Consider the following 144179-nt stretch of genomic DNA (forward strand, 5'->3'; position numbering starts at 1 on the left):
CACTTTATTTGTTGTTGAAGCGATACAACCAGCGAAAGTTGAACAAGGATTGCATGTGGTGTATCTTCCCCTTTAATCATACATATTCATATACATATATTCATGCATTTAATAAAAATGAAATCTTACAAACCAAAACCTATATGGGAAATTTATCAGTGACATGTACATGAAGTACTATGAACAGACCAGTCATGATAACCGTTCGGTATTCTTGCCAAGTTTAATTGCCAGATAACCAACCAGTACCAAGATATTAACCTAACCGGAAAATCCCTCTATCAACAAGAGGGTCGTCATGGCCAACTATTGCTCACATGAGTAATACTACACTATACATGTTTTTAAATCTGCGATTTTGCCATTTTAGGGGTCATAATTCGTAAGACAAATAGCGTGATATGCCTACTCTTCGAGGAAAAAAGATATATAGTTCCTACAATATATAATTTTAAGGCAAGCTTGGTCATAATCAAATCATAAATGTGATCTCTGTCATGTTCACAATGCTAAAATCAGCAAATTTTGTCATTTAAGGGACCATAACTCCAGCAAAAATGTTGCTATACAGCTGGTTTTCGTAAGGAACCGAGATGTCATAGATATATAACTTCTCTACAAGTTTGGTCAAAATGAAATAATAAATATGGCCTCTATTGTGTTCAAGGAAGTGAGATCCTATATAAGTTTAATGAAAATCAAATAATAAATGTAGTCTCCACTGTGTTCACAAGCAGCATTTTTTACCAAATCAGGGGCCGTAACTCGAAGTCAAATAAATGGTGCAATACGGTTGTCTTTGAAAGGAACCGAGATCTTATAGATATACAAGTTGTATGCATATTGAGTCAAAATAACAAAACATGTGGTCTTAATCGGGTTCACAAGGCTAAAATCATTAATTATTGCCATTCCAGGGGCCATAACTCCTAGACGAATAAGGTGATATGGCTGGTTTTCGAAAGGAACCGAGATATAGATCTATATTAAGTTCTGCGCAAGTTTTGTCAAAATCAAATGATAAATGTTGTCTCTGTCATATTCGCAAGAAAAATGTGAACGGACGGATCATCGCAATAGCTTACTTTGTCACTTCGTACAAGTGAGCTAAAACATGTTACAAATGTGTTTCAGATGTAAAAATGCAGTTTTTTTGTTCATTTTTCCGATTGAAAATGACATGTGACAAATGTGATCAGATGTCACATCAAAAATCGGCATCGATCACATTCGTCACAAAAATTGTTACATATGTGCTTGATTTCTGTTACGTATGCGATCTCATTTGTAACACGTGTTACATATGCGATCGCATTTGTAACACCTGTTACAAATGCGATCTGTTACGAATGTGGTCCTACAAAGCAATAATGAGACAACGTTCCCCATTTAACGCTGAATATATCAAAATGTCCCTCTCTAGGGTGAACCGTTTGTATCTACTATATATATTCGTACAGACGACGTATCTCTTTGAAAGCAAAACAGCTGTATTGGTATATCGAATGCAAATTTAAATAAAATAATAAAAGAATATTTAATAACAGTCACAAAAAAATAACAAGAGGGCCAAGATGGCCCTAGGTCGCTCACCTGAGAAACACACCATAACACACCATAACAGTGTAAACATGTTTGACCTAGTGATTTCATGGAAAAAAAATATTCTGATCAATTATCATTAAAATTGGAGCAAAAATCTTGAGTATAAATAAGTATTTTCTTTAATTTGACCTAGTGACCTAGTTTTTGACCCCAGATGACCCATATTCAAACTTGACCTAGATTTCATCAAGGCTATCATTCTGACCAAATTTCATGAACATCAATTGTAAAATACAGCCTCTATCGCATACACACGGTTTTTCTTTGATTTGACCTAGTGGCCTAGTTTTTGACCCCAGACTACCCATATTCGAGCTTGAACTAGATTTCATCAAGGCAACCATTCTGACCAGATTTTATGAAAATCCAGTGTAAAATGCAGCTCCTATTGCATACACAAGGTTTTTCCTTGATTTGACCTAGTGACCTAGTTTTTAAACCCAGATGACCCATATTAGAACTTGATCTAGATTCATCAAGGCTATCATTCTGACAACATTTCATGAAGATCAGTTGAAAAATTTTAGCCTCTATCGCATACACAAGGTTTTACTTTGATTTAACCTAGTGACCTACTTTTTGACCCAGATGACCCATATTCGAACTTGACCTAGATTTTATCAAGGCAATCATTCTGACCAAATTTCATGAAGATCAATTGAAAAATACAGCCTCTATTGCATACAGGAGGGTTTTCTTTTATTTGACCTAGTGACCTACTTTTTGACCCAAGATGACCCATAATCGAATTTAACATAGTTTTTATCAAGGCAATCATTTTGACCAAATTTCATGAAGATCAATTGAAAATACAGCCTCTATCGCATACACAAAGTTTGTCTTTGATTTGACCTAGTGACCTACTTTTTGACCCAAGATGACCCATATTCAACTTTGACCTAGATGTCATCAAGGCAATCATTCTGACAACATTTCATGAAGATCAGTTGAAAAATTTTAGCCTCTATCGCATACACAAGGTTTTACTTTGATTTAACCTAGTGACCTACTTTTTGACCCAGATGACCCATATTCGAACTTGACCTAGATTTCATCAAGGCAATCATTCTGACCAAATTTCAGGAAGATCAATTGAAAAATATAGCCTCTATCGCATACACGAAGTTTTTCTTAGATTTGACCTAGTGACCTAATTTTTGATCCCAGATAACCCATATTCAAACTTGACCTAGATTACATCGATGCATTCATTCTGACCAAATTTCATGAATATCAATTGAAAAATACAGCCTCTATCGCATACACAAAGTTTTTCTTTAATTTGACCTAGTGACCTATTTCTTGATTCAAAATGACCCATTTTCAAACTCAGCCTATACAAGCTTTTCCTTTGATTTGACCTAGTAAACTACTTTTTGACCCCAGATGATTCATATTCAATCTTGGCCTAGATTTCATCAAGGTAATCATTCTGACCAAAATTCATGTAGATTATTTGAAAAATACAGCCTCTATTGCATACACAAGGTTTTTCTTTGATTTGACCTAGTGACCTACTTTTTGAACCCAGATGACTCATATTCAATTCTGGCCTAGATTTCACCAAGGCAATCATTCTGAACAAAATTTATGAAGATTAATTGAAAAATACAGCCTCTATTGCATACACAATGTTTTTCTTTGATTTGACCTAGTGACCTAGTTTTTGATCCCAGATAAACCGTTTTCGAATTCTTCCTAGATTTTATCAAGGACATCATTCTGACCAAAATTCATGAAGGTTAATTGAAAAATACAACATCTATCGCATACACAATGTTTTTCTTTTATTCGACCTAGTGACCTAGTTTTTGACCCCAGATGACCCATTTTCAAACTCGGCCTAGATTTCATCAAGATAATCATTCTGACCAAATTTCATAAAGATCAGTTGAAAAATACAGCCTCTATCGCATACACAATCTAAATGTTGACGGACAGACGACAGACAGACAGACGACAGACGACGGACGCCGGACATCGAGTGATCAGAAAAACTCACAGGTGAACTAAAAAAAGCTGCGTATATTCCAATAACAATGACCAGTTGGGCATCGCGAGATAACACATTTCCAAAACTATGGAGCATGGTGTGATCTGCACCAAAAAAGTACTATTGACCTAGCCTGTTCAAATAGCAGTATAACTAAATGTATTCTCATTGGTTAGTTGGGTTGACCATTTATAGAAACTATGCAATATTTAAATTCCATGCGCAGTTTTTCAATAGCAAAGTTTACTGTCATAACTATAAATTATCTGTGGTACTACTCGACCCGTCATATAAATGTAATATATTGAAATTTTATGCACATATTTCAGTATTGGTGAAAACATAACATTTTTTTTACTTTGTGTAACGATGGATCATTCTAGTCTACCGCAAAACATAGGCCTCGTCCTAGAACATAATGCTCCCTTTGGAATCGAAAATAAGATTATCTTGCCATTTCTAGCATTTAGGTAGATGTTTTGGTATATTTTATTGGATATAGCAAATATCTAACAAAGAATAAAAACGATATTTGGAAAATGCAATAAATATTGATGCAGAATTATAACGATAACCATATATATGCAGTCTAACCAGACCTGCATATTTCTGCACTTGGGGATAGGCGAAACAAAATCCATGGCTTAGTGGCGCCAGTAGATTTAAGGGGACGCATATTGCTACATTCACAGTTCATACAGAAATGCGGAAGGGGTGCATATTCAAGAAATCAATGGTGGGAAAATAAAAAACATATTCCTAAACTGATATAATACTGATGGACATCTGTAATATTCAGTATTTTGTGGATAAGGATGTGGTACTATGAATGTAATAGGAAAACAGAGGTCTTTGTGAAAGTACATTCAACACAATATATTAAGCTTTTGTATAAGAAAAAAACAGGTTTTTTACCATAACAGTGTTCCAAATAATGTTGAAGGGATGAGATTTTCTTTCTAACATACCAGGTTTGCTTAAACATGTAAAAATTTAACGCCACGTCATTTCAGCTCGGGATGGACGCCATATTTCTCATTGATAAAAATGTAAACAAAAAATATCAGAGTGGGATTAGCATTGTAAGGGCATAACATGACATTCTACACAATGAATACCTTAGAACAGATATCTAAGATGCTACACAGGTCAGGCGGGTTAAATGCATAATGGCGATCACTTGAAATTCATCTTGAAAAGGTGGTTAATTTTAGTTTATTTACATGGTTTTTAATTTTCCCACGACTTCTCGGCGATTCACTGCAAATGTATTACTGCGCCGGACGAAAGGTAACTCTAATAAACAACGGGAGACAACTTAGGTGTCAGCACGTGTACGATTTCTAAAAAAACATGTCGATGATTATAATTTCTTATCAAATAATGAATCCTATTCAGATATTCGTCTTTAATATTAGAAAATTATTAATTTCTGTGGACATTTGTCATAAAATATTACTTACATTGGACTACTTTGCGCATCAAACTGGTTTCCGCTTCAGTTGTGAGGCACTTCCGTTATACTTTTTGACAACAATAACAAAACACAAAATGAATCAATAAAGTCACTTTTAAACCGACTGCTACTTAAATCAGTGTAAGTAAAGTTGTTGTTACAACATTATACATGTTCGTTACGTTATGAGATAAAGTTTATCTTTAACTGCATAATCCATTAATTACGTTTAGATGATATTGCATTTACAACTTATTTGACCCCATTTTTACGTGAATGACAGCATTCTCGTGCAACTCGTGCAAACAGAGTTATGAAAAGTATGGTGGAGAATTCAAGGACAAATTATAAATGACATTAAAGTGAGGATAACTGTATATTCGTCCAGTTTTTATCATTGACATGCCTGCTGTGTATTAGTAACTTTTGTGAACAAGATTAGAATGTTACTTTTGCACATATACACATTGATTGGACCTCTCAACCAAATTTCATACCTTATTTTAGGGATTTTCAAGACAATACATTTTCAAAAGTTTGTTGAACGTGTTTTGATATTTAAGTGCATTGTAGTTCATGAATACCAAGTTAAAAATTAATAATGGCAACATTTCTAGGCCCTTATTATAAGCTACTAGACTTCTGTAACCATAAATGTTTAATGTATTAAGGGGAATATACTCTTTTAGTTTTGGAATGTGGCATTCCTTGACCACCGTATCTTTTCTTATGCACTACTTTGTAAACAAACTAAATAATGTGTTTTAGCTTACATATGCGAAATGAAAAGCAAGACAGTGACCATATTTCACATTCTTTCTTTAAATTAGAATCTGTAGGACATTGATAAATGTTTGGACAAGGTGAAGCACTATTATTTTCGCACCAAAAAGTCTTAATTGTTGACTTTGAATGTACACAAGAAGTCTTATGTAATTCAACAATAACTTTCTTGTTTCAGTTTTCTCATTTTTATTTTAGTGAGCAATCCTTTATGTACTTATAACAGTTGAAACAGTATCCATTTCATGTACCAAAACCTTTTACTTTTTTGCATGTAAATTTTATCATACCCCACCCACTTTTTTCTAATTTCAAAGTATGCGTCCCCTTAAGTTTGGCATTGAATCAAATCATATTCCACCAGTAATGGACCGAAAAAGAATTACACGCGCAAATAAATATATCAGTCATAATGTTTTTAAACATTGAGTGTCCCTAACGTTTCATTTTTTGTTTTTGGTGTTTTTTTTACCTAGAGTATGTTTACATTTGACAACAATTTCTATGCCTATTCATAAATATGGCAAATTTGTACTGTTAAACACAGTACAGTTGTTGTCTTTTAGTGAGGTTGATACGTTTCTGTTGATGCTCTGTCATATGCAAAGGCATATATAAGACTTGCTTTCAATTTAAAAGTTTTTGTTTTTCCATACCATGCCCAATGATAACTTAACTTGTAAGAGATTTACCTGGCGGCAGCAACCTTTAGTTACACTGTCACATGGAGTTGAAACCACAGTTATCCGGTTCAAACTTCCACGTATTGTTTTTGTCGTGAACCGTTAGATAGAAAAAGGACTGGACACATAAAAACGCATCAAGAGGTACCCACAAATCGCACACGTAATTGAAAGCTATATTAACCGATTGTATTTAAACACACTAGTATATTATATACTATGCATGTTATTTAGCCATTTTTCATCTTCTGAGCTTGAACATGTTCCAAGGTAAATAACTCCTGTTCGAAGAGAATGTACGTATCGTACTTATGACTTCCCTCAATCAATCGGGTCTCGATGAATGGTTCATCAAACACTTTTACCATTTTTATCTATTAAAAATGCCAGGTAGGTTTGGATATCACAGACTGCACATCGAAGAGGCTGCAATAACAGTTCACACCTAGCCAGTTTTCGCTTTATGGCTAATAAATTTGCATTATAAATATTCTCTGTTGTATACATCGTTTGTTCCACATACGTGAATCTTTATATATATAAATCTGACTCTTTTTTTTTAATTCTGTAAACTTTAAAAAGTTGTAATATTTGTTTTAGGTATTCATGAATAATCTAAATTGATTTTACTTCCATTCCAACGTTTTAAGAAAAAAACCCAAACAATATCAGCACAATCATGAAGCTTTTTAAATTTATTTATTTATTTATTTGGGTTTTACGGCGCACCAACACAGTACAGGGTATATGGCGCCAAACAGGGCTACAAATTTTGGTTTCACATCTCATTTACATCAAAATAAAAAAAAGAGGTATGGAATTAAAATTTGCATACCTGCTGGAATCACAGAGTTACAGCAAAACCAAGTGTTAAGACCCTATTAGTCGCCTCTTACGATCATGCAAGGGTAAGGCAGTGGTTCCAATTCTTTTCATATACAGATCGTCCCAGAACCACATGGGGCCTTTTTTTAAAACTGTTGTATCTCAATATTTTTGTTTAACATTATATGCCCACCCCTACGACACCTCTTCGACCCGTCACCCCTGGAAAGGTCGGGATATGGTAGCCAGACAGTAAGTCAGCCAGTCCATCCCTTGGTTTCCGACTGATAACTGAAAAACGCTTTGTTGCAGGAACATCTAACTTGGTTTTGAGGTCCAGTGCCTAGCTGACATCGAGTTGAAATCGGTTTCCGATCGTCAATCGAAGAATGATTTGACCTGTAGTGGATGATTACATTTGTGTCAATAGATAACTCTAATTGTTTTGGGGGACGGGATCCATATGTCAAAGATCAATGTCATGGTAAATTTGAGCTGAAAACCGATTTCCGATAAAAAAAGAAAACAACTGAAGAACAATGTGGTACACAGTGATCAAACTTCATAGGATGATTGCCTGAAGTCAGTAGATCAAAATCATATCTCGATTATTTCGAAGGAATTGAAAATACCGAATTTAAATTGTAATTACGTAATGATTAAAATAGCAAGTTATTTAATTGTTTATGATATATCTTATTAGTATTGTCTCTTATGCGAAATGGTAAGTTTATATGCCAGTCAGGTCTGTACAACTGTGTAAGAAGCAGATGCGCAACGATAATCAACACATAACAGCTCATTTCCTTCCGTATTAAACGAGAATGAAATTCTGCTAATCCAGAATGATTTGCTTGAAATAGGACCATGCCAAATTGTTTTGTAGTTCCTCGGAATTAAAAGAATTCACCCGCTTGCATGTACAGAAAATAATATGAGAAAAACAATTTTTAATTGTGCTGCTGAGCACTAACAGCAAAACACTCGTGGAAGTTAAACACACAATACTCCAGAGGAGCCAGCCTGTTAAGGAATGGCCCTGTATTGGGGTTGGACCTTTTTTCCTTTTCTCTCAAAAGGTAACAATATCAGATTTTGAAGCAGTTCACTTGGACATGACAAAACATGGCAGTATTACCATCATTTATACTCTTTCAAAGTTTTTCCAAGCAAATAATCCGTAAAACCAATATAGATGTTACAGTAATTCTCAGCAATGATATTATCACTTCGTGTTCATAAACTTGTCACATAAGAACTGGAAATCTGTTTAGATGAATTTGTAACATGTTTTCTTACAGTAACAAAATGAAAATATTTGTTAGACGTTTTAAAAGCACCTTAATATTCAACTTTATATTCCATCAGTAGAGCTAAATTATAGGCCTTCACTTTGGTCAATTTTGTGTTTGTTTGTATCAAGACACGCTGTCACTAGTTACGTGAATATTGTTTGTTTTGTTTTATCTATAATTTTTACATTCGACTTTTTTTATATGTAAAAAGGCATTTTTGTAAGTGTTGATTTAGTTCTTGTTTATTTTTCAGTCCCCTGACACAAGTGGTGGGGTGTGTGGGGGGGGGGATTATAGGAATGGTCTCCGTCCGTCTTTCCGTCCGTCTGTCCGTAACACTTTCGTGTCCGCTCCATATCTCCTAAACCCCTTGAAGGATTTTCATCAAACTTGGGTCAAATGATTACCACATCAAGACGATATGCAGAACTCATGAGTCAGCCATGCCGGCTCAGGTCAAAGTCACAACTCAAGGTCAAATGTTTGAGCATTCCATTTTGTTTCCGCCCTATATCTCCTATACCCCTTGAAGGAATTTTATAAAACTTGGGTCAAATGATCACCTCATCAAGACGATGTGCAGAATTCATGAGTCAGCCATGCCGGCTCAAGGTCAAGGTCACAACTGAAGGTCAATGGTTTGAGCCTTCCATTTTGTGTCCGCTCTATATCTCCTAAACCCCTTGAAGGATTTTTATCAAACTTGGGTCAAATGGTCACCTCATCAATACAATGTGCAGAACCCATGAGTCAGCCATGCCGGCTCAAGGTCAAGGTCACAACTGAGGGTCAAATGTTTGGACCTTCCATTTTGTGTCCGCTCTATATCTCCTAAACCCCTTGAAGGATTTTCATCAAACTTGGGTCAAATGATCACCTCATCAAGGCGATATGCAGAACTTATGAATCAGCCATGTCTACTTAAGGTCAAAGTCAGAACTCAAGGTCAAAGGTTTTAGTCTTCCATTTCGTGTCCGCTATATATCTCCTAAACCCCCTGCAAGGAATTTATAAAACTTGGGTCAAATATTCACCTTATCAAAACGATGTGCAGAACTTACGAGTCAGTCATGCTGGTTCAAGGTCAAGGTCACAGCTTAGGGTCAAAGGTTTGAGCCTTCCATTTTGTGTCCACTCTGTATCTCCTAAACCCCTTGAAGGATTTTCATCAAACTTGGGTCAAATGATCACCTCATCAAGAGCTAATGAATCAGCCATGTCAACTCAAGGTCAATGTCACAACTCAAGGTCAAAGGTTTGAGCTCTGTATCTCCTAAACCCCTTGAAGGATTTTCATGAAACTTGGGTCAAATAATCACCTTATCAAGGCGTTGTGCAGAATTTATGAGTCAGCCATATCAGTTCAAGGTCAAGGTCACAGCTAAAGGTCAAAGGTTTACCCTTTCACTATCCATAACAGTTGCGGGGGATTTAGCTGTCTTTCAGACTACCTTGTATATTTGCAATGTATTCTGTAAAGCACATTTGAATGTGTATATGTGCATGAAAAGATAATAATGATATATCCAAGACAGTATACTTTATAAAGACGTGTTACAAGATTATGTTGTGCTGTGCAGATTTGACATCGAGTTCAAATAGTAAAAGCAGAATCATTGCTCTTGCATTTGACAAAATTGCATTTATTTTTCTTATTTAATAGTTGCCACATTTAAACAGTAACAAATTACTCTATGTATTTGTATTTGGTGAGTTTCAGTCGACTATAAAATTTACGTGTTTTTTTTAATCAAAGTCAGTAAATTGGCTTCAACTCACAAATGATCTTACGGTGTGTAAACTTGGGGACAAATTTTGCAAATTCCATACTCTAAAATCTAAAAATTCATACATTAATAATGTAATTTATAGGTTTACACAGACTATCAGTAAATATACAACTTTTGTTGTCTTGTGTTTACATCAAAGCGGTATATTTTGAAAATGTACCATCAAATAGTCAAAAAAAAAAAATGAAAAAAAAATATCCTGCTCGCCCCAAGAAAAAATTTACCCGCCTCTCATAAAGTCAAAATTTAAGAGAAAAAAAAATAAAACAAAAAAATCTATGTTGTTTTTTTTTTTTTTTTAATATCCAAAGAACTATTCGTCAGTTTGGAGTGGCCTTAATGTACTACTATCAACAATAGAGAACAATAACTTATGCTGCGTTTGAATGAGTCTGTACTGAATTTAAAAACGCAGTTAACAGAAAATGATATAATACTCTTGCAGCATGCTTATGGCCGTGTTTCAAATCCGTAAATAACGAAGACTTGAAACAGAAGTACAAAAATAAAGGCAGTTCTTGTACACCGCAGTTCTTGGAAAGCTAAGTCTCCAGCTATTTACAATGTTTGAAAATATATCATTTAGTAGGTTTTGTTTTTGCAACCTGATTTGTTTTTCTCGAGCATTCAGTATGCCTTTTTCGCACTCAGAATTTTATAAGATCTGGTCCCGGATTCCGTAATTCCCTTTAATATTTATGTATCTATTTATACACAGATTAATAGAGTTTCAGGCGTCCCAAGGACTACATGAGAGTTTTCCTCTGAAGTTTATCCAAAACAGTTTGCCTTTTGTATGTATATGGAGATCGCAAGGATATGGCAGTAGTACTGGAGAAAAAGCAAGACAGTGTTACTTTTACTAACAAAATGAATATCGGTGTTACATTTAAGACAAGAAGCTGTACGAAAGTGTTACTTTTATGTCAACTAGCTGCCTATAAGACTGCTAAATATTACTTTAATGACCTTGTCTTTTATTCGTGGTTGCAACATATGTTCATGTTTGTTTAGTTGTTTATTGTTTAAATCGACCGCGAATGAAGTTGTAAGTTCAAAGGAGACACGAACAAAAGAATATTGATATCAAAATAGACCCTTAGCCCACACTATGAACTATATTTAAATTGCTCTATGGGTGCATTTCCGTGATAAACGGGAAAATAATGTCAGTTTTATCATTTTGTTGACTGAAGTGCGAACTCTTGTAAACTTTCTTTATTCCCAACATTTCCGTTTAGCTTTAATGACCCGGTGATAATTTCAGTCTTGTAATCTACGATTTGCAAATAGATATGTCTCTAACAATAACGTGAATACGACTTTAATGACATTTAGAAGTCCAAGAAAAAGTGGAAACTTTTAAAGCATTTCCGATCAGAAAGCAGGCCACATATTTCTTCCGGTTTCTCAGATACAGTGTATCGATCTTCAGTCCAAAATTTTTAAAAAAGACTTTGGAGTGAGTTGTAAACTTATCAAAACCAGCCTTTTAAGCTAAAATAACTCGTATGCCAGTGCGTTTTAATAATTCTGTACTAATGTGAAAACTTGCAAAAGTCTTTACCATCACCTTAGCTCTGATGTTATCTATGATGACATGAAGAGGCTTCGTAAAGAAACTTACTGGATTCATAAACTAGACACCATTTTTCCAAAAGGGATGATTTCAAAAATAATGTAAAATTTTTCTTAAGTCTCTTCATTTCAAAGTGTATTTCTGTAATATAACACCATCCTACGGAAGCCCTGGAGGGACATTTATTACTTATTACCTATAATTTACAACTTATAACTTATAACTTAATACCTATAATTTATAACTTATAAGTTATTACTTAAAATTTATAAGTTATAATTTATTAGTTACGGTATACAGCTGGCGGGAAATATTCGAATTATGCCCCTGGGGTGAAAAGATCGAGGCCTGCCCTGTGGGTCACTTGTTATATGAGTTATATAGGAATAAATACTTGAAAAATTATCAGATTATATTTCTTAGACAGTTTAATTATAATTACCTGATGACCACAAGCGATAAGGGGTTACTTGGCCGTGACCTTGACCTACTGCCCTAGCTACTTCCTTGTTTTTTTAAATACAGCGTTGAAATTTGGATGACATATACAGTTTTGCACATCGATCTTAAAACTGACTTTCAGTGACCGTAGATGTGACCTACTTTTTAATATTTTAGTATCAGTGTACCATTTTAAACGTGTGGCTCATATTACTCAGGAGAGCGATTCAGGGTCATCATGACCCTCTTGTTTGAAATTTGGGGTTCGTCTGGCATTCTCTTATGATTTATGCTTAGAATTTGTTTTAAATATGAGGTTTAAGCTTTTATGCATAAAGGTTTTGTGTTTTTGTTTTAAAAGTTCTTTACAGTTTTGACAGTTGCTTTATTGTACCCCCTGAACAACCAAGTTGAAATGAGATATACTGGTTTCAGGTTGTCTGTCTGTCTGCCCGTAGACACAATCTTGTGTGCAACAACTCTCCTCATCCCTAAAGAAACTTCAAACAAGTAATCAGTAGCAACAGTAGTTGTGCATGGTGCATTCAGAGTTACGTGACTTTATTTTTTTTTTGTTACTGTAGTATATACATAAGAGCCTGCATATGCAAGCTTGTGCAAGTCTAATCTCCTGAACGCTTGCACACAATTTAACGAAACTTATGCACACAATTTAACGAAACTTAATAAAAGTGAAAAGTAGTAACTTTGTCGTGCATGGTGCATGTTAGGTTCTTTAAGACAAAAAAAATGCACAATCACGGGACTTTTATTTTTGTTGATTTAATACATACATACAGTCTGCATGTGCAATCTTGTAGGCGCCTAATCTCCCGAACCATTGCACACAATTTGATGAAACTTCACATAAATGATCAGTACCAACCCAAGTTGTGCATGGTGCATGTTACGTTTTTTTAGATGAATATTCTGCAGAGTTGTAGGACTTTGGGGTTTTGTTTGTTACTTTACTATATAAATTGAGTCTGCATAATTATGCAATTTTGTGTACGTCTTATCTCCAGAACCCTTGAAAACAATTTAATGAAACTTCACACAAGTGATCAGTACCAAGGCTGGTTGTGCGTTGTGCATGTAAGGTTCTTTCTTAAAAAAAATTCTGCAGAGTTATGGGACTTCCTTTTTTGTTTCTATTCTATATACATACAGTCTACGTAATTATGCAATCCTGTGCGCATCATATTGCAATGTACTGTGTCAGTGGGCAGGGGACGGGCGTACATTCATCACCTTCCGTCATAGCTTTAGTTTTATTTTGGCATTGTTTAGGTGTGGAAAACTCAGAATTTGAGAAGAGATGTGCAACTGCCGATTTTCAGATCTTTTCAACCTATATGAACAAAAATATTCATATTTAAATAGTGGCGGATTTAGCATTTTTGGGCTATTTTTTAAATTTTAGGATTCGTTGGGCATTATCTTATATTTACAATTAATTTGGAATATGGTATTGTTGAAGTTTTTATGCATAAAGGGTTGGTGGTTTTGTTATAAAAGTTCAATAAAAGTTTTAACAGTCAGTTGCTTTATTTTGTTTTGGCTCAGCCAGAGCTTGAAGTGGGAGCTCCTTGAACATGGAACACCATATTCTTACCATGTTTCAAATTTTTAGCTCACTTGCCATTTTGTGACAAAGTGAGCTTTTGTGATCAACTTTTGTTTGCTGCTCGTTGTCTGTTCATCCCTCAACTTTTCCTCCTGAACTCAATAGGTCAAATGTTTGGTTCAATATCACAATGTTCACCTTGATGATCTCTAGGTCAAGTTCATATCTGGGTCATGTGGGTTTAAAAACTAGGTCACAAAGTAGTATCATAGAAAAACCTTCCGAATACTTAAGAGGCCATAGTTTTGGCCAAAGCTTCATGAAACTCTGTCAGAATGTTCACCTTGGTTATATCAATGTAAAGTTTTAAGTTGGGTCATGTGAGGTCAAAAACTAGGTTACTAAATTTAATCGTAGTAAAAAAACTTGTAAATACAATAGAAGTCACAGTTTTGGTCCAACCTAGAGCTGTGGAATTTAGTCAAAATGTTAACCTTGATGATATTTGTGTCAAGATTGAATCAAGGTCATGTTGAGTAAAAAACCAGGTTACTGGATCAAATGAAAGAAAAAGGTAGAGGCCACAGATTTGGTCTACGTGAAAAATTGATCAGAATGTTTGCTTTTATGATATCTAGGTCAGTTTTAAAAAAATGGTCATGTGGGGTCAGAAATTAAGTCACTATGTTAAATCATAGATAAATCTTTTGAACTCATAAAGAGGCAACAGTTTTGGTCCAATCTTGAAGTTCCTGAAATTTTATCAAAATGTTTAACTTGGTGACATCTAGGTCATATTTGAATCTTTGTCATGTGGGGCCAAAAACTTGGTAATTAGGTCAAGTCAAAGAAAAACCTTGTGAACACAGTTGAGGTCACAATTTTAGTCACATCTTGATGGAACTTGGCCAGAGTGTTTACCTTGATATCTAGACAAAGTTTCAGTCTTGGTCACGTGGGGTCAATAAGTAGATCACAAGGTCAAATCAGAAAAACCATGACCACAGTTTTCGTCAAATATTCATGAAACTTTGTCAGATTTTTCAGCTTTATAATATCTAGGTCAGCTTTAAACCTGGGTCACATGGGTTCAAAAACGTAAAATAATAGAAAAAGCTTTTGATAGTCTAGAAACCATATTTTGATTCATTCTCTTGTAACTTGACCAGAAGTTTCATCTTGACCCTATATAGGTGAGGATTGAAAGTGGGTCATGTTTGGTAAAACAAGAAATGCTTACGAACAGCATAGAGGCCTTAATTAGGGTTCAATCTTAATGCATCTTGATCATCTCTTGATCATCTATAGAGGCCAAAATAAGCAGTATTTTGCCTTGTCTTCCATTGGAATGTTCCATGGCATTTTTGAGTTTTTATAGCAAACTTGCACACAACTAGTATCATTAGTAGATCTAGTTATCCAGGTTTACGTAGATAACCAGTTATTAGATTGGGGTATGTCGGCCGGCGGGCATCGAACTGTGGTTTCCCCACAATAACTTTAGTTTAAAACATGCTATGGACACCAAATTTGGCCTGAAGATAGATGATAAGGAGACGAAGGTTGAGATTGCATTTGGGGTCATAAGAATCAAGGTCAAGGTCGCTTTTTCTAAAAATAGAAAAATTGGGTTCCACACAATAACGTTAGTTTGCATTGCTGTATTGAAATTAAACTTGGCCTATAGGTGGGGCCTCCGTGGCCGAGTGGTTAGAGTCGTTGACTTCAAACCATTTGCCCCACATCGATGTGGGTTTGAAACCTCATTTTGGGCGTAGAATTCTTCACGTGAGGAAGCCATCCAGCTGGCTTACGGAAGGTCGGTGGTTCTACCCAGGTGCCCGCTCGTGATAAAATTGTGCACGGAGGGGCACCTGGGGTCTTCATCCGCCATTAAAGCTGGAAAGTCGCCATATGACCTAAAATTGTGTCTGCGACGTTAAACCCAACAAAATAAAAAAAAATAAATGGCCTATAGGTAGCCTGTAGAAAAATAAAGGTTGGGATTGTATATGGGGCTTTAGTCAAGGTCAGGATAACTTATCTTTACACTTAGAAAATTCCATGGTGGCGCAGTGGTCTATATCTATTTTTTTTTTGTTTTTGTTTTGGTCAAGGTCAAGGTCAAAGTTACTAAAATGGATTTTTTTTCTATTAAAGTAGATTTTTTCTCTGTATGATTATCAAAAAGGTGATTTCCGCTTTATAAAATTAGTTTGAACTTACATACTGTCACCAAACTTTGTGTACAGCCAGTATATCTGAAGAATTAGCTTTGGGTGATATTTGGGGTCACTGTTACTAAAAATAGAATAATGGTTCCCACTCAATATCTTTAGTTTGAGTACACTTATTGTCAGTATGCTTGGTGTGTAGATAGCTTTTATTAAACACGAAAGGTTGGGAATGTATTTGAGATCACTCGGATCAGGGTCAAGGTTGTAGCGTAATGACCTCTAAAAGCCACATGGCACCAGTGTTACCAGACTTGTAAAACCTGTGGTAGAACTTTCACACACATATATAAGATCGAAGACACAATAGTTCATTTTTGATGTTTATTTAATTTCAGGTAGTTAAAGAAAGTCTTTTAATACAAGCAGTTTTATTGTCTCAGTGTCCATCTTTCAAATAATATTTAGCTACTGTAAAATGTTAAGAACTAATTATGTTTGAGTTGTCTTTCATGAAATCTACATATTTGGAAGGTAACCTAACGAGGCAAATTGGTATTTTGACTTACGTTGGCAGAACCACGGTTGGTGGCTCTGCCGCCTTGCCTCCCTGATTGTCTAGTACATAGACCTTTTATATGCACCGGCCAGACTGTTGATTACCAAATTAAGATGTAGTTTTCCTGGTGTTATGTCTTAACCTGCCCAGAGCTACGATAACTTGTCAGTTTTATATTTCAAAAATTTTAAAAGGTCAAGAGTTTCCGGTGAAAGTCTTTAACTAATTTTGAATGAATATATACTATCCAAGACATTGAATAATTTAGTCTTTTAAAACAATAGCCTAGCACCCTTTTTGAAATTACATTACAAGGTCAGTGTAGCTAAAAATAGAAAAATGGGGTCATATTTGAAATAAAAAAAAGATTTTGTGCTATGGAATGGAAAGGTGCCGGTTTAAGTCGGTTCAAATCTCACTGCGATCCAGTTTTAATCCCCCCCCCCCCCTTCGAAGAAAGAGGTGTATATTGTTTTGCAGATGTCGGTCTGTAGGTCGGTATGTAGACCAATCCGTTTCTGGATGATAACTCCAAGAACACTTGGACCTAAGATCATGAAAGTTAATAAGGAGGTTGGTCATCACCAGCAGATGACCCCTGTTGATTTTGAGATCAGTAGGTCAAAGGTCAAGGTCGTAGTGACCAGGAACAGTAAAACAATTTCCGGACGATATTTTAAGAACGCTTGGGCCTAGGATCAGGAAAATTGGTAGGAAGATTGGTCATGAGCAGCAGATGATATATATATAATAGAATATGACCATTTTTTAAAAAAGGGGGATCTGAAGTAACTTGGCAATGCGCCATGCGCACCATACTTCCAAGGTCAAGGTCAAAAGTCAGATTTCATTATTACGAAGAAAAACATAGCACCAGGTAGATGAAAAATTATAGAAAATTTGTGGGGATTTGAATGAGGGGGTTAGGAATATAGAGGAAGGGACAAATAACTCTGTAGTTGGAATTCATAGTTTGTTCAGTGGCAGTTTTGTTTTCTGCTTTCGGTGTTAACAACTCCACACTTACAGTTACTAGTATTTATTTTTATTCTTCAAGAAGGATGCCTGGCGATTTTTAGAAAGTGCTCAGTATCAACTGTTTTTCAAAGAAAGAAAACATTTCCAGAATTATATTACTCAGGAAGTTTCTCTAAATTGTTGCAAAGAAATTGATATACAATTTTTTAAAATGGCATGCATATAAAGACTGAAAATGACCACCGTGACTTTGAGGTCCTATTCTGCAGTTAAAGTAATACAAGAAACTTAACGTGCCTACATGTAAGACTAAAGATGTTTAAGATCTAACCATTTTATGACATTTTCGAGATTATATTACACATACACAATATCATATTTATAGTGATAACTACGTCCCAAAACACTATGGTTATCATCAATAGGTTTCATTTGATGAACATAGTCTATAAGTTTTACCCCATCATATTTCTTGTTCGTATAGACTGATCAGTTCTTCAATTACTTGAAACCATCATCTGCGTTGCACGGAGCCTGAAGATCTGGTTTAAGGATATATGCCAGTTCACGAAACTCTGCACATTGTTTTTTGTTTTGGCGAAGCATACATTTCTTGACAAAGAATTAAATCAATGACATCAACGTTTTCACCCATTTCATATCCACCAAACAATTCGGGAACGTTAAACAAGATTTCGGGTTTACCTGAGGGAAGCTCGTTTACACTTTTCTGAGGCCGAATAATGTGCAAAATCCAGTGCTGTGCTATCCGGTCAAGTTCTGCTTGCAGCACATCCATAAGACAAAATCTAACGCATTTATGTGAATCGATTGAGTGCGTTAAATCTGCCAGAATCTCGGAAATCTTTAGTTTATTTATCCACCCGTGTGTACCTTGGCGTCTAAGGTAGCTCCACCAGGCTTCAATTCGTTGATTGGAAGTACTTCTACCGAACACAAAGCTCTTGATTCCCGCCATGGTGTCATTGTGACTCAGTCGAAGTAAAGGCTGTATGTAACTGAGGTACGTGTTTTCAGTGCCGCAGTCAGTTCCGATAATCCGTGGAGCACGCGTCAAACTCTTTACTGTTTCCAGATAATAATTTTCAATGCATTTCGGGACGTTGTTACTTGCTCCAACCTCTAACCACATTATTCTGCGACTGTACCCATCTAGGACTTTGTGCACAGTATCTTCTTCTGTTTAGCCTGTGAGCCTTTCTCAAGCTTACTCCCTCAGGATGTGTTTCTTTCATCAACCTCATAACATCACTTCTCTTACAAAAAGGTTGTGCAGAGTTTCGTGAACTGGCATATATCCTTACGTCGACGTGCCAGATATAATTTGGACTTTGTGCACAGTATCTTCTTCTGTTTAGCCTGTGAGCCCTTCTCAAGCTTACTCCCTCAGGATCTGTTTCTTTCATCAACCTCATAACTTTCAATTTAGAATCGTACATTAATCGACGCCAAATACTTCTATAACCAACACAATTTCACACACTGAGTTGGAGTTCCTTTTCTGTCAAGTCTTTTACTTCTTCTAGCGGCTTATACACATCCCCACGGCGACGCAAATTATTCGCTTTCAATATTCGTTTTAATTGTCGAATACTTATTTTAATATTGTGTTGACATAACAGTAGAAGAACTATTTCAAAGTATCTAAAACCAGCGTAAAAGTATTCTTTCACCAGTGTAAGTGTAGACTTGGTATTTCGACTTGCTGGCGGCAAATATGGAGGCACGACAGCTCCTACATTACCTATTGTCCTCATCATAACTGTCGAAAAATGTACAATCACAGCACTCCGAAGCATTTTTCCAATTACTTGTACATGTATCTGCAATTTAAAATAATAGTTAGACACTTACACATAAACGACAGATAGTCTATGCATTTATCCCTTCCGTTCAGCGGTACGGTCAATTAGGTTTTCGTTCAGTTGTTATGACTACATCTTATACGGTAGTTTAACTATATTATTATTTATAACTTATTATCTATTACCTTTTATTTATTATTTATAATTTATTAGTTATTGGTTATTATTTATAATTTATTAGTTATTACTTATTATTTATAATTTATTAGTTATAATTTATTAGTTATAACTTATTAGTTATAACTTATTAGTTATAACTTATTATTTATCATTTGTTACATAGAACCTATTACATGTACATATAACTTACAATGCATGTCTCGTCTTCTGTCTTGTCTTGTGTCTCATTTTTTGTCTTTTCATGCCTAAGGTCTTGTTTTGTGTCTAATCTTGTCTTGTCTGGTGCCTTGTTTTGCATCTTTTGTTTGGTTCTTATGCTTGGCTTCTGTCTTGTACTGTGTCTTTTATTTTGTCATTGTGTCTTTTCCAGCTTTGTGTCTTGTCTTGCGTCTTGTCTTGAGTAATGTATTTACTCATTATTTACACTGTATGTTTTCAACTGATATATGATCAAAAGTAAACAAATTGAGGGAAATTCAATTGGGCCGTTCTTTATGGAATGTGTAACCAGGCTATAAAATTAGCCAAATTCTTTCATAAAATTTTAATGATAAATTTTAATTTCAATATTTTGTGAATTAAGTAAAAATTATTCAAAATTGATTTTTCTATTTTGTAACATTCTTTGCTTGGACAAGTGTTACTTAACTTATTATTTTTTCCTGCTTAAACATGTCAGAAATTTTTATTTTATCACTTTTTAAACAATTTTGATTATAAAACAGATTTTGCTTTTAGCACTTTGCATTAGGTGCTATTGTTAACAAACACCTTGGCTTCCTTGGCTGATTAAGTGTGAAGCCCAGGCATGTTCTTAAGTAAACTTCTAAATTCTTAAGTAAATGATTTCACCTTTTTGTTACAATAATTTTCATTGGTTTAGATATAAAATTACTTTTAAATTTTTATTGGCTAATATGGTTACCCTAGAGATTGTCCTTGGAAACTTATAATTTTGTTTTAGAACTTAAAATGAGTCTTCTTTGAAATTTCGATTAAGAAACATCTACAATAATTTGACATTAGAATTAACTTTGGTGCTTGTCTTGGATGTGTTTATCTTTAACTATTTTGAACATAGAACTTTGATAACATTTGGAATACTGGACTATACTAAAAATATTGAAATAACATTACATAAACTACACATTGGTGTCCATCATAAAATAAAAGAATTAATTACTGAACTGAAACATGGAGTTCATAATTTGTGCAACCATACAGGGGCAATGACCCCACTCCAAAATATCTGTTGACTGATCGGTCTTCGGTGGTCAGTTACCACTTGAGCATAATTTCCCCGCAACTATTTGGAGCTGCCGAACCGACGGTCACAAATGCCTTCGAAATGTCGAACCGAACTTTGTCAGTCTGGTCCATTTTATTGTTGGTCTTCCCTTGATCTTGAAGCGGATTGACTAAAGGCTAGTCGGGAACTACTTTATTGAAAGCTTTTCTGCAATAACCATCAGTTTTGGGACAGTAAAATAACTAAATTATTTTTTTTTGTCCCAATATATTTTAGGGTCATAGTAATAATGCAGAAATCAGCAAAATCACGCAATTAAAACCTTCTGTTTCTATTTTGCTTTATAATATAAAAAGTTATCCAAATAGATCAATTACGATTCATTCGAAAATAAACATTATTTGTAATTAAAACATTATTCGATGGTCACAAAAACTTAAAGCAAATACTGTGTGTACCAAAATTTAGGGAATTCTTAATGCAAAGGTGTCAAAAAACTTATGGTAATTACGGTAAGTTCTTTACATATTTCAATTCATATTTTTTCTAGGTGTTTGTTCAGTTGGTATGACTACACCCTATACAAGCAGCCACTGTGGTTTCATTTCATCAATAATCTGGACCAGTTTCAGAACATGTCCCTGAATGCCTCCTCTAATACACCTAATCACAAAGCTCGTAATATTTTTTTAAAAAAAATCAAGTGCCAAACGTTTTGCATGTCCCTCGTAATACAATAAATCTATTTTCATCTAACCTAGCTGGAAACAACCTTAATAGACCACCTGCACTAGGCCTTTCTGATTTTCACGGGTTCGAAAACTTGTAATATTGCCTGAATATTATTCTATGAGTTGCTTTTTTCACAGTAAAGCATCTTGCAATAGACACATTGTATGCGATATGAGTACCACTTTGACGGCAAATACATGTAGGAGTATATGGGGTCTATCACCAACACGATTGTATACTTCGTATTGCTCTTTGTTTAATGGTACTGTTTTACCGTCTTAAGCTTGAATATCAATTTTCACAGGAATTACGTAGTATAGTCTCATGGGAAAAGTGAGCAAAATTACAATGACATTAGGGAAAAGATCGCCCCTATCCTCATTAGTCACCACAGGCAATCCCTTACCTTTCTACCTGATATAGTGCTGCCGAGATCTGATGGCACAATGATATTTACTAAAGGAATGAATGTCATATTTTTTTTTGGTTTTACACACTTGTAAAATCCAACACAGAAGTACACATTTCCGATAAGGCCGTTATCGTAGATATGTTTACGAGGTTTCGGGTTTTACAAGTGTGTAAAACAAACAAAAAATAGACATTATTACTTTTGTTTCTTTTATAGTCATTGTTTTCAAGTCAATCATTTTTAAGTATAAATAAAAAGTGAAAAAAGTAGTCCAACATCCGGAGCAGCACAAAAGTTATCCGAATAAATTTGTTTTTCACAGTTGTAAAAAAATTCTGTTCGCCAATCAAATTAAAAGAAACAGTCCAAATGATAAAAACACATATAATAATAAATTTATTGGGTCTTCAAATCATGGCAGTATCATAAACCCTTTACAGCTACGTTGGAAAAAATGAGCGAAACAACCACAACACAGACAATTCAGGAGCAGTTCAAGAACAAACTTTAGTAGAACTATAGTATCATCCCGCATGTCAATAACCCGGATAAACCGAACGCAATCTAGTCTTACCGTATTTAAGTTACGAAGTTGCTTTGTCTGCCATTTTAAAACTGGCTTTTAGTCTTATTTAAACATTGCGACATACAGAAAATTTTATATGCGTTTCGAATATACAATACACTTCTTTAAGTCATTTTACTCGTAGTTTCATGAGAGGCTTGTAAAATAGAAGGATTGCATAGGGGTTACCGGGAGACCATTGGGTTGGGTCAAACTTGGTCTCAGATCACTTTGGGTGTGTGTTACATATAGCACCAAATACTACTTTTTTATAAACACTAATAAAAAATTTAAAGTATTTTCGGTTGCACATGTGTATTTATACCTTTTTCGTTCCTGTGAATGTTAAACCTCAGAAAACGCCGCCTTTCGATGAATAGAAACGATGTACACGCCGATAGTCTAAGCTCTCAGTGTACTCAAACATAATGATCTCCCGCCATAACGAGCAATATCCATAACTTATAAATTATAAGTTATAAATATTAATTAATAAGTTATAAGTTGTAAATTATAGGTAATAAGTAATAAATGTCCCTCCAGGGCTTCCGTACCATCCTGTGGTTTTCTAAATGTCAGCAAGTACAGTTATTACTGGTATTTTCTATTTTACAAAAGAAAACGGAATCAGGTGCGCGTACGTCAATAATTTGAACAGGTGTTTGTTTTTACTATCGCGCCTTAAATTGTCAGCATGGCAGTCTACCAGCCTCGACATTAATGGCCATGAAACTTGTTTTCAACACTTTCGGGTAAGGTATAGTTCCGGAACTTGGCCATAGAAGCATGTTTTGAGCGTATAGCCTAAATGTCAGGCATCCGCCAGTACCACATCCTACAATAATGTCAGACTTATTTTTGAAATTAGTCAATATGATAAAACTAACGTAAATTGCGTAGGCAGAAGTCTCTATGTACTTTTGTCCAATTGAATACATTGGTCACATGCGTGTGGATAGTTTTCAAGCAGACAAGGTGGGGTTTGTTTTCTTGGGGTTGGGGTGGGGGGGCAGAGTTTGTTGTTATTGTTGTTGTTGTTGTAATTTAATTAAGAACAATCACAATTTTGTTTATTTCCTTGTAACTGGATATTGGATAAGATTTTAGAGCATGCTAACGCTTCTTTGAAACTACTTCATTGCTTTATAGGACCTGAAGATAATTCCCTGTTCGTTAAAAATACGAGGGACACTTATATTCTGAATTCATATCAAAAGTCTTAACCATACAATAATGTTAATGACCCTGTAGTAAATGAGGCATTTTGGATTGGCCAATCAGCGCGGACTGGTGGCCAATACGACAGATCTAAATCTGAAGCTGCACACGTGTATTGACAATTCATTACATTATCACTTTAAGATGAAAGTCTTTCATTTGCCACAACCTTGTCTGTTGTCAAAATCCTGGTCAAATTTAACATTTTATAACTCTGTAAAATGTACACGCTGTGAAAATGGGAATTTCAATGTTGTTTCAGCACGGAGTAAATACTTGCCCGATCAATTTAATGTAATGATCACGGACAGGAATATGTCTAATGCATAAACCATGTAATAAATATCATGCACAACCATAGCACGTTACAATGACCAATAAATTTATATTGCATTTTTCACATATATTTAGATAAAAAAAAGTTGCATGCTTGACAAGTTTCTAAATTTGTAACACACATTACTGTGTTCTATTATATTACCCCTCCCCTTTCTCGCACAACCTGCAATTCGTTTTACGATTCTAAGCTTGAAACAGTACGATGTAACATTTTTGTTGAACTTTCACCAGAAATATTCACTTTACATCCCCACATTATTGGAATGCCGAGGAAAAACAATAATAACTGTCTAAGGTGATTACAGAACTTGACAGTGAAGCGAAAAATACTTGATCTTTGACATCAATCTTATTTACCGATGTGTTGCACTCTCTAGGAGCTTGGCAAGCAGGCAAAACTTTCGAACTAAATGTAAATGCTTTTATTTCCATTCAAATTACATCAGTTGCTGGGTAGCGAATGATTTTTCTGTTCTTTCATTCGCTCGTTTGTTTGTTCCTGTGTATGTACGGTTAATCCGACCTTTTCGGCTACAGTGCAGCATCAGCTGCGTAGAGTACGTACCACGAGCTTATTTCCTGACAATTTCTTAACAAATGTTTGAAGGCAGAAGGATAGAGAATAATCCAGTCAGAATTTAGAATTTAGAGCCAAAGTAGGTCACTGCATTTGGCCAATGAGGCATAAACGTAGTAATAGAAAAACGATATTGGAAAGGAACTGACAAGAAAGTCCCTTGAGTCGCAAACTTTGTGTGTGTGTGTGTGTGTGTTTTTTTTTTGTTTTGTTTTTTTGCCACAGAAGCCGTTTTGTACGTGTCATCATAGTCTATCCCATCAACAGTGCACAGTGAGTGCCGGATGATCCACCCGGAAAAATTCTATCTTTAGCGCCACTCATTATAAGCTGGGAAAGCGATGGCTGACCCAAAAATATTTATGGTGTACATTCGTCGATATCCAGTACCTTCTTTGAGATGTTCACGCTCTTCTCTATGCGTGCGTGCTTGCTTGCTTGCTTGCTTGCGTGTGTGCGTGCGTGCGTGCGTGCTTATGTGCGTACGTACTTGCGTGTGTTAGTGTGCCTGCGTGCGTACGTGTTTAAGATTATCAATAGCTGCAACCGGTTACCCGTACGGGCGACTCCTCCAGAAGACTGTGTTAGAAATTTTATTTGGAGGACAGTGCAACTCGTTCTTTTGCGTGTCTTGTGTTAAGCAACCACGAATAGGCCCCTTTTCCAGTGTTAGTAATCTTAAGTTGGTGGTTGAGGAGCGTGGACTCAAACTTTTTACCTCTAGTTTCTTAGTCAGGCAGTGTTACCACTGGACCAATGTGTTCTCTCAAAGATGTACTCCTATCTATACTCCACCGCATGTGCTTTTTATAGAGGGTGTTCTAATTGGTCGAAACTCATAAAAAAAATAAACAAAAAGCACCTGCCCTAACGATCTATCTTCCATATATCTTCAGCAATTAAAAAATGTATGCGGATTCAAGCTCTAGATGTGCTTAATATCACATGACTAATACATCCAAAATACAAATTATTCTGATACAGCTTAAGCTGGATGGCAGCCGAAAGAAATACATCGTTCCATAACCACATAACGCCAGGATGGTTCTAGTGAAATCAGTCAATATAATATAACTCATTATGTGTAAATCTTTTTAGTAAAAAGTTTTGTCCATTTTCGACAACTTTTTTCCTCTGACATGCACCAAGTATAAGAAAAATGTATTTTAAGCAGTCTAGTTCATTTTTTAAAAGTAATGTTTACGTTTTATTCCAATCAAATCTATTCAGTCTATACAGCCTAAAGTTAACTAGCTAAAATCTCAGTTCACGTCAAGAATACAAATTCTACCATTGGTCAACTCGTTGGCTATGCTTATGATCAACCAGTCACATGCAAACAATTGAGACTACTCTGGCCTAAGACCACAGTTGTTTTGACTATATGTTCTATATAGACACTAGACACTATTGCAATTTTGCATGCAGTCCAAAACCCCTAAAAATACCTGCACTCAACAGAACTATTCAAGAGAAATTCCAGCCACAATAAAACTTGTGTTGACCGGCTTTTTTTCCCACTATTTTGAGCCAAATCACATGCGTATGAAGAATACTCTCTATATGGCCGCAAACAGGCAAAACTGGCCTTATCAAAAATTCATGTTATGCATATTCTGACATTTTCATTCTGTCAAATTCTGCATGTACCTACTAATTCATATCTCCTCTATTCAATTATGCCATCTGTTGCAGGTCTTTCACTCAAAAATTCACCACTATTCACCAGTATTCAACAGAGGAACTCTTTTCCGCGTAACCACGGGCAAATAAGTGTGATATTGTGCCACTCTCCACCCTCAGTTTTATAGTATATGAGCCAGTGATTATTTTGATGTCGTCGCATCCGTGGCAGACAAGCTCCTAAACACTAAAGTTCAATTAACCCTTACCTTTCATAAAAGGAAATCATTTAACAAGCTTTCGGAGAAGCACTTTTAGGATCTTTCTCTGCCGTCTCAAAATTTCAACTTTCCCTGGATTTCTGTGTAGAAAACGTTTAAAATATAATACATGCAAAAGAAAATGTTCGGTCTTACCACTGGCATCTGTAAGTCATATATCAAGTGCGGGAATTACCTGTTTTTACCATTTGTAAGTTGTGAGCTAACTTCCAGAGCGTTTGTTCTATACTGTATGTATTTCCCTAAATGATTGATTGAAAAGCTGTCTGTCTGCGAAATTGGGCCAAATTGGTAGTGTTTCAAATAGGTTAAACGTCAGATTAACTGATAAACCGAATTTTGCAGGGACAAATTTATTTGCAAACAATATGCACAGATAGTTTTGACTCTCTTCGTTATACAAATAATACCTTTGCGCAACTTGAATCCAGAATATGTCTATCTCTCTAAAACCTTAAGGTTGTGCCTGAACATATTTCACAGAGTGCTAAAGGGTCTCGTTTAACTCTTTACTGTTTAAATGCACGTGAAGTGCTAGAACAATAATAAAATGCTGATGAATTATGTGTGATTTTGGACGATACATGTACATTAATATTCAATTCACATGACGGATTGTAGATGTAGAGTCAGCCCACATGACAGATTGTAGAAGTATATCCAATCCACACGACGGATTGTCGATGCATATTCAATCCACATGACGGACTATTGATATTTATTATCGTTAGATAATGAAACAATTTCCTACGCAGTGTGTTCCACTTACAGTGCAGGAAGGAGAGATAATTGCTGCGAGGAATTCGACTTTGAGGGGGCGGGGGAGTAAAATTGAAAATGCAACAAAAAACTGCGGCAATACCACTGAGAGTAAAATCATAAAAGGATAGTTTTGTAAAATGTCATGCAAATGTAGAGCAATTACCTTGCACATTCCTAGAACTTCATGGCATGTCATTTTCAATCTCAGTTTGTCGTTTACTAACAATGTACATGTATATAACGGAAAACAAGTTAAGTATCGGTTTCAGTACTTTAGATATTGATATGAGCCGTGACATGGGAAAACCAACATAGTGGGTGTGCGACCAGCATGGATCCAGACCAGCCTGCGCATCCGCGCAGTCTGGTCAGGATCCATGCTGTTCGCTAACAGTTTCTCCAATTCCAATAGGCTTTAAAAGCGAACAGCATGGAGCCTGACCAGACTGCGCGGATGCGCAGGCTGGTCTGGATCCATGCTGGTCGCACACCCACTATGTTGGTTTTCCCATGGCACGGCTCAATTATATTGATACAAAAATTGCCAAAATTGTCCATCTACTAAATCCTGTCCCATATAAGCTGCAAATCGATGGCCTGTGGCGGGTGTTTATATGTATAGTTTGAGACCAGACGTAAGAAATAGTAGTCAGAAAAGTGACTCATAAACAGAAATCAGTTAAATATAGTTGAATTTGCAACATAAATACGATAATCGGGCTGAAAAGAAACAAGAAACGCACGAATAGTTCGGTCACAGAAAACTCCCTATGCACAAAGCTTCTTGCTGGGTTAAGGTATCCATCCACAAATAGGTAATATTCAGATGCCTGGTGACCCCATGTTTGTTGTTGTTGTTTTTTTGTATCATTTGAAAGAGTTGTGTCTGCTGAACAATAATTAGTAAATAAGATGACTATAAATAATATGCAAGGATCATTACAGTCATGTTCATGACTACGAAATGATAAATCTTACACTGCAATAACTGGATTTTTGTTGAACTATCATTAAAGACTATAAATAGAAATAAATATAAAATTCTAGAACATATTTTTGTCATGTAATTTATATTTTCTTTGTCAGTAGACAATACACTTTCAAATGATACCAAAATTATATCATTTTACCAGGCATCAATATTTGATATATTTTAATAGCACTATTATGTAGAACATGCTAATTTGTGGATCGGATACCTTAAAATGTCAGGTGGCTGTTGCTGCTTTGTTCAAACTTGCATATAAAATCTAGATTTTTTTTTTGGTTTGGCAAACGGTCCGAAGTTTATCTACCCTGACACGGTAAAGGAATTCCCGGTTTTTGACTGAAATCTTTTAATAATTTCACTGGAAATGTTGTAAAGACTGAATAATTTTATTATTTCTCCCAAAACTTGTAACTTATGCCTCTGAAGCCGCGTTTTATATAAAGCAAAAGTTTTAGTGCGAAACTATAAGTTTACTGTACAACTGCATTTTCTGCGTAGTGTGTATTGTATTGTAAGAAGCAGATGTGCAACGATAATCAACACATAACAGCTCATTTCCGTATTTAAACGAGATTCTGCTAATCCAGATTACCTGTTTTCTCTAACAATCATTTACCTGGAATAAATCTACTTCTAATAGCAATATAGAGCAATAACATATGCTGTGTTTTAATGAGATCCTGTTGAACGCGAAAATGCATTCTACATATTAACGTACTTCCTCTTTGAAGACACACGTTGCTGACATTGATCTACTGGTATATGGTTTACATTCAAGTTTTTTAATATGTAAAAGGGCATTTTTGGTTTGTGTTAATTTTGTAATTGTATTTTTTCAATGTATTCTGTAAAGCACATTTGAATGTGTATATGTGCATGAAAAAAAAATGATATGCATGTATCCAAGACAGTATACTTTATAAAGACGTGTTACAAGAATAAATTGTTCTGTGCAGATTTGACATCGAGTTCAATTAGTAAAAGTAGAATCATTCCTATTGCATTTGACAAAGTTGCATTTATTTTTCTTATTTAATAGTTGCCATATTTTAACAGTAACAAAGTACTCTATGTATTTGTATTTAGTGAGTTTCAGTCATTTATGTTGACTATGAAAATATCTGTATTTCTTTTAAAAAAGCATCAGAGTCGAAACTCACAAATAATTTTTCGATGTGTAAACTTGGGGACAAAAATGTAAATTTTGCCAATTCCATATGCTCTCAAATCTAAAAATTCATACATCTAAAAATAATGTTTTTATAGATTTTCACAGACTATCAGTAAATATACAACTATTATTGACTTGTGTCTACATCACAGCGGTATAATTTGAAATGTACCATTAAATTAGTTAAAATAAACATTTATAGTTAAAAATAAATATTTGAAAAATGAAAAAAAATCCTGCTCAATGTATGAAAACTGTATCCGCCTCTCAGAATTTAGGTGAAAAAATAAAACAAAAATTTCGCTCGCTTGCTCCATGTTGATTAATATCCAAAGAACTATTCGTAGCTTGTTTAATATCCAAAGAACTATTCGTAGTTTGTTTAATATCCAAAGAACTATTCGTAGCTTGTTTAATATCCAAAGAACTATTCGTAGTTTGTTTAATATCCAAAGAACTATTCGTAGTTCGTTTAATATCCAAAGAACTATTCGTATTTCGTTTAATATCCAAATAATTCGTAGTTTGGAGTGGCCTTAATGTACTGTCAACAATAGAGAACAAGAACATATGCTGTGTTTTAATGAGTCTGTACTGAATTTGAAAACGCAGTTTACGGAATATGATATAGTACTCTTGTAGCATGCTTATGGCCGTGTTTCAAATCCGTAAATAACGAAGACTAGAAACAGAAGTACAAAAATAATAGCAGTTTTTGTTCACCGCAGTTCTCGGAAAGCTAAGTCTCCAGCTATTTACAATGTTTAAAAATGTATCACTTAGTAGGTTTTGTTTTCGCAACCCGATTTGTTTTTTGAGCATTCTCAGAATTTTGTGAGATCTGGGTCCGGATCCCGTAATTCCCTTTGATATTTATGTATCTATTTATACAAAGATTAATAGAGTTTCAGGCGTCTCAAGGACTATATGACGGTTTTCATCTGAAGTTTATCCAAAACGGTTTTGCCTTTTGTATGTGCATGGAGATGAAAAGGATATGGAAGTAGTACTGGAGAAAGTGCAAGTGTTACTTTTACTAACAAAATGAAAATCGGTGTTACATTTAAGACCAGTAGCTGTACGAAAGTGTTACATTTATGTCAACTAGCTACCTATATGACTACAAAGTATTACTTTAATGATCTTTTCTTTTATTTGGGGTTGCAACATATGTTCATGTCTGTTTAGTTGCTTATAGTTTAAATCGACCACGAATGAAGTTGTAAGTTCACAGGAGACAAGAACAAAAGAATATTGATATCAAAAGAAACCCTTAGCCACACTTTTAACGATATTTAAAATATTGCTCTCTGGGTGCATTTCCGTGATAAAATGGAAAGTAATATCTGTTTTATCTTTTTATTTACTTAAGTCCGAACTCTTGTAAACTTTCTTTATTCCCAACATTTCCGTTTGCAACAACTTTAATGACCCGGCGATAATTTCAGTCTTGTAATCTACGATTTGCAAATAGATATGTCTCCAACAATATCTGGAGTACGTCTTTATTAACATTTAGAAGTCCGAAAAAATGTGAAAACTTGTAAAGTATTTCCGATCAGAAAGCAGGCCACATATTTCTTCCGGTTTGTTAGATATAGTGTATCGATCTTCAGTCCAAAAATTTAAAAGAAAAACTTCGGTGTTGCAAACTTATCCAAACAAGCCTTTTCAGCTAAGAAAAACTTAACACTTCACAAAAGAACTCGTCTACAGATGCGTTTCAATGATTCTGACAAAATTGTGTGAAAAATTGCAAAATTCTTTGCCATCACCTTAGCTCTGAAATTCGAACAACCGTATAAAAGATCTAAAACAATATTGCAACGTAAAAGAATAAATGTTTGACCAAACATGGCACTGTTACTGGGTCATTTCCTACATCTATTGTAAATTTCAACACTAGAAAAAATCATCAACTTCCATTTAACACAAGCTGGATTTCATACAATATAATTAAATTATTGTATACTGTAGAGTACGTACTGTGATGCTGTTAACAAGTATTTGAAGGCAAAAGGCGAAGAAAATTTACCCCTATTCACTTTTCATAGAGAATAATACAGTCAGAATTTAGGACCAAAGTAGGCCACTGCATATGGTCACTGAGACATAAACGTATAGGAATAAAAAGAAACAATATTGGAAAAGTACTGACGAGAAAGTTCCTTGAGTCGCAAACACTGTTTCTTGCCGCAGAAGCCGTTTTGTACGTGTTATCATAGTCTATCCGATCAACAGTGCAACGTTGAATCCCGGAAAAGCTCTGTCTTGAGTGCCACTCACTCCATAATAAGTTTGGAAAGCGACGGCTGACCCAAACATATTTATGGTCTACAGTAATCGATGCCCAGTACCTTCTCTGCAACGTTAACGCTTTTCTCTATGCTTTGGTCAATTCGTTGGCTGGGCTCATGTTAAACCAGTCAGATGCAAAAGTTTTGAGACTACTCTCCAGCCTCAGTTTTATGGTATGTGAGACGGTGATTCTTTATTTTGATATCGTCGCATCCGTGGCCGACAGGCTCCTAAACAATAAAGGTCAATTACCCCTAATTTCTCCTAAAAAGAAATCATTAAACGGGCTTTCGGAGCTTTCTCTGCCGTCTCAAAATTTCAATTTTCCCTGGATGTCTGTGTTGAAAACGTTTAAAATATAACACATGCAAACGAAAATGTTCGGTCTTACCACTGGCATCTGTAAATCATATATAAAGTGCGGGAATTACCTGTTTTAACCATTTGTAAGTTGTGAGCTGACTTCCAGAGCGTTTGTTCTATACTGTATGTATTTTCCTAAATGATTGATTGAAAAGCTGCCTGTCTGCAAAATTGGGCCAAATTGGTAGTGTTTCAAATAGGTTAAACGTCAGATTAACTGATAAACCGAATTCTGCAGGGATAAATTTATTCGGAAACAGTATGCACAGATATTTTTGACTCTCTTCGTTTTAAAAATAATACATTTGCGCAACTTGAACCCAGAATATGTCTATCTCTCTAAAACCTTAAGATTGTGCCTGAGAGTACCAAAGGGTTATTATGATAACAGCGTGTAACTTTTTTCTGTTTAAATACACGTGGAGTGTTAAAGCACTAATAAAATGTTGATGAATTGTGTGTGGTTTTGGACGATATAATGTACATTAATATTCAATCCACATCCACATGACGGATTGTTGATGTTTATTCAATCCACATGACGGATTATTGACGTTTATTATCCTTTGATGAAGACAATTTCCTACGCAGTTGTGTTCCGCTTACAGTACCGGAAGGAGAGATACTTTCTGCGAAGAGTTCGACATTGAGGTTGAGGGAGAGAGTATAATTGAAAACTTCACAAACCAGCGGCGATACCGGCGTGAGTAATATCATAAAAAGGGCTAGTTTTTGGATATGTCAAGCAAGTGTAGAGCCAGTACCTTGCACATTCCTAGCACTTCATCGCATGACATTTTCAAGCTTCTCAATTCGTCGTTTACAGACAGTGTACATGTATATAATGGAAAACGAGTTAAATATCGATTTCAGTACTTTAGATATTGATATAAAAATGGCCAAATTGTCTATCTACTAAATTCTGTCACATAATAGCTGCAAATCAATGCCCTGTGGTGGATGTTTATATGTATAGTATGAGTCCAGACGTAAGAAATGGTAGTCAGAAAAGTGTCTCATAAGCAGAAGTCAGTGAAATATAGTTGAATTTGCAATATAAATACGATGATCGGACTGAATAGAACAAGAAACGCACGGATAGTTCGGTCCTAAAAAAGTCCCTATGCACAAGCTTCTTGGTGGGTTAAGATGTCAAGTGACTGTTGCTGCATTGTTCAAATATGCATATAAAATCTTTTTAGGTTTGGCAAACGATCCGAAGTTTATATACTCTGACACGCCGAGTGACACGGTAAAGGAATTCCCGGTGTTTGACTGAAATCATTTAATAATTTCACTCGAAATGTAGTAAAGACCGAATAATTTTATTGTTTCTCCCAAAGTTTGTAACTTATGCCTCTTAAGCCGCGTTTTGTACAGAGCGAAATGCGAAATTGTAAGTTTATGCCTGTCTGGCCTGTACAATTGCATTTTCTGCGTAATGTGTATTGTATTGTAAGAAGCAGATGCGCAACGATAATTAACATATAACAGCTCATTTCCGTATTTAAACGAGATTCTGCTAATCCAGATTACCTGTTTCTCTTAGAATGATTTACCTGGAATAAATGTTCTAAATGCAAAAGAGAACAATAACATATGCTGTGTTTTCATGAGATGGTGTTGAACGTGAAAATGCATTTTACGTAAAAGTACTTCCTCTTTGAAGACACACCTTGCTGACATTGAGCTCATCTCAGTAGTTCCAATTAATTAAAGCGGATCTGGCACATTGTGGTTGTTTTAAACAGAATAAACAATGTTTTGCATTTTCGTTTTCTTAACATGCAGTTTTGCATGAGCACATCGATTTTAGTATGGGTTTTTCACAATGAGAATTTTCCGAGGTTGGATTGGGTTCAACCCATCCCTATGGTATATGAAGAACAATATATCGCCCCCTTAAAGTAAAAAGATACCATCTGCTGATAATTAAAGAAGGTCAAGGCACCTTTTTGCTTTAAGGGAGCGATATGCATGTTATTCTTATCTAACAGAATACTAGATGATGCCACATACAAAATATCAAAGCCCTAGGCCCTGTGGTTTTGGACAAGAAGTATTTCAAAGTTTTTCCCTATATAAATCTATGTAAATTATAAAAATAAACAAAGCCATAACTCACTCAAAAATTGTTGAACCAGTCTGATTTTCAGGGGGACACATAAGGTACCAATACATCATTCTCACAAAGTTTGGTCAAAATCCCCCCAGTAGTGTCTGAGGAGATGCGATAACGAGAAATTGTTAACGGACGGACGAACGGACGTTCCTACATATGGGTATTTATGTGGCTACTCTTTTATTCTCTCTATTGTTCTTTTAGCCACGTAAAAGAAAAATAGCCACATAAAAGCCTTACGGAATGAATGACATCAAAGAAAAAGTACAGTTACCTATTGTTCCTATAGCCACTTAAGTATGCAAATGTGGGCTCGGACTGACGGACGGACGGACGACGGACCACGGACGCAGAGTGATTTGAATAGCCCACCATCTGATGATGGTGGGCTAAAAATTGGCGTTTTAAACCAAGAGAATTATTCTTTTCAATGTGCGACTTGCTATTTTTGAATCTTTTCTAAACTGAAGATGGAATGCGTCTAAATAGAAGTAATAGTTGTTTTTTTTTTTCTATATTGTATTATACACTTCACATCTGCCAGTCGTTCGGTCGACAAGTATTAAGCTGGTTATTACGTACTATATTTTCATTTTGAAGGTGGTATGAAATTAAAGGAGATACGTTATATTTAGTGACAACAAATATAACGTTGATTTTTTTAATTAAAAATACTATCCATCTCCCTTCCTTTGTTTTAATTCAGTTGCTCTGAGGTCTCCGCAACGTAAATATAGACATACGTATACGCTTAAATTATCTCCCCAAATGTTATACCATTTTCAAAATATTCTAAATGAAAATATGATATTAAGTAATAAGCAACACGAAAACAGCCTGGCAAAAAAAAAGATACAGACACATGAAATATGTAAAACATGCAATAGATAAGGAAGGTACTGCATTATATATTTTAAAAAAAAACAACATATGTGGAAACGGCCAACAATGTAACATCAGTTTAGGCGCATTCCGCCTTAACGCATATCTGCAGCCATGCCGTTTAAAACTACGATCCAGGAAAATATGTTTAACTGGCGGGAGAGATTGTCACAAAAAGCACGCTTTCGCATTTTACTCTCACTCATGACAATTTCTCCAGAAACGGTTTACTTTAGCTCAGTTCGATCTAGACAACGTTTGTCATAACCCTAAATAGAACATCGTTCATAACAGTAACACCGGTAATTATATATATGTAACACTAAATGAACATGATTGTAGCAACAGCTATCACAATTTTGGGTCATAAAAGTAATAATCTCGATGTGAGTTTTCATTTTTCCTCACACATTATGATACCAATAGCCGACTTCCTGCTTTTCGGACATCGCGAGTCATATAACAAATGTCACTGAAAGTACCTCGTACATTGCACCGTGATGATTTTTTGCGCGAGGTCGAGAATTTTAAAGCAATACTGGGTAAATGAGTGATGCACATACTGGAGACGATTTCCGTTCTGATTGCAAGTGTAACTTTCACGACGAAAAGTCGTTACCTCTTTGACAGCACAAACTGTTTCCTTAATAATCCTATGTCATTCTATGGTTGCAGTATCTGTCTGTTTAACTGCCTAGAGTTTAATCAATCATGTTCACGAGAGAACAAAAATATTGATCTTAATATTAAACCAGGCTCTTTGCTCGCACTATGCACTTTATTTTAGTTGCACTCTGCGAGCATTTCCGTAATTATGATTATTTTATCATTCTGTTGATTGTGCGGACTAGTACGGAGTTAATGACCCGGTGATAATATCAGTCTTGTTAAAGACGATTCGCAAACAGACATGTCTCCAAAAAGAACTAGAATACGTCTTGTCTGACATTTAGAAGACCGAGAAAATTTGTCAAGTATTAACGATCAGAAGGCAGGCCATGGATTTCTTCCGGTGTGCATTGATGTTTCAATCCAAAGATTCAAATTTGAAAAAAAAGAGAGATCTGAGAGGTAAACTTATTGAAATACTCTTTTCAGCAAAACTTATAACTTAATACTTCACAAAATTACTCGTATACAGACACGTTTCAGAAAGTATGTACATACGTAAAATATTGCAAAAGTATTTGCCCACGACTAATGGATTTAGACATCTACTACAGGCTGCTCTAAAATAAGGAAACGTTTGCAAACAAATAATGAATATTCAGTGTAACAAGATTTAGCTTACCAAAAGGTTCCTTCTAGCACATATAAAATATTCTTTTTAAGGGATATTATTTTAGCATAATGTTACAAATGTTTAATAATGCAATGAGAAAAATATGTTTTGTCATTTTTTGTGCAAACTTAATTAGATCTATTTAGGAACTAATCTAAGTATTAAAAGTTTTATCATAACCCAAAGCTGTTTTTTTTTTAATATAAGCAAGTGCAGTACATATTATGCTATTGGAAGCATTTGTCTTGCAGTCTGTATTTCACTTCCGGATATTTTCATCACGCGACTACACCAGCGAGTACCCGCACGATTCGAAAAACAAATCAGGAAGTAAAAAAGTACACAAAAGAAATGACTTGCAAGTTTGAAACGTTAGAAGCTCAATGAATCACGTGACCAGGGATAATTTTATTACGTACTTTTTTTTTGGCGGTAGTCTATTTTTAGATGATGCATATTCATTTCATTAATCTCGATTCTTTACTATTATATATTCAATCGAGGAGTTACATGATTTAAACTTTATTATTTTGTCTTCTTGTTCTGTTATTTAACGTAGTTGTATTGCACTATTTAAAGACTGGAATAAAGATTGATTATGCGTAAACACATACTGGGCTAGAGGCTATCTGTAATGAATATGCATGAGTCCAAGATGGCGGCGCCCTACGGGAAATCGGATTCCTTTGGCGATACCCTTGTATCCATTACATGCTCAGTAAAGTGTGACATGTTCACCATAAGTGTTCCTTCTCTTGAGAAGGAACAATAAATAAATGTTGTATCAACCACGGCTTTGTTTGAGGACATACCCAGAAATCTAAGTCAATTTGCTGGCTTATTGACGAAATTGTCTCCCTTGAAAACAGCTTATCGAGTGTATCGATTAGCCAGTATCGGTCAATTTATGCCTATTGAAATATAGAAGGGAAAAAACTTTAACACATCAAATGATATCAAAAGCATTATCTGACAATATTTATTAAGTTATTGAAGTAATCTGCAATATTTGCACTTTCTTTCAATATAATTTTTAATAAAATAGAATATGATCTTCTTGCTTCCCTGAGCGTTTGAAATAAGTAACTAGTATTGATCCCGAGTTCCACTGATTTCTGTAGGAAATGACAGATTTTAAGCTTTCCATGGTCTTTTTAAATGATATATTCTCATATTTATACTCATCTCACAACATTTATTAAGTTATTGAAGTAAACTAGAAAAGTTATTTTTTCTTTCAATGAGTTTATTTTTAAATTATTTTTATGTCTTCTTGCTTCCCTAAACGTTTGAATATCACTGATTTTACTAATTTGGAAAATTTTGCCCGTCATAGTACACGTGTACTGATGACACCGGATGAACAGGTACAAGTCTCTGAATTAGATTCTAATTCCGTGTTTAATGTCATTACATTGTGAGATTAAATTAAAAAAAAAATGTTATTTTGAACTACATGTTTAAATATAAAATATTTTATTTTTAATCATTTTAAATACTAGTTTTCACTAACTCTACTAGAATTATTCACTGCATTAAAATAACATTCATAGCATGAAGTTGATTAACATATAGAACTACATGTTCATAGTTAAACTTGAATAATGTACGTGTAAAAAGAACACATGGACATTAAAAGTAATATTTAGTTTATAACATACATTTGCAGTCGACTTCACTCTTTTTCACATACTTCTTTTAAAAGTAATGGGAAAATATGCAAACATATTTTATTCTGCTGCAGTTATTGTAATTATTGCCTATCTGTACATGATAAAATCCAATCAAGCATCACTTTCGCATTGTCATATAAAATGCTGACATCTCGTATTTCTGTATATTATGGTAATTATAACTGGATTAGTGTCTGATTGTCTGACATGCCCCGCGGCTAGAGACAATTATCACGGCTCTTGTCTAAACGCTTTAAAATCTAAATCATGGATATGAAGTTATAGCTTTTGATAAATCATATTACTGTTCAAAATCGAAATTTACATCATTGTAAAGTAAGATGCATTTGTGGGCCACGGATCCATAATATTAAAAAAACTTTTTATATTGAAAAGACACTTTTTTCAAGGAGATTCAAAATACACATATATTTTGCCCGATATGAAAAGTACATATTTAGAAAATACGCTGAGTAAAGGGAATAACATGCTTCCCGACTATTTTTAAACAAAGAGCTAAAAAATTGTATTTTATACTTTTTGGTTTTAAACAAATACCACATTATCACTCAAAATCACCATTTTGAAGAAATGTCAAATATTATGCATATCAGATATATACATGTGCGTCGATCTAATTCCTTGTTTATAGAATTAAATAAAAAAATTATCTTAAATTACATGTTTGAATAAAAAATCTTTGAATTAGAAAAAAAAATTAATTCATTAACTTTAAATTTGTGATTCACATATATTTTTGCCCTAAAAAATATAATCAAAAGATTAAATACGTATCTAAAAGTTACGCTGAGTCATGGGAATAACCTTCCCGACTCTCAATTTTGAAACAAAAACCCGATTATCGTTCAAAATCACCAATTTGAAGAAATTACAATGTTGTGTATTCTGCAAATAGCCTCGGGCTATTTACTCCGCTTGTGTAAAAAGTTTCCTTCCGTGTCGTTACAATACCTCTAATTAACAAAACCAGTGTAGTGTGTCAAGGGTATAAAGATAGTTAAAATGGTATAATGGGAAACAATCAAATTTAAACAGTTTGGCTTAATAATCAAGGGACAATACTCTTCAAAACACGGTCTCATTTCTGGACATGCTGTCGCTAATTTCAATACTGGATAAAAATTGTAATCATCACCATTATCATATTATTATTATTGTTGTTTTGTTGTTGTTTTATCATTAATATGAAAAAGGCAAAGCCTCTGAGTGAGCGTAGCTTAAACGGCAAAGAAACTATTCACTGCTTAAAACAATTCCGAGAACCTATTCACTTGAAAAGAAACAAAAATTTAGTGTCATTATACCTGTAACAGCGAATATCATATGTTGCAAAATTTATGGAAAGCCGGTGTCACGGTGACGTCATTACCTGTTTGTGGCGTTCTTATGGCTTTATGCTTATTTATGATATTTTATCCCATTTTCTGGCCAATGCTTGATCTTTTAAAAGAAAATTATATTTTTTTCTACCAACTGGACATCTTTCTTGCATTATTTTTGAGCGATGGATAATATTCAGCAATCAAATGAAGTTCTGTATTCACTGCCAACAAAGCATTTCCTGTGAGCACCTGTCCTCTAGGGACACGCACTTCGTAAAATAAAAGCAAAATTGAAATTATTTCCATAACATAACTTTTTTAAAAATAAAGACACCTAATGAACATAGAGATTGTAACTCAAATATAAAATTAAAAAAACAACAATAATTTTCCCGACTTTGACGGAAGTAGAACAAAATGGCGGCACCCAAAATGGCGGCGCCCAGACGAGAGGAAAATTTTTCAGCTACATCACTTTGCTCCATTCGGCACACCTTTGTTATATTCGCCTACACATTGCCGTAAGGCGAGCTACGCGCTCGCTATTATTATTATTGTTGTTGTTGTTGCTGCTGCTGCTGCTGTTCTTAATGTTATTATTATATATAACACTGTTTTCATGCACATATACACGTTAAAAGATGCTTTACAGAATACATTTCAAAAGTACGAACGATTACGAATTCAAAAACTGCTTTTAGACCACTAAATATGACTATCAAAATATATATTATACACAAATGAAATAGTTTTAGCGGACGTCTAAAAGCAGTCAGCTATGATATCAGTTTGCTTTATTTCAACGAGAAGAGATTTCCAAAGCTTTGGAACGGTGGACGAAACCCTCCGTTTGCTATACGTCACGGTTCTTAGTCGTTTGAACAACTAATGGCACCGTGTCGTCACTTCTGTCATTTTCCTTAATGAAAGCTGAGGACTTATCATGTAAAACCTATTGATAATACGAGGTGTTTTGTTCTGGATAATGTTGCAATTTACTGTAGTGTAATTCCTAAGAAAACTGACAAGGGATTTCCTGGCATAACTGTTAAGATATCATCTGATGCGACCTATTGCAGTTACTTGTGCATATCAAGCCCGGCACATAGAATTGACTTATTCTTCCTTATCCATATTGGAGTCTAACACAGCCGTTCAAACATACTTTGTTGATTTTATTGGAGTCGCCGGCCTTCACCAAAATAACAGCAATGTGTTTACTATTAATCACATATCAAAAACTGGAATACCAGATTAAATATAGATTTTTTAAACTTTTACTTTCACTTTCAAAATGTTGAAAGCAACGCTCTGGTCTCAATAGCCTGTCCTCAGATCCAATGCGTAGCATTATTAGGGGATGATTTTAATCAGATTGACTATTTTATTAGCATGGAGCTTCAGCAGCATGATGCAATGCATCCACGAGACCATTTCAGCGGAACAGCCAAGGATCCGGCGCAATGCCTCACTCCTAGCCACAGTTTCTTTTGCTTTAAAGAGTAAAGGTTTACTAGTAACTGGAAGGCGTCGACGTAGAACTAACCAAGCAGTCCGTGGTGTCTGCATATGACACCAACAGGTTTAGTGTACATCATATAGCTCTTGTAACCCGGGACTGATATATATATATTTTTTTTTCTAGTTGCTTTCAGACGTTCTTAGATGTTGTTACATTAAAACATATAATATGTATTTATAACGAAAACATCCCAGATATTTGTAGTGTGCTTTTCGTAGCTGATTCTAAAACAGAGTAAACTGTGTGTTTAAGAAAAGAATTATTACATGTAAGATTATGATAAAATTCAAGTGATTTATTGTTCTATAAAATGTAGACAAAAACCAATAAGCTTTATTAGCTCATCTGAGCACAAAGTGCTCGGTATGAGTTATTGTAATCTCTCGCCGTCCGTCGCATCTAGCGTCCGCTTCAGTCCGATCGTTACCTTGTTTTTGAAACACCTTCACCACCGAAACCGTTTGGTATTGTCCCTTGATTATTAAGCCATATTGTTTAAATTTGATTGCTTCCCTTTATATCATTTTAACTATGACACACTACACTGGTTTTAAAAATTAGGGGTATTGCATCGACACAGAATGAAACTTTTTACACAAGCGGAGCTTATACCTCCCCGAGGCTATTTGCAGAATACACGACATTGTAATTACTTCAAATTGGTGATTTTGAACGTTAATTGAGGTTTTGTTTCAAAATTGAGAGTCGGGAAGGTTATTCTCATTACGCAGTGTAACTTTTAGATACGTATTTAATCTTTTGATTATATCTTTTAAGGAAAAAAATATATGTGAGTCATTAATTTAAAGTTAATGAATTAGAAATATATATATTTTTTTAAAATTCACAGATTTTTATTCAAACAAGTAATTTAAAATATTTTTTTATTTAATTTTACAAACACGGATTTAGATCGACGCAGATGTATATATCTGATATGCATACTATTTGCAATTTCTGGGTGATTTTGAGTGATAATGTGGTATTTTTTTCAAACCAAAAAGTATAAAATACAATTTTTTAGCTCTTTGTTTCAAAATTGTCGGGAAGCTTGTTATTCCCAGTACTCAGCGTATTTTAAGTATTTTTCATATAGGGCAAAATATATGTGTATTTCGGGTCTCCTTGAAAAAAGTGTCTTTTCAATTTAAAAAGTTTTTTTTTATATCATGGATCCGTGGCCTATAAATGCATTTTACTTTATAATGATGTAAATTTCGATTCTGAACGGTAATATAAATTATAAAATTCATAACTTCATATCCATCATTTAGATTTTAAGAACAGAACAGAACATATACTTTATTCATTTTAGAAATGAGCCAGAATGGCTCTTATTCTATACAAACACAGTTGATAGTATTATACAAGGTCAAAATATATTATTTACAGACGGATAGCTCAGTGGTTTGCACACTGGCCTTCCAATCCTGAGGTCTGGGGTTCGATCCCCGGCAGCTACTCGGGGAATTTTCAGAAACGCTTTTCAGTGTTTCCCACCCAACTAGAGGTGTACTGGTCAGGAACCCAGGCAATCCTTGCGTGTATCAGTGCTATACACTGGGCACGTTTACAAACCAGGCTGTCTATTCGCAACGAGCTAGGCTAAGTTAGCCGGACAAGCCTGTATCTGATTTCTGATCTCTCTGTCCCTCTGGTCAGATCGCTCTGTGTCTGTACTAGTAGAGGATGAATTATGCGCCCTGTATGGCTGCATTGAACTATATAAAGCGCCTTTGAACGTGAAATTGGTCATGAAAAGGGTGCTATATAAATCTGGTATTGTCCGGAAGTATTGACCTGACACTCATTAATCTTCGCCAATATTTTCGGGCGTTTTCGTTATTTCACGTGATATTCGTGTCCTGAAAATATCTAGATTTATCAAATAATCAATTTAGAGAACCAACGGCACAGTGGTGTAGTGGTAAGCTCTCCGACTTGAAAACACGTTACCATAGGTTCGAATTCTTTTCTAACCATTTTTTAAGATATAATTCCTTGTGTTTGTATTTGTCTACTAATAAACTTTGATAATGTGGCAGTTGGGTCCAATAAGTCCAGGGGTGTTCAAAGATAATCGGTCATAAAATTATCTTGGGGCTATATTGCAAAGTGATTATTAGTTACCTGTATTGGAAAATAAACGGTGTCGATTGTATTGAGGTCAAATGCCACATTATCAAAGTTTGTTAATAACGGTTAAAAAACGGACGGACTCATTTGCGCTCCAGGTGCACCCATTGTTTTCATTTGATTTGGTATATAACGGTATTCAAATCATAATTACAAACCGTAAATGTGTGTGTCATTTCGTCCACTTCTTCTGCTTAAAATTCACCACTTACAACGTTGGAACCACCTGATAAAGCTATGGCCAGTGTGAATATTACTTACATGATTAAAGAGGTGCATACTGTTCTTGGATAATTACGTCAAGCATTATCTAAAGGTTGAGATGCATACTGTTCTTGGATAATTACGTCAAGCATAACCTAAAAGTTGGCAAAACTTTTTGCAATACATATAGGCCTATCTGCAAACGTACAAAGTTATTAAAGCACAATTGTATACTAGTACATTTGTATATAGCTGCAATCTACAAATTTCTATTTCATAATTTCTGTTAAAGTCAAGACTCATAAGATGAATACCCCTATGCCATGTACCGTTGATTCAAATGGGAGAGAGAAATTTTACAGAGGTATCATCAAACAAAATATTAAATATTTCTTAGAATTGGCGCGGCCATCACGTGCGCCTAGGTCAATAACCCAAACAGGTGTGTGTTACTATCGCCTTAAGTTGTCGGCATGACAGACTATTATGCACGACATTAATAGCCCAGAAGCACGTAACACGTGCGCCTTGAGCGTACTCTGGTATGGTGTATTTCTGGAACCTGGCCATAGAGCCATGTTATGGGAATGTGTGACGGCTGCCGCCAGTGCTTCCTCCTACTATAATCACATAAATGTCAGGCTGATTCTAGTCAATATGATTAAAATTTACGTATTTCTAGTACGATGAAGTCTGGATGACGTACTTTAGTCCATATTACATACTTATTTTCCTTATTGTTATACATAAAGTACACAAAATGAAACATTTGTGTGTGCGTTTTTGAAGCACATGAGATTACTTTTAATTACAACTTTATCACTTGCAGTAAAAGTTAGATTTAACGTATTATGTTTATCCAAGTTTTGCCGTTGACAAGTCTTTCTCGGCGAAATGTCCATGTTTGTTTTACAAAGTGAAACATACTGGGCACTAAAACTACATTCTAAATGCATTACTTAAGTAAAGAACCTTATGTTAGCCGGTATGATAAAATAAATTCTCATGACACTGAAGCAGATCCGAGGTAAGGCCTACTAGCCCGATACCGCAGGTCGGGGGCCAATACGGCAGATCGGTGAGCGATTATTTTGCCATTATTGACACATGCTTTACATGATTTTAGATACACCCGTTTCCATTTGCCGCGACCTCGTGTCTTTTTGTGTTCCGCGATATTGTTAAACTCAAGAATTGCCGGAATATATTGACATTCTGTTACACCTTCTGGCAGCTTGAAAATCTGTTTTAGACAGGAGTAACATAGACAAAAAGCATATATTTCCCAAGTCAGTAAAGACCTGTAAAATTAAGTGCATGCTGGTATAATAATCAGGAATGATCAAATAGTGATAATCTTATAATAAATACAAGTATAGTTATGACACATTTCAATGACCGACATAAATGCAAATATATTCCGACTCCGCGAGGCATCATTTTAGGAACAGAAACGTTCATATTTTTCAATGTTTCGGAATCGGTAATATTCATAACCGCGTATGATAATTTATGCTTAAAATAAAAAGACGTGATATTTTTGTTGAACTTTCGCTTTTTGGCTAGAAGTGTTCACTATACATCTGCACATTATTGGAATGCCGAAGAAAAACAATAATAACTGTCTAAGGTGATTAGAAAACTTGACAGTAAAGCGAAAAATACTTGATCTTTGACATCAGTCTTAGTTACTGATGTGAACCACTCTATGAGCTTGGCAAACAGGAAAACTTAACTAGATTAATGAAATCTGTTCCGTTAGAAGCATAGAACGCAACCAAGCAGAAGACTCGGTTTGATCGAGTCTGTTGATATGAGGTTATGAAATGTGCATTAGCCTTCATGTCCCTTAGCACCGGCTTTAGCGGAATAATTCTATTATGATAGTGAAAATAAATGCATTCTATGATTTCAAAGGACCATATAACAGCAATGAGTCCAAATACTGGGAGACTTTTAACAGCTGTGATAATAAAATCTGTAGATTATACACGTATATGACATATGCTTGTAGGTCATAGGTCAAGATCACTACTAAAGGTCAAGTAAAAATTGTTTCCGCTCCATAACGTTTATATGCATTGATGGATCATCTTAGTGCTACGCATAAACGTTCTCCATGATTAAAAAATCGGTCAACACATGATCTATGCTTGTCGTTTAAAGGTCAAGGTCACTGTTTAAGGTCAAGTAAAAAAATTTTTCTGCTCCATAGCTTTTAATTGCATTGACTGACTTTTTATTACTACATAGAAATGTTCTCCATGATTATACTATGTGTCGCTCACATGACCCATAGTTGTCGGTCAAAGATCAAGGTTACTATTGAAGGTCAAGTAAAAATGTTTTCGCTCCATAACTTTTATGTGCTTAGATGGATTATCTTATCAATGTGTCGCATCTATGCTTGTATGTCAAAATCATTACTGAAATTAAAGTAAAAATAGTTTTTGTTTCCCAGTTCTTAATACCTTGAAGCATTTTTAGTCCTAACACTGTTGTCAACAAACAAGAATTTCTCCTCTGATATCCACGTATTATATACACCGAGATTTGACTGTAATTGTTTAATAATATCCCTGGAAAAATCGTTATCACCAAATGATTCAATCACTTCTCTTTTTTAAACGATGCCTTTAAAGCGTGTTAATGTTTTATATGTCAGACTGTACAGTTGCATTTTCTGCGTAGATTGTGTCTAAATTTGTAAGAAGCAGATGCGCAAAGGATAATCAACATATAAAAGCTCATTTCCTTCCGTATCTAAATGAGATTCCGCTAATCCAGGTTACCTGTTTCTCTCTGTCTTAGAACGATTTAATATCTGGAATAAATTTATTTCTTATAGCAGTAGAGAACAATTACATATGTTGTGTTTTAATGATTATGTGCAACATATAGGTAATACCGGATCAAAAAAGTAAAATTGGGTAATAAATGTAACACTTCATAGTCATGACCGTAACAGCAATTTTCATCAGCACTAAAAGATACCGATAATAGTAACACGACACTATTGTAATTTTTAGTGTCTCATATAAAAGCGATTGAAAGTCCCTGGTACACATACGGACTGCAGAAACACATTGTGAGGATTTTAGACTGTTATTGTAAGACCAAAATGCGTATTGTTAGATGCCTATGAAAACGATGCCACATTGGTGTACACAATCTCAGGAAACACATGAAAGAGAAACTTAAACAATATTTGTATGTTCGTACGAATTTTATTTCAGTTGTGCACCGAGTGTATTTCCGGAATTATTTAATGTTTTATCATTTTGTTGACTGAAGTGCAAAGTCTTGTAAATTTTCTTTATTCCCACCGTTTCTGATTGCAACGGATTTAATAACTTGATGACAATAATTACGGTCTTGCAATCGACGAGTTGCAAATTGATGTCTCCAAAAATAACTGAAATATTCGTCTCATTGACATTTAAAAATCCGTGGCAGTTTTCCCCAGAACTTAATAAAACAATACAGGAAATGGCCACCACGTACGCCTATGTTACTATCACATCTTATACTTTGGGCGAATCACACTATTAAGCATGGGCCTAGAGCGCATTGAGTGCACTCTGGTATAGTGTATTTCTGGAAACTGGCCATAAAACCATGTTATGAGCATATAGCCTAAGTGTGACGGCAGGTGACAGTATCACCTCCCACCACAAACATATTAACATCAAGCTGATTTAAGTTAATTAATCAAGGATAAAACACATTGCGTACACTATGGTAGCGCCTTCAGTGCTGACCAACTGCCGGAAGTAGTATCTTCTCCACCTATATATGGAATGCGATAAAACTAGATGACGTACCTTTGTCCTGTTTTACACAATGGTCATTTTCCTTTTATGCATCAAGTTCATAGAATAAAAGAGTTTTGAGCGCATGTTTTCAAACATACGGTATTATTTTAAATGCTTGAGCACAATTATAATTTCAACTCAGTTTCAAATGCATGTCATAAGTGATTCTGCGGTATACCTATAGATGATTCGAAGAATTTCACACTGGCCTGAGGAGAAAATACGACAAAACAGGCATCTTCGTATTGATCATTTATGATGTATGATTTAGTACAACTCGTGTACATGTATTTACAATTTTGCCACGATCTCATTCCTCTTTTCCAAAGCAAGGTAGAGTTATTTAAGCGTTTTTTATATTCAATAAGTTTATTGCCTAAAAATGACGTACAATCAAAATACATTAGGAATATAAGTTTTACTTCCCTTTGTCCATCGTTGACAACCTGGAGGGACGCGGGAACCACACGCCGTTTTAGTTCAGATTGTTGAAATATCCCAATATCTGTCAAATCCAAATGTAAAACCAGAAAAAATATTGAAGTCAAAAGAGATAATCTGCTTTTAAATAATTTCATACTAAGCCGTAGGGGGAGGGGGTTTGCAAGTAATTTCAAAATTTCATATACATTTCTTACTCTATGTAATGGTTATTTTTTCGTTTTATTTTTAATAAATCTCTAACAGAATACACGAAATCTGAAAAATGTCATGAAATATTGATTGACTGAATGCAATTGACAACCTTTAACTACCGTTAAAATATATTTTCACTGCATTAAAATATCATTTTTGAAGAGGATGGCAAATCATAAATATTAAATTTCTCGTAAAAATTTCACTGGCACCGAGGATTATTCACTACACAACTCTACAATATTGGAATGCCAAAGAAAAACAACAATAACTGTCTAAGGTGGTTAAAGAACTTGACAGTGAAGCGAAAAATTCTTTAACATTGACACCAGTCTTAGTAACTGATGTGTTCCATTCTCTAGGAGCTTGGCAAAGCGGCAAACTTCGTGACCCTATGTACATGTTTTGTTTTGTTTTTTCACAGAAGTTCAAGCCGTTTGTAAATCATGTCTTAACTAGTCCGATATCTTATACTGTTTTCGTTACATGAATGTCTTCCCGGACAACACAAGATCTGGATACATTATACTATTGGTCAATCTGGAGACCGAGTTCACTGATCAACCAATCAGATGCTTGGGTTTTGCGACTCCTCTTCAATCTCAGTTTTATACCTATGACCATAATCATGCATTAACTCTTACCATGCTGGACACGACAGATTCTGCCTTTGCGACCCCTGCAGATCATGATCAGCCTGCCCATCCATGCAGTCTGATCATGATCTGCACTGTTCGCAATTCATTTGGTAACTTTTTGGTATGCACCCCTTTAAACAGTCAATGGTACTGTCCAAATTGAAAGAAGTTCATTATAGAAATTTAGCAGGGTAAGGGTTAATACCGGGGCTCCTATGCCCATAACATCTGCTGGTCCTAGTTGCGCCCCGGACTTCCATATAAGGATATCATGCAACTGCCTTACAGAGGTCAAAATAAAAGTCTTTCTCTACATTCATATGCTAGAATAAACACTATTTAAAATTTCAGTTTCTCATTGGATGTCTGTGCAGAAAAACAACATTGGCAAAAAAACCATAATAACACATGCAAAAGAAATTGTTCGGTTTTACCACTGGCATCTGTAAATCATATATCAAGTGCGGGAATTACCTGTTTTAACCATTTGTAAGTTGTGAGCTAACTTCCAGAGCGTTTGTTCTATTCTGTATGTATTTTCCTAAATGATTGATTGAAAAGCTGTCTGTCTGCGAAATTGGGCCAGTTCGGTAGTGCTTCAAATAGGTTAAACCTCCGTTTGAGTGTCAGATGATCAGATAAACTGAATTCTTCAAGAAAAAAGTTTATATTCGCTATATGTTTTATTTCTCGAACTGAATAAATTGTGTACCATAAACTAGCTATATGATATATCGTATATTTATGATAAAGCCGCTTTTGTACACTTTGCACAAGTGTGACTAGTTTTTATTTTTATTATTGAAATAGTAGGTTTTATTAATTTTAAATCCATGAGATGTCCGTCTATAGATGAAACTTGTATGACCAGGTAGAAAATGTGTCCTCTGGACTGTTATTGAGGTGTAAATAAAAAATTGCATTATTTGACCTAGTGACCTAGTTTTCCAGATAAACCAGTTTTTTTCAAACCTCAGCCAGTTTTTTATTGCGGCAAAAAAAATATGGACAGGTCCTTATTTTGAAAAAATTGATCAAATTCTTATACATCATTTACAAAAGAAAGACAGACTTGCAATTTTTGTTTATTTAGCGTGGCCTAAGGAAAGGCCCAACGCTTTAATGTTGGCAAAATGTCATTGCATTATATTCATGTGACATCAAGATATATATATAATATATTTTCCTACTTTTTCATTAGATAGTCGTCAAGAAATATGAATAGCTTTCATTTAACCAGAAAGCAATTAAATTTAGATTCCGTAACTAGGCCAAAAGAAAAAAGTTCGGTCCTTGAGAATTTCCTATGTGGGTGGAAATACTGAAACAGAGACTGCTGTATTGTTCAAATTCCATCAAACATTAGTGGAAAAACAATCCAGCGTTTGTCTACCCTAGGACGGTGAAGAAATGCTATTTTTAAAGCGAATTCCAGTTATTTTGAAAGAAAGCATTATATTTAGTGTGAAGACACATAAGCAAATACCGAAAATTATTTGTATCTTACATTATGCCTCTAAAGTCATATTTCTATTTACTGCAAAATGGTAAGTGTATAACGCCGCCTGTCTGTACAACTTCATTTTCTGCGTAGATTGTATGATTTTTTTTTTGGATTTTTTTTATGTAAGAAGCAGATGCGCAACGATAATCAACACATAACAGCTCACTTCCGTATTTAAATGAGATTCTGCTAATCCAGATTACCTGTTTTCTCTTAGAATAATTTACCTGGAATAAATCTACTTCTTATAGCAATAAAGAACAATAACCAGGAGCGTATATAGTGTTGCATACTTAGTTACTCGGCTGAGTAACATTTGGCTAAAAAATGAATAACGACCTGGAGTGGGTACGGGGGAAGTAACAATGTCACCGCATATGAGTACCAGTTTGCTGGTTTACTTATTAAATTTTATTTTATTTGCTGATCCAATTTCTGTTGTAATAAATATGGCTTCATACACTATATTTTAAATGTTTTACTCGCTAAGCTCGCACTTATAACTATAAATATATATACTATAGCTTCTATGAACCATCAAAACAGCCTCAGACTTTTATGTAGGTCAAATTTGTAAGTTTGTGCTTAGCAACTTCAAGCAATAAGTTTCTTGTAGCTTTCAAATTGCCAACCCAACCTTTAAGGAACATTAAAATTGATCGCGTTACGCCCCTGGGAACATATGTTTTAATAAGTCTGTTTTTAAAGTGAACATGCAAGAACACTTGAAAGTGCTTCAAACTCGTAAATAACACAGTTATTATAAAAGTACTTTTTCTTTGAAGACATGCCTCACCGATATTGAGCTTATCTCAGTTAAAACCGTAAAAGACACAGCGGATCTGGTACACCGCAGTTCATTTGGATAGAAAAAAAGGAAGTCCTCACTGACTATATACTACTCAAACTGTATTATTTAGCAGAAAAAAAGTTTTTCATTTCTGTTTTGTCAACATGCTGTTTGCATGAGTAGATTAATTTTAGCATGGGTTCATTCAAGAACTATGCTAGTTCTGGCACCGGGCCCTTCCCTATCATATCTTTAGAATGAGACTTTAAATTTCAGGCTTCTAAAGGTATTGAACTTGATATCCGCATGTGCCAAATGACTTCGACGCATAGGTGAAAGACAAATTAAAAATCATTTTACAAAACCTTATGGTTATGCAAGGGTTCCTTACTTACTTGCCTACAGTACATGTACTTATAAAAAAAACTCTGGGGACTCGGTACTCCAACTATCGTGTCGTGATATATATATAAAACACTGTTTGTGAATAGTTTAGACAAAGACAACTTATTTCATTTTTTGAACATCTTTAAAATTGCAGCTGCACACATCCTTGCATACCGTTTTATACTATATGTACACGGTCCAAGTGGTCAAAAGAATATCTGAAGCATGGGACTGGCACTACTCACTCTCGTGTGTTTTTACACGTCACTAGGAAAAACTTTACTTATCTGGATAACACTTGTTGCAAACACAAAGGTAACAACGACCAGTCACAAAGGTAACAAATATGTGGTCACTAAGGCATCTAAAGTTTCAACAGCATTTAACTGTAACACTTTTAGTCATAAAAGTAACACTTCCGACCTATGTTAACACCAATGTAGGTTATTATATTCAGTACGTAGTATTATCTATCAGTCTATAGTCCATTTTCTGCCTTCTTAACCCTTACTTTTTCGGACATTTTGACCGAAGAGTTGAAAGTACCTGGTGCTTCCCACTGATACACAAATTAATTAAAGGCTTACATTCACGAATTCGAGACATTAATTGCAGTACTGGGTATATGAGCGAGTCAAGTACTGAAGATGATTTCTAAATTGCAAAATGTTACTTCCATGACCAAAATGAATACTTTCAATTCTAATGAAAATCCAAAAGTGCTGTCTAGTGTTACCTTTATGACACATAGGTATCGATATGACCACAAAAGTTACCGTTATGATGGCAGAATATCTTTCAGTTCCGATGAAAATCGGTGTTACCTTTAAGTCTAAAAGCTTTATGACAGTTATCTGTGTAACCAAATGATGCCAGCATATCTTCATGTATGAAACATAAATCAATCATGAAACAAGCTACAAGTTCACAATAGAGAAAAATAAATAAATATGCTCTCCGCTCGCAATATGATTTGTATTTCACTTGTTCACCGGTGCATTACATCCGTTTATGAATGATTTATCATTTGTTGACTGAAAATGTAACTCTTGTATTTTTCTTTATTCCCCCCGTTTCCGTTTGAAAAGGTGTTAATCTTGCAATCGAATCGACGATTTCTAAACAGTTAGGTCTCCAAAAATACATTTGTAACTAGATTACATCTCGGTTGACATTTTGAAATCCGACAAAATGTGAAAACTTGTCAAGTACTTCCGATCAGAAGGCCGACCACGGATATCTTCCGGTGCGTTTGATTTAATGTATCGATTTTCAGTTCCAAGATTCTGGAAAACAGGTAGTTCATGAATATGTAATTGTAAGTGAATAATGAATTATATTCTCATATTTATCGCTAATTTCAATACGGGAATTAAGCAAAATATTGTCTGAAAGCTGGCAAAGAGTTTTACAATATTGCGTACGTACAAAATATACGAAATAAGCCTTTATTTATAAAATATATATATAGTAGCACTCTATATATTTCTGTTACTGCCAGAGTCATTGGTGTTTGAATTAAATGTGCTACAAGTCTAATCCAGAACTTATATAAAGGTGGTGTTTGATACAAAACACTGCCATTATGTGCATTTAATTACTAGTAAGTGACAGACAAGTATGCACGACATTTACGGCACAGGAGCGTATTCTGGTATAGTATGTTTCTGGAACCAAAGCGTATTTTGGTATGAATGTTTGTGGAACCAAAGCGTATTTTGGTATGGTATGTTTCTGGAACTAGAGCGTATTTTTGGTATGGTAAGTGTCTGGAACCAAAGCGTATTTTGGTATGGTATGTTTCTGGAACCAAAGCGTATTTTGGTATGGTATGTTTCTGGAACCAAAGCGTTTTTGGTTATCTGGTATGTTTCTGGAACCAAAGCGTATTTTGGTATGGTATGTTTATGGAACCAAGGCGTATTTTGGTATAACATGTTTGTGGAACCAAAGCGTATTTTGGTATGGTATGTTTCTGGAACCAAAGCGTATTTTGGTACGGTATGTTTCTGGAACCAACGCGTTTTTTGGTCTGGTATGTTTCTGGAACCAAAGCGTATTTTGGTATAGTAAGTTTCTGGAACCAAGTCATTGAACCGTGTTATAGAAGTAAAGTCCAAGTGTGACAACAGAAGCTTCATATCTTAACAACATAAACGTCAGACTGGTATGTTTCTGGAGCCAAGGCGTATTTTGGTATGGCATGTTTCTGGAACCAAAGCGTATTTTGGTATGTTTTTCTGGAGCCAAAGCGTTTTTGGTATGTTTCAGGAACCAACGAGTATTTTGGTAAGGTGTGTTTCTGGAACCAAAGTGTTTTTTGTATGGTATGTTTCTGGAATCAAAGCGTATTTTGGTATGTTATGTTTCTGGAATCAACGCGTATTTTGGTATGGTAAGTTTCTGGAACCAAAGCGTATTTTGGTATGTTATGTTTCTGGAACCAAAGCGTAATTTGGTATGTTATGTTTCTGGAATCAAAGCGTATTTTGGTATGTTATGTTTCTGGAACCAACGCGTATTTTGGTATGGTAGGTTTCTGGAACCAAAGCGTATTTTGGTATGGTAAGTTTCTGGAGCCAAGGCGTATTTTGATATGTTATGTTTGTGGAACCAAAGCGTATTTTGGTATGGTAAGTTTCTGGAACAAAAGCGTATTGGCATGTTTCTGAAACCAAAGCGTATTTTGGTATGGCATGTTTCTGGAACCAAAGCGTATTTTGGTATGGTAAGTTTCTGGAACCAAAGCGTATTTTGGTATGGTTTGTTTCTGGAACCAAGTCATAGAACCATGTTAAAGAAGTGTAGTCCAAGTGTGACACAGAAGCTTCATATCTTAACAACATAAACGTCAGACTGATTCTAGCCAGTATAATATAATTTATGAAGTTTAGATTACATACTCTGTCAACACATGTTGCATACTGGTTTTCCTCATTTTCCGGTATCAATAGTTTGTGTGTGCATTTTTAAGCAGACAAGATTACTTTAAATTATACTTTTGACACTTTCGTTTCATTTGGCATAGATTGGATACACTGGTGCCTTTATGTCATCAGATTTTCTTCTCTAAGAGGAGTCTCTGGTCGGAACATACAGGACATAAAGAAATGCACTACATAAGTATCGTAGTTCCAGTAACTTCATGTGGCGTGATACAATAATGCTCTCATTATGACCCTGAAATCAGGTCCGAAGTATGTCCTACTGGCCCGATATAACAGGTCGTGTGCCAATACGGCAGTTTGAGGCCTATGATTTCGCTATGATGAAAACGCGTGTGTATAGACAATTATTTTGCATGATCACTTAAAGTTAAGATACAACCGTTTTTATTCATCACGTGTCTCTTTTTTTAAGGGTATTTTATTGCGAAGTGAGTGTTTTGGGACTACTTTTAGAGTAAAAATTATACCACTGTTCAAAATAAATTATAGAATTATAACAAGATCCCCTAGAAGCATAAAACTAAGTTAATAATGGCAACCAGACTCTGTCTGGTCGGGTCTGTTCATGAGAGGTAATGAAATATGCAACACTCCCTGGCTTAAGCGGAACTCTGATTACATATTGGACTCCATGATCCCAAAGGTCCAGAAAATATAACAACACGCAGCCTAAATAAGGGAAGACTGAGCTCATGAACAACCAGTCAGAATAATTGAAATTTAAGCTGTTATTCTAATACAAAGAACTCCGTGACCGACTTGTTAAAGATCGCTGACCCCTAACAGCTTAACAGCTGTGGGCTCGAGCTGGGCTTAGAACTTCATAATACACTAGGAATTTATCTAGCCGGCTTGAAGAGCAGACTTTTTCTCTACAAACCATAGGCGTAGGAGCAGGGCGAGGATGCAGCATATGGTCCCCCACCACACACACACACACACACACTAAACAACTGATTTTTCCCAGAAAAAAAACAACAGTAGATAAAGGAAAAAAAATCGGGAGTGCATTTAGATGTACTGATATGGTTTTGATGTGATGTCTATTGTCACTAAGCGGGATTTCTTTTGGTTGTACGAATATTGGGTAGGTTTAGCTGGACGCATCCCACAAACTTTGAGTTCGCTTCTACGCCATTGAACTAAAGTTCAAGATTCGAGTTTCTCCTCTGGATGTCGGTATTGAAAAAAACAACCTAACACATGCAAAAGAAATTGTTCGGTTTTACCACTGGCATCTGTAAATCATATATCAAGTGCGGGAATTACCTGTTTTTAACCTTTGTAAGTTGTGAGCTAACTTCCAGAGCGTTTGTTCATTCTGAAATGTATTTTCCTAAATGATTGATTGAAAGCTGTCTGTCTGGGGAAATTTTTGGGGGCCAGTTCGGTAGTGCTTAAAAATAGGTTAAACCTCGTTTGAGGGGTCGATTAGCAGTAACTGAATTCTGCAGGGATGTGTTTTATTTCTTTCCTTGAATGAATATTTGCACCACGAATTAACCGGCTGCATCGCATCTGTATAATAAACCTGGTTTAGAGTAAAGGTGTGACTAGTAGTTCTGATTTTTTTTCCATTATGAAAATAATAGCTTTTGTGCACATCTCTATCGCTCTAAAATCTTCATTTTCTGTCGGAATATATTTCACAGAGTGCCAACTGCAGGAGCGTACCTGGGCATACTTCTAAACGCCCATGCATATAATTGAGATTTTCATCGGGGAAAATGAAAAAGCTTACAATTTGAAGAAATGCAATAAAGTGTAACGTGGTTAGACAGCTAATTTTTGCGAAATCTTGAACGTTACAGCTTTAATCTAGACTTTTGTTGTATGATGAAGACAGATTTCCTCGTCCCTACTCGCAGTACCGCTTCGAGGAGTCTGACATAACGAAGTTAAAGAGAAAGCTCCTCAATCTACTTATGTTTCCTGGATGGGCTTTGAGAGTGAGAAACTAGAGATGCTTTTGGGGAAAAAGCGCATGTCCCCCACAACTGCCCTATGAAAATGTCTAGTTTCTTAGATGGTTTAGACGAGTTGATCCATTAGATGGTCTGGGTGAGTAGATCCAATCATTAATTCAAGGGCCATAAATCAAAAATGCCTGGGGGGAAATTTGGCTATTTTATCGAACTTGGCTAAGGTATTAGGCCAAACACATTTTGTTCAAGTTCGGTGAAATCGGATGGAAATGTTCGATTTAGAGGCGGAAAATTGTATAAAGGCGGATTTTTCGGTTTATTCAAGGGACTAAAACTCCAAAATGCCTAGACTGATTTGGCTAGTTATCAAACCTGGCCAAGGTCTCATGGTCAAACACATTTTGTTCAAGTTTGGTGAAGATCGGATGAGAAATGTTCGACTTAGAGTGCGGACAAGAGTAAAAAGGCCGATTTTTCGATAATTCAAGGGCCGTAACCCCAAAATGCCTGGACGATTTGGTAGTTATCGAACTTGGCCGAGGTCTTATATTTTAAACACATTTTTGTTAAAGGGTTTGGTGAAGATCAGATGAGAATTTTTTTAATTAGAGTGCGGACAAGAGTAAAAAGGCCGATTTTTGGTAATTCAAGGGCCATAACTCCAAGATGCCTGGACCGATTTGGCTAGTTATTGAACTTGGCGGAGGTCTTATGGTCAAACACATTTTGTTTAAGTTTGGTGAAAATCGGATGAGAAATGTTCGACTTAGAGTGCGGACAAGCTTTGTGACCTCCGTAATAAAATGGGTTATCTAAATCCACAAGCAATCATTCAAAGAAGTTTGGCCACTGTAGGCCAGAGCCTTCTCCGATTATCGCTAGACACCGTTTTCAATCTCGATGTCACTTTGAGCTTGACTTTTGACCGCAAAATCAGTAGACATATAATCATCCTCAGAAGTTTGACCACTGTTGGCTAACATGTTCAATAGTTTCAGATCTGAAACCAAATTGTCTACCTACCTAACAAATTGGATTGCAACCCTCAAAACAACAGGGGTCAGACGTAAAGACCTGCAGGCTATCAGCCGATGTTTTTTCTCTAATTACTTTGTTTAGGGGCAACCTTGGTGAAACAAGAGCTCATAGAAACGAAATGCCCCCTTGGATGCATTCAGTAACTGCACATGGACAGAAATTATTGGTCATGTGCAGTGGACGTTTGACGTAATAATTATTATGGGTCACTTACCGTCATCATATCAAATGTGATCGTAGCCCAAAGCATTTCAAGTTTTTTGCAAAAAATTTCAATACTGTTTCTGGTTGTCAAAGTGACCTTGACCTTTGACCTCAAAACCCAATAGAGGTCATCTGTGGTCATGGACCAACCTCCCTAATCAACTTTCATGATCCTAGGCCCAAGCGTTCTTCAGATATCATCCGTAAACCAGAAGACCCGTTCTGGGTAAAACCTTTGACTTACTGACCTCAAAAATGCTGGTCATGATCAACCTCCCTAATATTAAGTTTCGTGATCCTAGGCCCAAGCGTTTTCAAGTTATCACCCAGAAACGGTTTAACTGTTCCAGGTCAATGTGACCTTGACCTTCGACCTTTTGACCTCAAAATCAATACGGGTCACCTACTGGTCATGACTAACCTACCTATTAAGTTTCGTGATCCTAGGCCCAAACGTTCTGAAGTTACCATCTGGAAACCGTTTAACTGTTCCAGGTCACTGTGACCTTGACCTTTGACCTACTGATCTCAAAATCTAAAGGGTTCATCTGCTGTTCATTACCAACCTCCCTATTAACTTTCATGATCCTAGGCCCAAGTGCCCGGAAACCATTTAACTGTTCCGGGTCACTGTGACCTTGACCTTTGACCTACTGATCTCAAAATCAATAAAGGTCATTTGCTGGTCATTACCAACTTCCCTATCAATTTTCATGATCCTAGGCCCAAGCGTTCTTGAGTAAGCATCCGGAAACCGTTTAACTGTTCCAGGTCACTGTGACCTTGACACTCAAAATCAATAGGGGTCATCTGCTGGTCATTACCAACTAACCTATCAACTTTCATGATCCTAGGCCCAAGCTTCTCGAGTTACCTTTTGGAAACAGTTTAACTGTTCCAGGTCACTGTGACCTTGACCTTTGACTAATGATTCAAAATCAATAGGGGTCATCTGTTTGTCATGGTCACCTCCCTACCAACTTTTAAAGATCCCCCCGGCCTAAGCGTTCTTGGGGGTTTTTATCCCCAGAAACCGAAATTGGGCTACCCGGGCGTCCCACATCTACAAACGAGGAACATGTGGTCCTGAATCGCTCACCTTCTTCCAATGACCCATTTTGGATGACGTCGTTTTTTCTATTATTTGACATAGTGACCTAGTTTTTGAGCTCATGTGACCCAGTTTTCAACTTGACCTAGATATTTTCAAGATAAAATTCTGGGCCAATTTTCAAAAAGATCCATTGAAAAAATATGGGGTTTTAGAGGGTACAAGGGTTTTTTATTATTTGACCCATTGACCTAGTTTTCGAAGGTTCGTGGGCCCTGTTTAGAATTTTACCTAGATTATCATCAAGGTAAACATTCTCACTAATTTTCTGAAGATCTCATGAAAAATATGGCCTCTAGAGAGGTCACAAGGTTTTTCTATTTTTATAAACCCACTGGCCTAGTTTTTGATGGCCCCGTGACCCAGTTTCGAACTTGACCCAGATTCATCAAGGTGAACATTCAGATCAATTTTCATGAAAATCCATTGAAAAATATAGCCTCTAGAGAGGTCAAAAGATTTTAAATAATTTTAGGGCCTACTGACCCAGTTTTTGACCGCAGTTGACCCAGTTTCAAACTTGACCTATGTAATATCAAGATGAACATTCGACCAACTTTCATACAGATCCCATAAAAAATATGGCCCCTAGAGAGGTCACAAGGTTTTTTTTATTTAAATTTACCCACTGACCTAGTTTTTTTAAGGCACATGACCCAGTTTCAAACTTGACCTAGATATCATCAAGGTGAACATTCTGACCAATTTTTATGGAGATCCATTCACAAAATTTGGCCTCTAGAGAGGTCACAAGGTTTTTTTTTTTGACCTACTGACCTAGTTTTTGGGCCGTACATGACCCTGTTCGAACTAGACCTAGATATCATCAAGATGAACATTCAGACCAACTTTCATACAGTTTCCATGAAAAATATGGCCCTTTTGAGAGGTCACAAGGTTTTTCTATTATTTGACCTACTGACCTAGTTTTTGATGGCACGTGACCCACTTTCGAAATGACCTAGATATCATCAAGATGAACATTCAGACCAACTTTCATTTCAATTCCATGAAAAATATGGCCTCTAGAGAGGTCACAAAGTGTTTCTATTTTTTGACCTACTGACCTAGTTTTTGACGGCAGTGACCCACTTTCGAACTTGACCTAGATATCATCAAGGTGAACATTCTGACTAATTTTCATGAAGAAACTCATAAAATATATGGCCTCTAGAGAGGTCACAAGGTTTTTCTATTTTTAGACCTACTGACCAAGTTTTTGACCGCACGTGACCCAGCTTCGACATTGACCTAGATATCATCAACATGAACATACAGACCAACTTTCATACAGATCCCATGAAAATTTTGGCCTCAGAGAGGTCAAAGGTTTTTTTATTATTTAACCCACTGACTAGTTTTTGAAGCATGTGACCCAGTTTCGACTTGACCTAGATATTTTTCAAGGTGAACTTCCGACCAAATTCATGAAAATCTTGTGGAAATTAATGCCTCTAGAGAGGTCAAAGGTTTTTCATTTTTGACCTACTGACCTAGTTTTTGATGGCACATGACCTTTCGAACTTGACCCAGATACATTCAAGGTGAACTTCTGACCAATTTTCATGAAATCTTGTGAAAAAATATGGCCTCCAGAGAGGTCACAAGGTTTTCTATTTTAGACCTACTGACCTAGTTTTTGACGGCACGTGACCCAGTTTCGAACTTGACCTAGATATCATCAAGATGAATATTCTGACCAACTTTCATAAAGATCCCATGAAAAATGTGACCTCTAGAGTGGTCACAAGCAAAAAGTTTACGGACGCACGCACGCACGGACGGACGGACGACGGACACCGCACGATCACAAAAGCTCACCTTGTCACTTTGTGACAGGTGAGCTAACAATATACCCTTCCTTCTTCCGGGGGGGGGGGGGGGCATAAAAATGTGAAACAGTTTTTGTTTATTAGCAAACGAGGTATTTCCAATGAACGATAAACATTCACTTGAAAAAACAACACACAGTAAACAATATACATGTATGACTACTTTATTCAAAATGTGTGAAAAGTTTATTCTCATACAGTTACCAACAGCTACTATATAATGTATCCAAACCCAGGTTTTGTTGTAATTAATAATAACACTTTTAATACTTTTAGTAAAAGGAGATGAAACATGAGAAAAAAGTTTTAAAACATTCATGAGCACTTAACATAACATATACATTGTACTTCAACATAAAAGAAAACAAAAATATATTATATTCAGACAGCAGCACTTTTAATAGGTTAATACCTATTGGGCAAGGATTTAAATGCATAGTTCACGAATCTTATTTTCAATGAATTAAAAGTAAAATTACGCATTACAAAATAAAAACGTCATAATTTAACCTTTTAAACTGCATATTTTATCGCTTAGTATCAAACATTCGTACAAGTATATATGTAACAACTGTTGATACGCTTGTTTTACACCGAGGCAAGTTAATATATATATGAATGAAAAGACAATGCTCATTCATAATTGCGGCAAGATAATCTGTAACCTTTAGCCGTTCACAAGCATTTAATCTCTGTAGACAGCAATAGATTTACAATGTGACTGACTACAATCAGCTTAGCCTACCATTATAACATATATTCAGAAATCTCCCAATTTAAGACCTTTCAAATTGTGTTCTTTATAACTCAATTGATAGGAGGTCTAATAATCCGGGTTTAAAACTCTTTTTTTTTTAAACAAAAACTAAGAAACTTTTGAAACTAGTAACATTTCAAGAGAAAAAAAGCTCAAAAAATGAGAGCTCTTGTAATCTTAACATGTTTTTTTTTAAACCTTGCAAAATTTCATTTTCAATTCCACATACTGTATTAGAATTTGCTAAATTTTGGGGGGAAAAAAATAAACTCAAGACAAATTGCAACAGAAAATGTTTATCCTGACAATATAATATATCTTTAACCCTTGCCTTATTCCCGAAAAAAAATCATGTCAGTGACTTTTTCCTTAATCTAAAATCATTGTGTCAATATTTTTTTCTTATTCTAGACAAAATTCTGTCAATACTGGCAATAACTTTTTCTTTATTCATAAAAACATAATGTCTTATTCTCATATTAATTCTTACAGTAGTGTAAACATGTCTAGGTTTTGGTCTGGATAAAATATGATCAGAAGTATATACGAAATCATAATATGAGCCGCGCCATGAGAAAACCAACATAGTGGCTTTGCGACCAGCATGGATCCAGACCAGATGCGCAGTCTGGTCAGGATCCATGCTGTTCGCTTTCAAAGTCTATTGCAGTTTGAGAAACTGTTAGCAAACAGCATGGATCCTGACCAGACTGCGCAGATGTGCAGGCTGGTTCGGATCCATGCTTGTCGCAAAGCCACTATGTTGGTTTTCTCATGGTGCGGCTCATATATAGAATCACTGTTTCAACTAGAACAATAAAATATTATACAAGTGTAATGTATAAATATAAATAAGCACTTTGGTGTAAAATAAATGTGTTTAAACATTATTTCAGCAGTGTAAAATCAAGTAAATGTGAAAATTTCACAACAGTTCTGTGAACAGTAATTTTCATAAAGGAAAAATAGCTTTATTCAGTTCATCAGCACATTAAAATCTCAGCACTTCTTGTGCAAAACAACATCCTGTAAAAATTTGTGCAAAATAATTTGTGTTAAAAAATGATAACAAAAACAACGTTATACAAAATGAACTTAACAATTGTAGTTCTAAAACAACAATATCATGGACGGGTGTGATATGGACGGTTTATAAAGTAGTTCACAGTATGGACGGTTTACAAAAAGTAATTCATTATAACTAAATAGATAGAAGATATTAGACATTGGTCTATCACCTATAGTATTTTGAAATGTTTAACATGGACGGCAAATGCATATTGTTAAATAACAAAGTAAATATGAAAATAGGGAACTAATCTCCTTATGAAAATAAAAATAAAGGTAAATTAAGTAGAATTATGCTTAATACTCAAATTTTAAAGACCAAGTACAATTTAATCCCAATCTTGGACTTTTTCTCCAAATTATTCATTATTTATTTTATCCTGGGTGTTAAACGAAATTCGTTATCTGGTTTTAACAAATGTAAGAGAAAATTAAATGAAATTCCTATAAGTTACTTTGTATTTACTTACACCAACATTTAGGGTCAAGGTCTTTTTGTTTTCTTTCTTTTTCAAAAAAAAGGACAGATTAATTTGACATAGTTTATATTAAGTGTTATCTCCATTTCTAACCAAGTTATCAAACAGAATGGAAGCGCAAGGGATTTCACAAATCCGATGTGTAAACATTTAATTCCACCTATCCTCTAACGAAAATCCCCTTTTGGTCAGGCCATACGTGACAAAAAAAATCTTCGGATATTTACGTCATGCCAGATATTATTATCAAAAGAAAAGTCACAACAGACTGCTTGTTTGAAATAATGATTTAGGTATATAAAATGGAAAATTCATCACCTGTCATATAGATATAATAACCAGATCCAGATTTTTCTTATTATTAACCCTTATCCTGCTAAATTTCTACAATGAACTTGTCCTTCTGTCAATTTGGACATCTGTCAAAAGGGGTGCATACCAAAAAGTTACCGACTGAATGGCGAACAGTGCAGATCATGATCAGACTGCATGGATGTGCAGGCTGATCATGATCTGCACTGGTCTCAAAAGCAGAATCATTCGTTTTCAGCATGATATGGGTAAAGTAAAAATGGGCGGGAATTAAGTATGTTTACAGTAAAACCATACAATTTAATGAAGTGATAAAAATGTCCAGATCTAGTGTAAAGCAGATCTTTTTCCATTGGGCATGGACAAGTGTTTGAAGAATGTTTTACAAATTTATGATCTGTAAAGTAACCATATATTTTGAAAACAACAACAGTGTAATATAATGTAATCTTTTCAGATCTGAAACATCAGGTGCACAGTTTCCATATATAATAAATGAAATTAAACGAGACATATACTCTCCACCCTATTAGTACATGTATGACAAATGATCAATATTATGTTTCTATGTCTTTGTAATAACATCCAGTGTTTACCTGACAATCTTAAATGCAAGGATCATTTACACCTTAAGGTAGATCTATCAATGTTCTTTTTTTTCATAAAAAGTGAGTTTAACACAATAATATAACATAGTAACAATCAATGAAAAAAACAACTTGGCACTAGTGATATTACATGAAAATATTGTATAATTATCACGGATTAAATCTGTATCGCATTACAAATTGAAAACAAAACTTTTCACCATAATATCTGTGTATCATTTTAACTGGGTTATGAAATAGCATTTTCTACCTAGTATACTTTTTAAGATTAAATACACTGTATCATTACACGAATCATATGACGATTTCATATTCAACATTTAAGTCAAAATTTGAAGAAAAAGTTGAAAGAATTTCTTTCTGATACAATAAGACATTTTACTGAACAGCCAACCGTTTTATGGAACTTGGGCAATAGTTTTGACTACTGACCAGCAAGTCATTCAATAAGTGTGTGCTATGCCATTTGGGTACCAAATAGAGAAAATACATTCATATGCTCTGACACACTTAAACTCATCCCGAGAACTGCCCTAAAACAATACATGTATGTTCCAGTATAAACAAGGAATCGGTAAACCCAAATGATGCTCCCCGATGCATGTGCTTGTCCCAATATGGGGAATGACGTATTAGAATCAAATGAAAAATGGAGATACAACAAAAGAAAAAAACTGAATAAAGGGAGGTAATTAAAAAACTAGGTTAGGTAGAGTTATGGTTCATTGACACTGCACTTCCCGTCAATGGCCTCTATCATTTTGGGAAGTTTCAAGTAATGCTCCGGACAAGCCTTATTTTAATTTTTATATAATAATGTGAGATAATTCAAAAACTAGGTAAAGCAGAGTTATGGTTCTTTGACACTGCACTTCCCGTCAATGGCCTCTATCATTCTGTGAAGTTTCAATGAAATGCCATTAATATTTTTCAAGTCATGCTACAGACAAGCCTTATTTTGTGTAATAAAGGGAGATAATTCAAAAACTAGGTAAGGAAGAGTTATGACTCTTTGACACTGCACTTTGTCTCAGTGGCCTCTATGATTATTTGAAGTTTCAATCAAATGCCATTGATACTTTTCAAGTTATACTCCGGACAAAAGTGTAATGGACGGACAGACTGAAGGACGGACAAAGCGGCAACTATATGCTCGCTCTTTGGGGAGCATAATACATATGCCCACAGCTGGGGTGAAATTTTCCAACATGTTTATCTCCACAAATTTTGACAAAGAATGTATACAGAACAATGAAAAACGACAGACTGAGTGAAAATACTGGTAAGTGTTAGATACTATTAGAAAGGCGTTTTTGAAGTATTAATATGTTCTAAATTTCCAAAACTGCAATGTGAATCCATTTAAAATGCATGAAACACTCTTACACAGCACATAACAAAGGCAAGTCTGCAGATTCAAACCTTTTTATGTGCATACCAACATAAGTATTCATTGCGGTCAATCTGGCATTACTCTTTCTGGACCAACATCCATCTATAGGCAAAGTTAGCTTTAAGCACTGGTAGTTAAAATTCCCTATTTATAATGCGATACAAAAGTATACAGTATCTAGAGGTCTATCAATAAGACTATGTACAAATTCCCTGCTGAAGTAGATTTCCAACACAAGATTTTGTCTGTTTCCATATTCTTCTCACAAATTTAATGTGTTTCGCTCCTTTTAAATCCATTAACCCTTCCTTCCCTAAAAGCACATAATCATCGCTTCCATTTATAGAGATAGAAGAGTCCATAACAGATATCTAGGGGTAGAAAGGATTAATATCCTACATCTTAAGAGTATATTTTTTAACAAACCAATCACACACACATGTTCCAGTGGTTCCATTCGCAATAATATCACATTTTTTTGGCAATGGGGCATCATCTTGACCCCCAGATCTTTTTTTGTTCTTTTGTCAGTCCGTCTTATCAGCCTCACCAAACAATATGAAGAAAATGAAGACAATGCTCTGATCAACCTCGTGAAATAAATCATAACAAATTTCTCTTGATTCATTCACAACTTCTGCTATACCAACAAATGTATTCAGAATTTAACTGTGTACGAAAACTGCAATGTTTCACAACATTAATAAACTAAAAGCTTCTTTCCACGACTATTTTCACGAACTTTATGTACTCTCCTTTCATTTTCTTCTTTTGTAATTGTACCTTATAACTTAAGAAACTCCCGAGCTTAACTAAGTGAGGCTAGATCGGCTTGCACCTCTGGGTCGCGATGCAGGGCCTCGATTTCTTCCTGCTGGACCCGACGGTGCTCTGAGTGCAGTGAACGTCCTGATTTATTTGATTTGTTGGATTTCGTTGATCGCGTTGATTTGGCACTTTTTGTACTGTTTGCCCGAGACCGCGTAGACTGCCGCTGTAGCAGGTTATGACTAATAGTGCGGTGTAAGTTCTTGTTACTTGAACTGGCAGCCATTGTGACGATCCACGGATGTTTAACAGATTCCGCAGCAGTGATGCGTTCAGTAGGGGCTATGACTAGACAGCGGTCAATGAAATTCTTAGCAAGATCCGAAACATCTTTCCAGTGCTGAAATATACGAAAGAAAGGTTGAAAGTAAACTTAAAACAGCACAATACAATTTTAAGTGTATAACTGGCATAAACTTCAATTCTGATTGTGCTTAGTTTATTTTGTAAGCAATGATTTAACAGGTTACAGACTGGCTTAGGATAAGAAAATATATCAAAATGTATGGGCACGGAAATGATGCAACACTGTAACATATAACATGGTTTACAGTTGAGAGGCCGGGTGCACACATTCTGAGTCAAGATTTGAATTAAAATGTAGGAATGTTCCAGTATTCTAATGCATTTTTTAATTATCAAGCTTTTATATTGTCATGTTTTTATAAAACCTTTGTTATTTTTTTCCAGTTTAACTTATTTTATTTATTTGTCCCTGCTTGTCAATGTCACTTGAATGAACTCGGCTATAATATAACAAAGATTTCTTTCAGCCTTTCCAAACCATACAAATTTCCCCTTTTTTCTCCCATATTTGTACAAGATACGGTAAGTGCTATTATTGTACATTTTCTACAATTGGTTAAAAGAGAGAGGAAGTTTACAGAATTTTTCTGTTTTAAATAAACCATAACAACTGCCACTGTGCACAATCTTCAATCTTCAGACCCAGCAGTTATTCTCACAGACAAAGAAAGTTACACAGGTTTATAGCAGCAATGAAAAACACCTGAGTCATTCAGCTGTTATAAACTCCTCTAACATAAGTAGTTTGAACTTTTTGGAACCCATTAATTTGTTTGTTGAATTTGTAATCTGGAGTTTACAAACTGAGTCACTAGGATAGACTTATTTGTTATTTAAATGAAACTGTACATATTGCTGGTATCTACAAGGGTGCACTTTAGAGTGAAAACAAGGCTTCTAAAGTGAACAAGTCAACACTTTATGTTTGCTTAACAAAATGAACTTGTCCGCTGAAGTGGTTTAAAGAAACAAGTTTCAGTTCACAAACACTTAACATAATTTTTATGAGAAAATGTTATTCATGATACTGTAAATTCTGCAACATTATAAAAGTACAAAAATATCAAGATGCATAATTATAAGTCAGCTTTGCTCAAACAACTTAAATACCAAGATGAGTTAATGACTGGTCATCTCAGAGCAAACAATATTTACAAAGTACACAAGCACCAAGAACATTCCAAGCAAAACCTGCTTCCTACCAGTGTTTGCACTGAGAAGACAAAGTTATTGAAAGCGTAAATAACCTCAACATGCACAGACAATAGAATGGAATAAAAGGTCTTGTTAAATAAATATGATGTACATTATTTTGCATAAAATTTCTCTTAAATGTATTAGAAACCAAATAAAATTCAAGACAAGTTGCAAAGAACACTAGCTCAGCATCATAATGCCTTCAACGAAATACAGTTCTAACTCTTTTTCTTAGGTAATTTATCCACTTTTGAAAACACGTAACTGGGTTGAAAAACATCTTAAAACAGAACATAAAACCCAGACAAAAACAAAACTCACGCAAAGGCAGGGCAATGAATTGAACTTGGAAAAACAAGTCGAAAAAGCTACAATTGCCGACAGATATTCATAAAACTGTCAAATTTACAGGAAAGTTGCACATAATGCACTGTCTGCAGTTGTTGCAGATTATGTGCTTACGAGCTTTCTAATGATGCATGATGATGCATCTGATGTTACAATGGATTATTTCATTACAGAATGACTCAAAGCCGCGCCCTAATTGTTTAAGCAGCTTAAAACTTGTGTTTCGCTGCAGGAAAATACATAATTCACTGAAAGATTTATGAGTTTTTGTGCAGGAGTGTATTTTCATTCCCCCTTGATCATACAGTCATCACTTTTTCCAGGTCAATAAATTCTCACTAACCCTTAGCCTGCTGAATTTCTAAAATGGACTGGTCCATCATTCAATTCGGGCAATACCATTTATTATTCGAAGGGGTGTTCACTGAAAATTTATTGACTGAATAGCGAACAGTGCTGATCCATGATCAGCCTGCACGTATGTGCAGGCTGATCTTGGTCTGCACTGGTCGCAAAGACAGAATCACTTGCCGCCTAAAAGGCAAGAATATGGATATCACTTTACTTTTTTTGTAAATTCCACTAGAAACGTAAGTGTGTTCTAGGAGAAAATCTTATCATTTAGTTACTTGCATTTTTTAAAACATACACTTTTCTCGTTGTTGTTTTTTTTTTTTTTTCAGTTGTAACATAAAGACCTACTTAAACATACAAAGTACAATCAATACATAATATCTTAAATATAACAACAGCCATCCTTGGCATATCGTATATATATATCTGTTCACGGAAACTTCAACAAATCCAGCGAACATAAAAATCTCATACAATTCAGTCAGTGACGCCCAACTCTTAAACCATTGTTGGAGAACAAGGTTTCCTCATAAAACTTCTTAAGTATATTACAAAATACAAAGTAAGAAAAACAGCTGATATTCTTTGTTTCATTTCATCAAGGAAGCTGTGAAGCCAGGAAGTAGGTCAGAATTTATGAAAGTTTACTTGGAGATAGACACAGACAATATCTGCTCCAGTTTGTGTGTCTGACTCACACATACACACAGGTGATACAGTCTCTCAGGTTGGCTCATAAGCTGACTCAGGGAAATTTTCCAGCTACCATAACTATTACAGTGAAATCTATACCTAGTATTGTTTCTATATTACAGCTAATACTGAACAGAATACTGTTACAGAAAGCTGAAAACAGACTCAGTCAAACTAAGTCTGCTCTGAGTCTGCTAATTATTTTACTTGGTTGTATTCTATGCTTCAAAATGCTTTTCTTATACATGTACATTTTATCAACTTTCACAACAGCAATCCTTAAATACCATGGCAGTAAGAAAACTCCCAGTACTTGGGTTCGGTGTTACATTTTCTGATCCTTTGGGACCCTGGAATCTATAGAAAGTTGCTGAAGCTGGTGCTAAGGAACAGAGATGTGTTGCACTTTCCATTGTTGCACTTTTCAGTAGCTCTCACAAACACACTTGCATTCTATGCTTTCAAAGGATGTTCTCAGCTGTACCTGCATTAGGGGCCACCTCCATTAAATAACCACTTGCCTTCAGCGGCCAATCAGCTTAAATCTGAAACTGACTTTTTGTTTTTATTTCAAGCTGTATTAAGCAGCCATTCTGTGTCACTCCTTTGGCTGGCTGCTTAATGCAGGCTTGACTGTATTTATTTGTAATATTAAGATTGTTTGCCATCTCCAACTTAGACAGTAACCATTCTCCGTTAAAGTGGAATTCTTAACTCAAATAACGATCTGTGTTGAATTAGTTTCAAGACAGTCAGCATTTGATTCAACTGCTAAGGCATTTGCTTCTGACATATCTGACACTTTGGTGTTAATGCAGCAATACTTAATTGTCCATATGACATATGGTTAGAAAGATTTAAAAGCCTCTACCAGTATTTAGACAGTGAATGATTTTTCACCACATAACTAAAGTATTTGAATTCTCCTGAACCTCATTGGCATTTTCTATGACAAATCCTGATGTTGCAATAATAGTTTTGCTCAAAGTAACAATTCTCTATGTCAGTTTCCATTACAGAAAAACTTTTAAAAGGCATATTTGCTTTCTGAAACAAAACTGACAACTTCTGTTGTTACTTGAAGCAAACATCTTAATATCAGACCATACTACACTGTTTGGTTTAGCCCAAACAGGATTATAACAACAGAAGAACCCCAGCTCCCCACATTGAACTGAAACTCTAAATGAAAGGGCTGTGCAAGACTCTGTCCCTACCGCACTGTTTACATGATGTAGTCTGTAAGACCAGTACAGTACTAATAGTTTCACGTTGGAGATTAAAGTTTCTGAATATACTGTATGGTGTGCTATATACAGCTTGAATAAGTTTTGATAAAAGATATTGAATTCTGACAATTTCCTTACAATAGCTCTTGACTCGCTTCCAAAATGTTCAATATATTGAATGGCGAATAATCCGATTATTTGCATACCTTGTTTACAATATAATGACAATGAATTTTTGTATCGGGACTGAACAATCTTGTTGGGAAATGGCCATGTTTAAAATTCATCATGGATTTAGACTTACAAAGATGACGACTGAAATCTTGACAAGTTAAATAATCTTAAATTTCCATACATTTCATTTTTCTTAAATTTCAAGACATTTTATTTTTTTTTATATTTCAATGCATTTTATTTTCTTAAATTTCCATACATTTTATATTTCAGTGCATTTTATTTTTTTAAATTTCAATACATATTAGTTTTAAAAGGTGTTTTGTTCATGAAAAACTTACACTGTACATGCATATTATGCATCTTTCAAATAATACGCAAGACACAAAGTATCCTAGCAAACCGTGAAACATGCCAAATGGCAAAGTCACTAAATTATTTGATTCTTGGATCTACTACTTGGAACTACTATTTTTGTACTTTTTTAGAACTAACAGAAATTGAAATATTCTCAAACAGCATTAATATCACCTTACGATTAGTTTAGAAGAGCACATAGAAACAAAATAATTCAAAACTAGACATTTATTCCTAAAACTATTAATTTTGCACTTAAAGAAAGTAATTGAAAAGTAGCACTTTTCTTTCATTTATTCTATGTCATATTTTCAGACTCTTCCTGTAATTCAAAGGTGGCCAAAAAAACTTGGTCCAGATGTATTTGAGTGGCATATAATTAGATTGCAACGGATTCACAGTCATATTAGTAACAAATGATAAAGTGGTGCCAATTTCAATCAAACTTGGTGGTGACCCGTCCTGTTAGTCTTGATTGCAAAAGCAATCAGAAATCATTCAGAAATTCAATATTTTCAGAGTAAGTATGCAGCCAAATAAAAGACAGGCCATAAAGGTTACAACTTAACATATGTACTTGATCTATGGAGACATTGATTGACTTGACTTATAAAATATGATCTAGCTATTTTGGAACAAGATGTAGATCAGTTAGCTACCTCCCACTAACATTAAAAGCATGAATCAAATGATAAAGCACAATTAATCTGACTGGGATTAGTGGCTTTTTCCAATGCCTGGGGAAGCTCCAGGATTTCAGTATGTCTTCACAAACATTTCAGGTATATTTTATGCATGTATAAGAGAGCAGAAGAGTGAGTAGCAAACCCAGATTCTGTGGAATTTTTATACACGTGTATTAAAATACATGTAGCAACAATTCTGCTATTACTATAATTAGTATGCATGGTCGTGTTCTATGCTTCCAAAGGATCGTCCAGCTGTAAAATACCTTTCCACTGTTTGAATAATTAAAATCATGTAATATTAAAGCAAGTGCACGGCACCACGTCATTTTAACAGACAAAGTCTCTTTTTACCCATGACATGCTCAGTACATAGAAAAGCCTTTTCCTTATTTCACTTACTTATCCTAGATTATCAAACTAACTTTCAAATAAGATATGCCGAGTTTTTACTCTAGATTTTACCAGAACGCTCAGGAAATAAGCTAAACATTAAACATCAAAGAAAAGATTTGTCTATATTGTTCAATTAGTCGCAGTATCCTCTGCTTTAAAAGTGCAATTAAAGTTTACTGTCTGTTTATACAATTGCATAGAGACAGACAGACACATCCCCCAATGAGATTAAAGGAAAACGCAAAAAAAAAACTGTTGGCGATGCTGTAATAAAACATCATGACTGCAGCACAAAACAGACCAATTACCAGAGCACCTGCTTTCCTCAGAGAATCCTCTATTAATCAGTGGAGTACCTACATCCTCCCACAAACAATTAATTTCTCAACCTAACAGCCAAAGAGGCTTATGATACAGCCCGTCAGTGTAAACATAATCTACCTAAACAACATTGCCAGAAATGCTGAATTTTTACTGAAGCAGCCACTCCCTGTATGGTATCTAAGATTCAATCATGTACTCTCTCAGGGTTCATGGAGATCATTCAATTTATTTGTTTTTTGTTATCAACTCAACTGATCAGAAGTACAGCAAAAAAAAAACAGTTTTAACAAAGCAATGATTAATTAGTTACTGTCTGTGTGAAATACTGTTAAGATGTCAGAAGTGAACTCTGAAGGAGCTGCAATAAACCAGACATATATCGTTTTTTAAAACACCCAAGTAAAACATATAGAACTTTTATGATCATAAAGTTATCCTGATAATAAGATCAAACATATCTTAAATTCTTACAGGTTTTTAGGAATTTTGTTTCTTTCTGGCAGTGCAGCAGAATCATATTCTGAATAAAAATTTTGAATAAAAATTGCCATTATTTTAATAATGCATAAAATTTCTATTAAAGGGATTGGACTCCTGGTTTTGGCTAAAAATAAATTTTCTTTAAAATCGAAGTCTCATCATATCAGGGTAACTAGAACAGCTGCATTAAAACTCAAGTTTTTGTTTCTAAGCTATCTTAAAAAATGCCAAATCGAGAAAAAAAAAACGTCTGAGTCAGGAATCAAACCAAGGTCGCCTCGGCAATAAAAACATTCTTACCTCCTTGACCAATACGCCAAGGACAAATATAATAACTTTAGCTTTATAATTAAGGCAATTTACCTATTGTACCCTGTAACAAACGCTTTTCAATTTTGAATTGAAAAATTACTTAAAAAACTAATTTGCAAGTGATTCCGAAACAAAATCTGATATAACTAAGTTTCACAGCCTTCTTATTTCTCCTTTTTTTGTTGTCATATGATCTTGAGGTCAGCGCCTATAAAGTAACTTACATTTATAACAGAACATACATGGCTATGAAACTTGGTTAAAGTCATTAATTTAAAACAGTTCTGTGATCTTCTCAGTTAATTCATTATCTTAAACAGAGCTCCAGATAAGCTGCGTATTTGCGCAATTAAAACTGCAGAAAACCCAACTGAATTCATACAGTGTGCGTATTGAAACGCAAGTAAAATTCCTAATACCCATTTTCTAAAAAATCGCTTGCGTATCACATTTTCCTTACTAGAACGGTGCAAGACTTTAATGCCAGATTTAACTGACTGGTTATACATTACCGCGGAACAGGTTGCAATTTATCGGAAAAATCACAGGACCATTCAATCGGCTGATCGGTGTTATTTGGACGCTATGTAAACAATTTTACGCTGATAAAATGTAAAAGAGGTCGCAGAAAAAACATTGTTGCAGCACAAACAAACAAATTAGTGGGATATTTTGCTATTCAACAATGACAATTATCTGTTTGTGACGATTTAGTACGTGCCACCAATACTGGATGACATCTTTTGGGAGAATGCATATATTGCAGAGACCACATCGTTCGGGATATTGTGGATGAACTGATCTCCGACTGCATTAAAAGTGAAAAAAGAAAACAACAGTATAGAACATTCATTACAATTTTAAATACATTTTTGTATTAATCATTGAAGGGTGCCATTAAAGTACTTATATAGGTACTTAGTGATATATACCATGACTACTGTAAGCAAAAATACTAAATTTTTAGTGCTAGATTGGTAAAATACCCAACTGGTTTTAGTAAATACCCAATTACTTCTGAAAAGGCTGGGTAATGATATTATTTTTACCCAATTCAAATTTCCAATACCCAATTCATACAAAAAGTGATGGGTAAATACCCAATTGCACCCAGCAGGAGCTCTGCTTAAAGACCCTGAACTTCCATGGTAACCATATGTTTTGCCATAAAAACAAAATAAAAGGATGTGCATCTATCTGTACCAAGTTTCTTGAAAAAATACTGTACTTTAAAAGTTATCTCAGGATCCCATCTTGTGTGATAGGTGGGGATGGTTCATAAGTCCCCTCCCATGAAACACCAGTAGGGAACAAATTACTATACAATATTAGAAGTCCCATGTCTGTGTGCATAAATTGTTTTTTTGAAAATCCTGGCAATTTTTTTCAGTTTTATACAAGTTTGGAAGAATATTTACTCTTTCCGCATGGGAACAATAAAGTCTCTGAATGCACACATTCCCAGTGCCAGTTTTCTGCAATTTTTAGTCACAATTTTTTGTAATATTAAACACTGTTCTTTGTGAGATAAACAAAAGCTTTGTGTCTTTCAGCATCATTAATCAATCCAGATGCATTTTACAAGTTGAAAAGTTTCGAAATAATTTTGGTTCTTGGTTTTAAAATGCTGGCTGATCTGATCAAATGTTACGAAGATAAGCCAAAAATAAAACCTGTCTAAAAACGCAACACATTTTTTATTTCAAGGTTTTAAAAGTTTTAAAATTATTGTTTCTGTTCAGACAGGCAAATGTAATTTTTTCTTTGAAACAGTTTCAACGCTGAAGGTTTTATTTTATGCAGTGAAATTTTATTTTATTTTTATTCAGTTTTGAGGAAACGCACTGGCAAGGCCACTGCATCAACTAAAACCAAAATTAAATATATTACACTCAAAAGAAAATGACTTAAAAGCATACTTCCTTGTGTATTGAATGATTAAAATGTTCAAGAAAAAAAATCAGAGTGGACTCTTGTTTAGAATGGGGATATGTTTGAATTTTTATACACTGTACCATCCACCCAATAAAGTACATTCTCCCACTTCTTCAGCATTGTTTACACATACATGTATAATATCTTTTTGTGATGTATCAACACAACAGAATTTCGAGGGTTCAACGCAATAAGGGCGTATCTACATATAATTATTATATGTAGATACGCCCTTATTGCGTTGAACCCTCGATTTGTGAAACTTGTAAGAAAGTAAAGGTTTTTTATTACCTCTCCAGCGTAACTGTACTTGGCTTTCAGAATCAACCTGTAAAGCCTTGTCCGGTTTTCATCGTCAAATGGCATAGTTCCACTAAGGAGAATATACGTTATTACTCCCACTGCCCACATATCTACTTGAACTGTATATGGCTTACGTGCCAATATCTCAGGCGCAATATACTCGGGAGTGCCACATGTAGTCCGCATCATATTTTCTCCTTTTATGGTTGCGCTAAGCCCGAAATCAGTTATCATAATTTTGGAATCATGACCCGGATGATAATACAATAAGTTTTCTGGTTTAAGATCTCGATGTGCAATCCCTAAACCATGTAAATAATCAACCCCTTCCAACACCATTTGCAACACTCTTGTTGCATCCCGTTCCGTGAAACTTCCCTTCGCAATAATCCTATCGAAAAGCTCTCCACCTGTAGCTAGCTCCATTACCATATACACTTTATCTTTTGTTTCGAACACTTCAACTAGTTGAATAATGTACTGATGCTTGACTCTCCTTAAAACTTTCAACTCGGATTCAAAAACTTCTTTTCCCTGCACTCTGTCTATCATTTTAATGGCGTATGGCTGCCTGGTGAGTCTGTTTTCCACCCGAACCACTCTACTGAAACTTCCTCGGCCAATCAATGCCTTAATGTCATACTTGGCAGTTACTCGAGGATCAAATTTGTCTCTATATTTCTTAACCTAAAATGGAAAAAAGTTCAAATTCAATTTCACTGTATGCACAAAAAAGTAAAAAAATTTAATCAGTGAATCTACAAATACCTTTACTTCTGACTTGATATCTGGCTCCCACTTTTTAATATAATAGGAGAATGTAATGCATATGCTGAAAATAACAAAAGGTCATTATCACTAAAAAAAAAAAACACCTCTAAAACAACAGGCCACTGTGCACCAAAAGCATGCAAACCTTGCAAACATATATAGGTAAATGGACATCTGGGTTGTTCTGCATAGTAAATCCCAACAGCACCTTGCAGACTGGTTCTTGCCATATAGATATTACTGTGATGGGTAAAAAAATTCCAGAAACTCATTTTTGAAAAAGACTTGCGAGTTTTTGTTCTAAATATTTCTTTCTCAATTTCTTTGTAGGGCAGTTTTGAGTGAGGAGGAAGTCAGGTTGATGGGGTATTGTACAACTGGGATTGGCTAAATATCTATGTTTCTGTGTCTCATATGGGTCTCTCTGCTGTTCACCATCTGAGCCATTTGCAACAGTTTCACGACAGTAGCTAAAATCTTTCCCATGACACTCTCAAAATGAGGTAGTTTTCTTCTTATTTTCATCTGAAAAAAATCTGATTAAAATACTTCTGTCAGTTGTTAGTCCAAATAAGGACGTTCAAGGACCGCGTGATAACTTTTTGACTGTTACTGCCCCGTTAGAGGGATGAAGAACATAAAATAAGTCATCCCGATAAGCCAAATAAGTAATAGAGTCAGGCTGACAACCAATGTCAGCTCAAAAATATTTCAAGTCAATCTCTGTATTAATATCAAACATCACTACAGTGCTTTAGGGTATAGCGGATAGCTAACTAATTTTTCCTGCATTCCAATTCAAAGAAATAAAAATATTAGTGTTTTTTTCAGTATATCAGACAAAAAACATCTATTCTTCTTAAAACATTCAGCTTTTCATAGAAATTCATGTGTTTTTTCTCTCCACGCCATTGTTTACATATGAGCTAATTTAGGGTGTACAGGATAGCTTTGGTCATTTTTTACATTATTAGTTTAAAATCCACATCTTAACAAACTTTCCAAGATTTCTTTAATATAAATCAGAATAATAATGTATTCTCTTTTCAAAAACATTCAGCTTTTTAAATTTCTATCAAATACTTTTCATTCACTGACATTTTTTTACATATACACTGATTTGGTCTATAGGGGATAGCTTTATTTTACATTTGATGACATATGAAAAATAACACAACAAGCAAATATTTAAAATGTATGTCAGAATGTCTGTTTGCATGCCAGTAAAAGAATGATATGAAAATTTATACAATAATTCAAGTCTAAGTATAAAATTTATCAATCTATCCTCTATACCCTAAAATCCGCTATACCCTAAAGCACTGTATATGTCAGGAACTCTTTTATAAAGTTGGCCAAACACACTGAACTAATCATCAAGGTCCTACAATTACAATATAACCTAATCTATTTTTTCTCCAGTCCATACCAATTTCTCAATTGATGCTGATAGCATGCGGCACGGGACAACAAAGCATTAAGAAACATGAAACGTTACTCACCTTTTTGTTAGTCTTGGGCTGGCCTCCATCTGGCGGAGGTTGAACCCCTTTCTTCGTATGTACCTGTTGGTTTCGGGCGTTTGTGTACGCCACACCGTGCTGCCCGGTCCGAGCCCCATGTTTATGCCCTCCTCCGTACAAGGTTTCAACCAAGTGGTTATTTGGAGGGGCCTCGGGCTCTAACTTCCCGTTCGCACAGCCCATTACGTAGCGAAAATAAAACGCGGTAGTCCCTTCATTTCGTTAATTAAAGAAGGGGCTACATTTGTATCACAGTTTATACAGTATACACGTTTTAATCAACTTGCTCTACGTTTATGACTGCCTATCCGCCATTTTCTGTCAGAATTAGTGTATTCCAAGTACCTGTTTCAAGTTGTAGCTACGCCATAAAAATAGTGCAGAATATATTGATAATTATGGCTAACACAAGTGAATAAATTCATCAGTGAACGGGTTTTCGAACAACACTAACATCTTGAATTTTGAATCTAGTAAAATATTTAATAAGTTCATTGAAAGTGATAGAAATTATTGTGACCTCAATACACAATAATTGCAATACACAAAATCTAATATCGCGCAATAATTTACTCCGTTAACCTGATTGCGAATTGGCCCGGTCATTAGACACGTGACGAAACGTCACAAAGTTGTTATAACAACAAGTGCGCCTTTTAAATCTCTAAAATATAATTTGAAAATGTTTATAACATCATAAATTAAAAAATATCGTATTTAAAAGTAGTGTCCATATGTATATAACACCACAAACTGTATACGCCGAATATGTCGCCTATTAGTGGAGCGTGGTGGTCAATAAACTGCTAAATCACAGTGGCTTAAAAGAGAAGCTTTTGGTTTTTTGGAATAATATTAATAAGAAAAACTTAAAAAATCAAACTGTTTGAAGATATTAAGCAAAATCAACGCCCATCAATTTTCACGTGCATTTCCCGCTTGAACTAAAGCAAGACGACACTAAATTTTTTTATATACTTTTATAAAGGAACATATGCTGTCAGCTGTCTCTGTGGCGCAATCGGTTAGCGCGTTCGGCTGTTAACCGAAAGGTTGGTGGTTCGAGCCCACCCAGGGACGTAGCTTTTTTTTTTAATTTTTCAAATTTGCTTTTGAATGTATATTATTGCCATACTGTACATGAACATTGATAATTCCAACATTTCATTAATTTCAATTGATTAAAATCATTGCCTTTTATAGGTACTCATCCACAGTTGGGGGTGAAAATTTTCAACCTGTTTTCCAACATGTTTTCATAGATTATACTGTACATGAAAATCGATAATTACGACATTTCATTAATTTCAAATGACAAAAATCATTGCCTTTTAAAGGTACTCGTCCACAGTTGGGGTGGAAATTTTCAACCTGTTTTCATAGATTATACATATGACACTGTCAAATGATAAAATGAGTGAAAAAAGTGTTATTTATTGGTAGATATGTCTAAAATGGCAAGAAGAATGTTATTTTTCTCCATTGTTTCAAAAACATTGTAACGCTCACAATATTTCAGGACACCTTGCAAAAATCATTTTTCAATAACTCTGTACCAGTTGTCACTTTCACAGCGCCCAGATTGTATGGATTTTTGACAGGAAAAGTTTTTTGCCTAGAGTATGAAAACGAAGGCTTTGGAACCTAGTTACTGACAGATTATATGTTAAGGAAACCAGTGAAAACTGTTTGTTTTTACTATTGTTTCAAATTCAAAATTGAAAAGCTTTTTTACAAGAGGTAAACTGCCTTAATTACAAAGATTTATATCTAACAATCATAAAGTACGGATTCCTCCATGGTGTATTGAAGGATTTTTATTGCCGAGGCATCCCTGGTTCAATTCCCAACTCAGACATTTTTTTTCTTGATTTCTCATTTTTGAGAGTCTAGAAACAAAAACAAAATGTTCTAATGTTCATAATATGACTAGATTTCAAGATATATCATTGTTAGCCAAAATCTGGAGCCCAGTCCCTTTAAAGGTAAGAACTGTTTTCTTCAGTTTTTTTTTTATTCTTCCAAACATGACAATGGAGCATACAGTCAAGAATTTAGAACTTAGGTACTCAAAGGCCAATTACTCACATATGTACAGAACAGCTGACACAGACAATGATTTCCCATATATCAACGTAATTATCTTGAAACAATAGTAATTGCTGTAAGTGTTAAAGACAGAACATTAATACAAAAATCCCTTGATAGATGGTTGACAGTAAAAAAGCCCTTTTGACCTTTGACCTCCAAGTGTAACCTTGACCTTAGAGCTAAGGGTCAAGATTTAATTACATGTATGACATTATCTCATTATGGAGATCATTTGTGCCATGTAATATTAAAATCCCTTGATGGATGACAGAGTTATGGACCAGACACAAAAGTGCAGACAGACTGAGAGATGGAAAAGCATAATCCTATAGTCCCCAAACCTGTTTTTTAACAAGTAGGGGACTAATTACTGAATGCAAAGGTCATAACTCAGCAAAAGTCACTCCAGCATAATCAAGTAAACTCTATTATTATTCTGTAGATCCTGCAAACCAAAAATCAGCTAAATATCTCTACAAATAGGAAACAAGTGCAGAAAACAGTTCAAGGTCCATAACTCTTCATCATCATAGCATAGAGGGCCACACCCCAAACTTTGAGAGCAGGAGGCAGAAAGGGGGCAACAAATGCATTGCCCTGTCACCTCACCCTGGATAAATTAACACAATGTACAATGACTACAGTTTAACATAAAGTCCCAATTGTCGAAATGTAGGGCCATTTCACATGTACACTGAACTGAAACTGAACCAAAAACATTAGAATGCATTTATCAGAAACCGAAACAAAAACAAGCACAAATCTAAATCCTAGTGAGATTACAGATTTGGTCCGAAACTGTTAAAAAGATCATATTTTCCCTCCAGTTTGTAAACTTTTTCTTTGCTCATGCAATCATGTCAAATTAAATGGTCAAAACTTATCCAGGATCCTCATGCAGTTCTTCAACAAGCTTGAATAATCTCTAAATTCATCTGTCTATTAATGAAGCACATCTCAGCCGCACCACGAGAAAGCCAACATATTGCATTTGCGACCAGCAGGAATCCAGACCAGCCTGCGCATCCGCACAGTCTGGTCAGGATCCACGGTTTCTCTAATTGCAATAGGGTTTGAAAGTGAACAGTCTGGATCCATGCTGGTCGCAAATGCACTATGTTAGTTTTCTCATGGTGCGGCTCATTCTGAGTTTCTCTGATGCAACTTCATTGACAAGATTCCATGTAATTATCTGGTTTAAAAAGTGGCCTCTAGAATGTTAAAAACGACTTTTCTATGGTTTGACCTAAAGGCCCATTTTAACCAATAATAGACCTTGTCCAATATTTTATTGAGGCAAACATTCTGACCAAGATAAGATTAGGCCAAAATCATGAAGGCAATTCAGAAGGCAATGGGCATAGGTCAATCACAATAGCTCACTATAAGCACTTTGTGCTCAAGTGAGCTAAAATATCAACAAAGATCCTTTATATTATAATCACCTTTCATTTAATTTCATTTCTATAAATTTTTCTTTGTTTTTAATGATAATGTATATTTTAAAATGTGGTCATTATAAGAACATAAATCATTGAAAACTTCTTAAGTTATAAAATGCAGTACAATCATCATTATACAAACTAGAATTGTGTCCACTGGACATGGATGCCCCTACATACTGTGCCATCCTCTAAATAGCAAAGTTTTTAAGAAAGACCATCTTCAGATGAAGGATGTTCAACCAAAAATTTGGAGCAAATCATAGTCAGATAAGGTTGTACATATGAGCAACTTTGAATCCATTCCTTCAAAAAGTGTATGAGGAGTTTAACACCAAATTTCTTCACTATGGCCTATTTTGTGAAATTAAGCAAGGGCCATGGTTCTAGAAATAGCCACAGAAAAAGTACATTATTTATGTTCATCTTTACATAAGGTCCTTTATCTGTGAAACTTTCAAGCCTATCCTTACAATAGTGTTTGAGGAGTTGGACACACAGATTTTTTCTATATTCTACATAGCAAAACTTTTAAAGGGCCATAACTGTGGTAAAATAGTTACAGAAAAATTCCTTCCTTTATGGTAAAATTCTTTCCTTTATGGTCATCTGCACATTTAGCTTGTTCATCTGTTAAAGTTTGAAGCAAATCAAGCAAATAGTGTGGGAGTAGTTGGACACTAAAGACAGATGGGCTTACGGACGTATGGACAGCAGCATCGCTAAATGCCCCACACATAAATGTGGGGGCATAAAAATAAACACAATAATCCTTTTATACTGTTTTAATACAAGTTAGAAAACAGTAAAAATAAATGATAAAAATAAGTCTACGTTTTAAAAATGCTAAAACAAAGAAAAAAGGATTAAGATAATTCAAAGCTTCATATCAGTACACAAAAAGCAGGTGAACATCCACTGCTCCATGGAAATTATTATCAGATTTAAAAAAATATCTTCGTTATATTGACAATACACTTAATATGACTGAACTGATTTTAAAAATTTAATTTTTGTTAACAAAGTCTAAATATATAAATTAATTGTGTATGTAAACCTGCATTCATAATGCCATGCAGTTTTGAGTTTTTAACGGTAAATATTAATACTGTGTTCTCTCTCTCTTTCAGTCAATGACTTGGTGATTCACCGTCTACTCTCCGTTCTGTAAATTCCTGTCCATGGAAAGACTTCCCTTTCTCTATCTAAACACCTTCAGAATCAGCAATAATGTCAAGTTTATAGCACATCGCTGTTCATAAAGATATAATTTCACTGACATTTATTTAATAATAAATTTGACGGATCTAACACAAACAACTTTTTTTATGAACCACAGGCCAAACAACTGATATGATCTAATGTACCCGTTTCATAAACATACAGTCTTAAAATGTCTGAAATCATTCCTGTTGTTTTCTTGGATTCCAACCATAAAGGACAGGCATATCCTTATTTCAGAATTCCATACCATGTAGAACTGGTTCTGATGTAAAGTCAGTACGGATTGCTCCGCCTTGTCACTGCCTTCTTAGACTTCAGTTTTGCCTGAAAAAAAAAAACAAAAAAAAAACCAAATGAGAAAAATAAATATACGAAAGTGTGCATATGAAATATAACTCACTGTTTGACTGTATCAAAACACTTCAGGTAGTGGATTTATGGTCTATCAGTAGGACGCTGGACAAAGAAACTAGGGGTCTAGGATCATGTCCCCATAATGCTGGACTAAGAAACTAGAGGTTTGAGTTCAAGCCCCTACAATGCTGGACTAAGAAACTAGGGATTTGGAATTCAAGTCCCCACAATGCTGGACTAAGAAACTAGAGGTCTGAGTTCAAGCTCCTACAATGCTTGACTAAGAAACTAGGGATCTGGAGTTCAAGTCCTCACAATGCTGGACTAAGAAACTAGGGGTAAGGATTTTGAGTCCCCACAATGCTGGACTAAGAAACTAGGGGTTAGGAGTTCGAGTCCCCATAATGCTGGACTAAGAAACTAGGGATTTGGAGTTTGAGTCCCAACAATGCTGGACTAAGAAACTAGGGGTTAGGAGTTCGAGTCCCCACAATGCTGGACTTTCAACCCCGTAGTTGTGAATTAGTGAGTTAATTCAGCCTCCTAATTCTCCTCCTCTGTGTCATGTGGTGAAATGTCCAACACTTGTGGGGAACTACATCAGTTTATAAAAAGAAGTATTATCATTATTATTATTATTATTATTATTATTATTATCTTACCTTATGGTTTGCTGAGTGTTGGGTGTCATGACTGGTTGACCAGAGGCAGAGTAATGAATCTTCGGCACCTGTTAGCAATGTGTTGTTCTGAAGGCAACAAAATAGAACATTATATAAGAATGTCACTACTTCCAATATGTATTTGAAGCAACTAAAAACTTCGCCTAAATTTAAAAAATGATCAAGGCAATTTATCTCAGATAGCAGTACTTTTACTGCAACGAACATCAACCAAATGCAACCATGAAAATTGCCAACAGACTATATCGGATCCGTTATTTGGTTAAATATTAATTCCTTTGGTGAGATTCTCTTAGTTTAAAAAACCAATTATATGAGTGTGTCTTAGGGGGCACAGTCATAATTTTCTTGAAAACCAGACCTATGATTTGCCAATCAGCCACAACTGCATTACATCAACAAATTTTCAGTATGGTTCATTTTATACCTGTATAAATTTTACAACTTGACGCAGAAATTTTTGATAAGAAAATTAAACAAGTTTTAATGAAAATATTATATCTCCACTTTTCTTTTTAATATACATATTTACTTATTTGAATCACTTTGTAGTCCATTTTCAAGAATGTACAGCATTGGTATCATATGAGAAGGTGTGGTTGAGACCGCAGTAGGGCTTGAACCCACAACCCGAAGGTTATGTGACAGACATTTTAACCACTAGAACAACAATCCCCTCTCTCCTTCTCTCATCTTTTGTTACATCAGGTAACCATTTTCAAATCTTGCATTACCTTTGAATTCCAATAAAGACATCGAACTGTAGCAGAATGTCCTCCATCCAATGTACAATTCACCTTCGGATTTCCTTTTTTGGATAATTCAACAATCTTCAGTTCTCCGCTATTATACAAATAAAGAACACAAATATCATGTACAAAAATGTCTTTTCACCATAAAAATGCTAGAACAGCAAGTTATCATCTGTATAACAATAATTGAGCCGTGCCATGAGAAAACCAACATAGTGGGTTTGCGACCAGCATGGATCCAGACCAGCCTGCACATCCGCGCAGTCTGGTCAGGATCCATGCTGTTCGCTAACAGTTTCTTCAATTCCAGTAGGCTTTAAAAGCGAACAGCATGGAGCCTGACCAGACTGCGCGGATGCGCAGGCTGGTCTGGATCCATGCTGGTCGCAAACCCACTATGTTGGTTTTCTCATGGCACGGCTCAAATACACCCGCTCCGATTACTACTAGGGTCCAAAACATCTCTTAGGCTTCAAATATACTTCTTAAAACATTAATCTCAAAGTTTCAGAAACTTTAAACAATTAGCTGTATGTATGTCTTACTCCAATTAGGAACAGGATTAATTCTATTTTTTTGTTGTTGATTTTTTCTTGGGTTTAGGCTCACACTGACTTCTCCAGCTTGTTACAATGACAGAAGACCCCAGGAGCCTCTCCAGACATTGTTTAAGGTATGGGTGGACACATGGATATAACCACCAATCTTCTGTAAGTCAGCTGGATGCCTTCCTGACATGAAGAATTCAACATCCCAAGTGAGGTTTTCAGGCTGAATTCAACAAATCCTGAATATGCATATTTTCATAACTGACAGGAGCTAAGTAGTCATGTATAGACAAAACATATAATGGCATTAACAAACAATGTGTGCAGTCATGATGTGTGAGAAACTTTGATTCCATAAAGACAAACAAGAGGTATAAATTCATCTTGTTTAATAATGATATTGGGTAGTATGACTTACTTGTGTTTACCAGCCAGGAGATGCAGGTCGGAGCTTTCACAAGACAAACAGTCCACAATATACTCAACACAATCTTTTCCCTGAAACATTGATAGAACCTCCTTCACTGCCAAACAAGACATGTCCCACACATAAACTGTAATATTATTATTATCTGTGGATGATTAACCTTTACCCTGCTAAATTTCTAAAATAGACTGGTCCATCATTCAATTTGGGCAATACCATTTATTATTTGAAGGGAAGTTCAATGACTGAACAGAGAATAGAGCAGACCTGGTGACCATGATCAGCCTGCATTGGACGTGCAAGCTGATCTTGGTCTGCACTGGTCGCAAAGGCAGAATCACACAGAGTCAAAGTCTGCATTGACAGACCAGATAATATATAACCTGTGCTTCTTGCCAAAGGAAAGTGGGGAGGCAGTTGCACGAGGTATTTCCTCTAAGCCAGTTACGGGTCTCGAGCAGAAACAAAGACTCTTATCATCTGCTTAATGAATCTAAATTTAGCATTCCCTTTCAACAACCCTGCAGACTGATCAACAGATGCACAGAGTGTCACTGTCTGCATGCAGACAGAGGACAAATAAATGTAAACCAGATAATAAAGACTTGACATAATGCTGCTTAAAGGGAAAAAACATGCATTATGGAAACTATATTTAGGTAAATGGTTTATTTGATTAACTGCGGATTTTAGAGGACCACCAATCCTGTACTATTTTTCTTCTTTTTTTTCCTATTATGCTTAACAATTAAGCAGCAAAACACATATTTACGCATGTTAACCTCTAATTAGAAATTTTAAGGTGACTGATCACAAAATGACACTTCAAAGTCTTTGATATATAATACAAATATTTGCCAATTTACACATTACTTAGATCTACATAAAGAATTATATCAAATATTTGAGTTTCAGTTCTTTTCATGAAGTTTAAAGGGACATGATCGACACAAGATGTACAGTAAAACTACTTTTCATGAAGTTTAAAGGGACATGACACAAGATGTACATCAAAACTTCTTTTCATGAAGTTTAAAGGGACATGACACAAGATGTACATCAAAACTTCTTTTCATGAAGTTTAAAGGGACATGACACAAGATGTACATTAAAAAATGAAAACTTTTTAAAACAGACAGCAATGTCTATGGAATATGAAAAACTATTAGAAATCCAATACTCTGTGGGGTTTTATCATGTGTTATAATTCTTTAAATTTTATATAGAGACAAATGCAATCTATATCATTTCTACATATTTTATACACTTACATTAGCATACATTTTTATAGACAAAATCTGTCTAGATCTCTCTGGATTACTTTTTTAAAAACAACTACTAGCAAACAAATTCTTTACTAAATTTAGTGAAAAAAGTACATAAGTCCACAGGCATGCCCCTTTAAAGTTTAATCATATATCTTATTACCAATGACCTTCTGTTGTGCTTTTTCATAAAAAAATGACAAAAAAAAAGCAATTGAGCCGTGCCATGAGAAAACCAACTTAGTGGCTTTGCGACCAGCATGGATCCAGACCAGCCTGCGCATCTGCGCAATCTGGTCAGGATCCATGCTGTTCGCAACAGTTTCCCTAATTCCAATAGGCTTTGAAAGTGAACAGCATGGATCCTGACCAGATTGCGCGAATGCGCAGGCTGGTCTGGATCCATGCTGGTCGCAAACGCACTATGTTGGTTTTCTCATGGCACGGCTCAACTATAGATTGTATCAAATTTAAACGAATAAATAAAAGTCCTAGGTAAATCATTACCCGTCATTATGACAGTATTAAAGTGAACTCATTTGACACCGAATTTTCATCAAATCAAAATGAAATATATCTTATTTATGTACTTCTGATTTTTAAAGTACAAGAAAGTAGTCCGTCTCTATTGAAAAGTAAATTTGATTTGATATTAACCCATTAAAATGTCCTTGTCATCAATTAAATTGTCAAATGAAATCTTATTGAATTACCGACAAAATCAAATAGTTCAACAGACAATTGTAAATCGAAAGTCAAGGTAAAATGAACTATGACAAATACGGAAGAAATGAAAATATTTACAAAATATTTGTTCACTGATTTTTATCACCCTTAGAAACATCGACTGATTTTAGAATATGATGTGTTACAGCCTGCATTTACATTTTAGCACAGCGAATAAATAAATAAATTTCTTTTTTGCATATCGGGGCAAGTATATAAAATGCTCTTTATGGTATATGATATTTACTGTTTGTAAAAATTAAGTTAAATTTTAAGTACGATAAAAATATGCCATGAAGGAGATTACAATAAAATTATTGTGACTGATAAGTGGTCTTTCTTAAATTCCTTTTGACTGACAAACTGAAACCTTAAAATATTGAATGATAAAGTGGTCCTTTAGATTAAGATTGACTGATGAAGAGATTCCCTTAGTTCATTCTGACTTAAGAATATTTTAATATATACTGACTGCTGAAGTTGTTCCCTTAGTTCATACTGTCTTAAGAATATTTCAATATATACTGATTGCTGAAGTTGTTCCCTTAGTTCATTCTGACTTAAGAATATTTTAATATATACTGACTGCTGAAGTTGTTCCCTTAATTCATACTGTCTTAAGAATATTTCAATATATACTGACTGCTGAAGTTGTTCCCTTAGTTCATACTAACTTAAGAATATTTCAATATATACATGTACTGACTGCTGAAGTTGTTCCCTTAGTTCATTCTGACTTAAGAATATTTTAATATATACTGACTGCTGAAGTTGTTCCCTTAGTTCATTCTGACTTAAGAATATTTTAATATATACTGACTGCTGAAGTTGTTCCCTTAGTTCATACTGTCTTAAGAATATTTCAATATATACTGATTGCTGAAGTTGTTCCCTTAGTTCATTCTGACTTAAGAATATTTCAATATATACTGACTGCTGAAGTTGTGCCCTTAGTTCATACTGACTTAAGAATATTTCAATATATACTGACTGCTGAAGTTGTTCCCTTAGTTCATACTGACTTAAGAATATTTCAATATATACTGACTGCTGAAGTTGTTCCCTTAGTTCATACTGACTTAAGAATATCTCAATACTGACTGCTGAAGTTGTTCTCTTAGTTCATACTGACTTAAGAATATTTAAATATATACTGACTGCTGAAGTTGTTCCCTTAGGCCTAAAAAAAAAATTCTTTGTTTCCAGTAACATGCTCAAAAAAATTAGGGTAGGTAGGTCGGAAAAATTTTTTTTGGAAATTTTTTTTATTAAGGGAGACTTTTCGGAAATTATTTTTGTGTCAAAACATGAATACAAATAAGGGGGTTATGCCTTTAGAGCATCAGTAAGTTGATTTCTAACATCACTGGCCATGTTTAAAGCATAAAAAGTGGAGTTTTGCAACTTTTTGTTAAAAAGTTGAAAAAAAAATTCTCCAAGGCCATAAAAACATTTAGGGTCGGGCCAAAAATTTAGGGTAGGTCGGGATACTGGAAACAAACAATTTTTTTTTTACGCCTTAGTTCATTCTGACTGATTGCTGAAGTGGTTCGACTGTCATCGTAGTGAAGGACAAATAAGTCCTTAAAATTCGTATATTTGAAATGTAAATACATTTTGATACCGATCGTCTCTTTACCTTTTTAACATAATTTCTGCTGTAGATTAGATCATTAGGAAGGTCTAGCAACATATAACCAAATTTCGTTAACTAAATAAATAGTTTTTCACACTTCATAGATGACAGGAAAAATTTCAAAATCGTGGGAAAAACATATTTAATATATTTCATTCTGTTCTGTGAAATACAAACATAGTGGTCACCAGCAGTCATAAAACATTTTGAAAATATCAAAATTTCTGAGGCCAAGTACAGCGATGTTTATATCACCAAAATGTGCATTAAAGTCATCTGAAGGCTATGACTTCATGAAAAGTAGTGAAGTACCCATCATGCACTCTGAATATCCATAAATGTATGTTGATTTTGCTTACGGGTATAGCTGTATTTGCTTAACCTTTAGCCTGCTAAATTTCTAAAATGGTCTAGCCCATCATTTAATTTGGACAATACCATATATTAATCGAAGGGGTGTTCACTGAAAATTTACTGACTGAACGGCGAACAGTGTAGACCATGATCAGTCTGCACATCCATGCAGGCTGATCTTGATCTGCACTGGTCACAAAGGCAGAATCACTTGCCGCTGGCAGGCTTAAGGTTAATGAATGGTCATTGTGGTATCTGCTTATTGAATAGGCATATACACTAGTCTTATTGAATAGTGTTATTGTAAAATTTAATACTGAATGAGCATTGTAGAATTTGCTTATCAAATGGGAATCAAAGTTTTTGCTTATTGAATTGGCACTGTACTTACTGTAGTACTTGTTTATCCAATGGGCATTGTGATAAATACCTACAGAGTGGGCACTGTGGTATTTGCTCACTGGGGCATCAAACTATGAAACTAGGGATCATGAGTTTCATACCCAGCTTCTCTAACTAGAATAACTAATACTCAGATAACTTCTCTATTTTACAGTGCACCATCACAGTACAGGTTATATGGCACCACATACTGTGTGAGGATTAAATAAAAATGTGAGGTACGGAATCAAACCTTTTAACCCTGCTAGAATCACAGATATACAGCAAAACTAAGTCTTCAAATTCTATAAGTTGCCTCTTACGATTATGCAAGGGTAAGGCAGTGGTGTAACAGTACAAGAATCCAGAAGTCGGACAGGAGCAAGTGTCCCTATTGCTCGATTATGCAAGGGTAAGGCAGTGGTGTAAAAGTACAAGAATCCAGAAGTCAGACATGGGCAAGTGTCCCTATTGCTTCAGTGTAGTTTGCCTGAGTATTTCCAAGTAAAATTAACAATGGAAGCAGAAACATTGTATGAATTTATAATTTTATACATACTTATTAGATAGGTATCTAAGCATTGCATAGAAAAGGGTTTTTGATATGGTATAATCAGTGAGACAAAATATTTTGACATTTCTCAAAGTGCTATGTTCAAAATTAATCTGAATGTTTGCCCTGTGGCATCTAAACTTAAATTTATTACAATAACAGTATGGGAATTTACACTGAAAACAAGAAACAACAAAAAAACTTTTCTTCATGTTAAAATGTTTTTCTTCTGGTAAGTACAGTGAAACAGCTTTGTCATCTCAATCCACTGATATATAAATAAAACGTGACATTTATTTTGCAGCTACACTACCTATTGAAATATTGTTTATTCAAATTATGTACAGCATATCATTATAAACATTTAAATACCTATATTCCAAATAAATACAACATTTCTACCTCCAAGACTGTTATTTGAAGAGCTATAAAGGCAAGGCTATTATACACAAATTACCTCCTACAGCTTTTAATCCCTTTCAGTATTGAGCAATAAATAAACCGTTTTTCATCAGACGGACCTATATTTAGAGCATCTATTCAATTACTGTTTAAAAAAGCCATGAATTATATAAATATTCAAACATATCATATTCAACAAGTAATCTAAATGCAGATCTGCTGAATTGATAGGAGGCTTACTGAGCTGTTTTATCATGAAAATAGTGTAAATAAACAAGGAAATTAAGTTCTGAAAAGACCTACATAGTCCCCTACAGTGTTCTATGCATTCTAAAATTGTATTGCGGATTTGTCAGTATTCCCAAATGTTTTATTTTAGCTCGTATTTGCAAACGATAAGATACGAGAATTCAAAACACACATGTAAAATAAACCAGCCTTGATTTAGGAAGGAGTGAAGCACCAGAAGTTGCAGGTTTGAAACCTGGCTGGTGTCCAATCTGAACACAAGTCCCAACAATCTCCTACTAAGGCATAAGTACCATACAAACAATCCAGGAAACAGCGTTCAAGTGAAGATACATGAAGCAAAAGTACCTCTCTCTGACAACAGAATGCCGCAAGTGAAGATACATGAAGCAAAAGTACCTCTCTCTGACAACAGAATGCCGCAAGTGAAGATACATGAAGCAAAAGTACCTCTCTCTGACAACAGAATGCCGCAAGTGAAGATACATGAAGCAAAAGTACCTCTCTCTGACAACAGAATGCCGCAAGTGAAGATACATGAAGCAAAAGTACCTCTCTCTGACAACAGAATGCCGCAAGTGAAGATACATGAAGCAAAAGTACCTCTCTCTGACAACAGAATGCCGCAAGTGAAGATACATGAAGCAAAAGTACCTCTCTCTGACAACAGAATGCCACAAGCTAGCATGTCAGCTGTATCCCTGATTTACAGACTTGAATGCTGATGCTAAAATGGTTACAATATCCAGCTTGCTATTTGTTGACACACCACCTAAATTACTAAAAAATTTCAGCCAATTAAAAAAAAAAAAGCTCTATACAAGTCAAGAGTTCAAACCTGCAGTGTGACCTTGACCTTTGAGATATGGACCAGTGTCGTATGGCAATATTCTGTTTAGATATTATTTTATGTAAAATAAAAGACTGCTCAATGTGTGTCAAGGTTACTGCCTAAACAAGATCTGATATGACCTCTGACCCTTGCATGTGACCTTGAACATTGAGATAGGGGCCTAGGGTTTGTGAAAAACAATCTGTCACATTAAAACAAACATTTATGCCAAATACAGGTAGGACTGCCCGGCCATGCATGTCAAAAATACAGCCCTGACAAGCCCTAAAATAAACTTTGACCCCTAAGTGACCCTGACTTTTGAGAAAGTGGTCTAGGGTTTGAGTGCAATAATTGGTCTCATTAAGATGAATATTGCCAATTGAAAAAGAGATTGCTCCATGCATGTCAAAGTTATGGTGTGGAAAAACTCTAAAAGGACCTCTACTCCATGTGTGACTTTAATTTTGGGGATTTGGACCTTGGTTTTGTGCTTGACACTCCAATTCACTAAAGTACACAATTATGTCATATAAAAATAAATTTGCTCCATACATGTCTAAGTTATCTCAGACAAGATCTGACATCCATGTTTGCCCTTGACCTTTAAACAGGGACCTGGAGTTTACGCATGACAATCAGTCTTATTGAGGGGAAACATATATGTCAAATACAAAAAAGACTGCTCCATGCATGTCAAAGTTATTATCTAAACCAAATTGGACAGACAGACCAACATGTACACACAAACATCAAACAGTATTGAGTAATTTGAAGCTCACCGCCAATGGACATGATCCACACTGCAGTAGTTGCCTTTACAAACAACTTGCTCAAAATTTTAGCTATATTTTAACACAAAGTGATGGAAAAGAAAAGCTAGATTTGCTATAAATGTCACTCTAGTAAACATGTCCAATAATTCTTTTTCTCAATATCTATAATTGTCAATTACGACATAAAATATTTTTCTCTCATTAATGTCAATTATACAACAATTACAGTGTGTTTAAATGCACTGAGTGGGGGGTTATCAGCATTGAACACTGTAGTAACAAATAATTTCATCAGGGAAAAGGGAATTTCTATACTGGTATTCACCTGGGGAATTAATGTTGCAGCAAGTCTTGAATATTAATAAGGTTCATGACATTTTGCAGGTTTTTTATTATTCAAATCTATCACTTGCATCTAACAATTTCTGCTTGTCTTGTTTTAAATCTAGTAGTCCATTACAGCTTAAACAAGAGGCTCCAAAAGGGCCTAAGTCGCTCACCTGAAGAGGACCTTTACCATATGACCTTGTTTTTGACAAAGTCAGGTGAACATGCTATAAGAAGTTCATTAAAATAAAAGTTACATAAAGTGTTTTTTTTTCTATATATAGCTGTGATGGCCCAAAAATGCATTACCATTAGAACAAACTTCAAGATAAGAAGTTACTATTTGTTATTACTTTTAGCTCTAGTATCCCCTAAAAGGGACCAAGCAAAACCATTTGAACAAATTTGAGAGAGGACCTTAGAATGATGCTACAAGCCAAGTCTAATGAAGATCCAACCAGCAGTTCACTAGAGGTTTTTTTTTATCTATTTTTAGCTCTAGTGGCCCCTAAAAGAGGCCAAGTGCCTCTGTCTGAACAAGGTTTTGAGAGGACCTTACAATGATGCTACAAGCCAAGTCTGATGAAGATCCAACCAGCAGTTCACTAGTTTTTTTCTATTTTTAGCTCTAGTGGCCCTTAAAAGGGGCCAAGTGACCCTATTTGAACATATTTTGGAGAGGACCTTAAAATGATGCTACAAGCCAAATCTGATGAAGATCCAGCCAGCTTTTCATGAGAAAATGTCATTTAAATGGGTTTTTTTTGTTTTTTTTTTTTTCATTTTTAACTCTAGAACCCCCTGGAAGGGCCAAACACCCCCACATGAACAAATTTTGGAGAGGACCTTACAGTGATGCTACAAGCCAAGTCTGATGAAGATCCAACCAGCAGTTCACTAGAGTTTTTTTTCTACTTTTAGCTCTAGTGGCCCTTAAAAGGAGCCAAGTGACCCTATTTGAACAAATTTTGGAGAGGACCTTACAATGATGCTACAAGCCAAGTCTGATGAAGATCAAGCCAGCTTTTCATGAGAAAATTTCATTTAAATGTTGTTGGTTTTTTTTTCATCTTTTAACTCTAGAACCCCCTTGAAGGGCCAAACACCCTCACATGAACAAATTTTGGAGAGGACCTTACAGTAATGCTACAAACCAAGTTTGATGAAGCAGCCCATGAGAGGAAGTCATTTGAATGTATTTCTATTTTTAGCTATAGTGGTTCCTGAAAGGGGTAAAGTGCCCCCATTTGAAGAAATTTGGTTGAGAACCTTATAATGACACTACTAATCAAGTTTGATTCATCAAACAGTTCATGAGAAAAAGTCATTTAAAGTCATTTTTGTATTAAACTTTAGCTGCCTCTTAAAGGGGCCTAGCATGACATTTGGAAGTGGACCTTATAATGATGTTACAGACCAAGTTTGGTGAAGATCCATCCAGCAGTTCACAAGAAGAAACCATTTAAAGATCTTTCTACTTTTAGCTCTAGCAGCCCCTAACGGGGCAAAGTGCCCCTAATTGAAGAAACCTAATAGAGGACCTTTTAATGATGCTCCAAATCAAGTTTGATGAAGATCTATTAAACAGTTCATGAAAAGAAGTTATTTAAAGGAATTTCTATTTGCTCTAGCAGCCCCTAAAAGAAACTAAGTGCCCCTATTTAAACATAAGGGGAAAGGACCTTATAAACATATCATGTCTGATGAAGATCCATCCTTCCATACATGACAAGAAGTCATTTAAATGTTTTTTCTATTTTTAGTTCTAGTGGCCCCTAAAGGGTGACAATCTCCTTCATTGGAACAAAATCAAGAGTAGACCTTAATGCTACAGACAAAGTTTGATGAAGATCCATTATCCTGTTCATGAGAAGAAGTTGATCAAAGGTACCTTTTTAACCTTAGGAGCTCCTAAAAGGGGACATGTGCCCCTATTTAACAAACTTTGGAGAGGACCTTATAATGATGCTACAGACGTTTGATGAAGATCCATCAAGCAGTTCCTGAGAAGGCATTTAAAGGTTTTTTCTTCTTTTAGCCCTGGCGGCCCCTAAAAGGTGCAAAAGTGAACCATTTGAACAAACTTGATAGAGGTCCATGCCAGGATGCAACTGACAGAGTTTGGTGTAATTCTGACCAGAAGTTTCAGAGAAGATGTTTAAGTAAAAATGATGACACAGGACGATGGACATCAAATGCCAGACACCCGACCATCCTCCTAATATAATAGCTAACCCTGATCAAAGTTCAGGTGAGCTAAAAACAAGAAGTTACATGTAACATTCTTTAATGGAAGGAAATGATCACATTTTCAACCAATTAGCAAACAAGCAAACAATATAGTAAAACACTAAAGTTTCAAATCAATTAGATTAATATTAAAGGCGTACGCTAGAATTCCCTGTATATGAGATGGGCGAAATTTTTCCCAATAACAGAATTTCTTTAAACTTTGGATATTGAAGGACAATCATCTAAGAAACAAAAAAATGCAATAAAAATCATAGGTCACCGGATTCGAAAAAGAGTTATCTGCCCTTGAAAACGTCATTTTTGGGGGAAATGCCATTTTCAAGGGCAGATAACTCTTTTTCGATACCAGTGACCTATGATTTTTATTGCATTTTTTTGTTTCTTAGGTGATTGTCCTTCAATATCCAAAGTTTGAAGAAATTCTGTTATTGGGAAAATTTTCGAACCAAATTCTAGCATACGTCCTTAAAGTGTAACCCTAATCATGCTGGACACAATTGATTCTGCATTCGCGACCAGTGTAGATCTTGATCTGCCTGCACATCCGTGCAGTCTGATCAAGATCTGCACTGTTTGCCATTCAGTCGGTATATTTTTGGTAAGCACCCATTTTAACAATTAATGGTACTGTCCAAATTGAAAGACAGACAAGTTCATTATATAAATTTAGCAGGGTAAGGATTAAGTAGTTGAATAGTTATCCATTTGTACAAAACATCTAACAGCAGTTACTATCACATACTGTGAAAACTGAAATTATTACCATTCAGGGGATTTCATTATCACTCCCATCCACAAAATTAAACCTCATGATACAAATACAATTCTTTTTTATTTTATTTTATTAATGAAATTATGTCCCCATCTGTTGTGGACATTTAGAACGGAAGCTCAACAAAATTATATTAAATTTCACACAACTCTACATCACAATATTCATTGGTAAACATTGTATTAATCTACAGTCACATTTTAAACACTTACCTGAAGTACATCTTTCAAATCTGTAACTTCAAATACTGGATCACCCTAGCAAAGAAAATGAGGAAAGGGTGATAATCCATGTTGTCATTACATAAAATGCTTTAACAAGGGTTAATTTTCTTCCAAGGAAGATATTTTTTCTTTGAAATTTACTGAGACACTTTACTTGCAAATAGTGTACAAAAAAAAGACCAATAATGGGCTCAAAAGTTAATTTCCTTGTTACGCACTTTTTCAAAAAGAAATAAAGCAACATTTGCCTTAAAAACTCAAAAGGTCAGCCTGATTTGCAAATGAGTGATGCAAAATCCTACAACAATGTGCTTGTTTTTTTTCAAAATACAATCATACATTGTATGCCATTAAAAGATAGCTCAAGACTGAAGTAAAGGAACAGCTTGTTACTGAAAATAATCTACATGATGCCTCAGACATTCAAGTAAGCACATGTATAATAACTATCAACATTGAAAACTCAGAAGTTTTCTCATGGCATACATATTCTCTATCTGTATGAAAAAAAAATCAACTTCTAAAAACGATTTTTTGTATCAATAGTCCTGTCTGTTTCACAAGCTGACAATGTAGTGTAAGTATTTTGGAATTATATCATTTTGTGGGCATGAAATTTCCGGTTTTGACCAAATTTGCTTTTTCATGGAATATGATATTATGGATTCAAACTTTAAACATATAATGAATGGGAGATTTACTTGTTTATTGGAATTTAATTTCACGGTTTGACTAAAATACAAACTAATGAAAAGTGGTCCCCCAACAAATATTAACGATTTCACAATACTCTATCACATAATGTAATTCCAAGTATAAAAATAGGAACATTTCAACTTAACAAAAATATCGGTAGATTTCATACCTCAACTGAGTCCCAGACGTGAAACGTATCTATATGTGTTGTACAATAAACGCTACTAAAATTCTCTCCACACCAGCCAACTTTTGCAACTGTCGAGCACGTGTTCCATGTGTAAGACAGGGCATCATCCTCATCTGTCTCAGAAATGTCAAATAAACATGACAAACCATCCGTAGAACCTGTGGCTAGGCTGTCAGGGTTGGTAGGGTGAAAACAAACCTAGAAATATAATACATGTATATAATATATACTGTAAACCTAGAAATGCTCGCGGATACTATATTTCGCATCTTTCAAAACGTGGACATTTATGCGGATATAAATATTCGTGGAATCATATCCATCGCGAATCCCACGAAAATGAATTCGCAAGTGAACATATTTAGTATACTAAGGTGAGTATCATGGTATAATTGCATTGATAGTATTCTCGAAAACATTCCGTTTTATTGTACCCCTTAATTATAAATGCACCCCTGTCCTTTTCATCTATATGAACGGTTATTCCCCAATTATTGACACACAATCGATTGCTGTTATTACACTGTCATTTGTTTGACATTCATAGCAGTATCTTTTGTTAGGCGATTAAACCACACTTATTAGAAATAGCCACAATATTTTACTAACAAGCAATATAGCGTATATGCTGCTGACTATGAATTAAATGTCTTTCGATAGATGCTTTATCCCCTAAATAACAGATGTTGAAAAGTCTGTTACGTCATACAGAAGTCACCTGTCAATCAATTGACTTAATGTTGATTTGTGCACTCATTTTATATCACTATGGTACTAGAATTTAAGTTATTAAAGTGGATTATTTTTATGACTCCTGTAATATTTAAGACATTAACACTAAAGTTAATAAGAAAACATAAACTGCATTTAACTACTTTATTCAAAAGGAGTTGAAAGGATTTACATCAGTGTCCAGGCATGTGTAAGTACAAAACCATTCTATAGCAGATGGTTTAAGCTGAAGCTAGAATCTTTTGCATTTGTGTTAGATTTTTTCCACCTATCTAACTTCACAGAAATATAGTACCCGTGAAAGGCGCTAATTTAACAAGAGCTGTCGGAGGACAGCAATGCCCGACTATTCAATGTCCTTGTCAATTGAATGAATACAAAAGTCGAAAAAGGGGCATAATTTTGTAAAAATGCAAAACAGGGCTATGGAACCTGCATAGCGCTTATCAGCTCATGACAGTGGACAAGTGTGTGAAGTTTCAATCCATTCCCATTAGTGGATACTTAGACACCAGCTTACATATAAATATTTAAACAAAAACTGCTAAGATGAAAAAGTGGCATAATTCTGTAAAAATGCAAAGTAGTGTTATTGAACCTTTGCACTGCATGTCATATCATGACAGTGAACAAGTGCGTGAAGTTTCAATCCATTCCATTCAGCGGATACTTAGATACCACCTTATATACAAAAACTTAACCAAAAACTGCTAAGTGAAAAAGGGGCATAATTTTGAAAAAATGCAAAGTAGAGTTATGGGACCTGCACAGTGCATGTCAGATCATAGTGAATAAGTGAATGAAGTTTCAATCCATTCCCATTAATGGGTACTGAGATACCAGCTTACATACAAAATCTTATCTAAAAATTTCTAAGTCAAAAAAGGGGGATATTTTTGTAAAAAAAGCAAAATAGAGTTACGGAACCTGTGCAATGTAAGTCAGTTTATCACAGTGAATAAGTGTGTGAAGTGTGGAGCTAAAAAGTGCGGAAACAATTCTAGGTTTACAGTACTAGAAAATAAAGTTTGTTCTTTTTGGTCTTAAATTACAACAAACAGTAGAAGATACAACTGAAACGCCAATTATAAAAGAACACTGCTCACTATGTCTAGCTTAAAAGTTCTCCAAGAAATATGTTAATAATATCAAAAGAATGTGACTGTGTGTTTTCAGGTGAAAAAAAAAAATGGGTCAGAGAAAATATGTGAGATTCAATTTTAATGGTGTAAGAACTACATGTCAACATGTTCTTGGTACTTTATTCAATAGATGTTGATGTATTAATGTGTTTTTAGAGGTTTGTACTTACAAAACATACAGTACTCTGGCAGAATCATGTATCTAATTTTTGCCGAGGTGCAGACGGTCATGTTACTAAAATAGTAACAGGTTGGTTTTTCCAATGATTTGTGTGATTTCATTAGGGAAAAAAACTAACTTACTATGCAAAAAAGTTCTTTGAATAATCAAAAATTCATTTCAACTGGAATTTTTCTTATGAATGGGAATTTTTTGCCTCAGACTGGGAAAAATGGAGCCTAATTGGCATTGGGAATGGGGTCGTTATTCAGCCCCCTGAGATAGGTGGAAGAAGCCCTTGCTTACCTGAGTTATATCATCCTGATGTGACTCACAGTAAGCCCCCAGAAGTTCACTACTTCTTTTGTCCCTGCAAAACAATACAATAGAGTTGTGCTCTCTTACATGTTACATACATTTTATAAACTTTCTTTGATAACTTTCTTTGTTACATTCATTTCATATACTTTCTTTGTTACATACCATTCACGTACTTTCATTGTTACATACATTTCAAATACTTCTTTATTACATACATTCCACAGACTTTCTTTGTTACATACATTGTTACATACTTGTTTGTTTTACATACATACATTTCATATACTTCCTTTGTTACATACATTTCACATACTTTCTTTCTTACATACATTCCGTATAGTTTCTTTGTTACATACCTTTCATATAGTTTCTTTGTTACATACATTTCACATACTTTCTTTGTTACGAACATTTCATATACTTTCTTTGTTACATATATTTCATATACTTCCTTTGTTACATACATTTCACATACTTTCTTTGTAACAAACATTTCATATACTTTCTTTGTTACATATATTTCATATACTTTCTTTGTAACAAACATTTCATATACTTTCTTTGTTACATATATTTCATATACTTCCTTTGTTACATACATTTCACATACTTTCTTTGTAACAAACATTTCATATACTTTCTTTGTTACATATATTTCATATACTTCCTTTGTTACATACATCTTTATCTACTTTCTTTGTTACAAACATTTCATATACTTTCTTTGTTACATACATCTTTATCTACTTTCTTTATTATATATTTCAAGTACTTCCTTTCCTACATATACTTCATATATTTCCTTAATTACACACATACGTTTCATATACATTTTATGTTACAAACATTTTTTTTGTTACATACATTTTCATACATTTTCTTTGTTACATAAATTTCATATACTTCCTCTGTTATCTTCAATAATATTCATATTTTTCAGTAATTGCCACTGAATCAGTACATGAAAAGAGACATACTGAAACAACTCATAAAGTTCAAATTCTAAAATTTTAAATAATGCATTTTTAAACAGGAGACAGCGCGCTCGACTATTTCGATGCTGGATAGTGAAACTGGGCACATCTGAGGAAACTAGAGCTGTCACTGGAGTGTTTAATGACTCCAATTGTGGATGAAGATATTGCACGAAAGCCTGAGTCTATGTTAAAAATATTAAAGCATCAAAACTTTAACCTAAATTTCTAAGTAAAAAGGGGAAATAATTCATGAAAAATTGGTCCCAGAGTTATGCACCTTGTGTCATATGATAAGGGTAATGATGTTGAACAACTGTTTAGGTCTGAATCAGATCCATTCAGTAATAACAGAGATAGAGTGAAAGTGCATAAAACTTTAACCTGAAATTCTAAGTAAAAAGGGGAATAATTCATGAAAAATTGTGCCAGAGTTATGCATCCTGTGTCATATGATGTGGGTGATGATGCTGAACAACTATTTTAAATTTGAATCAAATCCATTCAGTAATAACAGAGGTAGAGTGAAAGTGCATCAAAACTTTAACCTGAAATTCTAAGTGAAAAGGGGGGATAATTCATGAAATATTGGTGCCAGTGTTATGGCCCTTATGTCAGATGATGTGGATGATGATGAGGAATAAGTATTTCAAGTTTGAATCAAATCCACCAAGTAATTACAGAGAAAAGTTGAAAAAAGAGAAAGTGCACCAAAACTCCAAGGTGGGGACGCGGAAAGACGCCGACGCTGACGCCGGGGCGAGTAGGATAGCTCTCCTTATACTTCGCATAGTCAAGCTAATAACAAAATGGGTAAATATTTCGTAAAACAAGACAAGCTGCTTCAGGAAAAAAAAAATGTCTGTGAAACCACAAATTATCTACTAATTTATCAAGAGGGAGGTGTAAATGTTTTAAAGAAGGAACAACTCAAATATGACAAACAGAGTGTATACCAGAACAGAATGAAAGCATTCTCATCGTCATCAGCCTCCTGTCCGGCACAAAGAACTCTATCACTGGCATTAATATCTATACATGTGAACTGATTCTGTGTCTCAGAGGAACCTGTATAAAACAAGATATCATGAGAATCAAAGAGCATATTTATCTTTTATGTACATTGACATTGTGTTTTACAATAATGAAAAACATCTTGATTCAGAGCAACACTGTTAACTCTCCTATACATTAGTCCAACATTTCAATCTTGGAAGGATTAATAGTGGAACCACAGTCTATTTAAGTGAGCTTAATATGTAATCAGCCACTGTACTTTACAGAGATGTTATAATTCATCTGGTATCATTGGGTGCATCTTTGACAGTTTCAGTTTCTCCTAGTGACAAAATATAATGTAAATTCGAAAATCATTACGTGTTGTAAGTATAAATTGGCATTATTTGTTTGCAACACAATGTATCATTCTTCTATATTACTTTAACACAGTCAGAAATGACTGTAATGTACTGTTAGCATGATACAAAGCTATCTAAAAACAGTGGTCGCCGTCCTGGGAAATACGAGTATTTCCCGCTGCTTTAATGCCAACCCTGGCTGTCAGAGGACAGCCATGCCTTATTATTCAAAAGTCTTGTCACAAAAAAGTAAAAATAAAAATATAGAAATAAGTAAGTATGTAAGGGCATCAATTTTGTGTCATAAAACTTTTCTCAGTCAAAAAAGGCATGTAACTTTGTGAAAAAGCAAACAGAGTTACGGAACCTGTTCACTGAATATTAGATCACCACAGAAAAAAAATGTGTAAAGTATCATTCCATTCCCATAAGATATCAGCTCTTATACAAAACTTCATCAAAGCAGCACACGGATGCTTATGAATGGGTGAGTGTTATAAAAAGAACACATATGGTATGGGTAACTGGTTGTGGTTAATCGAAGGCAGTGTCTGATAATACTATATGGCCAATAGTAACAAAGTTGTTGACCTCTGAAATCCGTAGTATTTAAACAAAGAAGTAGATGTGTGTTTATATGGGCCAACTGAATATTAAATGTATACTTAGTGCTAGTGTATACTTAGTGTATGCTAAACTACCTTCTAATTTTTGAACTTCTTTTGTTAGTTTCGTTCTTGTATCCCAGCATCTGAAAAAATATCAAAACTGAATTGAAATGGTTGATATATCTGTGGCTACTTGAACAACTTAGGTAGTTCTATACATTTATTTCCTTTTTTTTCAGAAAACTTAAGCCGACTATGTTAATCTTATAATATTCATATAGGGCGTATACTGTAAATGCAAAGAATTTTGGCATATTTTAAAATTCACAAATATTTACAATGGTACCCGAGTCACATACTGGATTTCTGAATATGCTGTAACTCTATGATATTAAGATATTTCAGAAATGTTACTTTGTGTGCCATAAACAATGTAAAGAAGGATGATACCAGCTGTAGTCATTATAGTCATTAAAACTGGTTCCCAGCTCATAAAACATGTGACTGGCTGATTCTGAGCAAAATTTTGAAAGTGACCAATGTTAAAGGCTGCATTCTAAGACTGGTTCCTAAGTTTTATAACCAAGCCAAGACCAACATTCAGCATGATCAGTGTGCTCATGAGCATTATTTGTCTTATCAGAAAGTCTGCCCTGTTGGTTGTGCTACTCTCGGGAAATTCAGCAAGAAAGTGACAATGTCATGTTATTCTCCAGTAATTATTCAAACTCTCACCAGTTTTTGTCCTACCTGACAGATTTATCTTTTGATGCTGAATACAGAAGATGAGGTTCATGTTTCCCCCAGCTTATTCCACTTATCACATCTGTATGACCTTTTATAAATAAAAACATAAACATGAACTTATTAATTACATGGATTTCATTTAATATTTATTTTTTTTTAAATTCAATTCACCTGGGTACTACTTAGCCCCCTTATCATGCTGGGCACGACTGATTATGCCTTCTTTGCGAACAGTGTAGATCATGATCAGCCTGCACATCTGTGCAGACTGATCAAGATCTGCACTGTTCGCCATTCAGTCAGTATCATTTAGGTAAGCACTCCTTTTAACTGTTAATGGCACTGTCCAAACTGAAAAATGGACAAGTTCATTATAGAAATTTAGCAGGGTAAGAGTTAGAGTGATTTTTCTCAAGAACTAATTCAAACTCTAGTGCAACCAGACCAATACAGAGGAATAAAGAAAGTGATTCAAAGTTAGAAGCCTTTAGGATGCTAAGCAGACAATGGACTTCATTTATTGCTGACCCATTTTTATATATAGTTAAACAAAGTGAAAAAACACAAAATGTCACAGTACGCAATGCTCTATCATAACTGATTTCTGAAATACCGACTACAAAAACTTAACTTATATTACACTGTTAGGACATTTTTCAAACTCAATTCTACATGATGTTGTACTAAAGTTTCTTTCAACTATGTGTGAGTTCTTCCACCAAAATTATTAAAATGAACAAGCCAATTCGATGAATTGGAATCCCCCGCCGAAAGGGTCAGAGTTGAGGAATGGCAAAAAATATATCCAGCAAAAAGTTAAGAATGTTACCAAGAAGCAAATAATTTCATTAGTCAAAATCAAATTAAAAGAAAATGAATGGTTTGTTTGGGTGGGGGGTGGGGGGGTGGGGTGAGGATACAACAGTTTACATGTTGATTATAAATATTGATAGAAAACGAAAAAATGAAAAAAAAAAAAAAAAAAATAGGGGGGGGGGGGGGGGGGGGGAGTGGTGAGGGGGAGGGGGGTGACCAAGGTAAGGTGGTGACCAGGTTAGGTACACAACATCACATGTTTATAGTAAATGTTCATGGAAAAGAATGAAAGAAGTTTAAAGATATTCTTCCAATTGGTTGGTTTGTTATGTACAGATCTGTGGATTTTTAAACAATTAAAGGGCAATAACTATATGAAAAATTGACCAATCGAAAAAAAACTTGAAGGGCATCATCGCAGTATCTTGGTTCATGTCTATTTCAAGTTTGATGAAATTCTACCTGCTAGTTACTGAGAAATGGCTGCAGACGGACATTTTTCATTAAATCAAGGGCAATAACTCTGAGGGAAATTGACCTATCAAAAAAAAAACTTGACGGGCATCAGCACAGTATCTTTTTTCATTTCTATTTCAAATTTGATGAAATTCTACCTGTTAGTTACTGAGAAATGGCTGCAGACGGACATTTTTTATTAAATCAAGGGCAATAACTCTGAGGGAAATTGACCAATCAAAAAAAAAACTTGACGGGCATCATCGCAGTATGTTGGTTCATGTTTATTTCAAGTTTCATGAAATTCTACCAAGTAGTTACTGAGAAATGGCTGCGGACGGACGGACAACGCCATTTCAATACCCCTCTCCCGATTTCATCGGCGGGGGATAAACAAGAGCTGTCACAGGAGACAGCGTGCTAGACTATTTCGATGCTGGATAGTGAAACTGGGCACATCTGAGGAAACTAGTGCTGTCACTGGAGTGTTTAATGACTCCAATTGTGGAAGAAGATATTGCACAATAGATGCTCAGTCTGTGTCAAAAATATCAACTTAAAGTAATAACAGTGGTAAAGATAAAATGTATCAAAACACTATATAAGTATATCCTAAGCAAAAAGGGGCATAATTCATTAAATATTGGTGCCAGAGTTGTGCAGCTTGTGTCATATAGTGTGGGTGATGATGTTGAACAACTATTTTAAGTTTGAATCAAATCCATTCAGTAATAACAGAGACAGAGTGAAAGTGCATCAAAACTTTAACCTAAAATTCTAAGTAAAAAGGGGGAATAATTAATAAAAAAAATTGGTGCCAGAGTTATGCACCTTGCGTCATATGGTGTGGGTGATGATGTTGAACAACTATTTTAAGTATGAATCAAATCCATTCAGTAATAACAGAGACAGAGTGAAAGTGCATCAAAACTTTAACCAAAAATTCTAAGTAAAAAGGGGAAATAATTCATAAAAAATTGGTCCCAGAGTTATGCACCTTGCATCATATGATAAGGGTAATGATGTTGAACAATTGTTCAAGTTTGAATCAGATCCATTCAGTAATAACAGAGACAGAGTGAAAGTGCATAAAACTTTAACCTGAAATTCTAAGTAAAAAGGGGAATAATTCATGAAAAATTGTGCCAGAGTTACGCATCTTGTGTCATATGATGTGGGTGATGATGTTGAACAACTATTTTAAGTTTGAATCAAATCCATTCAGTAATAACAGAGGTAGAATGAAAGTGTACCAAAACTTTAACCTGAAATTCTAAGTAACAAGAGGACCATGATGGTCCTGAATCGCTCACCTGTCCCAACATCAAGATGAACATTCTGACCAATTTTCATGAAGATCCATTCAAAAGTATGGCCTCTAGAGAGGTCACAAGCTTTTTATATTTTTAGACATAATGACCTAGTTTTTGATCGCAGCTGACCCAGTTTCGAAATTATTCTAGATATCATCAAGATGAACATTCAGACCAACTTTCATACAGATCCCATGAAAAATATGGCCTCTAGAGAGGTCACAAGGTTTTTCTATTATTTGACCTACTGACCTAGTTTTTGATGGCACATGACCCAGTTTCAAACTTAAACTAGATATCATCAACGCGAACATTCTGACCAATTTTCATGAAGACCTTGTGAAAAATATGGCCTCTAGAGAGGTCACAAGGTTTTTCTATTTTTAGACCTACTGACCTAGTTTTTAATCACAGTTGACCCAGTTTCGAGCTTGGTCTAGATATCATCAAGATGAACATTCAGACCAATCTTCATATAGTTCCCATGAAAAATATGGCTTCTAGAGAGGTCACAAGGTTTTTTTATTATTTGACCTACTGACCTAGTTATTGATGGCACGTGACCCAGTTTCAAACTTGACCTAGATATCATCAAGGTGAACATTCTGACCAATTTTCATGAAGATCCATTCAAAAGTATGACCTCTAGAGAGGTCACAAGGTTTTTCTATTTTTAGACCTAATGACCTAGTTTTTGACCGCAGCTGACCCAGTTTCGAACTTGACCTAGATATCATCAAGATGAACATTCAGACCAACTTTCATACAGATCCCATGAAAAATATGGCCTCTAGAGAGGTCACAAGGTTTTTCTATTATTTGACCTACTGACCTAGTTTTTGAAGGCACATGACCCAGTTTCGAACTTGACCTAGATATCATCAAGATGAACATTCTGACCAACTTTCATGAAGATCTTTTGAAAAATATGGCCTCTAGAGAGGTCACAAGGTTTTTCTATTTTTAGACCTACTGACCTAGTTTTTGACCGCACGTGACCCAGTTTCGAACTTGACCTAGATATCATCAAGATGAACATTCTGACCAACTTTCATAAAGATCCCATGAAAAATGTGACCTCTAGAGAGGTCACAAGCAAAAGTTTACGCACGGACGGACGGGACGGACGGACGCACGGACGGACGACGGACGCTGCGCGATCACAAAAGCTCACACTGTCACTTTGTGACATGTGAGCTAAAAAGGGGGAATAATTCATGAAAAAATGGTGCCAGAGTTATGCACCTTGTGTCATATGATGTGGGTGATGATGTTGAACAACTATTTTAAGTTTGAATCAAATCCATTCAGTAATAACAGAGATAGAGTGAAAGTGCATCAAAACTTTAACCTGAAAATCTAAGTGAAAAGGGGGGATAATTCATGAAATATTGGTGCCAGAGTTATGGCCCTTATGTCAGATGATGTGGATGATGATGAGGAATAAGTATTTCAAGTTTGAATCAAATCCATCAAGTAATTACAGAGATATGTTGAAAAAAGAGAAAGTGCACCAAAACTTTAACCAAGGTGGGGACGCGGAAAGACGCCGACGCCGACGCCGACGCCGGGGCGAGTAGGATAGCTCTCCTTATACTTCGTATAGTCGAGCTAAAAATGACCAGCAGAACCAAGGCTTCTTGCTGCAAGATGTTTCTACAAATTTTTAAAATACGATGAAAGTAAGAACATTTACCTCTAATAGTTCCAACACTTGCCAGGTTACTGCCGGAGAACAAACGTATGGTATGATTACTGCTTGTAGCTGCTATATATTCCCCATCTCCTCTGAAAAATAAAATATACAGATGATTATTCACGAAAGGAAGCACTGTAAACTAGAGCTATCACTAAAGGCAATAAATACACCCAGATGCAACTTTGACACAGGAAAAATAAAATGTGATCATGATCTTTGATTTTCAAACTTGTGTGGCCTTGGATCTTGGTTGTACAATATGCATGTTGTCTTGATGGGATTAACAACTGATGCTGGTTTTATGAAAATCTTTTAAGGAGTTAAGAAGATATGGTGCAAACATAAATTTAAACAATTTGATCTCTGACCTGTAAATGTGACTTCTAAGTGTGACCTTTACCTTGAACTTAATGACCTGAGTTTTGCATTTAGCATGTCAGCTGGATGAGATAAACAGTTTATGTTAATTTTATGACATTCATTCTAGAAGACATGAAGTGAATACAAATTTAATGACCTTTGACCTCATACTGTGACCTTGACCATTAACTTTGGAACCTAGGTCACGTGCTTTGCATGTCATCTTGATCAGGTTAACTACTGATGCTAGCTTTATAAAAATCTTCCCATTGGTTTAAACAATAGTCACAAGTAATGCGACCTGCAAATTCAAAATATACATGTATTAATCTGCATTATGGTCCTGAAGACTTTTCTCAGGTTACGCCTTCATGAAAATCATTCTGCAAGCAGATATGAGCCGCACCATGAGAAAACCAACATAGTGCATTTGCGACCAACATTGATCCAGACCAGCCTGCGCATCCGCGCAGTGGCGCAGTCTGGTCAGGATCCATGCAGTTCACTTTCAAAGACTACTGTAATTAGAGAAACTGTTAGCGAACAGCATGGATCCTGACTAGACTGCGCCACTGCGCGGATGAACAGGCTGGTCTGGATCAAATGCACTATGTTGGTTTTCTCATGGGGCAGCTCATATCCTCTTCGTATTGTTTTTCTAACAAAAATGTGTGTAAACATTTCATCTGAATTACAGCTCTTTCATACAACCTTATTTGCTTCCATCTTTTACTGCTTTGCTAATTCCAGGAAATCTCTACATGACATACCTTTGTGCTGCAACATCTAACACATAGTCCTCCTCGACACTGTCTAGTGACACAGCTGACTTCTCCACCAAACTTAACTGCTCAAACATAGACACTGCAGTCATCCTTAGTTCCTGCAAGATACAAGTAAATTTCATATTAAACATGTTTTAGAAGATTTTGACACAATTAAGTAAGTTTTCCACCCACCCCTCTCAGGGAAGATGTTGATGTATTTCAGTTTCTGAGTGTCAGTTAAGACATAGAAAACAACTATTTAGACCCCTCTGTGAGTCTCACCACGCCATGGCAACGCAACGGTCTGATACAGATATCCCCGCTATATTTTTTTTCATTTCATTTTTGTTTCTTTTTTCACCCAAATAATCAGAAGAAGCTAGTTTTCGGTTAGTTACGTTTTATTACGTTGCGAAAAATACAATTGTTTCCAATAAAAGATCCATCAGATAATCGTTTAATTAAGATTAATCCCATATGTGTGACATGAAGAGTGCCGACGTTTTTTCACACCTGCAGGCAATCATGCCAAATACTGCTTGTTGTGGATAATAAATACTGCTTGTTGTGGATAATTACATTAACAAGGCAATGTTTTGGCATTTTTAATCAAAGCAAAAGATCAAATTTAATGCGAATAAATACTGGCACGGCCGATTACGGTCGATATTATGCTCGGCCAAAAAAGTGGTCCGGTCATGGTTGGACCTGCTGGACCGCCCGCGACGGCCTTGGACAAACATCACAAAATCTGCTGTAAAACCTGCCTTTTCTGTTTTAGATTTCTGTTCTGTATGCAGATTTTATATGCCTCGTAACTTTTCCAAAGTAGCGCGAAACTAGTTTGGTGTTGTTTTTGGTGGGTTTATCAGCAAGATGTCCTAGAATCTGACTCTAAAGAATTGCCTTATTTACCCACATGCTGAATTTTATACAAGTTACATGTTTGCTAATACTTTTGCATGTAAAATGTCCTCTCATCTTGAATTTTTTATATGTCAAAGACCTTGGGAAATCTATACTAGATGCATCATGTATTGACACACCATACAATTTTGAAAGCACATGGAAGCTATCAAGTTCAGATGTAGATGCCTGAAGATCTGACCTGACAGGAGTTGTTTCAGGTTGTAAGCAAGTCTTGGGACTGCAATGATTTTTGATGACTGGTTTCCTATAAGTTGCAAGACTCATATTCTCTTTAAAAAGATTATGTCTTGAAAGAAAATTCCAAATTTGCTATTATTATATTTTATATTATTATTTGCTCAAGGTTATGCTGAGTCATCGAAATGTGCTGAGGTCATGAGGTTAAGCAAGATGCTATGCAGGTTCAATGTGTAAACTGTTGTTAAAACCACTTAAACAAGAGCACATACACCGACCCGCCAAAAGTGACAACTATATCGAGCTCACCACAAGCGGGCTCGACAAAAATGCAAAGTAGAGTTACTGAACCTATGTACTGCATGTCATATCATGACAGTGAACAAGTGTGTGAAGTTTCAATCCATTCCCATCAGTGGATACTGAGATACCAGCTTACATACAAAAACTTAGCCAAAAACTGCTAAGTCGAAAAATGGGGCATAATTTTGAAAAAAATGCCTAATAGAGTTAAGGGACTTGCAGAGTGCATCTCAGGTCATGACAGTGAACAAGTGTGTGAAGTTTCAATCCATTCCCATTAGTAGGTACTGAGATATCAGCTTACATATAAAACCTTAACCAAAAATTTCTAAGTTGAAAAAGGGGCATAATTTTGCAAAAAGCAAAATAGAGTTATGGAACCTGTGCAGTGTAAGTCAGTTTATCACAGTGAATAAGTGTGTGAAGTTTCAATCCATTCCCACAAGTGGTTACTGAGATACCAGCTTACATACAAAAACTTAACCAAATAGGGACGCAGATGCCGATGCCGACGTACGGGCGAGTCCAATAGCTCTACTATTCTTTGAATAATCAAGCTAAAAACATTAAATGAAAAGAAACTTTGAAGGCCCGGATCCATAAATTTTTATTCAGGATACAAGTTGACAGCAGAGGTGTGATCCTCAAGGTGGTAAGTGTCGAGAGAAGGTATGATGGACTGACGGAGAGGGCATTACCAACTGCAGTTAGGGTTAGGGGGTTGCCCCCAGGATAGTTTAAAATACAGGTACGTAAATGGTGGTCCATGGGGCATTTTGGGCCTAGAGTCTAAGTACCAAAATATTACTCAAGTATATCAACAACATTTTGCACCATTACCCTGGTCCTATGACATAACTGAAAAAAAAAAGATCACATGCATTTGCCTTCATTCCCATTTTCCATAACAAGAGCTAAATTTCACATTTACTGAAAGTAACAGCAAGAACAATTCGTGCGGAAAGAACCAACGGTACTGTACAGGGCACTAGACAACTTTTTGGGACAGATACCCATACCCTCAGGAAGGGGAATTTTTCGACATTTTAAGACGAAAAGGGGAAGTTTAAGCCATGTATATGTAACTACTTTTCACACTTATTAATACTGTTTTCAATCATTCCTAACTGATGTGACTATATTGTAACAGTAATCTTCCTTAGAGGCACTATATAATATTAAAAGAAAGAGTTCATATCTATTTGTGTCAAACAACCTATCATCAGGGGAATTTTCTTCTGAGAAAGGGGAAAAAACATATTATTTTAGGAGGCAAATGGTACCCATATTCAGCCCCAAAAATGGCCAAACGAGTGCCCTGCTGTACATAACTGGGTTTTCCCATTAGACAGAAAGCATGAAGTGACTGGCTGGAAATGCTGATAAAAACGTGTTATACATTGTTATTTTTACACAGAAAACAGTAGTGGAGGCATTTTAAACCCAACCTAAAGGAATTAGATGAGTAATTTGGTCAAAAATGTGCTTCCATGGTGTAGTCGGAAGAAGTCCAAAGTAAACAGATCTAAACTTTTCTATTATTTTGAGAAAATTTGTGTAGAACGAGTGCTTTCTGTACTCCAACGATGGCAAGTTTTGCAGTTCAAAACCGAAAGTAGGGGTTTATTGTGTGGACAAGCGCAAATATGTGCCATTTTAGGGCAGCAGACCACAGCTGACTGCCATTTCACAAGGAACTATTCAACCCCCTATTTTTCTTCTCATTTTTTTTGTTAAATTATGACAGAACTTTCATGAAAAACAAGTGTGGGAAAAAGTGATGTTCTATAAAGGCTGTCTGTAAAGACGACCTGAAGTTTCTGTTTTTTATATGAAACAATGAGCACTCTGAATTACTGACCTTTAACCCTAACTAATTTTAAGTGTCTACGTCCCTGTAAAGGGTTAGACAGTAGTGGAAAATAGATAGAACTGAACATTCTGATCGCGAAAACATATAACTATTGGCATTTAAAACTTCATGAACAACTCTACCGAAATGTAATTACTTTGAATGGACGAAAAATCCTTTACTTTACTCAGAATTTTCCACAATATCTGATGTTACCTGCTCAGTACGGCGATAGCAGCAATGAGATCTTTAACAAATAACGGGACAACTTTGACAAGATAAAAATGACACTAACACCGGTCACCAAATCAAGCGTCTACTGACGAGCGACATCTACCAAACGCTTATTACATTTTTTAATGAAATAATCAATCAACAGCTGATCGATGTGTCAAAATCATGGGTGCAGGTGAAAGCAAAAAAGGGGCCGATATTTTGCAACTTTTTAGTCCGGAGGAGCAGCAACATATACATAAATTATTTCTCCACATTGTTCCAAATCAGTCAATCACAGAACCATTTCTGAAGGTACTGTATAGTGTATTTTGTCACTGTTTTGTCAAAGTAATACAATTCAGCTGTTCAGGCTGTGTTCTAGTTTTCTCATATACATCTGTATGAATGGTGCATATAGTTTGAAAGATTTAGCACGGATGAAAGTGCTTCAAAGGTACATTCTGTTAGTTCTGCCTACCATAATAGAGGCTGTTATTTTCGGATGGTAACGTCTATTACCTCTGGTTACCATACTTTAACTATTTATATTTTCTGATGGTTCAGGTTGAGTCCAGTTCAGCATAGCTGAAATTCTTCACTTTGTGTAATTCTGTGTACCTTATCTGCATACGCAAAATATTTGATATTATTAAAGTATTTTTTAATCAAGCACTTTACATGTGCAGTCACTGTCGTAGCGATATTTTTCATGAATTCATTATTGTTATAGATCTTTTAATGCAAACATGTACAATAAAAAGGACAGGCCGAGAGGTAATAAATTTGCATATTTTTTTATCAGGCAAGTATTTCTGTTTCAGAATTCAAGGAACAAAGATGTAAATTGACGTAGATATTAAAAATATGCCCTTGCTAGGATGGAACCCTAATAATGAATAAATATTAAAGCAGATTTCTCAAAAAAATACAAGGCCAAATGCTTTCAAAGGTGAAGCATAATTTATGGTCATGGTTAAAGTTACATTACTCTTGACTTTTATATTGTCACAATTAATTAAGTATGCCCCTTTTTAACTTAGAAATTTTGTTAAAGTTTTGTATGTAAGCAAGTGATTTGGTTTATTTTCAGAAATATATAAATAATTTGTTTGATCTGGACTCTGAAGTATTTCATGCTATATGCCACTGTCGTGTGAATGAGGGTCATATAAAGGACAAGCATGTGACAGAAATACAGTTTTCTGGGTTTCTCGCTCAGTGTCTCAAAGGAACATATTCAGAAAAGGCAGATATCATATGCTTGCTGAGTGGAAGAGATGCTGGTTTTGTGCCAGTGAAAAAATTATATCAGGTAATTTTATAAGTTTTAAGTTAAGGCTATCTTGGCCGTCTTGTTTCCTGCTCAGCTGGACTTTCACCAATGAAACGCTGTGGCTGTGCTTTTTACAGTACATTTGTATATATGATGAACACAGTGATATAACACTATATAAATAGTTTTTCTCATTGAATTTGTAATCAGTATCTTTGTAATGGATTAAGTGCTGCCACTAAACAAAATTACCATCTTTAAACTTCTTTTTACTTTAAAAGTACTAGTATAGCTTTTACTATTCAAAGATATATATTTGATAGTCCAGACCAGTGAAACGCTGGAGCCTTGAACAACAGATGACCTCTAAGGTTTTAGGATCAATATGTTTAAGGTCAAAGTCACATTGGCCTCGAGACTGAAAAGAGTTTCTGACCAATAATTGGAAATATCTTGGACCTAGTTGCATCCGACAGGCAGTCATTGGGGGCGATATCTGTTTTATAAACAGCTCTTGTTAATTTACATTTCAGACAGTACACAGTGTAGTCAAGAGTTATTTACAGATAAGTAAGAGTGATGCCCCTTGTGCCACTTGGAAATCACATGCCACTGAAGAAGACATTGCAAGACTGTCATCTTCATTTCTGTCATTGAACAAATTCTGTGAAGTTGGCAGGGGAGGAGAACAGACTAGCCAGAATGAAGTTGATGTGAGAGGAGGTTATAAAAGCCAAGATGAAGTTGAAGACTGGATCTCGAAGTGCCACATGTTCCTCAAAATGTTTGACAGAGTATTCTACCATTTATTTCCTGTGATATCAGTAAGTCATATTTGTTGCTAGAAAATAAATTCTCCTCATATGGCTTTTATCTAGTCCATACAAATGTAGGTCTGTCTATCCTAATGAAGTTTTGTCATTGCCTTTTGCGGAAACTTTCCCCTTACCTTGGAGATATAATTTTTAGCTCGACTATTCGAAGAATAGTCTAGCTATTCTACTCACCCTGGCGTCGGCGTTGGCGTCACACCTTGGTTAAGTTTTTGCATGCAAGTACATACAGCTATCATTTAAAGGCATATAGCTTTGAAACTTATTTATTCTTTTTCTAGGTCAATTACCAACCTCACTGGGTCAAGTTCCATAACTCTAACATGTATTTTGAGCAAATTATGCCCCCTTTTGGACTTAGAAAATTCTGGTTAAAGTTTTACATGCAAGTTACTATCTACAAAATTAATGCAGATATTGAATTGAAACTTCACATGTGTCTTCGGGGTTATAAAACTAGTTGATAGCACCAAGTCCCATAACTCTGACCTTCATTTTGGCCAAATTATGCCCCCTTTTGGACTTAGAAAATTCTGGTTAAAGTTTTGCGTGCAAGTACATACAGCTATTACTAAAAGGCATATAGATTTGAAACTTATTTTTTCTTTTTCTAGATCAATTACCTACCTCACTGGGTCAAGTCCCATAACTCTGACATGTATTTTGAGCAAATTATGCCCCCTTTTGGACTTAGAAAATTCTGGTTAAAGTTTTGCGTGCAAGTACATACAGCTATTACTAAAAGGCATATAGATTTGAAACTTATTTTTTCTTTTTCTAGATCAATTACCTACCTCACTGGGTCAAGTCCCATAACTCTGACATGTATTTTGGCCAAATTATGCCCCCTTTTGGACTTAGAAAATCCTGGTTAAAGTTTTACATGCAAGTAACTATCTCCAAAACTACTACAGATATTAAATTGAAACTTCACATGTGTCTTCGGGGTTATAAAACTAGTTGATAGCACCAAGTCCCATAACTCTGACATGTATTTTGGGCAAATTATGCCCCCGTTTGGACTTAGAAAATCCTGGTTAAAGTTTTGCGTGCAAGTACATACAGCTATTACCAAAAGGCATATAGCTTTGAAACTTATTTATTCTTTTTCTAGGTCAATTACCAACCTCACTGGGTCAAGTTCCATAACTCTTAACATGTATTTTGAGCAAATTATGCCCCCTTTTGGACTTAGAAAATTCTGGTTAAAGTTTTACATGCAAGTTACTATCCCCAAAACTAATGCAGATATTGAATTGAAACTTAACATGTTTCTTCGGGGTTATAAAACTAGTTGATAGCATCAAGTCCCATAACTCTGATATGTCCCCTTTTGAACTTAAAACTCTTTTGATATTTAACATTTTGGGTAATAATTTCCAGCTTCTGTGACAATATTTCGAATAGTCGAGCTTGGCTGTCTTACGGACAGCTCTTGTTGTTTCTGTGTTCCCTACACTAGCTCCTTTAAACAAGAAGAGGTATATTGGTTTGCCCAATGTTGTGCTGTCAGTCTGTGGTTGGTCAGTCTGGCAGGCAACGATAGACTAGAGAATGCTTGGGCATATAGTGGTCACCTTTATTAGGATGATCGTCTATGGTCAGTAGTTGACCCCTATTGTTTTAGAGGTCAGTAAGACAAAGGTCAAGATAAGAACTAAATAGCACATTGTCCCATAATTGTCAAACTTCATTCCAAATTGCCAGTGGTCCGTTGGGGACCCTAGGGTTTTGAAGGTCAAAGGTCAAGGTCACTATAACATAGAGACTGAAAATGGTTTCAGCTCAATAATTTAAGTCCTCATTGGCCTGCAGTGGTCAAACTACTTCGGATTATTGTCTGTGGTCAGTAGATAAGTTTATTGTTTTGGGGGCCGAAGGTCAAAGAATGACCTTGAAATTGAAAATGGTTTCCACTCAGCAACTAAAGACCTCTTTGACCTACAGTCCTTAAAGGGTGATTGTCAGTCAATAAGCTTTTTGTTTTGTGTGTTATTAGGTCAAAGACCAAGGTCACAGTGACCTTCATAGGGTAATGACCAGTGTGATTGCCTGTGGTCAGTAGATGATGACCCCATATTTTTGAGATCAGTAGGCAAAAATAAAGGTCACAATGACCTTAAGACTGAAAACTTTTTCTACTCTATAACTAAAGACAACTCTAGGCTACAGCTGTTAAATTTAATAAAGTTGCTAGTTGACTACTATTGTTTAGTGGTCAGTAGGTCAAAGGTCAAGGTAAAAATTATCTCAAGGCTGAAAATGGTTTCTGATCAATATCTTGCGAGCACTTGAGCTAAGGATGATAGGATGAATGACTGTAGTCAATGGATGAATCCAGTATTTGTTTTAGGCCAAAGAACAAGGTCACAGCATACAAAATTCTATAAGCAAATGCCTGGAGTTCTGAAACCAGGTCAAATTTTGATTAAATATCACTGCAGTGATAGCTATGAAGTGTAGTCCTATGATAACTTTTCTCTGTATCCTTAGGGCAGTCTACAAATGAAGTTGAATTTTCCTTGTGTTTGGAATCAATCAGGAGACCCCCTCTTTCTTGTGAGGCCGTCGAGCTGGTTTACAGAAGATTCATGTTCTGCCTGAAATAAAACTTGGAAGAGCACCTTGGGGCCTTTCTCCGCCAGTAATAGCTGGAAAGACTATATTTTGCTTTATTTTCTCTACATGGTGTTCTTGTAAACTTTGTTTATGCATTAAACCGAATTGCTCACTATGGACAAACGTTCTGTTTTCCTTTCAGAAAGACAGTGCACATAACATAACACAATCATTCATGCCAACAGCATCCTGTGTGGACTGGAAGAAGACAAACACAATTTTAGATACATTATCAATCAGTTATATAAACTACCATCTTCCCAGAGAACATCAGTCAGTATGGCGGCTACTCTATAGTAACTGTCTCCATGGTGACAGTTTTGCCCAGTTAACACGCTATGTTCTGGGAAAGGGACCAAATGTGTTGCTAGTCAAAGATAAAGATGGATATGTTTTTGGAGCATATGTGTCGGACAGCTGGGAAATCAAACCATCATTCTATGGTAATGTAAAACAAAGGGGTTATTATACTAATACTTCATACCAGTTTTTTTGTAACTTCAAAATTGGATAGCTGTCTGTACTGTGAAATCCTTCAATTTCTCTTGCTTTGCTTTTTGTGATTTCTTTGGGATATGAATTTGTATATTGAAATTGAAAAATGAAATTTATTAAAAAATTTCTTCTTAATTAATTGAGATTTAGTTTCACCATTTCAGGCAATCGTCGTGAAAAGTAGTCCCCTACCTGACCAATATCGGAGATGATGTTGGTTTAATTAACTGATACTTAAAATTATCATCCACCCTGTGATATAAGTAGAAAGATATTGTTTCTATCCAAAACAAAGTTTTTGTTTTTCACACAACTTGATAACATTTAAGACAGTAAATCAACATTTTCATCACTGTTACAAACTTTGTATAATGTTGTACACAGGCTTTTTTAAGGGTTTGGTATATATTAGGTTGAGAATTTATACTTTCATAAAAAAATTAAACCATTTCAAATATTTTGACATTTTCAGGTAGTGAAGATTGTTTTCTATTTTCTCTGAAGCCTGAGTATGGTGTCTATACAGTGACTGGTTACAATTCAAACTATATTTACTTCAACCAGGGACAGGAAACCATGCCAAATGGTTTGGTTAGTATCTAATCATATGGAAAATTATAATATAATTTGCGTAATATATTCAAGACTTAGCTTAACATTAGTTTGGCTCAGATTATACAAAACAAGTATGGTCGGGTATTGTGACTTACAGTCATACCATGGTATATCATAATATTTTTGTCCATGCCATGTTACAGATAGCAATATTTTTATAGTATTATAGTACTATGTTTTACTTTAAAAAGGAATAATATAGTCTTCGTTGTAAGTTTTTTCTAACTTGATTTTTGCAGCTAAATTAAAATTCCAACTGTCATTTGCTGCAAACAAAAATTATTATTGATAAAAAAACACACACAAAAAGAAACACCACAGTGAATGAAGGTCAGGTCTAACTGGGGGTGAGGGTGGGGGGGTGGGCAAAAATGCTAGTTGCACTACTTAAAGTTGCAATATATTTGTATTTTTAGATCTACATATTTTAACTGTTAAGTATTATTTTGTGAAATATCTTTCAACTGTATTTCAGGGACTTGGTGGCCAGTTGAATTATTTTGGGCTGTGGATAGATTATACATTTAACAGTGGCCACAGTAAAGCTGTCCCAAAATGTACAACTTATGGAAGTCCACAACTGTCAAAAAGCCCAGAATTTGTTGTAGACAGTATTGAAGTATGGGCTGTTGGTCCAGAGAAGAAGAAACATGATTTAGATGAAGATGAGGTTTGTTTAAATGTTTGTTGTTTATTTAGCAATACAAGGATCTTGTCTTTGTAGCAGCTAGTTATATAAATACAACTAAGTTATATTTCTTTTATCCACACAAGGAGTTTGTATGTAGTAGCTAGTATAGCTATACCTATGCTGTGTTCCATTTGTCCAAACAAGGATCTTGTCTGTGTAGCTGCTAGTATTACTATACCTCTGTTTAAAAAAAAGACATTTAAACAGCTATCTCTCCATTTGATGGATGCTCACCAAACTTAGCCAGAAAGCATCAATGTATGGACCTCTATGGCTCGTAATTGTTCAAATTGTTTTGCTTAACTGCACTTGTGGGCGACAAACTTTCTTCCCATGAACCATGTAATGGATCTTCATTAAACTTTATCAGAAGCATCCTGGTATAGTTCTTCTTCAAAGATTCTGCTTGACTGCATTTGGAGTCTTCAGGGCTAGAAACAGAAAACTTTTATCATCTATAGTGGCTTTCCCCAAAACTGGAACACCAAAAAATGGAAACACTTGCCATTTGAACATGCGTCTTGGTTTAAAATAACTTCCCAGAAAACCAAAACCACTCCAGAAACTGAATTTTCTTTTGGTCTTAAGTTGTTTTCTTTTAAAGGAATCAGCTACTAATGAAACGCTGGATAGATTTTCACTAAACTTAACCTGGAGCAAGGGGCCTCCGTCGCTGAGTGGTTAAGGTCGCTGACTTCAAATCACTTGCCCCTCATCCATGTGGATTCGAGCCTCACTCGGGACCTTGAATTCTTCATGTGAGGAAGCCATACAGCTGGTTTACAGAAGGTTGGTGGTTCTACCCAGGTGCCCGCTCATGATGAAATAATGCACGGAGGGGCACCAGGGGTCTTCTTCCACCATCAAAAGCTAGAAAGTCACCACATGACCTATAATTGTGTGTTTGGCATTAAACCCAACAAAAAAATTATATAAATAAGCTGGAGCATAGTTGCTAGTACTTTTCACATGTTTGCTCAACTCTATCAGCTTGAATGCTTTCATAAGCCAGCAGGATAACACTGAAAATAGAAAATAAAACATGCTTATGAAGCACTTGAACAAACTTATCAAAGACCTTTCAAAAGTTCCACTTGACTCGTTAATGTACCAGTTCACTTGGGTAAAAGTAGAAAAAAATACTTAAAATGACTTTTCCTATGAACTGCTTGATGAGTGTCATTCAGAAACATCGCAACTTACACCCTTACTGAATTTTAGCTCAGATTGATCTGGTCATCTGAAAGGGTGGTTGTGGCTGATCGGTCAAGGTTACTGACTGAGCCTTTTGCCTATCACTGCTGCAGGTTAAACATTTTACTTTCATGTGATAAGCCATCCAGCTGGCTTTTGGAAGGTCAGTGGTTCTAGCAAGGTATAAGCCATGCCTGAAATATTAGTAATTCTTGGAAGGCTTCTTGTGTCTTTGTCATCCTTCACTTTCAGAAGCTGGAAAGTCCCAACATGCGAGGAGTTGCGACAGTTTGACTGAAAACCAGGCAAAACAAACTGCTTGACTGTACACACTGGGGCTGCTGGCTTGAAAAATATGACAAGAATTTTATATGAAACAGTGTTATTCAGGTTACCCAATTTTTATAAGTAAAAGCATTGTTGGATGGATCTTGCTCAGGTTTGTTCGAATAGCTCAAATAAAATGCATTTAAGGACTACGAGAGCTAAGAACATTGTCAGAACAGCTTAACTTGGTCAAAAACATCCTTCTTTGTCCTTTCTCAAGTTTGTATGGTCACATGAGCAACTTAGAGGCTGTTATAGCCCACTTATATTTGAAATTACATATTTGGCCTCTTCATATTCTATGATGCGCAATTTTAGTTTTTGATATTCTAAAATGGATGTGTTGCAATAATAATAATATGATGATTTCAATTTGAATTTTACTGTTATAATTCCATAATTTCAGGAAGAAAAGGTGAGCATTCTGGATAAAGATGTTGGAGCTAAAGCGATACTGGAACTTGCAGGTAGAAAACAACATTCAGAGGGCATCAGAGAACTGGAGGAGGAGGAAGCACCAATGACAGAAGAAATGAAAAAGAAAATGAACACCATTCCAAAAATGATGTAGATATAATCAACAGCATTCAGAAATAATTAACTGACAACATGGAAGCTTATAACCAGAACATAACTATGCATGACAGTGGAGATGGAAGAGTAAATGAACAATGTGGAAATAATCAACAACATATGGAAATGATTAAATGACAACATGGAAGCTTATAACCAGAATACTGCTGCTGTTGTCAGAAGAGATTAAAACGAAAATGGATACTTTCCCAAAAATGGTGTTTAATTAACTGGCAAAATGGAAGTTGAATTTTGTTTTATTGCTACCCATGACAGCAAAGATTAAACAGAACATGAATATTCCAGAATTGATGTAGAACTTGTTGACAATATGGAAACATAATGCAGAAAACATGGCTTTTTTCATGACAAATTATGACAGTAGAAACAAAAAACGAGAATGGAGTAGAACCCAAAAAATGAGGCAGAAATCAATATATTTGATCAAATGGAAGCTTTTTTGGAAATATTCCTACCTATTTCAGAAGAGATGAAGAATGAAGATTGAACTCTTTTTCCAAAATGATGTAATAATAAACCATGAACCAGAAGTAATGGAACACTAATTCAGTTCAGATTATGCTTGTAAATATTATTTTCTAAGATTTTTTTGTTTTCAAGATAAATAGAAATTTGAGGTATACATACTACGCCATTTTGCCGCATGCTAAAACAGTGTTGTTTTTTTTGGCAAACGCAAAAAACAGTCAAAACAAAGACAGTATCCAGTTAACATCAAACTATTTAACCAATTCACATGAAATCATAATGATATTAAGTAAGGTCTTTCTATCGTCTGCTGTTGAAACTTTTGCAAAATCATTTTCGCTTTTTTCATGCTAACCCTTGTATTTAGTAAAAAAAATCCATTTATGATATATAGTTTTATATTTTCAAAAAACAGTTGCAGATACATCAAGACATTTTATGTTTGGACTTTTCTAATTTTCTTTTCATTACCGGTATACATACTTTTTGTTGCTCCAGTGACATTACTTTTTAATCAACCCTCATACAGCATATGCCAGAAAATGATAAACTGAAAACATGAAAGCTTATTTCCGGGATTAGAACTTTGTAACTCATGACAATAGAGATGAAAAGCCATATTAATTTTGCTCCAGAATTATTAATAGAAATAATGGACATTAACCCCTAGCCTGCTGGCGGCAAGTGATTCTGCCTTTGCAACCAGTGCAGACCGAGATCAGCCTGCACATCCGTGCAGTCTGATCATGGTCTGCACTGTTCGCTATTCAGTCAGTAATTTTTCAGTGAACACCCCTTTGAATAATAAGTGGTATGGCCCAAATTGAATGATGGACCAGTTCATTATAGAAATATAGCAGGGTAAGGGTTAATTGACGTCATGAAAGATTTCTTGGTTATTACATTACAGCAGAGATGAAATAGTATTAAAACTGATGTAGAAATAACTAATTAATGAGACAAAGAGGTGTATTTATAGATAAGAAAATAATTAATTTTATAGAAATGATAAGAAAAATTTTCTAGAATACAATAATTGTACTACGTCCCATTATTGCTGAGATAAAAATGATTTAGCAATAATTAAAGGGCAAAATGGAAACTTAATTTATTAGGATATGCATCTTCTTATGAAAGCAGATATGAAAAAAGGCAGAGCTGAAATTATCATGAAAACAACATGAAAACTTAGCTGTTAGGGTGTGATAGGGAAATGTTAAGGTTGTGATGGCTTTGTATGTTGAAAACATATAGTTACCATAGATAATCACAAATATGAGAGTTAAATTAAAAGTCAGTCCATATGTTGAAATTAGAATGACTTAGCACACTGAATGTTTTTGTGTATTTCTAGACATAAGGTTGATACATGTATAAATTAAAGTTTGATAAGAAGACATTTAGTTGGGATAATTTTAAAAGTATAAAACTTATTAATTTACAAAGTATATGCAGGTTGTATTGAGTATTTAGATTATGATAATATTAATCTTAAAAGCAGATAATTGGAAATGTATTCTTATTTATTATTCATAAATTGATAATGGAACTCTTTTTTTTTTAAGTGCAAGGTGACAAAGCCAAATAACTTTTAATGCCAGTCCTTGTGCATAGTATCTGAGTCAGTACAGGATGTTTATTATATTTTTTTTTAATTTATTATACATGTTATAAAAAGAATATTAAATTTGTAAAGTTTCAGTACTGAATTTATCAAGGTATTTGAACAACAACAAAATTATTTAGTTCGCCAGAGGCTCATATAATATAATTCATTCAATGGATAATGAAACAGTCTTTTGGCATCCTCTATCTAGCGCATGTATGAATTCATTGCTTGATTGAACCCAATGAAAGTTTTGGTAATCACTTTATTACTTATTATTTATAAATCACAAACATTCTATTTCTGAGTTGGAGACCATAGTTTATTATCCCCCGACGAAAGTCGGAGGGATATAGTTTTGGCGTTGTCCGTCCGTCCTTCCGTCCGTCTTTCCGTCCGTCCGTCCGGAGCCATATCTAGGAAATGGTTGGGAATATTTATATATTACTTCATACACATGTTCACCACTATGAGTTTTTGCGGCCCGCCAAGTTTCAGTCAGATTGCCCTAGTAACACCAGAGTTATGGCCCTTAGAAGTTTCTAGTGTCAACTATATAGGGTACTATAAATATGGCAATTTCTGCATCATAACTTTTGATATATTTGACCTAGAACTATGAAACTTAAACAGACTTTAGATCACCATAATGTGGTTGTGTACACACAATTTCTTTCAGATTTATGTTGTAAATTAAGAGTTATTGCCCTTTAATTGTATAAAAATCCACATATTTGTACATAACAAACTTACCATTTGGTAGAATTTCATTAAATTTCTTTCATTCTTTTCCATGAACATTTGTTGTAAGCATGTGAAGTTGTGTACCCACACCTGGTCACCCCCTTACCTTGATCACACCCCCTCCCCCTCCCAACCCCCCCCCCCAAAAAAAAAAATTCCTTATTTTAGATTTTTTTCAAACAAACATCATGTACATGTTCACCACTATGAGGTTATGGGGCCCATCAAGTTTCAGTCAGATTGCCCAAGTAACACCAGAGTTATGGCCCTTAGAAGTTTCTAGTGTTAACTATATAGGGTACTATAAATATGGCAATTTCTGCATCATAACTTTTGATATATTTGACCTAGAACTATGAAACTTAAACAGAATTTAGAGCACTATAATGTGGTTGTGCACACACAGTTCCGTAGGGATTTCTTTTGTAACTTTAGAGTTATTGCCCTTTAATTGTCTAAAAATCCACATATTTGTACATAACAAACTTACCGTTGGCAGAATTTCATTAAATTTCTTTTCCCTGAACATTTATTATTAACATGTGAAGTTGTTCACCCACACCTGGTCACCAACTTGCCTTGGTCACACCCCCTCCCCCTCCCAACCCCCCTCCCCCCTAAAAAAAAAAATTATTTTTTTTCATGCCTTATTTTAGATTTTTTTCAAACCGTCCTTGAATACTTATCAACATGCAAGTTGTACCATTCCCCCACCTCGCATTTCAATTAACGGCATTTAATTTTAAAAGCTAAGCTTATTACAGTAAGCATATCCCATTCAAAATAAATTCTTTAGTCAGGATCAAAGTATCATACATTTATTATGTACTCTTTAATTAAACATTTGTTTTCTGTTAAATTGATTTTGACTAATGAAATTATTTGCTTCTTATTAACATCCTTAACTTTTTGCCGGATATAATTTTTTGCCATTCCTCACCACAGACCCTTTCGGCGGGGGATACCAATTCATCGAATTTGCTTGTTAATAATCATAGTACATGAATGTTTTTATTAATATGTAATATTTATATAACAGAATAAATGACCATTCATAACATATATGTTAAGTGGTGGAATAGACTGGATGAACTGAACATACATGTTTTTGACACTGTACTGCTGTAATATTGTTTAATTTTGTGGACATGAACTTTTGTGGTTTTAGACAAACATCTACTTCATAGGGATATAAATTCATAGTTTTCAACTTCAAAAAAAAAATGAATTTGAATTTTAATAATTTGTTGAGATTTGATTTGTGAATAAATGCAACCACAAAATCCACAAAAAATTAGTCGCCGATAAAATTTAAGGATTTCACAGTATATACAGTATTATAATTTTGGTGACTATCAGCATAATGTATACAAAACTGTGCAATATCAGTTTTACAGAGCCGACAAAGCTGCATGTATATATTGAAAAAGTTTTTTATTGCTAAATGTTGCTTTTTTTTTAAATTTTGTAGCATGAGATAGGTTCGTAACAAGTTTTTTAGCTCAACTATTCGAAGAACAGGGGAGCTATCCTACTCCCCCGGGCGTCGGCGTGCGTGTGAGCGTTAGCCTCACACAGATGTTCAAGTTTGCCTACCACCCCAAATATTTTCAAAGTCCATTGAGATATTGCTTTCATATTTTGCATACTTGTTTCCCATCATGACCCCATTTTGTAAACAGGAGCAGACAACTCTATCAAGCATTTTGACTGAATTATGGCCCCTTTTCGACTTAGAATATGCTTATTGTAATGTTAAAGTTTGCGTACCACCCCAAATATTTCCAAAGTCCATTGAGATATTGCTTTCATACTTTGCATACTTGTTTACCATCATGACCCCAGTCTAGAAACAGGAGCAGACAACTCTATCAAGCATTTTGACTGAATTATGGCCCCTTTTCGACTTAGAATATGCTTATTGTAATGTTAAAATTTTACTCATAGCTTATATTATACTATCAAGCACTGAGAATAGTCGAGCGCACTGTCAGCTGACAGCTCTTGTTTTATCATTTTCTTCCCTTGATAGTATATCTTTTTAGCTCGACTTTTCTAAAAAAAAGTAGAGCTATTGCACTCGCCCGGGCATCGCCATTGCCGTCGGTTAAAGTTTTTGATAAAGTTAAATATCTCTGTTACTATCAAAGCTATTGACTTTAAACTTAAAGTGGTTATTCACTATCAAAGTCTTCACCCGGAGAAACAATCCCCATGACTCTGATTGAATTTTGACAGAGTTATGCCCCTTTTTAACTTATAATTTTTTTGGTTAAATTTTTTGATAAAGTCAAATATCTCTGTTACTATCGAAGCTTTTGACTTGAAACTTAAAATAGTTATTTACTATCAAAGTCTACACCAGGAGAAACAATCCCCATAACTCTGATTTGAATCTGACAGAGTCATGTTTTTGGTTAAAGTTTTATAAAGTTTTTACTGGCAAAGCTCTAATTCAGAGTCAAGCACTGAGAAAAGTCAGGTGTGCTGTCTTATGGACAGCTCTTGTTTAAAAAACAATGAATGTTATGTATCTGTTTTAAACATTTAATACAGACAAATGTTGCCAATACAATGCATTATACAGTAATGTTAAGTGTTTGTTTATCACTAATTTTCTACAGGCTTCTGATCTTACTTGTGAGACACTTTTGCCTTGTAAACATTTAGGTACCATGCAGGTAGGCTACCAGTAATACTCTAACTGCTGGCTTACAAACGGTCCACAGTAGGATGGCTCTCGGGGGATTCGTACCTTGTGCCTTCCATTCCCAAGGAAGATGTTTTAACCACAGGGAAGGGGCTCGTATTTTTATGCTATATACTATTATAAAATAAATAATACATGATTGTAGTATATAGCATAAAAAAATGAGCCCCTTCCCTGTGGTTTTAACCACTAGGCCACAGTTGTTACATTGAAAGCTGTTTGCGCTGATGGCTTGTTTGGACAGATGAGCAAAAAGACAGTACCTTTTACTTCGTAGGGGAGTGGGGGAGATGGGTATAGAAAGGTAGAACATAAGGTGACAAGAAAAAAGATTGGCAAAAATACTTTTTTTTACTTTTTGGTATGACGGTAGAAGGGGTGTGAAGGGCAAGGTAAATAGAGAGTGAATACTAAGACTAAAACCTGATATGGAGTAATATAAGAGAGTGAGAAGAGAAAAAATGATAAAAAAATGTTTAGGGTTAGGATGGGGATGTTATCTTTCAAATTAAGACCGCCAGCTTAGCTGATTAGGGAGAGCGCAGATCAACGGATCACGGGGGTTGCAATTTCGATCCCTGGGCGGGGCGTATGTTCTCTGTAATGATTTGATAAAAGACATTGTATCTGAAATAATTGGTCCTCCACCTGTGATTCACGTGGGGAAGTTGGCAGTTAATTGCGGAGAACAGTTTTTGTACTGGTACAGAATCAAGGAACACTGGTAAGGTTAACTGCCCACCATTACATAACTGATATACTGTTGAAAAATGGCATTAAACCCAAAACAAACAACCCCTGCTTATTACAATGTCTAACCCCAATAACCTTGATCTTTAGGGGACCTGATCTTAAGGTACTTCTGCACATTCACATCAGAAATGTAGAATTTGATTAAACCTTGATTTTTCAAAACTGCAGAATACATGCTTAGAAAATTTTGGCAAATAAAAAACAAATGGTCTTGTGCTTGATTTGAACCTACCCAAGTTTTCATGATGAAAGTCTTATGAGAAAATCACAATTTTGATAGCATTTTTGCAAACAGAGTTTTTTCTACAATGTAGATTTTAAATAAACTTCTCAGTCATGAATAAACAGACCTGTATGGTCTATAATATGATGAAATAAAATGTGTATGTCCATATGCCTGTTTTTGAGATATTTGCCCATGATTAAAGAGATCTGTTCATATCCAGCTGATTACATAGACATTGGAATTATTTAACATGTCAAATGTTTTAATATCGCATTTCATCTTTAACCTTTAACCTGCTGGCAGCAAGTGATTGTGCCTTTGCGACCTGTGCAGACCAAGATCAGCCTGCATGTGGGTGCAGGCTGATCATGGTCTGCATTGTTCGCTATTCAGTTAGTAAATTTTTATTGAACACCCCTTCGAATGATAAATGGTATTGCCCAAATGGAATGATGGACCAGTCCATTCTACAAATACAGCTGGCTAAAGGTTGAAAAGATAGTAAGATTGCTGTTTTATTAAATTTACCCATGAGTTGTCATATAAAATGATTTTTATTTCCGTATGCAGAGCCCGTGCTCTATATTACGTTATCCGGATAAGTGTAATTACACCATAACTTCGGGTTTATCAAACGTGCAGAACTACCTTAATACAAGAAATTCATTCCCTTCTAAATATGTGAGGTTTCAGGTTGATGATGCTATGGGCTGCAGTTAAAAATGGAATAGTGAAACTGAAAACCATGCCATATGTCTCAAAACTTAAATAAAATATGGTATATTATTATTCTTATAGCAACCTTTTCAAAACAACTGTTAGTGGGTGCTTGAATCACCTTCAGTGACAGCTGTTGTTATTTTACAATACAGATACAATGTATATACTTAAAGTTAGTTATCACCCACAGGTACTTATTGATGTGTTTAATAAAATTTGATTAACTTAACACATCACTGAACATATACAGTGTACTTAATGGTAACAACTGAGAGCCTAACCTTTTTTATACATATAAAACCATAGTTAATTGATCTGACTCAATGATTTAATCATCACAGTGAAGTGTTGTGTTCATATTTTGTTTTGCAGTGTTAATAAAGTCATATTAATTTTTAGCATGATGTTGATTGTTTTTTAATATATAGAAAATATTGTCTTCCATGCTTTCAAATTTGGATTTATTGTATTCATTCTCAAAATATACAAAAATCTATCAACGAGTCTAGGCTTTCATTACAGGTAAGATTATCAAACATGAAAGTTTTGAATTAATTAACCTATGTTTATATGCAAAAACTTTGAAATTATTAACATTTGTGATAAGACTAATTTTCTTGGATTTTGTAGTTGAGTGAATCCAGAAAATTAAATCCCAAAGTGTAAATGATGGTTTCTGCTGTGTTGTGACACTTGATTTATCCAAGAAAAAAAAAAAAATGCCACATTTTACCCTACTTACCTCCATCAATCCTAACTGAAATCCGGACAGAATAGGAATGACCTTAAAATTTTGGTCAAGTAATATTACACCAGTTTTATAATGCTAGATTATCATTCCCACCTCCCCCTATTTTTCATGCTGCCTCAAACTTACCAAGGTACAGGTATGAATTTTTGCCTTTCAAAACTTCTTTACCCCACCTGAGAACTAATGTTTTCTTTAGCCACTAAGACAAGTTCAACCAAACTTCACAGGAATGTTACTTGGGCAGTCCCTTTTCAGATTTCTTCATTCATGTAGAAATCTTAAAAAGAACTTTGATCTTTAACTTTAAAAGTCTTCTTCTCAGAAACTGCTGGCTCGATTTAGAAATAATTTCACAAGTTTACATGTTTCTTGGGTGACCCTCTACCAAATTCCTTCAAACAATTATGTTCTGTCAAAAGTATGGCTGCCAGGGGACGGGGGCAAGTTTTCCTTATATGTTTTTAAGGAAAATTTGCCAAGGGGACAGGGCTAGTTTTCCCTATATGCCTATATTGAAAACATTGAAAAACAGCTGGCTCATTTTTAAAATATTTTCACAGCAATATTCCTGAAGTGACCCTCTAGTTTTCTCTATATTGCTACATTGAAAGCTTTAAAAATCTTCTGATCTAAAACTGAATTAAGGTCAAATTTCAAAATGATTTGAAAGCTGAGTTCTTGGGGTGACCCTCTACCAAACTCTTTCAAGCCGTGTTGTGTTTTTGAAAAGAATGGGAATAGTTATCTCTAAACATTTAACATCACTAATGAGGCTCAAATAATTCTGGTTCAAAATGACATCAACACAGACATCATGGAAATCGGCATTATATAAATCACAGAAGCTGAACAAATTCTTAAAGGTCCATAATGCTTGAAATGTTTAGATGTTATGCGTACTTAGTTACATGGTTGGAAAAGCACTACTTTTAATATTGCACATGAACAGTTACAGTTAGCCATAAAGGGAGGTAATAAAAAACAATAGATTAAATAAAACATTCATTGACAAGTATTTTCAACAATATTCAAACCTCTGACAAATGTTGAAGAAATTAATTATCAGAAATTAATGTGTTTTATGTTCATAATGGAAAATGTGGCAGCCACATTTTAAACAAATTTTAAGGCATTTACAACAAGCTTTAAGCTGATCATTTTTCTAACGAGGGAAAAGACAAAATAAATCGTAGGCTCGGTTTGATTGAGCCTGTTCATGGACGATAGTGGAAATGCAAGCTACCGACAACACCTCTAGCCCTGGGTTGAGCAAAACTCAACATTTACAGACACCCACCTGGTGTTTCATACCATGGTGTACATGGAACCTTAAAAAATACATAGCTAGATCTAGAGTGCAATTCCATGACAAGAGGGCCATGATGGCCCTGTATCACTCACCTGAGTACCATTGCTCAAAATGATATGATCAAGTTTTGACATAGAGCACATAGGCATACACATTAAATATCATCAGGATAAAAATTTTCTTGTAACAGTCCCTTTTCACCTAGTCAGGGCCAATTTCCATACCGAGTTTGAGGGTCCTAGGCTCAGATGCTGCATTTTTGTACTAACATGACTATTCCTTACCCTGGAAGACTTAAATAACATTTAAAACCAATCTCATTAGATGCTGCTGATATATATTCATTTACATAAAATAAAGGGTGGTAATTTGTCATAAATTCAGTCAAAAGTTATCTACCCTGATTGTCCGAGTCCATCTGATGGCACAAATGACATTTCAAATCAGTATCTTCATTGGTTACTGAGATACACCCATTTTAATTTGAAACAAAGGGAGGTAATTTGATATAAAATCAGTCCATAGCTATCAATCCTGATTGCCTCAGTCCAACTAAAGACAATAATGAAATTTCAATTGAGTTCTATAAATATTTACCGAGATAAATCCATTTTTATTAAAATCAGGGGAGGTAATCATGCACTGGTATATATGCATGTAGAAGATACAGAGTACAAGCCTATACAACAGTATATTAGTAAAGTATTCATATCGATAAATGTTCAATCAAGAGTTATCTTATGTGACTATTTCTTACCATGGAAGACATAAATAACGTTTCAAACCAATCTCATTAGAAGCTGCTAAGGTGTATTCATTTAGATAAAAATAAAGGGAGGTAATTTGTCATAAATTCAGTCAATATGTACATTTGTATCTTCACTGATTGTCCAAGTCCATCTGTTGACATAAATGAGATTTCAGATCAGTATCTTCATTAGTTACGGAGATATACCCATTTTAATTTGAAATAAAGGTAGGTAATTTGACACAAAATCAGTCCATAGTTATCTACCCTGATTGTCTCAGTCCAACTAATGACAATAATGAAATTTCAAATAAGTCCTATAAGGACTTACTGATATAAATCCATTTTGATTACAATCAGGGGAGGTAATAGGATATAAAGTAACTCTGGAACCTACGATTGGATCTGACAGATTCGTCATGGAATCCAAGATTTATTGTTGTTGAAGATATTTTGGAAGTTTGTATCAAATCAAACCAAAAGCCAAAATAACAAATTTTGGACCTTTAAGGGGCCATAACTCTTGAACCCATGATGGAATCTGGCCAGTTCTAGAAAGGAACCAAGATCTTGTGGTGATACAAGTTGTGTGCAAGTTTGGTTAAAATCAAATTGTAAATGACCCTGCTATTGTGCAGACAAGGTCAAAATAGCTAATTTTGGCCCTTTCAGGAGCCATAACTCTGGAACCCATTAAGGAATCTGGCCAGTTCAAGAAAGGAACCGAGATCTTATGGTGACATAAGTTTTGTGCAAGTATGATTAAATTCAAATCATAAATGAAGCTGCCATTGTGCAGACAAGGTCAAAATAGTTAATTCTGGCTCTTTCAGGGCCATCATCCTGGAACCCATAACAGAATTTGGCCAGTTCAAGAAAGGAACCAAGCTCTTATGGTGATACAAATTGTGTGCAAGTTTGGTTAAAATAAAATCATAAATGAAGCTGCTATTGTGCAGACAAGGTCAAAATAGCTAATTCTGGCCCTTTCAGGGGCCATAACTCTTGAACCCATAATGGAATCTGGCCAGTTCAAGAAATGAACCAAGATCTTATGGTGATACAAGTTGTGTGCAAGTTTGGTAAAAATCAAACCATAAAATTGTGTGCAAGTTTGGTTAAAATAAAATCATAAATGAAGCTGCTATTGTGCAGACAAGGTCAAAATAGCTAATTTTGGCCCTTTCAGGGGCCATAACTCTTGAACCCATAAAGGAATCTGGCCAGTTCAAGAAATGAACCAAGATCTTATGGTGATACAAGTTGTGTGCAAGTTTGGTAAAAATCAAATCATAAATAAAGCTGCTGTTGTGCAGAAAAGGTCAAAATAGCTAATTTTGGCCCTTTCAGGGGCCATAACTCTGGAACCCATAATGGAATCTGGCCAGTTCAAGAAAGGAACCGAGATCTTATGGCATACACAAGTTGTGTGCATATCATGCAAGTTTGGTTAACATAAAATCATAAATGAAACCAAGACAAGAAATTGTTGACGGACAGACGCACGGATCACAAAAGCTCACCTTGTCACTATGTGACAGGTGAACTAAAAAACTAAAAAGCATCTCCTCTGAAACTGCTAGCCCAAATTCAAAATACATTCACGTATTTTCTTGGGTGACTCTCTACTAGGCTCCTGCACATAATATCTTAATAAATTCCTCTCCCCCTTATTTTTTTTTAAAATATAGTCTACAGTTTGGATCTTAAAGTTGACTTGTTTTCTTCTACACTTAAAAAATATACAAACATTGTCTAAAAATCTCCATCCCCTCAAAGGTCATACTTAATACGCCCCTGTAAATACTACTGGTTCGAGTCGTAAATTCGGCCACTTTTTGCGGTTTTTCATAAATATTTCTTTCTTTATACAATTGATTTGTACAAAATTTCTACCGTATGTGCTTTAATACAAGCAACATTGATTGTTATCATTAACGGCCATTTACAGTATGGTAAACAATAAAACCCCGCTTAAAATAACGGACAGGTTTAGCCTCCACATTTCACCTTCTAGAGGTTGTAAATATTCGGCCACTTTTTAAACATAAAGTTAGTTATATTTTCAACATTGTCTTGGAAATAAATCGATGCTACAGCCAAAATCGTTCTTTTTTCAACAAATGGCAATCAATTTTCAATAGCATACCTGGTGGGAAATATTTCCCAACAGATATTTAAAAAGCGCCTGTCATCTTTCTCACACCAGCATGACGTAGTTTAATTTTTACGTCACTGTTTATCACACATTCTAGCATAAAACTGCATGTCTTGTCACTTTTCGGGGGTGTTTTAACAGGAAAGTAAAGAGATTCTCGCGCTCATGTGCTGTTATAACACCTTTTTTATATATGCGCGTTCGTTGGCAAAGCATAAACGTATTACGGCCCCAAAACGGATAACTCAAAAGGAAATTACGTCAACGTGAAAAAACAATGTAGACATTGAAGTTCAATGACGTTGGGGGACAATATATTCATTTACTTGGTTTTAACGCGTTCTATGCTAGTTAGCGCATGTTCTTTCCGTGTTACAAAGTTTAGATTTGAATTAACCCTTGCCGGGCCTCGGCATAAACGTATGACGTACCATTTGGGTCAAAAGTCTGAAATCGCTCGAGCGGTACCATAATACACGGTAAGCGTGTAAATTTACACGCTCACCGTGTAAATTTATACGTTAAGCGTCTTTTTTACACGGTTAGCGTATAAAATACACGCTAAGCGCGTAAATTTACACGCTTACCGTGTAAATTTACACGCTCAACGTGTATTTTCGTTGACCCGATTCCTAATTTAGAATTCGAGCGAATAAACCAATCAAAATTTAGTTTAGAACTGCAAAAATGACTGCATTCACAGCGGACCAGTAGTATGGTCGTCTTCTGTATCAATATGAAAAGAATGCATACAGCAGTAGTTTCTTAAATGAGTGTATATTATTAAATGGGAAATAATTTACAACTAAAAACAAATGGAGAATAATTTCAGTGAAGAAATTGATAATATTTATTTCCGGGTAGCCAACGACCGGCTGCGCGAAGTCCCAGTTATGTATATGATGCGTACCTGTAACTAACAAACTTACACTGAAATGGATAATAATTTATAACTACAGCGAAATGGAGAATTATTTCATTGGCGAAATGGATAATATTTATTTCTGGGTAGCCAACGACTGGCTACGCGAAGTCCCGGTTATTTATTTGATGCGTAACTGTTACTAACAAACTTAAATAAAATTGATAATAATTTATAACTACAACGAAATGGAGAATTATTTCATTGACGAAATGGATAATATTTATTTTTTGGTAGCCGACGACCGGCCGCGCGAACATCCTGTAATATTTATCATGCGTACCTGTAACTAACAAAGTTATTACTGAAATGAATAACAATTTATAACTAAAACGAAATAGAGAATAACTTCATTCGCGAAATGGATAATATTTATTTCTGGGTAGCCGGCAACCGGCCGCGCGAAGCCTAGAAAATGTATATTATGCGTTTAGTTTTTTGTTTTTTGTTGTTTTTTTCCCCGAGTTAAATCATATTTTATTGCTTATTACTGTTTACATTTATACTAACAAACATCAAAAATGTACATGTACAGCCAAGAAAGTAAACAAATAGGTCGGGCCACAAGTACATGTAACTAACAAACTTATTACTAAAATGGATAATAAATACAACGAAATGGAGAATATTATTTCATAGCCGAAATGGCTAAAATTTGTATTACCTAAATGGAAAATAATTATATATGGAACATTCAAAGATCAATTATTTATACCAAAGTATTTGTCTTATTTCCTTGCTCGACCTCGCAGAACTTACAACCTGCCGCAGTAAGCTTGCATGATACTTGTAATATAATTAAAAAGTTGAAAATGAAATATTCAGTTAAGTCCAGCCTTTCATATTGTATCCACTTATACTAAAGTGAGGATGAATTCATTCCGTATTCAAAAATAGTAATCATCTTAAAATTGTTATCATTTCTATTGATTCTTCGAATTGAAAGTTTTTATTTGAAAATATGAAATGGCAGCGGTCAGATTTAAGAGAGAGAGAGACAGAGAGAGAGAGAGTGTGAGAGAGAGAGAGAGTGGAGGGGGGGGGGGGGGGGGGGGGGGGGGTAGCAGCAGGGAAGAGTGTTCTAGACCTGAAATCTTGTTCTATATTTTGCGGAATTCAGCTTTATCATAATTATTCTATTAAATTACGGATAATGACTTTGCGCGCGATACAGTTTCAATATGAAAATGATCCAGCATGTAAATTAAAAAATAGAAAATTATAGATTTATATTAGGAAGATCTAATACGTATCAGTTGTTCCAGATATTAGGTATTTCCCATCAGTAGTAGTTTAAGTCCTTGATTCATATCTAACGAATTTACATTTTTAGTTACTACACGTTCATCGTTTTAAAAATAAATGTCCATTAAATTTCCAAATATATTCTTACAGATTTTAGAATACTAGATATCCTGTGAAATTTTTATTTTCGTTTCACAAGACAGCTCCGCCACGCGATATATTAATCCGTGTTCGTTCATATGTAGTGGCATTGATGACCGAAGGCATTAAATTATATCATATCAAAGCCATCTTATATGCTTCAGTAAATTTTATGATCCGCTCTAGTGAACCTCGAAAGGATTTCCTGTTCTGATAACCTAGGTGACATATGTTTTATCATGTCATTTTGCATAAAAGTTACGTAATGATTTCCGGTAGATCACTTAAAACAGCAACTTCAGTGACATGGATCCGCTCGATTCCCCCACCCCATCCCCAATTATGTACATGTCATTAAAGTCGGAGAAAAATAAATACTATTATTATTTATATATATATTATTTGAAGTTGTAGAAAAATAGATATATGATAACAAATGGCATTTTAAAATGTAAAGTACAAGTTTTATATGTGTATGATGTGTGGAATTAGACTTGAAATGCTTGTTCTTTTCTGACGAAAATAAGAATAAAGCAGGCTTTTCAGGTAAGATATAAGAAAAAATATACATGTCTTTAATAAAAGCATATATACAGTAGAATATATTACTTGACTGAAATCATCTTTACAGTGGCAAAACATTTCGTAATATAATGAAAATATTATGTATGTTTCCTTAAAAGTAATAATTCAATCATAAACATTATAAATATCTTCCTTTGTAACATGTATTTTGATTGGCTAATTTATTTAAAAGTGTAACTCAAGCGAGCGATACGCGCTAAGCGTATAAATTTGTACGCTAAGCGTATATTTTACCCGGTAAACGCGTAAAAATACACGGTGAGCGTGTACTTTTATAGATCTACCGATTGAAATACACGGTAAGCGTGTAAATTTACACGGTAAGCGTGTAAATTTACACGCTAACCGTGTATTATGGTATCGCTCGAGCGATTTCAGACTTTTGACCCAAACGGTACGTCATATAAACGAGCGCGTGCGATGACGTCACGCGACCCGCGAGACAAAATATTTGCTACTTAGAGTACACAACTGTAGGGAAGGACAACTTTTTTCTATTCACCTCAACTTGTTGTTTTTTGCCGACTTTGTTGCTAATGCAAGTGCTTGTGATGAAACATATGCATTCTCAAACATCTGGCTCGAAAAAAAAGCTTGAAAGTGGGTGGCCGAATTTACGACGCGAACCAGTATGTAGGGTAAAATCGTCGAGGTATGTTGGCTGTTTTTACCGTTTGTCTGTCAAGTTACGTAAAAAATATTTGAAGATTAAACGATGGCCTTAATACTCAGGTAAGTTAAAACATACAAGAACATTCATAAACTGGTAATTATTATGAAAATGTTAAAGATCACACTCAGTTCTTATCGATTGTTACAAAATTATCCAAAATCATACGTTTTCGCGACTGTCACCTTGAGGTGAAAACCCACTTTTTGTAATTTACACTGTTGGGAGTTAATGTAATCACCTTACACAGACATGCATTCTTCCATGTAGCAACACAAGAGTAAGAGTTTTAAGAGTAACATTTTTCTTTGTTACACATGAATGCATTTGTTTTTAAATCAAAGAAGTATGTTTGACATCCATGAGTAAAATAAAGCCATTACATAAATTTGATAATACGCTAATTTAAAGTATTGGAGACGTTAGTCAAATTGACTTGTTAATAGTTAAAGAAAGTAGAATTTTTAACTATTTTATTCAACTCCTGTAATAAATTGAATATAAAAAGACACTCATGTAACAATGTGTAATATCCTATATGTAATGTTACGATAGCATACAACTGATCGATATTACTGAAAGATTGCTGCATAATTACATGATCAGCGACAAAAAATTAAGACGTTACTAAGTTAAACACGCTTTTCAGATACAGTAAATTTTTGTATTTTTAAGTAAATGGATTTAAAATGAAAGAAGTGTTTCATTTATCATGTTTATAACACCAGATACATTATGGGTTACAAAAAAATTTAATATTGAAGGTACCTTCCACTAATATTAGACCTTCCTCATGGTGAAAGCAAAAGCAATGTAATTAATAGAATATATTCCTTGAAGAGATGCTTAAAATATTTAAGAGATGTGAAGTATACATGACTCCAAAGTTTAATTATATACTGGCTAGAGTCCTACAACCGGACACTTTTGTAATATTTTTCACGATAACTCGGGAAATAGATATATCTGATGGTTGGAATTTCACGTGAACTAAGCTGGGTTCTCCTCCCAACTAAAGAGCTAATTTGTTTACTTCTAAAATTAGGTCAAGTACTTTTTCGAGGCCCTAATGTAGGGCCACTGAATCACGTTGTTTTAAGGTCTAACACTACCATGTTTCCGGACCATATATGGACAGCGAGTTGTCACTTTATTGATTTTTAATTTATGTTCAATATTGAATTAAAGTTATTTTCAACAAAGGGAAAGTAGTCTTACTGTGTCTGAGTCATAGAATTGTACAAAGAAATCTCTTGAATCGATTATTTGATCTTATCTCTCCCTACTGAATCTTTTAAAAATCACTTTTCGAAGTGGATATTTTGATATGAAAATGTGATTAAGGCTGTATTAAACAATAAATTATCAAAGTTTCTCCGGTTTATATGTTTACTAAACGTCTCGTCTGCTTACCTCAGATTTGCATGGGACCTTTAGATTTAATGGCGGGACCTTACGGAAATACTGCACATGCGTATCACGCAACTTCCGACGTTCCCCAACATGTAAACATGCTTCCTGAGTGCAAACGAAATGAAATGTAGCATTTATTGTAAAATACTTGAATTTAACCGTTGTAATGTCGCTGTGTTGTTGAAAATCAAGCATCCATTTGATCGTAAACAGATGGACAAGGTTAAAGATCGAAATAAAGCATTTACGGGACTGTCCGGTTTGATAGTCGTCCGGATTTGGTGGTCGCTAGCCAGTATACGTCCATTCTACAGATAGAGGAGCAACTTGGACAGCAAAAATGTCCACACATCTGATGTTCCAAAATATAATCAGATTTGGTTTTATTTAGTTGTTTCATGCCTTTGGAGTACACATATTAAATATTTTAGTTAACTATCGACAATTTTTCATTATTTCATTGATTTTACAAAGATAGCTGTATATCAGTGACAGATACGTTACAGTGCGAATTTTCATTCAAAAGAATATTCTAATACAACACATAACAATATTTTTGTCCGTTATATACCTGTTCAGACTAAATACTCTTTATAGTTTTATAAGAAATGAAGTTATTTATATATTATGATCGAAAAAATAAATCAAATTGTATGGAAAAACTAACGTAATTTACACAAATATCAGTTGTCATAAAACGCATTTTATATTGGATTATGAAATAAGATCTATATCATCATGTAGATTAACGCACTAGAATTGATGAGGGAAACATACTATATGAACAATATAACTGTTGGTTCGTAGACTACTAGATATATCCGAAAATACAGTCTTTTTGGTGAAAATAGTCTACCCATTTCGTATAAACGTATCTGTCGCATTTTTTAAATTGCTTACCCGGTAATTGGCGTTACATTTGCTTTATATTTCATATATTTTGATATGATTCTATTTGAAAATAAAGAAATATAACATAAAATGTTTATGTTTATGTTTTGTATAGAAAAACTTTAATTTGAACATCTAACATAAAAAATAGAAATTGTAACGTATCTGTTTTATTCAATATTTATGATGCCTTATTAACTCCAGATATTAATAATAAAACCGTAATCAACTATTTTCTAAAACTTAAAGTTAAGGTGATGCTTATTCAAACAATTCAAACATTTTTACACTTTTATAGCACAGTCGTATAACGTATCTGTTGTTTGTAACGTATCTGTTTTTAATATGTTTTCTCAAGTAAAAAAATATGAAATCTGGACTAAAAGATAAATACTTTAACTCGGATACAAAGTTAAACACATGTTCTACTACACTGTCTAGTAACATTTCAAGATAAATGCTATATAAATGTATGCTGAATGAAACACTTCGTAACGTATCTGTTAAAAACAAATTGAAACACGGTGGCAGTTGAACATCATCTTATTTTATTTTCTACAATATGTTTATTTCGTTAATAAATAAATGTTATTTTGATAATCATATCATTAAACATTCAAACTGTCAATAGTCGTTCCGGAACATGCATTACGCACCTGAGTATTTGAAGTGAATAGATGCTGTAACGTATCTGTTGTCCAAATTGTCGACACAAAAGGTATGCGATCAATATATACATGGTTGACACATATTGAAAAAGGCGATATTTTGTTCAAGATATATATCATTAACTAATCATTTGAGCATAACAGTTTAGTAATTGTCCCGATATTTAAATTTCAGTACCATGCAATTTAATTTAACCCTAGGTTGCCGACATAGATTTTTGATCTCATGTGCATGTGTTTAACGTCTGACTTTGAAAATTAATTACCTCTAGTGGACATTTCAATGCAATTTTAGACAGTATAAAACATGCCTCCTTCATTTTGAAAGCAAAATAATGATAATACCAAAAAGTACAAAAAGCTGAACTGCGCCGACATGTTTAAATTGGAGTTGCTCCTCTATCTGTAGAATGGACAATAATAAAAGAAAGGGTGAAATATCATTATTAGGAAAGAAGATAAAAGTTTAGTAAGAAACATTTATACTGATCTGTCAGCTTGTCTGATTAAAAAAAAATATATTATGACATATTGTTACTTGACTAAGATTTTGTTCAGGGTCAGGTGGGGTCAAAAACTAGGTCACCAGGTCAGATCAAAGGAAAAGCTTGTTATCACTCTAGAGGCCACATTTATGACTGAAACTTGGTCAGAATGTTAATCTTGAAGATCTTTAGGTCAAGTTCTAATCTGGATCATGTGGGATCTAAAACTAGGTCACCAGGTCAAATCAAACACTAGAGACCTAATTTTAAGTTTGAAACTCATGAGAATTGATCAGAATGTTTGTCTTGATGACCTCTAGGTCAGGTTTGAATCTGGGTCATGTGGGGTCAAAAACTAGGTCACCAGGTCAAATCAAAGGAAAAGCTTGTTAACACTCTAGAGGTCACATTTATGACTGTATCTTCATGAAACTTGGTCAAAATGTTAATCTTTATGACCTTTAGGTCAAGTTGGAATCTGGGTCATATTTATGACTGAAACTTGGTCAGAATGTTAATCTTGAAGATCTTTAGGTCAAGTTCTAATCTGGGTCATGTGGGATCTAAAACTAGGTCACCAGGTCAAATCAAACACTAGAGACCTAATTTTAAGTTTGAAACTCATGAGAATTGATCAGAATGTTTGTCTTGATGACCTCTAGGTCAGGTTTGAATCTGGGTCATGTGGGGTCAAAAACTAGGTCACCAGGTCAAATCAAAGGAAAAGCTTGTTAACACTCTATAGGCCACATTTATGACCATATCTTAATGAAACTTGGTCAGAATGTTAATCTTGTCTTGATGATCATCTGTGCAGTCTGATCATGGTCTACACTGTTTGCTATTCAGTCAGTAAATTTTCAGTGAACACCCCTTCAAATAATAAATTTATGGTATTGTCCAAATTGAATGATGGACCAGTCCATTTTAAAAATTTAGCAGGCTAAAGGTTAACGTTGCTCTTAGCGAAAAAAGTGGTCCGTATTTTCCATTGGCCTGTTTCCACAGGTAAAGATACTCGAGTGCAAAGTTAAAATTGTGGTCTCTAGTTACAAGTGGTCTCTGTTTACCAGTGGTCTTCTTTGGCACAAGTTTGTCTGTTTATTATTTTCAGATTACACACTACGTGCAAGAAAATTAGTCTTATAAAAATATTTTAAAGAATAGCTAGTGTTGTAGTGTAAATTGGGTGATATTCTCAATGGTGTTGTTTTTGCTATTATTTGGGAATAACGCCACTTGCAAATTCAAAACATTCGTGAATTATGAAATGCATTATGTCGTAAAACACAAGCACTCACAGTTCACAAATTCCAAAGAAATAAGGCTGCTTACCATGAAATCATGAAAATAAAGCAGACACAAAAATTACTGAGTCAACAGTAGATATTGGGTGATTGTTATTTTGTTAAGGGGGCTTTCGGGTGTCCGACCAGGCTGGCTGATGGTTCAGAATGACTCATGAGGACCCCGTGCCAAGTTTGAGGTAACCCTATTGGGTTTGTTTTTATCCCCCGCCAAAGGCAGAGGGATATAGTTTTGGCATTGTCCGTCTGGAGCCATATCTAGGAAATGGTTTGGAGTATTTAAATAAAACTTCATGTACATGATCACAACTATAGGGAAATGTGGACTGTCAAGTTTCAGTCAGATTGCCAAAGTAACACCAGAGTTATGGCTCATAGAAGTTTCTAGTGTTAACTATACAGGGTACTATAAATATGGCAATTTCTGCTTCATAACTTGTGACATATTTGACCTATGAAACTTAAATTGAAATTAGATCACCATAATGTGGTAGTGCACACTCAATTTCGCCAGGATCTCTTTAGTTACTTGAGAGTTATTGCCCTTTAATTATTTAAAAATCAACATATTTGTACATAACAAACTAACCAATATGTAGAAATTCATAAAATGTCTTTCATTTTTTTCCATAAACATTTATTATCAACATGTGAAGTTGTGTACCCACACCCGGTTACCCCCACCCACTCCACAATTTTTTTTTTCCATTTTTTCTTTTTTTAAAATCAGAAATCTTCCATGAATATTTATCAACATTTATCACCTTACTTTTCCATCCAGTCACCCCCACTACCCTAATCATGCACCCCGCTCCCCCGGCAACAATTTTTTTTTTCATTTTTTATTTTCATCAATATTTATTAGCAAAATATGAAGTTTTATACCCTCACCCGGTCACCCTACATCCCCCACCCAAGCACACACACACACACACAAACAAATAAAAATATTTTTATTTATTTTATTTATTTTTCAAACCTTCCATGAAGATTTATCTACATGTGAAGTTGTAAACCCCACGTCACCACCCACATTCCATATATTTTACCTGATTGTGCTCTCTTAAGGACTTCTGTTCTTTTATGTTTATAATGAAATTGTTTGCTTCTGAGTAACATCCTAAATTTTTTATCTTATATATTTCTTTGCTCATTCCTCAACACAAACCCATCCGGCGAGGGATACCAACTCGTCAAATTTACTTGTTTAGCTCGACTTTTCGAAGAAAACCCGCCCCAGCTTTGGCGTCACCGTTGGTTAAAGTTTCTGATAAAATCAAAATCAATATCTCTGTTATTATCAAAGCTCTTGACTTGATCTTAAAATAGTTCTTTACTATCAAAGTCTACACCAGGAGAAACAATCCCTATCACTCTAATTAAAATTTGACAGAGTCATGCCCCTTTTTAACTAAAAATTTTTTGGTTAAAGTTTTACAAAGTAGTACTGGCAAAGCTCTAATTCTGAGTGAAGCACTGAGAAAAGTCGAGCCTGCTGTCTAATGGACAGCTCTTATTAAAATAGATATCCCTGTATGTATACATACTGCTGACGTGTTATCATATATTGTAATTTAAAAAAATTGCGGTATTTGCAACTATGATATATATAATACAATTTCATTTACAGTATATAGTATATTATATTTTATGTGTTTATATATAATTATGAATGTATTGCAGGTTTTGTACATAATCAGAATTTAATTGTGCATAAATAATGTCAGTGTAAGATGTGATAAAATGGAAAATAAAGCAATAAAAAGGAATTTATATCTGAGGAAATCAGCAAATATCAACTAAGTGTCAATGACTGGAAATTATTAGTGTTAATTGAGTGGGGATAAAATAGACATACTCCCCACTAAGATCTTAGCAAGTGTCATATACTGTAAGTTTATTTAATTATCTCCCATCCTGTGCATGTGTTGTTATGTTTTTTGCATGGCCTTTGTTACTTTGAATAGTTTAAAGTGACACACCCCCTCATTTTTATGTGAATTACTGGCAAAATATTATCATAGGCAAATATCTCTGTTCAGACAGGCTTATCAGATCAGACAGATCTATGTTCCCAGTAGGTATAGGTTTCCAGTGGAGTAAAAGGGTTTAAAAAAATTGTGGTATTTGCGTTGTCAGTTAATGACGTATTTTTCCATAGCATGGGCAGATGTATCATTTTATAATTGATACTCTGGTATAGGATTGGAAGATTTTACCAGGAAAACAATATCCTGACGCTAAAATGTTTTTGACCCAAAGGTCTTCTTCAGTTGCCATAAAATCTAAATCCTACGTTAGTAGAGTCTTGTGGATCGGTATTAATATTTGTGTTCATTTTTCATTTATAATTCATAATCAATATATTATGTGGAGTTTGTATCAGGTCTTTTTTTTGCTGCCATTGTATTTTTAAGAATCTGCCATAAAATTTTATTTTATTAATCACATTAAATAGCAAATATTTGACAGTACTTTCAGAAAATATAGCATATTTTTAATTTAAGGATACTTCTTTAAGCAAAATTAGCTTATTTTCCCCCTAAAATTGACAATATAACTGAAATGCAGGTGTTTTCCCTAACATACATACAAAGAGAGCATTAATTATTGATATCCATATACCAATTATGGTGTGATAATTCAGAGTTTGATGGGGTTGTAGGAAGCCTTTAGACATTTTCATATAATATATCATCTTTGATTTTTGTAATATATTTCCTATAAAACAATAATCACATAGAGTTTTCGGAGTGAAAAAGGTCAGGGTCACTTGTATATTACATGGCTGTTTGGCTGTTTTCTCTTCTGTAATAGAGTCTGTTTAAAGGCCTCTTCCCCTTAGAAAATTTCTTTCAAGACATGCAGATTTTTCTTAAAATTGCCTCTGCATCAGGATATATATTCCCTTTTTTCCCAAATGCTGAGCTATAATTTTCCTAAATAACTATTTACAGGTGCAGGCCCTTACCCATCTTCTATAAAAGAAATACCTTATATAATAGCTCTGTAGTTTAAAGAACTGTAACATTATTTTTAGCTCACCTGTCACAAAGTGACAAGGTGAGCTTTTGTGATCGCGCAGTGTCCGTCGTCCGTGCATGCGTGCGTGCGTAAACTTTTGCTTGTGACCACTCTAGAGGACACAGTTTCATGGGATCTTATGAAAATGGTCAGAATGTTCACCTTGATGATATCTAGGTCAAGTTCGAAACTGGGTCACGTACGGTGCAATGGTCAGTAGCGTGCTAAATATTAGACTTGTGACCACTCTAGAGGCCATAGTTTTCATGGGATCTTTATGAAAATTGGTCAGAATGTTCACCTTGATGATATCTAGGTCAAGTTCGAAACTGGGTCACGTGCGGTCAAAAACTAGGTCAGTAGGTCTAAAAATAGAAAAACCTTGTGACCTCTCTAGAGGCCATATTTTTCATGAGATCTTCATGAAAATAGGTCAGAATATTCTCCTTGATGATATCTAGGTCAAGTTCGAAACTGGGTCACGTGCGGTCAAAAACTAGGTCAGTAGGTCTAAAAATAGAAAAAACCTTGTGACCTTTCTAGAGGCCATGTTTTTCATGGGATCTGTATGAAAGTTGTTCAGAATATTCATCTTGATGATATCTAGGTCAAATTCAAAACTAGGTCAGCTGCGATGGAAAACTAGGTCAGTAGTTCTAAAAATAGAAAAACCTTATGAGCACTCTAGAGGCCATATTTTTCAATGGATCTTCATGAAAATTGTAGAATGTTCACCTTGATGATATCTAGATCAAGTGTGAAAACT

General features: G+C 34.9%; 3 protein-coding genes and 1 non-coding gene across 5 annotated transcripts; 2 read left to right on the top strand and 2 right to left on the bottom strand.

Annotated features, from left to right (window-relative positions):
• Positions 1-65064: 65064 nt before the first annotated feature.
• Positions 65065-77611, bottom strand: LOC123549056 (serine/threonine-protein kinase H1 homolog). Its single transcript, XM_045336839.2, has 3 exons — positions 77120-77611; positions 74835-75533; positions 65065-66092 (listed from the first exon to the last, which is right to left on the bottom strand). The coding sequence occupies exons 1-3, from the start codon at positions 77321-77323 to the stop codon at positions 65733-65735; spliced, it is 1263 nt and encodes a 420-aa protein (XP_045192774.1). The 5' UTR covers positions 77324-77611; the 3' UTR covers positions 65065-65732.
• A 535-nt stretch (positions 77612-78146) lies between these two features.
• On the top strand, positions 78147-78220 carry Trnan-guu (transfer RNA asparagine (anticodon GUU)). The gene has a single exon. It is a non-coding gene; the product is annotated as a tRNA-Asn (tRNA).
• Positions 78221-81466: 3246 nt separating this feature from the next.
• Positions 81467-111315, bottom strand: LOC123550521 (WD repeat-containing protein 89-like). Of its 2 annotated transcripts, none has more exons than XM_053545712.1 (13): positions 111229-111315; positions 107754-107866; positions 106621-106712; positions 102343-102427; positions 101686-101735; positions 100583-100694; positions 98638-98701; positions 96277-96495; positions 95400-95444; positions 84653-84732; positions 83669-83777; positions 82914-83000; positions 81467-82221 (listed from the first exon to the last, which is right to left on the bottom strand). In XM_053545712.1, exons 2-13 carry the CDS (start codon positions 107855-107857, stop codon positions 82171-82173), a joined length of 1098 nt encoding a protein of 365 aa, XP_053401687.1. In that variant the 5' UTR covers positions 107858-107866; positions 111229-111315; the 3' UTR covers positions 81467-82170. The 2 variants fall into 2 exon arrangements, with proteins under 2 accessions (XP_053401687.1, XP_053401688.1); XM_053545713.1 differs by having other exon boundaries at positions 111170-111308.
• A 5-nt stretch (positions 111316-111320) lies between these two features.
• On the top strand, positions 111321-119916 carry LOC123549055 (MTOR-associated protein MEAK7-like). Its single transcript, XM_045336838.2, has 7 exons — positions 111321-111540; positions 112319-112540; positions 113035-113325; positions 116096-116396; positions 116921-117039; positions 117539-117733; positions 119682-119916. The coding sequence occupies exons 1-7, from the start codon at positions 111412-111414 to the stop codon at positions 119844-119846; spliced, it is 1422 nt and encodes a 473-aa protein (XP_045192773.2). The 5' UTR covers positions 111321-111411; the 3' UTR covers positions 119847-119916.
• Positions 119917-144179: the final 24263 nt, after the last annotated feature.

This window comes from Mercenaria mercenaria, chromosome 6, assembly GCF_021730395.1.
Source record: "Mercenaria mercenaria strain notata chromosome 6, MADL_Memer_1, whole genome shotgun sequence".
NCBI classification, from domain to species: Eukaryota; Metazoa; Mollusca; class Bivalvia; order Venerida; family Veneridae; genus Mercenaria; species Mercenaria mercenaria.

Bases quoted from the DNA above. Each gene is read 5' to 3' on its own strand.
- LOC123549056 (XM_045336839.2), bottom strand. From the start codon at position 77,323: ATGGGCTGTGCGAACGGGAAGTTAGAGCCCGAGGCCCCTCCAAATAAC. The intron at 75,534-77,119 runs GTGAGTAACGTT...TTTCCATTTTAG, and splicing joins AGCCCAAGACTAACAAAAAG to GTTAAGAAATATAGAGACAA. The intron at 66,093-74,834 runs GTAATAAAAAAC...CGTATATTTCAG, and splicing joins AGTACAGTTACGCTGGAGAG to CACTGGAAAGATGTTTCGGA.
- LOC123549055 (XM_045336838.2), top strand. From the start codon at position 111,412: ATGGGTGCAGGTGAAAGCAAAAAAGGGGCCGATATTTTGCAACTTTTT. The intron at 113,326-116,095 runs GTAAGTCATATT...TTTTCCTTTCAG, and splicing joins ATTTATTTCCTGTGATATCA to AAAGACAGTGCACATAACAT. The intron at 117,040-117,538 runs GTTAGTATCTAA...ACTGTATTTCAG, and splicing joins AAACCATGCCAAATGGTTTG to GGACTTGGTGGCCAGTTGAA.
- LOC123550521 (XM_053545712.1), bottom strand. From the start codon at position 107,857: ATGACTGCAGTGTCTATGTTTGAGCAGTTAAGTTTGGTGGAGAAGTCA. The intron at 95,445-96,276 runs GTATGAAATCTA...TTTCTTTGCTAG, and splicing joins ACGTCTGGGACTCAGTTGAG to GGTGATCCAGTATTTGAAGT. The intron at 84,733-95,399 runs GTAAGTGTTTAA...TCAATGTTTCAG, and splicing joins ATTTGAAAGATGTACTTCAG to GGAAAAGATTGTGTTGAGTA.